The following is a 144,179-nucleotide window of genomic DNA, read 5'->3' as shown; positions in this document are numbered from 1 at the left end:
CTGAATCCAACGATACCGAAGATTCTCAAGATTCGAATCGATTTCGCTTCTCAAATTCAAATCTCATCAGAAATTCAAAAAAATATGTGATCAATCGTTAAGTCATAATGAAAGGCATACGTCTATAATCTCTGTCTACAATCCTTGACCCCTGAATCCAACGATACCGAAGATTCTCAAGATTCGAGTCGATTTCGCTTCTCAAATTCAAACGCTTGACGTTTATTTCGCCGAGTCGAGATCCTTTGTCCGCGTATTACGCATGACGAAACTCCGTGTCGCCGGGAACGAATACCGCCCCTTTCAAAGCGAATTTGCAGGAAACAAAGGGGATCGTGTTCCCGTGGCACGGGTCCGGGGACCGCGCGCACGGTGTTTTTGCAATTTTTCATTCGAATATGCGGAACGTAGTTTTACTGAATGAGGAACGAGCCGGCTGATCGTGAGCCGCGCCTCCCTCCATGCACCTTTCTCGGCTGTGCATCTACGCCGTACTCAAATGACACTGAAAGCGCGCGCGGATGCAGAGAGCTCCGACCGACCGAAATCAATACCCACGTTGGCCTACTACGTCGTGGCCTTCTTTTCACCTAATCTACTTGACGCGGCGCGGAGACAATAAACCGTGCGCTAATGCACGTGTGCTGATCATCACGAGGATCAATTAAATCTCCCTCGTTAACGCGTTGGCTATCAGACCGGTGGCTAGATCGCGTTATACTTCCGAATTGTTCGAAAACGATTACGATGCGCGAGGTGATTGTAAGCGTTGTATCTGGATAGTATAACGATGCTAATTGCGATATCTAATTACTGTTTTCATTTATCTTTGTTACGAAAAAATACGACATAGATTTCTTCTTAGTATTACATTTTTTACGATACTATTTAGTTAGTTATGAATATTATTAATATTTCTGTTGCTAGTATTCTACATTATCCAGTTATTTATATTACTAAAGGTGCTTCCTCCATGTTGATCACTTTATCATCATTATTATTAATTGGAAAGAGGCAATCATCGATGACCAAAATGCTGGCCGACGTGTTAAAGATCCTTATATGGTATTATTCGCATCCCTCTGCCGCGTCGCTCCAATAAGTAATTAATCGATGCGAAACACGGAGCGACTCGGAATAAGTATTTTGATTACGAACGTAGTCGTCGTTCGTTTAGTCCCTCTTACGTAAACAGTATTAGATCTTTATATAGAAGATACAAAAGTCTATGGATTAACCGTAACTGTGTGTTGTAACAGTCGCGACAGACGTTTTATTCGTTGGAGTGGTTACGAATCAAAGGAACGATTGTCCGAAGACTTCGAAGTTGCTAAATTTGAAGATGAAATCTCCGGTTTCCGTGAATTACCGAACTGTTTTCGGCGATCTATGTCCGTATTCAACGGCCCGACTCGTTCTTCGTTATCTACGAATAAATATCAATTAACCGTCTCAATACTCGTACACTGTTTACGTCGCGCGTACACGGATTTTGCAATTAACGGTTTAATTCCTGTAGACGAGCAGACAAATAGGCAAACAGACGTTAAGCCAACTAAACGCATCGAACCGTTAACTAAGGCTTCCTTAGGGGAACAGTTTTAATACCTCGCAGGAGGTCCAACTAGAATGCAGAAACGTAAAACTTTCCATTCGGTGATTTCGCTGCGTAGCGCGAAATGTCTGCCGCCCGTTAAAAATAAGTTCCAATTCGTAATCCGTGTAATCGTCGAAACATTGAAAGTACCGTTGGCGAAATTGAATTCTAAAAATCTCGAACGTCTCGATTCGTTTGAAACATTTTCATCGAATTCGATTGGAACCAGAAGAAAAGTATCGAATTTAAATGTTATTTAATTCTAAGTCAGTCCACGGACCCATGAATTCATTCTGTAATTCTGTAATTCATTAAGTACTACAACTATGATAGCGTTGCGTATTTTTCGTGATATCACATGCTCCATTGTTCCCTGTATTCATTGACGCGCGTTAATAGCGGAATTACACAACACGCAACATTATCCAGCGCATAGTTTCCCGATTAAAGCGACGCGGCAGGTGTAAATTACGGGTAAAATGTTAATCGCGGAACACCCGACGCGGAATGTTCACGAAGATCGAGGAAGTGTCCGTGGAAAAGTGGCGTATGTACATTCGCGAGCGGTTATTATCCTTTCTCGCGCTATCGATCTTGGTCGAAAAGTTGGACGGGCAGGAACGACGCAATAGCAGAAACGTCGTCGTCGCGACGTACTGGCGCCCTCCGCGATGTCGTCGAACCGTTTCATTCGACGAAATTAATGGCACCTCCCGAGTTTCCCTTTTTATTAGAAATCTGATACGATTCTGAAAGCGTTGCACTCCTGCAACAGTATCTCAGTTACAATACGACGCTTCGTAGAAAGTAATTACAATGTTGATAAAGCAGTGTATGAAATACAATACTCGTCCCCCTCGATCGGATCTATTTAGTCTTACACTCTCTTCTTATCAGACGCGCTTAATTAATTGCTACAGCTATCTGAGCACATTAGCCTTAATCGCTTACTCGCTCCAAATTGATTCGAATCGATGACTGATTCCAGCGAATTAATTTCTTCGATAATTCGTAGTTCGTACGAATGGAAAATTACTTTGCTTCGATCGTCGATTTCTCACTTTTGTTTCGCTATTTAAAAGATAATGGATACTCTTTTTTTTGAGCAGGTATAGGTAATCGTATAATCGTCTCCGGTTCGATGCAATCGAGACGATAATAGAATCGCCAGTCGGAAATCTAACGCAACTTCCGGCTTCAATTCCTAGACTGGTTTTATTAACATTTGATGCACGTTTTCGCTCGAATTGCGCGTCGAATGTGCACCAGCATCCCCGGTTCTGCGACACAACCCATTAAGGAAGGAGGGGATAAGATTATTTGCCGGTTAGATCGCAGCACGCCCCCTTCGTTCAGTTTTATTCCATGCCACCGGGACATTTATTATTAGAATAACCTGACTAATTACGCGCACCGTAAATTTGCACGTTCATTATCATTTAATTGTCGGAATCCATTCAGGTTATACGCGGTTACGTGCAGCGATGCTATTCTCGTAATTAAAAGACGCGTTCGCTTCGCAATATTAATAAGGCTAATTCGTTAGCCGAGCGTCGCATCGCAGATCGATCGTCTGACACGTTGAAATTTTCCTTGACGTTAAACACGACGGAATTAGAATGTGCTTATTGGTTACTTAGTAGATCGTAATCAATTGAACGTTTTAGCTTAAAAGCTACCGCTAAAACACTTGGAGTATACATGTGAAAATACACTCGAGGCTTTGATCTTTCCGCTGAAAAACTTGCTAAAACACATTCCCCTTTTTTTCCTCGTTGTCCTCGTCTTACATAATCGTCTGAATTTATTTTTCGGATCTTCGAGGGTTACATCACCGGTGCATGTGCCGGGCAACGCCATAGTCAATATGTGAACAGCGAATTGCAAGCCGCGACACGCGCCGATGAATATTGATTGACCACATGTCATTATTTTGTGTATCTTATCTAATTTCCAAGATTAATCAGCCTCTTCGATGCTTTGACTAAAAATAGTCTAGTGTCGATGAATCGAACAAATACTCCATCGTAAATGTTATTCTTAACTCAAAGTGCAGTATGCGGAAAAAATGAAAATATTTTCAATAATCCAGAATAATTCCTTGTGTTCGCCGAAAAATTACAGACCATAACAAATTTAATTAAACTCCTAAAAATTCATAACTATTCATAACTAAATAAATTAATTCGAAGACATCGTTGGAAGTAGCTTCATACTTTCACTCGAAGCCAATTCAATTGATGACATCTGTGAATGATTTCGAGTTCTTCGAGAGATCCAGCGTGCCTCTACCGCGAGTCGCAACGAGCGCGTGCAATTAAACCAATGTACAATATTTAAAACTATCGAAACATCTTTCGGTGGCCGAAAGATTCGCCGAGAAGTAATTCTCATCTTTCGAATTCGACTCGTAGTCAATTAGATTGATGACATCTGTGAATGACTCGGAGCTCTTCGAGAAATTTGAAGTGGGATACCCGATTACCGACCGAGTCGAGGCGGCAGGGTGTCGCTCGAACGATAAAACTCGGCTGGCTGGAAAGAAGCCCTTATGCACGTTTTATCGTGCAGACTCGCACTCTCGAGTTCTTCCCGCGCTCGTTCACGACAGCCGTGCTTCGTTCCGATCACGTGGACCTTTGACAGGTTTGTATACAAAACGCACGTGACGCGACAATCGCGGATCGCGAGACCGGACGAGCGCGTGCCGCGCCGTGGCCGGTTCGAAAGGATTACGAGTCGCGGAAAACATGCATTTGCTAAAAATACGTCGAACACACGTCTAGCCCGTAAACAAACTATTTGTCGCGGTAAGTTGACGATTGTACAAAAAGCGGCGATAAATGGACGATCACGCAGCAACGCAAAACTTTATGGAAATACGAACAGCTCAACGTCCTCGTAGTTATCTTTAATGACGGTGCCGCTTTGCTTTGAAACTGCGACTTCTTTCGACGTTTAAGACTTTACATAATTACAATTTTCATTAGCTGCTGGCGCGTACATTGTCATAACTTCACTTTTCTTCCGCTGTTGCGCTATCTTCATACTATGTCCTTTTTTGTTTCTGATTTTTACTGTCATTTTCATTGAATCATAGAGACAGTATTGAAAGACAATTTCATCCACGATTAAATCTTATACGTTATTCTCAATTTTCAGTGGCATCCGTTTTTATTCCTCGTCCAGGAAATATTCATAGCAACCGTGAGATGCAGCTGCGCCCGCATAATCATGAAATAAAAGTTGCTTTCCACTAACATTTTTGTATTCATAATTCTTTATGCTGGCGTCGTGTCCACGTAAACATCTAACTGGCACAGTCTGGCTAATAAACGCGTCGGAATGTGTGAGCGAATGTCTGGCGGTACGGAATGCGGCAAAAACAGAAGTATTAGGCGCTGAAAAATAGCGAGGTATGCGGCGGGACCTGGAAATTTCCGAAAAGAAACAATATTTCTCTGTATCGGAGCCTCGTCGACGCCGAGTCGCTTCCAGGCCGGCTTCTATCGTGAGCCTGTACACGGAAACAAACGATAAGCGCCGGGGTCGCGCGGGTGTTCGTGCCCTCGAACAGTGTAATGTATACGAACGCGGCCGTATCGATACATCGTCTGTGCGCGAGACAATGGCGTAATTTGCGTGCATTTTCAGGAAGCGTTCGCGTTCCTTGTAATTGCACGTTTTATGCAATGGCGAGAGGATCACGGTTAACACATTTAACCCTTTGAACTCTGTAGGCTCCGATATTGCAACAGTTCTAAATATTTTAATGAATTTTAAAACTACCTTAAGATTATTAGATCTTCCAGATATCAAAGTTTGTACTGAGAAGGGAATGAAAGGTCTGAGAAATGTAACATTGTTAATTTTCAGTAGGACTACTATCAAAATTGGTAGGTGCTGACATATCGCAAAACTATGTGGAGTGCTAAGGGTTAATATCACCAATCATTTCGGAGACTTCTGTGTTGCGATACTCTATTGAAACCAGCGAATTCTCTATGTTTCTATTAATATATTTTCGATTATAATTTTATATATTTTTACAGTAAAATATATTTTTATAGAAAATAAAATATTGAGCAAATGAAACTGAAAAGTTATTGGGCTACTAAATATGATTTCGTGTGTCAACTTTGAATGACAATATCTACATTAATTTCATCTTCCTTATTAAGGTGTAGCATTCTGACCGTCACGAATATGTGACGTCAATAACGAATGTGTTAATTACGACGGAACGATAATTACTTCGTGACGAAGATGGTACGCGATTCGACGACCGTCATCGTCGACCAGGAGATTTCGGGAAACGCACGCGCTGCAATGCGCTCGAATTGCCTGAGTCGGATCAATTAACGCATCTTCGAGCGTGCATACGCGCGATACCACGAACCCTCGTCGATTATCGACTCGCGCTCGCATCATGCACTAACGATACCAGACGAAAATGTCGTCATTCGTGCATGCATCGGAGACAAAACCCACTTCGTTTACGCAATTGAACGCTGAACCGTCGTGCACGCGTTTACATCGCGTCGGATGTAGTTTTCAATGTCCCATGATGTTCGTAACAGGTCACCGATTATCGAGGGAACCCTTTTCGGGATGATAAAAATAATATCTTTTTTATGGAGCTCGATTTACTGGACGCTCAACGTACATGCTCTTTCGCTGTTGTTTTCACGTGTCCTTTCATGGCGAGATTTTTCAAGCACCTTTACTTATACATAAAGTAGGACGAAAGTATGGTCTGCAAAAAAGATTTCATTTTACTTTTATCACTCTTTAATCTCCAGATAGGAAGACTCGAGTCAGAATATTTTGAATGAAAATGTATATCAGGATACTCGAAGCATCCTGTATTCGACGTACGGTATATTAAGGATTCAAAGCATCTAGTACAGTTATTGACATTCAATTTTAAGTTATTTGAATCCAGTTCCTTGTAATTCTGTCGTCAAAGTCGGCGAGGAATCAAGAAATAGTCATGACATTTTAGCGGAACACGTCAGGAGACAATATTGTTAACAATCCTCGTGGACGGGAATTCCGTGGGTTGATGTGCATCGAGCGAATAGAACGACCGAAATACACGAATCGCTCACGAAATATCTTACTGCGAACGTAGGCGGCGTACGCTGGCGGTACGAGGTATCGGCCTCTGTATCTAAGAGCGCACGGTAACAGTGGAAAGGATGGTATATCCTCCCTGTCGGATTCCGCCGGGACGTGGAGACAGGCTGGAAGAGGCGAGCATTTGCGCGCAGACAGTTATTTAAAGATTCTCGCTGCATTCAAATTGTGTCACGTGACCGTTGGCTAGCTGCCGTTTCTTCAGCCGCGGTTACCTCTCTACATACGTCTACACTCGGCGCGGCCGGCTATAGAAAAAGAGAAATCCCGGCTTCTACAGGCCATTTCACGGGAGTAGAACCCGGTTCGTTCGTCCGATCCGAGCTCCTTGCCAATTTCTAGTCGCAAAAGTTCGCTCAAGTCTTCAGGCGAGACGGTGACATAAGCTCCGCCATTTTTGTTCCGCTTTTCTGTCACCGGCCATTCTATATATACATGCACAATGGCGGGCTAACTTTTCGGGCCGCTTTCGGACACGATAATCAGAGGTTACCTGATTTCCCTATTTTTTTTTTTCATCGAGGATTCTGTATGTTCGTTAACCATCGCGTTCGATAGCGCGTGTGTTCGATCGTAGGATGAATGATCACGTTGATTAGTAGATCGACAGTAGCTGGCGCCTGCCTGTCCGTTTGTTAACCCGCGACCTTTACGTCGCAATTAACAACGCGGCACTTTCCGCTCTGTGAAGTTGCACGCGCATTTTCGGTCGTTACGAATCAAGATAACAAGCCGCGCTTTGTTAACGCGAAGAAACGGAGCAACAAGCGTGAGAATCTTCGACTGAAATGGCGTCGTCGCTCGGAGTGGAAGATAAAGAGAGTATTCGGCGCATCGATCGACGGTTTGCAGTATCAGCTGCCAAAAATCCTGTCCCAGGATAACGGCGCGGCGCAAAAAAAAGTGCGGCGCGGGTCGATCACGTTCGGTCGTAATTATCGAATAGCTCCTTCGCGAGAAACCCACCGATGACTCGTCAAATTTACCGATCTCTGCTCGCCGCCGACTCGAGCGGTCTCGTCGAGATGGTGCTACTGTCCACTGGAAATTCGTGTCTAGAGTTCTCTATTGACGATATAAAGTAATCGTAGCTGGGCACCGAGGGCAATAGAACGACTGGTGTTGATATCACACACTGGAACACGTATTCGAATCCCCGGATAAATTCAAAATCTCCGTTCAATCTACAATTCTCTACTATTACCTTCTTAAAACCTCCGTACCTACACTCAACCACAAACGAGAGACATCTCAGCTCTGAAAAATCAAAGACATTCCAAAGGACTGAATTCCTTATCTGCAAATTCCAATTATCAACAAAATCACCGAAGAAGCTAAACTTTCCTTTCTCCTGTTCCTTCGTCTATCCTCCTTTCTCAAATATGCAAATACAGCTTGCAAACCAGATACGCTAAGAATCTATCGAACAAAAGCTAGTTCCGAGACCGCTGAGCAACGATCCCGCATTCTTTGTCCGTCCGACGAGTTCGTTACGCGCAAGTGCAGTCAATATCTTCGGGTAGAACCCCGGTCTCTTATATTATTGCGGTAGACGTGTAATCCGGAGCAAGGACAGCCTCATTCACGTGCGGCGATCCCCGTTGTCCGTCAAGTTCAGCCTGTGCTCGAAATCCCGGCTGGCCAGTAATTATCTGTACGTGGCGACGATTAAATGGCGGACATCAGTTCCTGGAGGATGTCCTGTTCGTCGTCCGACGGTTTTCCGTCGGGCACGCAGACGCACGCGTGCGTCGCCCCACGCGATTTTCGTCCCTCTCGATTGGAACTCCCTGTAACCCGGGTGGTCCTCGTGTGGCACACGTTACGGCACGGAGAGAGAGTATTGACCGTCTCAGCGGGCACAGTGGAAATTTCCACTGCCCTACCCCAAGACTCTTGGTGACTACCACATACACTTTCCGACCGCGGGGCTCTGTGTGCCGGTGTGCATGTAACCGAGCCCTAAAGTCTGCCGTCTCCAATGTTAAAGACCGTCTTTCAGGCCGTGTGACGCTTTTACGTATCTTTGCTAGATGGCAATTCGATACGCGGCATCGTAAAAATCAATAGCGACGCTCGTTGCGCACTTTTAAAGCCTCCGCACGCAGCATTCCGATGCGATTCGTCACTGCGAGCGATTTTCGATTGGCCTGGAAACGATTCCAGCGCAGAATCTTCGTTCGAATTAGACAGTTGGACAGTTGTGACTTCGACAATCGTTGGATAGGTTTGTTCAACCCTTACGAAGGGATGAAGGGAATTATATTATATTTTGAGTCTTCAGGAAGAACCTGTTTTATACGATTCTATGAAGATTGTAAAGATACTCGATGTGCACTTTTATTTAGGGTATAGTTTGGGGATGGTATATATTTTCGTGTAGAATGCGTCCGTGATGAGGCGCATTAATGGCGGCCGCGTATCGATTTATTGGCATGCGGCGAGGCTGAGAACCACTGGCAGGTATGCAGGACTTCCCCAGTTTGAAAAGGTATCGAAGATAGCTCTCGGTTGGAATTGTTGATGGGTCGCTGTGACCTTGAATGGAAAACTGCAGAAATCGTAGACGACCGGGGCCCCGGTTCGTCTTTCCGACGCAATTTTTCTTTCGTCCCAGGCGAAGAAAAGGGAAACCGAAGACTGGCGCTGATTCAGCGTGCTTGGCTAAAGTAACACGAGATAGCGGTTCGTGCTCGACTATTTTTAGCTAGACGCCGTCCTTCGGTTTTACGCAACTACATAAAAAGAATGTATTTGTTGCACTCCGGCTGCATTGTCACGGATACGGTTACGAAACCTTTTATAAAATAGTCGTCGTGCCGCGGAGGATCGAATCGTCGATCGTTCGGTTATGATCGATCTTTGCTCTCGCAGGAATTCCATGTCTGAAAGGGATTCCGATTGAATGTGTGCTGTCTGAACGAGAATCGAGAATGAAATTGACCTAGGCTTCGTTCTTACCGATTTGTGACGTACGCGCCATCTATAGTATATGATAGGTTATAAAAAATCATTTCAATTATTCTGACTTGGCTATAGTTGGTAACAGTATTAGCTATTGGTAGTGTAGTGGTCTAATTTATTTATTGCCGGTAACTTCATTACCGATTGTCAATAAAGAAAACCTACCTGAACAACTGATGATAAGGAAGACAACTGATGTAACATCCTTAATTCGTCCACATGATATATCTCAAAAGAAGACAAAATGTACTGAATAATTTATTATAAAATAAGTATATAAATACTGTTTACAAATTAAGTTAATTCTTCTTATTCATAACAAATACTTCACTAATTTCTCATATTTAATTCAACGGTCTGGTTTGATGTTATTTAAATATTCTCACGGTTATGGCTGCAATCTACTTATTTATAATTATCTGTCGCAGCGAGCAGAGTTCCTACGATAAACTACGCGAATGTTCAGAAGTAATTTACGGAATATTTCTTTGGAGCACTTTAGAAGAAGATTAAGCTTCTTATTGTTCTGGAAACACGAAGACATTCTAAGGTAAAATTGTTACAGTGGTACACCGGCGGCTTTGCTTTTTGTATATTTTTAATCTACCTGTTAAAGGTCTTCCTTCGCTACCACGATGACAGTCTTTTTTAACACTGTTTTTTCCTTGGTTCGCGGACTTCCTCCGTAATTAAGGAAACCGCCGTACGAAGCCGTTGAAACGTCGCAAAACGAGGAAATTGTCGTCAAAGCTGCGTTGAAAATAAAACACTGTTGACGGTCCTCTGAGAGCAACATTTAATTACGAATACGTTTTGGTGAAGCAAATTTCTCTGTGTTAGTTATGCCAAGGTGCAATTACATTTTGCAGTCTTTTATGCGAGCTTTTATTGATGAATGACAGCTTTCCCGTCGCGTGACTTCGCTTTCCTGTTTCACGCTATTAAGCTCCGCGCGAGAGACAAGCCCGATTCATCCGTTGAACGAAGAATATCTGAATAAGAGAGAAAACTTAAATGAGTAAGTGCTCTATTTGGAGGAACACTAATGACTTTGATAAATCGGTTGAAACTGATATCTTTTTTTAATGTCGCGTCATGTGTCACTGCTACGCTTCTCATTTGTTACCTTTATCTTCTTCATCTCTCGTTTTATCTCTGCGGTGCTTCACGTCGACCGGCAACGCCAGAGATCATTCTTTGAGATCTGTGAATTGATTTGACACACGTTCCGCCTTCTCAAAACTTTCCTCGGATTCACGTGTGCTCTTAAAAGGTACCGCCCTAAAGGATATATTTTCATCCCGTACATAACAGATTCAACGGAAATGGAAAGTGAAGTGTTTCGCGATCGTTTAAAATTCAAGAGTAATTTGCATCTGTAATATATCTTAAATTAGATACTTTTATATTACAGCTACTTTCAATATAGCGTTTATTCAAGGCCATACTTGAATAATTTCGATTGAATTTTATATAACTCGAAAACATGATCCGCAATATTTTATCGATAATAAAATTGTATTAATAATCAATGCATGCTTCAACTCGCATATTAATTTTACAGGATATTAATCAATAACACGACTAATAAACCATTACACGATGTGTACGGCTAATAATAAATTTTACACGAGCAGTCTATTATTATCTCGCGCAAGTTCAAAATTCACGACGCGAACAAAGGGATGGAAGAATGGAAGTTTTGAACTCAATGTTTAATAGAGTTGCCTTTACCGGCGCAAAATTGCCATTTGCATTTTCATTTCTCTCGAAAATTGAACCTTTGTACCGTTCGTCGTCTTTGTTGCTTTAATATTAACATCATGGCTTACGTCTAGCCGCGCGCGTACAGGAATTAATTCACTTTATCCCCGCATCTTCGCGCGACCACTCATTTCGCGCTCACGAATGAATAATATAATTAGCGGGGGTTAAATAAAAAGTGACCGTGGTAAAGTTGCATTAACCGTCTTCTGGGAAGTGCGCGCTTAGTAACATAATTAATTACATGATAAATATAGCACCCTTCATTTCCATACTCTCGCCGCCGTAGTAAAAGGTCCCGCTACGCGTGCGATTGCCGCTTCTCGCGGCCGCGATATTCAACTCAACGGAATCTGCGTAGCAACAAATACCTCGAAACGAACAACAACGCGTCGGCGAAAGTTTCGAGCGAACGGAATCGCGGGATCCGTGTGAATTACACCCGAAACACACCGAACGCCGGGAACAAAACGCATTCCCCCGACTGTATAGCCATTTTGTCGCGCCTTCTGCATTTTCATGAATCGGAATGAATCGTGGATTTAAGTTAGCCAGCGTAAACAAGCGCCGCCGTTGGCCGCGGATGTACGCTAAAATTGTGGCTAATGACATAAAATATTCCAATATGATTAGCCGGTGTACGCGGAATACACAGAGCCCGCTATCAATCAGTGGCGGTAATCAAATGCAGATTTCATTCCGCGAGCGTTTAATCACCGCCTCTTGTCTGCCTTATTTATTCTTCGAGTTTCTTCTCGCAAATTTGCCTTCGAGCCCGACGGCCGCGGAATTTTATACCCTTAATAACGCAAATATTGACGTACTGTCGAGGGAGACGTCCCGAGGGCCGTTTCATTTCGGCGCTGGTCGCGCGAAACGGACACTGCCCGAGATTTCTCCGTGTCACGCGGGGATTACTCGATAAAACAGTGATTAATGTTTTCCCTTAACAGAAACGTTTCGGTCGGTGGAATTATTATTTCACTCTGTCGCCCGTGCCCCTGAATCCGTGTTCCTACAGCGGACTTACGAACGATTGAAACTACTTAACCATTTAATTCTCGCGATTCGTTAACGGATACAATTCCAAACTACTGTTAATATCTAAATTAGAAAATTAGACGCTACAAACAGGATAAAGAATTTGTTCTGATCCATTTAAATTAATCCTACCACGCTCCACAATATATCTATATATTTTATATGTTATTCAAAGAAAACTAGACCATGTAAAATAGTGACAAGTTCTCTATAATACTCTCAAATTCAAATTCTCCTAAACAAAATGAGTTCTTAATTAACCCATTAGATGCCAAGCCTATATTATATGAAGCCATTCCCATTGCCATTTGTATTTTGAGTGGTATTGTTTACCAAAGTTCTGTTATTTCTTGGTAAAAGCACATATATTATCATACATAATCATTTGCATGCATAAAATCAAAGACGAGTATACTCGTTGGCAGTGGGAAGGCAACAGGACTCGACTCGAGATTTGCTTATTCAAAAGCCTGTATGTTACAACATATCGAAAGTAGGACGAGTGGATTAACTCGAGAAAGACTAAGCCGAAACGATGCGAACGAAAGGTGACAAAGTGATCAGGTCGAAAGAATCTGAAACTAAATCTACGTACAGTACGTGTTGGAGTTTCATACAAAGTATAGGAGAACAAAAGATTGTGGCAGTCGACGCGGACAGCCACGAGCGTAGCGCAGCAGCGCGGACCGTGGAGAGAGTCGGTCGTCTGTTCGATCGTCGGTTGTCTCCAGCGTGGATCCCAAAAAGTGTATAAAAGGACGGGTCCACGCTGGACGACACTGAGTTGTGTAAACCTATAAGCACAGCATTACAGCCCCATTCCGTAAAATCGGGTGGTCCTTCGACAGTAAATTTAGACGGCACGGAGTGCAGTAATTAGGGTCTCGTACCCTGACAGTACGTCGAATCGCTATTTTTTATTCGATTATTAACATAACGCGCGCAATCCAAAAATAACCTGTGTCGCTGGTGAATCGATTGACAGAGCCAACGTTTCAAAATAAACTGACCGGTGAACGGCCTTTGGAAACGCTAGCCAAACAGAAGAGGTGGGTGGACGGGCGGTGGTAAAGACACAAAAGAGGAGATACGGTTACGTGAACATTGGCACTCGAAGAGTGTCGCACCGGAATATCGATTTCCGATAGGAACGGGCCGGGGTATATATTCACCGGCGCTAATTCCAAATATCGCCGATAGCCGGTTGTAAGATTGGAAATTCCGTTCTGTACATATACTTCAAGGGCAGCACGCCCGATACACGCCGGTGTTACGCTACCGCTCGACTACCACCACCGCCGCCACAAATCCCCACGATCCGTATAATCCTGCGGAATCGGCCGATACGGTACCCCGCGCCACTGTGTAAACCACCGATTGGATTCTGGATTATCATCGTTTCGCAATATCTATCTTCCCGTCTTTCGCCGTAACGTCTTTTCGGGCTCGGCCGCCCGTTACGCGCGCTCCGCCCGCGGTTAATTGGAAACGTTTGCACTTTTCTCCGTTGGCTGGCCCACGCGCGGCTCGCAATGTTTGTCTCCTTTACAATGCGAAGAATGGGAGGAATCAGTTCAAATTTCGGACACGCTACGTGGGTAAGAAGGAAACGATCCCTTTGTCGGCGATAACGGGAATTAAGATTGAGTGGAAAGGAGTATCAGAGAAAATGTTGCCCGGGAAACCACGATTTTTAGAGGTGGCCATTTTCTTTTGTGCATGGGATAGTTTTGAGTTTAGCAGAATTTGAATTGCGAATAAATCGTATTTGGTGGAAATTGTTGGTGAGGATTTATTTAGTTTAATAGAATGTTTTCTTATTGTATTTTTGCTTTCTTTAGTTCTATTGTGATTCGCATGCAGTATATTTATAATTGGTAAAGTGTACCAGTATTTATTTTGTTCTTCGAAGAGAATTATTATCTTTTGCCTTCTATCAATATTTGGGGAATGTCCTGTTTTATCTGGCTGTTTTCACTAATACACCTATAGTAATTTCACGGTGACTATCGATTTATCGAACGTACACCGGAACGATAGCGGCCGTTATTTGGCACTCGTTGGTCGCATTTGCGGCGGCGTCCGGTGATATTTGCTGTGCTCCTATCAGTTTTTGTTTGACTTTTATTCGAGTCCGAATAAGAGTCGGTACAACCGCGGTTCTGCTCGCGAGTAATGATAAACGGGGTATTTGTTTGCGATGATTTGGCAAATTTCGTACCGCGAAGACCGGCAGCGTTCGCAGAGCAAACTCTCCACCGTCGGACACGCGTTCAACTTTTTCACTCTATTGTTTCAACATTCGTCGGTTTATCCTCTCCGAATTGGTTATTGATTGAACGCGGAAAGAAAGAAATTAATTTAACCGATTCGAAGCGGCACCGTCGAATTCGTCCGATTCTATACTGTAAACTTCGATACTCTGTGATTTTATTTCCACCAGAAATTTCAACGGGAGAGGTACAAAGAAAAAGTGAAAATTGCAGAGTATGCAGCACCGAAACAACGAGAAGGGGATGCCGGGGATTATTTTGCAGACACCTCCGCCTACAGAGAAGCCGCGTGCTCAGCGGCGCCACTTTCATTTGCAACAAACAAAACGCAAGTGCCCGAAAAGTTCCATCAAAAGGTTGAAAATTTACGGCGTTGAATCCTCCTCGTCCCTGCTTCAAAACGAGTGGCCACTGCCGAGTCCTCTCCAACCGGCTTCAAGCGTTCCACGGACAAAGAGCAGTTTCACCTTTTGATTCGCCGCCGGTGACGAGCGTCGTCTGAATTCCTTCCTCCCCCCCCGCTGCTCGTCGCGGCACTTTAATTAACATTTTATTCATCCGCATCCAATGGAATCGCGTAAACCGGAAGCAACCGCGCTAAGCAGCCGCCTCGAAACTTAGCCGTCATTATGGCCGAGGAGCTGCAGCGTCGTTTCACTTTTTCGATCGCTTGTTTTCAATTCCTCCGCCAAATAACTACGTCGGAACGTCCCCTCCCCCTCCGTTTCGAAGTTCTAATTGTCATTATAAAATTTCGGGAGCATGGATTGCTTGCTTTGTCCCAGCGAGCGTTGCGCGCGTGTCGATTTGCGCGAGGAAACAATGGCGGTCCGCGTTGTCCGCTTTTCTAACCGAGCTTTTAGCGCGAAAGCACCGACCGCCCGGGCAACCCTCGGGAAATAAACTACTTTGCTGGATGCTCGTTGATGGAGACAATGGAATGGCCGGCGACCTCGATGGACGGGGCCGAAAACCGAAAGAGCAGGTCGATAAATGTCTACATTGGAGAAAGTTTGCTTCCAAAGAGTTTGCCTGGAATACAATACCGAGGAGACGTTTTTTGCCCCTCTACTTTGAAAACGGGGAACAGCCTCGACTGATCTTTCTACGAAATTCTTTCATTCTTGCGATTTATTACCCTTTTCCGCAATACGTTCTGAAGAATCTTGCAGCGATTTATAAGTGTCGAAAGCGCGCTGCGTTTAACCGTTTGCTGGCAAGGACGTTTTAAAATATTTGAAACTTTTATTGGAGGAAGATAAATACATCGAGATCATACAATATAGAAAAAGGGAGCTACGTTGTTATTCGAATAATTAACCCTTTGCACTCGGAAGTTCTTCTAGAAATATCTTAACATTTTCTGATGAGGTAAAGACATTTTGTGAAACTAACTCGAAGAGAAATCACATATGCATTGAGGAACAAAGCGTTTTTATTTCAGTATTTCTCAAATTGATACATTGTATAGAATATAATATTAAATATCAAATTTTATAGTTTTACTGCACGAAATCAAGTGGCGAGTGAGTCACCGTTCGAGTGCAAAGGGTTAACTTATATGTTGCGGACTCTATCTCGGATATGAAAGTTCCATTTCGCCAAAATGTTCACACTTCGACGTCACATTAGACGACGTGTATCATCAAACAAGTAATTCGTTAAATTCATTTACTAAATAGAAAATATTGCCATATATAAATTGAAAATTAACATTAAAACTACCGGACAGCTCGAATTGACCCAGTTCATGTTCATTTTGCAACTATTTAAATTACGAAGGTATGTTTGCGAAAGATTTTTAAATTCAAGAAACATAGTTCCGATTTTGATAAAAAGTTGGAAATGAGTCGTTCCGATTACTCGGTAATTTCAGTGTTAAATAACTCGCCGATAATTTCAATAATTCCAGTCCATCGAAATTCGGATAGAATACTTTCAACGTGAAATTTGACAAGCTCGAAATTACTTTTGTAAATGCAGTAAGAGTCAAAGTTTATCAGTTTGAACCGTGAGGCGGTTCGTGGAGAGGGGCCGTTTCAATCAGAGACTCTCGATCGACTCCGGCACCGGCGACGACATTACCGGTATCCTGACCCGTTAATTACTTAGGAGTATTAGGAAACGAACAAAGGGGTGGGGGCGGGTATTCTTTTCGCGTAACTTTATTCCCCGGCAATCAGGGGAATGGATTCCAATCCGGCCCGAAGACGAGCAGACTGTTGTTCGTCAGCGACCGAAGTCGTTTTCATCGGCTCAATTTCCTTCTCGTTCTCCTCTCCTTTCTCCTTCCTTCCCGCTCCTCCCCGTCATCCCGTGTAATCGTAGAAGTCGAACCAGCACCCCCCTCCGCCCGCAGCCAATTGTCCCGCGCCCGTTTGATTATTGGTTTTATATTAACGGCGGTTTGTATCCCAGTTTCGTCCCGTTTTCACGCGACCTCGCCGCCCCGTCTCTTTCATTTGAGCTCCTCTATTTTGATTTCTCGAAATACTCCGGCTATTACGGTTGACGTATGAGTAATTAAACAAACTAATCTAAGTGTAACTGAAATTAATAATTACAACAAAAATAATATATATATTGTCCGATAGAAATGACTTCAGGTAGATTAAAATTCCAAATTTCTCAGCTTTAGATGGTTATCAAGATGACTTCCAAGTGAACAAATTGGCAGCCTTCACAATAAAATCCCATTTCCCAGAGTTTTCTGTTCTTCGGATGTCGGTAAAAAATGAAGTTCTACTTATATAGCAGTTCTAGCTCTCCGCCAAACGTGCGACGACTAAACTCCCTCCCAAACTTCTCTTAGTCTATCCTCTACAGTAAATCCTAGGCCGCTTCACTTGCTTTTAACGGACGGTAGGAGTTTCGTGGTTATTTGCGGAAACAACTACAAAAATGACTTAACTGAAAGCAGACTGTTATTACACTCTCAACGCGATATTTTTCATGTTACCAATTATATGTCATTATTATACTAAGCAACGCGATACTCATCCATTCTTCCTAATCGAAGATCATGGTTCATATACAGGTGAACGTGATCGTGTTAAAAGATCGTTCGACCATATCGCTTATCGAACGCCTAGGCGGTGACGAATGGCCGGTAGATTATGATACCGCGGTAATGGCCAACAGGTGCAGCCCTCCATTCACCAAGGACAATGCGTTTCTTTTCTCTCGACCGCGTTGTTCGCCGGCGATCTTCGCCGCGCGATGCAAACAGAGGTCGACGGAAGGGGATGCATTAGACCGATGGAGGCGGGAGTGGATTAAACGCCTCGGTGACAGGTTGTTTTATGAGCGCATTTGATCCAGTTTCCGCCATAAGTGCACTACCGCCAAGTGCAGGACTCGACCCGCTAACCCCCTATCCGCCGCTCACGCCCCGTTTATTACCGACCGAACTATTTTACGCCGCGCGGCCTTTTCAATTAAGTCGGCCGTTTGTCGTCCCGTTCTGATATATTCGCGCAGTTGTTTCAATTGAAACTGCGCTGCGAGATAACCACCGTCTAATGTAGCCGTGACAGCGACTCCTGCTGCGGGATGGCGGTACGGGGATGCTGCGCCAATGTTATGCTCCCTCCCTTGCGAAACGATGTGGTAAATCCTTACTCTGTGATTTATGTCGCAATCGCGCTTGATGAAAGTACTATGTCGATGATAGTTTCAGTTCTTCGTTAGAAAAACAGGAGAATTCGACGGTTTCTCTGTGTACGTTTAGTCTAAAAATGAATACTATTCTTTTTGTAAAATCTAAATGTCTCGGTAAAATCTAAATGTCGGAGATGGCCTTTACAGTTATTTTTCAATATCCTAGATTTACTCGGCATAAATGCATGGATTTTATGTGAAGAATCCACGGGAGAAGAAATTTCGAGGCAGGAATTTTTATTTCAATTGGCAGAACTTGCCATTGAATATCAACAAGAACTAGAGTTAGGCAAAGAAAATCAAGCAACACCCGTCACAAATACAAGTAAAGGTTCATCCGAACGGAGACCATGCCAAATAAGATATCGCACAAACAATAAGACCAACAAAATCTGTCTAAAATGTAAAAAGTACGTGTGTGGGAAATGTACAATCGACAAACCTATTTGTAAAAAATGCGGTGGAAACGAATAAAATGTAAATTATATACTTCTAAATAAAAGAAGCTATAATTGCATAAAGACCAGTCATTGTTGTGCTAAAGACCAGTCATTTGACCGGTTGTAGTAGGAATAGTGTTAACAATTGGTAATAGAAAAACGTTTTGACACGATGTTACAGAGCAACGGGTTAACAATATGTCCTGATATTCTTTCCATGCGTTTCTGCATTTATTATGTTTCGTGAATAATGTGTCAATTTGTCGCTTATCGGTTGTACAGTGTCTTCAATGTTCTCGATATTTGATCAATTAGGTTATTCGGAAATATTTCTGCGAATTTATGGAACGCATGCGTATTCAGTGAAACATTACTCTTTGTTCCCGAACATCCACAAGTACGGTCGCTCCGGAGAGGAGTAATAATAATAATTTTCGGCAGTTTTGGGTTACAGTGACAATGGAGCGCACCGAAAGCGGAGTCCTATGAAAGAGGTGGAACGGGAGCGAATAAAAACTACAAGCTTTATAGTTAAATCGATATGTAGACGCGGACCATTAATAAAATTTTAATTGGACACGCAGCCACAGCTGGTGTACAGCTTTATTATCGGAGACCGGAGTTTCATAATTCATAATTCGCTGAGAAAAAATTTCGAGTCGAACAGGGGGGGGGGGAGTAGAAATCACATTCCACGCCGGAAGTGAAACGTTCCCCCAGGAAATTGCTGAGCACACAGAAACGTTGATTATGCATTAAAAATTAGCATTTCCGACGTCGGGACGACTATTACTCTCGCATGCGCCTAATGTTTGCCCGCCGTGGTAAACGCCGAGTTTCGCGTTGCCGTTCCGTTTAAAGGAGAGAATTAGAGAGTAGGGAGAATCCTTTGTTTCGTCGGAATTACGGTGTAATCTTGAAGGGCGATACATGATCCGGCCATTAACTTAATTTCCCGAAAATCCCGCGGCCATTATCGCCGGGCCGCTGCTCGCCGCCCTCCACCTCCTTAGTTTTTCATTAATTCACCGTCCGTTCGGGAAGAGGTTGAAATATTCAATACCGGTTGCTCGGCCGAATAATATTTCACGTTAAACTGTCAGAAATTCGAGGGAACAGGACCGCAGAACCGGGGATTTCCTCGAGGCCAGGTAAGCGCATTTCCCTGTCTCTTCCCATTCGTATCGCGCCGCGAGTAATTTCTCTTATCCGTGGCGAGCAAATCTCTCGCGGAAACGAAAGGTCCATTCGCACCGACTGACAACGGGGGAAGCGCGATTGACCCCGCTCCTTTAAACATTCCCGTATTTCCCGTGTCGTCACATTCGTATCGACATCTGTCAGGATACGCAAACGCTACTCGGTTTTTTCGACAGAATCATATAAAATATTGTATTCCTCCGCCCCCTTACCGTCGACGATCTTACGGAGTATCTATAAAAGATACGCGGTCTTTTATAGAATTCCATAAAATGTATTCTTTCACCTCTTCCGTTTGCTCTCATTTATAGTCTCAATAAAGGAAATGCTCTCTTTTACGGTATCAAACGTACCGCTGCTATTTTCACTGCTTTCCGTATACAATTTTTATAAAAGACACGCGAGCGTTCGGTGAAAGATGCGGAGCCGTGTTTATTCATTTTTGTTTCGATCATGTGAATTGGGAAATCATGAAATTGTGTGTTTGCTTTTGCGATTAGACAGTTTTCCGTGTTTTATACGACTTCTGCCTATGACTTGCGTGAGAGATACGTGAGAGTATGATTCTGACTTGGGTAACAGTTATTTTTTAAGTAAGAAACGATGATGCACGACACTTTTTATGGTGGCAGTATTGTAGAAAAGTGGACGGAAAACAACGGTGCATTAGGCGTCTGTACGGATCTTAAATCTGCAGGACGAGTAGAAAGGAAAGGAAAAAGTAAGAGAAACAATATCAAGATATATGATATTTCAAACGTTCCACGATTAGTGTGCTAATAAAATCACAAACCGATGATCCAAGTTAATCAATTTTCTACATTGCGACGAAAATAAGCTGCAAGCTGCATAACTCGAAAAACGAGATGAACTCTGCAATATTTATCACCGGAGGTTCTGCTGATTGACGCGAGTAATTTCTCAGTAGAAATGTTTTTACAAATACAATCAGCGTGGAATGAATAATAAACGAAGAATGAACTTACGAAGTTCGAAATAACTTTGCTTGTCAAAATCTGCTCTGAAGTCTATACAATGAAACCGCATAACTGTTTCCGTGTCTTTTTTTTTTTACATGCACGGGATATTTTTACGTTTCCATTCTTTCGCCAGTGAATTCCACATTTCCTTCCTTCATTTCATTTATTTATGGCCATTCCCTGCATTGTCAACGTATGAAATTCATAACGCTCGCACGGGCGGGCATTATAAATCGAAACACTTGACATATTAAAAAGAAGCAAGGGGGAGAACAATGTTACAATATCGGATTTCGGCGTGGGCTTGTGTGTCGCGGGCCAATTCGTTCGATTCGGGTCATGGAGTCCAGATCGATGACTTTGTCTTGCGACGGTGGCCGTGCCGCGCAACCGATGGAGATGAAATATTCGATCGCCGCGTGAACTCTAGCCGACGATTTTTCATTAGGGGACATTTCACTGAAATTCTCCCTTTGAACGCTGGTTTAGAAATACTTGGCGCATATTAATGAAATTGGCGTTACGTTGAAGAGAGTATCCGTGTCACCCATTACTTCGGTGCAATTTTCGAAATATTCAAGTTACTGAATACAATATACTCGACCTGGATAAGTTCAAAGTCTTCAAATTCTTCCAGTCTATTTCGTGATTATCATTTACTAAGCAAAGTTACTGAAACAACTCGAACAATCTGTCTCAAACCGATTTATTGATTTTTCATGAAATTCAATTTCCTTTCGAACCACTTCCTTTCAATTAATTTATTCTTCTGTAAATATGCAAGTTTTCAATGGAAACATTCATCATTATTTGATAAGAAATGGACAACTTTCTCGGAAACTTATCGTGAAATCATACATGAATCAAGGAACAAAGTTATTTTATTTCACTATTTCACATATTGGTGCATTTTTACAAGCTGAATATTAAGTATCAAACTCTACAATTTGACTGTATCAAATCATGTAATGATTGTTGTCTCGCAAAGTGTTAATCTCTTGCTCTAGATAGGTGAACCATGCACATCAAGATGTTTTTCTTTCAAAAATTGCCAATGGCGCCTTACACGTCGATAGTCTTGTCACATTACACATACTAGATTGTTTCGAAATGTCTCACTCTATACAAAGTAATTAATAAACAAAACTAGTCTACATATCTACGTAAAAGACATAAAAACACAATTCTTCTCTTAAGACGTTACCAAATCTCAGAATTAATTTCAGGAGGTTAACTGCTTGTACTTTATAGGTTCCGCTACACCATTTACGATATTAAATATTTTAGTGATCAAAATTGGAAAAACTACCGCGAGATTGTGTTCTAAAAAGGAAAAAATTTAAGAAATTCTATAATACGACATATTTCAATTTTCAGCAGTATAGAAATGACTTGGAATTGGTGTTTCCCAAGAATCTTTACAGTTTATCCAACATTCAGTAAATTGCCTTAGCATGGTGAAGAAATATACTGTGGAGGAAGTGGTGAAGGCGAATAAAATGAATTATAGAAATATTTTCTTCAACATTATTTATTAACGTCGGTGTCGCAGAGATTCGTGAAGACGTCGGTAACACGCGCAGAAGAATGAGAGTCGCTAAACTCTCGTCGGAAAATATATACTAGCGCGAAGAAAGAAAGAAAGATGGAGAAGTAGGAGAAGGTCGAGACGAAGAGAAAAGAATCAAAAGATAAAGAAGAAGAAGGATAACGGTGAAACAGCAAGTAAAGAGATGTGTAATAAAGAATGGAAAGTTTCCAGGCCTGCAAGGCTGCCCGTCGAACTGGGCAGTTCCGAGCGAGGCCTGGAAAACCTTTGAAAAATTCCGCAGGCCCGCGCCGGTCTAGTCGCGAAATATGTGATTATGCGGAGGAACAGTTATAACGGTAAACGTGAAAAAGAAAAAACCAGTGGCGTAAGGCAGCTTTTCGGCCGCCACAATACATACCTATCACGGTGACGCCTGTCCCGTTGGATGGCATCTTGGCAGATCATCAATCGGTGAATACATAAATTGTATTACACAGTCGAATCCGGGTTATTCGAAACGATCTTCGAAGGGTGAAAAACGGCGCAGGTAATATTTTCACGGGAACGAATCAATGCTGTCCGCTCGTGAGCCGCATACGAAATCGCCGCTCGCAAATTCAGCCTCATTACAGCCCGGAAACGCGTATCCACTCTCGACCTACTATTTACCAGATACTGGATATTACCCATTATCCGCCGGGTTTTGATTAATCGTCGGGAATAAGCTGCGCTTATTGTCGACCTTCCCGCAAAGGTCGTGAATCGATCGTCGAATGCGGCCGAACGGCACGCGGGTTGTATGCCACGGGACTAATGGATCGTCGCCGATCGCGTAATTGCGTGCGTGTCCGGAACTACATTACGCGGTTGTTCTTCGTCAGTGCTTTCGATCGTGTGATGGCGGCGGTGATCACGGGTTTATGTAACGAAACCAACGACGGTAATCCCGAAGCTCTCTAATGAATTTCCGTCGAAGCGGCCGCCTCTATTCTGATTAGATTCTCAGTCGCTGTAATTTTCCTGTTAAACATCTCGCCGGTGGAGTTAGTAACACACGATTAAGGAAGATACATCTTCACTACAGGACACCCCAGGGGTTACCAGTGTTATTACGTTCCCCGGATCGGGGCCGAGATTCCTCGGGTCAGAGAATCACGGTGAATCTTGCCCCGCGTTAGTCTCTTAATAAATTTCGACGAGTTAGAGTTGTCCGTTTCTATAGCGGAATGTTGGATAATCAACGGTTATTGGAGTTGAATCGGTAACGACGAGACTAATCGCTAATAATTCGCGTGAAATAGTTCATTCGCGGCAACGCCAACTTTTGATTATTCGAGCCTCGACTAATGAATCATTTAGCTGTTAATCATATGAAAATTGGCACGTTAAAAGGTTAAATATTCTTTCCCGAGGATGCATGACTAATTTCGTGCTTTGCGTCACTTCGTTGGAACCGACCGCGTTGGAAAATTATATAGGTATATTCGTTATAATAAATTATAATCGAATCAATTTCCGTCGCGCCATTTGTTCCAGCGTCCGACGGTGATGATAAAATCGATTGATTGAATGGCGTGCACACGATTGTTTCCGGTAAAGTAGACGCTCGGTCACATCTGCTTTCTTCGTGATTAGACCGCGAAAATTATCCCAATTTGCATATTTATAGGTTCATCGATTTTTCGTTCGTTTATCAAGATTGGGAATTAAATAGAAGCTTGTTCGTACAAGTTAGTACTCCGTTATATTTTAGTCGGTTGCATCTGCTAGAAATGCATGAAATCCGCGGACTAGTCGTAGCATATTTCAATGGAAATTGAGTTGCGAGATAGCAGCATATATTCTTATGAATATGAGACAGGTTCCGGATACTTTCGCCGCTGTTATCTTTCGTGCAAACTTTGAATCAGAATGAATTATTATTTCAAGATGAGTTACGGTTTCTTATTCACATTTTAGGAAAGTTCTTTGGTTCTACTCTCACGAGATTTTCCAACAATATACTTGATCAAACGTTATAACGCTATAACGCATAGGGTATGGTTATACTTACCTTGTCGGAGAACAGCGGCAGTTGTGTATCGACAGTGAACCAACCAGACGAGTTTAAAATGTTCAATTTATTTTGCAAGATCGTAGTATCGTGAAGATGAAAACGTGACTTATTAATCTAGGTTTCAAACTGTACTCTTAAAATTCACATATTCTTCGAAAGCTGACGCCAAAGAAATCGTAAATCGTTCGACGCCGTTCAGACGGTCAATGGAAAACAATACAATGCTACGAACGTCAATTGATACGATTCTCGAAATGTTGAACTGCGGCTAGGAAGTTTCTACGACTCTATAGATAGTGAGCACATCGATTCGGTAAATGTTCAATGGTACCCGTCGCTTCTTCCACGAAGTTCTCGTTAAGAAAAAATTACGTGATCGGCCCAAGCGGTTGAAACGCGTGCGCTCGCCGGCTAAAGTGTGCAGCATTTCGTTCTGTGTAAAAGGATATGATAAAATCTTTGTGCCTCGTGGAAGTAACGTTCTCGGTACAGTATGCAGTTTCGTCTGGTTATTTTTGATCGGGAGTCTGACTTCAGTTTTCCTCCGTTAGAAAATATCCGAGGCTGTCGGTCGTTTTATTCACGTGCCACTAATCGAAAACTACAGCTGCAGATATTTTCACTAGATGATTTAATCATAATTTCATTGAAATTTTCTTATAGCGAAAGCAGACAGATTTAATAGCACGCTTAGTTATTTTCTGACTGAAAACATCTGAAACTGCGCTCTCGAACAAGAACCACCAGACACTGCATTTACTTATTTGTAATTAACATACATGTATATACACTGATCACATTAATACATCGAGTGAGCATTTTAATGTTACCTGGAAACATTGATTGTGTTCTCAAATCGATAAAACGCTTCTTAGGTTTCCCGGAACAATGTGCATGATGGGACGATCGACGATTACAGTTGATAATCAATCCAACGTAATTGACTATCGTTTACAAACGTTTCAATAAAAAAATCGCAAGAATTTGAGTTAATTCTAAAGCAACACGGGTCGCTCTTTTATACTATTCCTCGTAACTTTTTACAATTTCAAAATCCGATCACTCAATTTTCCGTTAGAAGCAACAAATCAATCCTCTCATACCAGATTCACGAATATTGACGTTAATCAATATCGACGTACCGAAAAATATAACTCGCGACGAGAACGTACCGAACTTCTGTCGCACAAAAACGAGTTGACCGAAATGATCAGATTCGTTGTGATTAGAGAAGGATCGCAATTAAACATTGATCGAGTAAAACGTTCACAATCGGGAGTACATAATAAAATACTCAAATTCTATTAGCCATACGTCAGCCATACACGCGGCTTCACCGAAAACATGGCTGTCACGAGTTACAGCGACAGTTATCGCGGGGAGACGCGCCCGACAAGATGGCGGACAAACTGCAGCGGCCCGACACCGAGTTTCCGATTGCGACTGTCCGTACGGGCCACGAGAATGTTAATTAAAGCGAACACAGGCGTTCCGTTGGTAGTACAATCGTCCGTTCGCGACAAAAGGTGAAATCGTCGGTGGCAGCGCGTGGGCGGTGGCTGATGCGGCGCGTTTGAAAGAAATTTAAGACAATGGTGGTCGACGGTATTTATATGAGGAAGTGCACGTACGTGAATAGGCCGTGTGCGCGGCAATTGTAGCCCAGCATGACTACCCATTCATTCGAACGCAAGGTCCCGCGAGCCTGAATGGGGACGCGTTTTCCGCGCGTTCAAGTTTATAGAGCTTGTTTCGCGGCTGCTTAAACCAGCGGCAGAAGAGGGAATCCATTTTCAACGCAATAAATTCATCCGGATTCGAAAACGGAGCCGGCCTTTTGATTCTTCGATGACGCGTGTCGCCCCATACTACGTCCCTTATGCATACGCGCAGACCTTTCTATTCAACGAAGAAACGCGCCGGAAATCGTGAGCACTCGTTTGAATGCGCGGTGATACTTGTCGCGCATCCTCGCATTCACGTCGACTAAACGCGTTTTCCTTTTAATTAACGAAGACGTTCTACGACACCGTGGTTCAATGAAACGTTCCTTGCGCTAAAAGCGCCGAAAGCAGCCGCCTTTGATTGGGCACAATCGTCCGGCGCGTCGCATTCGCGCCGGAAGGCTGCTTGTTATTGAAAACGCATCGCGAATTCAATTTCGCGTCACACCTCGCGTGTCATTAGAGGAAACGTAATTATTCTTTGAGGCGTTGACGGTCTTTTGGGTCGGACGTCGTTGCTCAAGGAAATAATTAAGCGCCCTTCTTCCCGGAATAAAGGATGTACCATATGAAATTAATTCATAATTATAACGAATAAGATTTCTGTCGACACGTATAGCATATATAATGTTATAATACAACATCGTGGAACAGTGGTACCGAACACAGCGAATTGAATTGTATAACGGAGAGAAGTTTAGGTAGATGAGATTCAAATTACATAGAGAATGCGTTTCACGAACGGCGTATTGAATTTTCGCGTAACAAGTCCGAGCGCATAATGGCGGTACCGCGAATTCCGGATTAAACACGTCGCGGAAGATGCATTATATATCGCGACGTTAACCTGTACATACACGGTATCAACGAACTGGAATGTCATCCTTCCCGGAGTCTTCGCTTAATGATAGTGTCGAGCATGGCACCGTGGCCAGACTTTCGTTAGCGAAATTTGAAGTAGCTCCGCGATACGGGGCGCAATTTCAAGCTTCTTCGAAACTTCGGGTCGCGACGGATCCCCCGTATCGCGTTCCGCCTTCGTTCGAAGCCGCACACCGTTCCTCGGCTATTTCAAGCTGATACATCACCAGTGTCTGATTAACTAACTTCTTCCAAGGAATTGTTCGCGTCGGACTCGCCGAGTCGGATCGAGCGATTTGCGAACGAGACGCGCGAATTGAACGCTGCTTGAAACGAACTTTTAATACTCGAGGAGCTCGCCGTTTCCGGTGTTCGACGTTAGCCGTTCAAGGGCGCCCACGGGAGTGATGAACGGGCAAGCGTCCGTTCGGCGGAACGAGTACGTCGTCGGAAAATGTTCGAGTTCCCGGTGGATGCTAATTCGGCGACATTGGTGACACGTTGGGCTGGTCACGTGACGCGGGAATGCTGCAGGCAGAGGCAGCTTGTGCACTGTACACCGAGGAAAGTCAGAAAAATCAACATGACGTTGATGGACGCCCGGCGCGTCGCGTTCCGCCGATCGCCGCCGTGCATCGCCGCTGGTTTTTCCTCCTCTGGAAAACGAAAAACAACAACGAGGAATTAACTTCCGCCGGGACGGAACAACACCCGATGTTTATGATGAAAACTAAACGACGGGGCGGCGTATGTTGTCCCCACGGCGGGTAAACGCGACGGTCGGGAACACGGGAGAGCGAATCCTCTCGGGAATATCTTAGTGAAATTGGATGGTAATGTTGGCCGGGGATCTTCTCATTTTAATATTGAACGGGACCCTGTATTTGGACTGGAGGATGAATTTACTTTCGATCGTGTTCATACCAACTTTAAAAAGACGGTTTGCTACTGATGCTACTTTGTAATATTGAAATCGAAATATCTACTTTAAATTGACGGTTTTTCCCTAGCAAGGGATATTCGATTGTCCATTAACGCAATGAAAAACATGGTTACATTTGGAGCAGAACTGGCATCAATCAATCGTCTGACGTTTATAAGCAGACTCGAGAACATGTCTTATCGGGCATTGAAGTCTCTGATATTTTCCTTGCCACGTATAACAGTATGACATACGGGAAAACTGGTAAGAATTATTTGGGTGTTCGAGCACTTGAACTGCTACTGACTGTGCTTTATCTTTAAAAATATTTGCAACCCTTATGGGAAAGTTAAATGTGTCGCTGTCAGATGGCGCCATTATTCGCTTTCTAAACCGTAGCAAGGTTAATATTATAGACCATCGATATTCAATATAGAACAATTTTCGCAGGAAATAATCGTTTGTCTGAGTAATTGTCGTTCCTCTCAGTAAATTCACTGACCTTCGATCACGTGGATCATAATGGAGGCAGGCCTGGCGTTACTCGGCAAGCATGTGTAATTGGCACCGTGGGAGAGTTTTACTTTGTCAACAGCCAGAATGGAGCCGTTTTTTGTTGGCTCAACCGTGACTCCCGGCTCATTGTCGTAATTGATCATGCGACCCTGTCGGAACCAAAAAATGTAACTGGGCGCTTCCGCGGAAGCCATTAGCTGGCATTCCAGCCGAAGGCTCGATCCTTGTTTCACGTGCAGATTTGGCCCGCCTGGGATCGTCGAGTACGCCTCGGTGATTCTTAACTGAACGAATCGTTGCTGAACTGGCTCAGTTTGGATCTAAACAAATACAAACTTCTGTCCCATCATTCTTATTATTTTCGAAAATTTTTCGACTTATATTTGCCATTAACATAAATAATGAAATAAAAAACAGTTTATGAATAGAGCTGATCGTCTTCCTGGGTCAACAAGTTAATGAACGATCTGTCACAAGAAAATATAAGGGTATTCTTGTCTGATCTTGATACTTTCTTCATTACTTCAAGTACCATCGTAAATCACCCAAGCAAAGTGATAAGGGAATGCTACGTTGTTTTCCGGCAATTCATTCATCTTACACAACAATGGCGTAGAATAGTGTCCTCTTGCATGATTACCCGGTAACTTCATAAGATTCTCGTGTTTATCATTACTTTTTGTGTTCCGCAAACTTGCGTAATCGTATTCAGACACGATTCTACGCGTTACCTGACACTCGTACAGCCCAGCATCCTCTTGCTTCACGTTCTTTATCATTAAAGTCCAGTCCGGACTGTTGGGCACGACGATGAACCGCGTGTCGATGGAATGGGTGGTTCTGCCGATTGTCAGCAGCTGCCTGTCCTTCCTTCTGATCCAGGTCACCTGCAACAGGAGCGCTATCCCGTTTAACAGTATTCCCGTATAATCTATTCTTATTTATTCAAACGCTACGCCATCCAAACCGATCAATCTTGATACTTCATTCGTTCCACATTCTTCAAACAGAATGCCCGATCAACCTAAACTCGAAGAACAAGCATCGAGGAGTTTACCGTGTTTACCGCTAAAGGAATACTCGATGCCGGGAGACTCCAGGCAGCGCAACGGGGAACGTATCCGCGGAGCGATTATTCGCGAAGTGTTTTCTTTCCTGCGGAGTTACGACTGAGCCGCGCAGTTACGGCGAGCGTGTTCTGAGCGGATCGGCACGGTTCCTTCCCGGCGCTCTCGCGAGCCACATAAATGTTGCACAGGGTCGCTTCACGAGAGCATCGCTCGCGCGAATTGCGAGTTTAAATGGCGAACGGCGGATGGGGCGAGGCAGAGGAAAGTGCACGAAGGACGAAGGTTCGGCCGGAAGCGCAATTTGACGAGGCCGCGCGGACAAATGGATCGCAAGAGCCCGGCTCCGTGATTCTAGAGCGTTACACTTGAAAACGCCTCTTGCATTTCCGCCGGCGCCGCGTCGCCCTTCATTTATTTTCCTTTTTTCTCCCTGGTTTTTTTTTCTTCTTTTTTTTTTATTCACCGCTGACACTCGCCGGGAAAAAGTTGCTGCACACGCGCGTCATTATCGCTCGAGGACGGCACACGCGGCGCACGCTTAATAATTTTAACAAAGAGCGCAGAAGGGCCGGGGCAGCGTCGTTAAATTTTCAGCCCAGAAACGCCGTCGCTGATACGCTGGACGTCTTTTAAGAATGGCTCCGATAGCGGCGGGAGCTTTATTTGCGGAGCTTGCAGCGTAAGGGACGTTGGATATAAATAAATATTAGCTGAACGTGGTGCTTCGTTCCGCCCGGTGTAAGAGGAACAGATGAAAGCGAGCGAATTATGCGAAACATGACAGCCCGCGCTAATTCCGTCTGTCACGCAGGGAATGAGCGATGGGATATATATGATCATTTACGAGTTTCATCCGTCATTTTTGAAGTAAGGCAATGAAAGGGAAAGTTATGGTGTAACTCGACATCGATTTTACTGCAGGTTTTCATCTATTGATTTTCTCGTCTGTTTTATGTAATTTCATCATTTTATTGGAATGCGACGTTGAAGAGGTATGGAAATAATTATAGAACGTCGGGCATTGAGATTTCCATTTCACGTTTCTCTACATGGGTAATAAGCGAACACAACTGCGTAAAACCTGCAGTCGACGTGCACGTGATTTTTACTTAATAATCCTGAGATATTAGCATCTAATATCTCAACGCTCGCGCTCAATTTTCATTCGAATCGCGCCCGTTCCGGCCCGCAGAGACGGAGCCCGTCGCATCGAGTTCCAATGCAATTTCTCTACTCATTGCAGCGGGGGAAAGTATTCCGCGTGTATCGCGGATTGAGCCAGAAGTTAATCTTCCGTCGCGCGGTCCTTAATTTTTTACGAGCCCCTCCTTCCGGAAGTTTTGCATTTTTAATAACGGCACCGTCCCCGCATCCGTTGTATCCGCCAGACAGTAAATATTATACTCGTTTCGAGAGATTGCTCCCCCTGCATTATTTATGGCTCATCCAAACTGAAGGAAAGTAGCTCTAATAATAAATCCTTTCCTCTTCCGTAAGTACGAAACATCGTCATCCGGCTTAGCCATCCGTAATACTGTTTTCATCTCTCGGCTGGCGTTATTCTTACAGCCGCGGCAAAGGCGATTTGCGCGAGAATCGCGCAGGCCTAGGCCCCCTTCACGCATAAATAGTAGATTAAAGTCTCCGCCTTGCGCGCAGTTCGCCGACCGCGTGAGTCTTCTTCGAAATCCTAAACAAAATGGAAAATATTTGTAGGGATTTTATTATTTGCATCCGTTAGGATAAGAGTCCCACGTATTGCTGGCATTGATGATTTCATTTCACAAGACACACTACAAGGCCAACTCTCGATATGTATATAAATACTTTTCTCTGTTTTGTCTTAGCTCTCTGATCTCTCTATATTCTGATAGTCGCCACATATTTCGCATACATAAGTGAAGCTGCCTAGGATTTACTATAAAAGATGGAACTGGAAAAGTTTGTGAACCCGTCATCAGTGAGACAACCTGATAGATCCGTGCCTTAGAAGTGAAACTTCATTTTTCACCGACATCCGAAGAACAGAAAACTCTGTGAAATGGAGTTTTATCGCGAAGGCTGCCAACGTGTTCACTTGGAAGTCATTTTGACGATGAAAACCATCTAAAACTGAGCCGTGCATTAGACGCTGGGACGAGTGGAAGAGGTAAAACGGACACTTATATACAAATTCACGTGAAACTGACTAGGAGTGGGAAAGGTCAGGGCGTGTTGAACCTCTGTTACAGTTAGAACTGCCACGTAAGCTATTGTCAAACACACACACACATTCATATATATATATCTACAAACTCTGCAGTCATTGCACCTTATCATGATTCCTACTTTATTCGTTTCTGAGGTCAGTCACCTATCGCCTGTTTACAAGCAGGTGGCATTCGCACTCGCGATCTTACTCGCTCACCTATCAGCTGATAATAATTCAAGAAGTCACATATCAAACACATACAGGTAACTTGCCAATGAAAGACAAGTTAACATTAATCGCGATTTCATCGATTATCGGCACTTCTGAATTCGAAAACTACTGCAATAAACTGATGAAGAAAGATGTTTAGTGACATACCTATTTAGATACTAGTATCATTTAAGAATTGTAATAGTAAATTATAAATATTCTTTATCGTCTAATTACTTCCAGATTTCATCGTTCGTTATAGCGTCTACATTAGCACTTAACTCCGCATACTTTATTTCCTCCAGTTTCGATTTTCTGAAATGAATTGCTCTAGTAAACGAAAGGATCGAAAGCGCAAACAACCGCGCCGTGTTTGTTAGCGAAAGTACCGAAAGTGAGGCCCATCGATTCTAGAATTGGCCGTATAATTTCACGGGACAACGGAAGTTGTCATCGACAGCGTAGCCAGCGTAGAAGGATCGTCTCTGTTCCCGACGATTACGCTAGGAAAAGGAGACCGGACCACTTGCGTGCCTTAATTGTCTTTGCCGAGTGCACTCGACGTTCGCGGCAAGTAGGTTTCGCGATTTTCTGATGCGGGCCTGAAGATCGACGAGTACCGTCACGACGAGTGCACTCGAGCATAAACCGGCTGAATAATGAACTGCCGCGACGTATTACGAGTCACCGTCTACCTTTCCCGTTGTCCGTTAACGCAATCACAGCACGCCACTCGGTCCTTTTTCGCTCCCTCGAACTGCGCGACTTCACAGCGAGCCCTTCAAACGGCTTCGTCCACTAAGTTCCTTTCAATTTTTTTTCCCCGCCGTCGCGTGTAACCGCGCGGATTTTTCTTTTCAATCTTTTATAGCGTGGATTTTTCTTTTGAACCCTTTATCACGTGATTTTTCATCGCCACTATGCTTGTCGAATTTATTTCTCCATTAGTCATTCGCGCAGACCCGAGGGAACTTTGCGTTTGCTATGAATATACGTTTACTTTGAGAATAAAATATCAATAACAGAATTACTTTTTTTTATCTTTGACGAGTAACATCCATTTTTGTTGAATCGAGGTAATTAGAAATCTTTACTATGTATTTCGCTCGTCATTTTTTCGAAGTTTCGAAGATGAAGTTTGCATCTTTCTAGAATATAAGTAATATAATTTATTATTAAGAGATATTGAAAAATGTTTCAGTGAATTGAGAAGATATAGAAGTGATGTCTTGATTAAAGAAGTATTCATCAATGGATCACTTTCGGCTATAATGAAAGAGCGAACGTTATTCTAGGGCAGGACGTCAATTGTCTTCGGTCAATCGCGATCCAGATCACAGGTCATACCGGTCAACATCGGAAACCAAGCACGAAGAACAGAATTTCTTGCGCCATTTTACAGAACCTTCGCCCCCCGAGCAAAGAAACGAAAATAATCCTTCTTCCGTCCGGTCCGGGTTCCATTAATCAGACTTTTCTTTGCGCGCGTGACCTCGGTCGCCATTTAATTAAAGTCCTCCGCCGAAAAAATGCTTCGGAGATCCATTTACTCGGCTCCGACCGATTCCGAATGAAGCGAGAGCCCGCAAGAAGTAATAGACGCGCGAAAGTTGCATATAGAATGGATATACCTTCATGGACGGCAACCTAATGAAAGCTGGAGCTCGCAAAGGCGGAGATTTAATTAAAAAACACTGACAGCGTCGACCGCGATGGACGCTGTATATTTTCGAAAATTGAATGTACGGAATCGAAGTTGAATTTATTGAAAATGCATCGATTGCCCGAGAGAGCGCGGGAGCACGGCTTTTGCATCGCTTTGCTCGCTATTTTACCTCCCACTCGTATAATCATAACTTTTAATCATCACCCGGCTTTTTCGCTGAAAAGTATCGGCAGCGGAAATTATTAAATTTCGGCTTGATAAATAAATTAACGAATCTCTGTGACCCGAAATTGATTCGCAACGACCGATAAAAATTTGAAACGCGACAGCTCTTGGTTTCGAGGAAACTCGGTAGGTGTACAGGCGAAACAAGATCAATGGGTAACGGATTATTAAGACGATATCGCAACGAGAACAGATTAAATTTCAATTATACGCCCGTGACGTCGAGGAATGATGGATTAAGCGAGGCCGGGAAGATCGATGCCTAACGCGAGGGTAGATTTTTCGCTTCATTTTTGCGGTGATTCGTCGTCTGGTAATTCCCTAATGGAAACGGGATTAATAAATACCCCTTTGACGACATAATTGAATAAATCGCCGATAGCCTGCGTCGGTACGTATCACAAAGAAATGCATTAGCGCGATGGAGTTTCTAACGCCTCCTGCTTCGCCAGCTAAGCGGCTCGACTGTTATGGAAAAACTAATTTTATCTTCGTCTAGACTTACGCGCCAACGCTGTTTCGCGTGAAATCGTCGGATAATCAATTTTCGATGATTCCATACGATTCCCTTCCAGGCAATTTCCTTTCGGCGAAAGGCAGAAATTAAGGAAACGCTGTATTCAATTAAAAACTTCGTTAGCCGGCAGCGCGGAAATGAATAGAAATTTTTCAATTTACACGGGCAGCTTTCACTGAAAATACCCATTGCAAAAATTCCCGGGAAGATAAAATAATACACCAAAACGTTCTCCGATGTCGCCCTTTGTTTACTCTCTGAACCACTGCCCCTCATTAATTAATCGCCCGGAGCAGCTAAAAACTCTTCGCTTGCCCGTCGTCTCTGATCAATAATCAGTCGCGTGTTCAGCGTGTGAACAGGCGAGGCTGAAAAGAACCTGAGAGAGCCGATAAAAAAAGAAGCCTGCTGTCCGCGGGGGCAAAATAGGCGAATGATTATTTTGAACCTGCCTTGATCCGGTTAAGCCACCGGACAACTTTATAATTTCACGTACATCCCGTCGAACGACCGTCGTTACGCTTCCTCTTACGGCGTGTACGTGCGACAGGTTATAACCAGGCCGGGGGAATTTATCGCTACTAAAATGGCCGGCGCGGGTCGCGAAGCGCGGCCATCGCGCGAGCGGTTCCCTTTAATTGCGGCCGCTACTGCGTAACGCGTCACGGACAAACGAACTATCGGTCGGCCGCCGGTGTCCCTCATTAATATTATTAACCATCCTGCTTAATCCATACTAATGTACCGACACGGCGGATCGTACTCCTTCTGGGCTGTAAAACGGCCGCGGAGTGTGGGTGCGTGAACCGTAAAACTCGACAAGTCTCGTAAAGTTAAACGATTATTATGGACCTCGGCGGTGGCTTAAGGGATTTTAAGAGGTACTAGCTGCTAGTCCATTGAAATGTAAACAACCGCGGATACGGAAGACCGTGCGAGGCGTTGCAGTCGAAGAAAAACCTGTGGCTGCTCGCAGGATTTCGAGGATCTCGCGGATTTTGGAAGGGTGAAAAGTGTGAAACGTAACCGAAAGAAGCGGTTTGATGTGATTTAATGTACTTTTATGATTGATTAAAATTCTTAGTAACATAGTGGTATTTAGTATAGATCATTGTTCAAATTGTGTAATTTCGAGTGATGATTTATATTCACAGGTTCAAAGTCTATAGATACTGTCTAAGTTATTTGCGATTTTTATGAATGAATTATAAAACATTCTTAGTAATTACAATATTTATGTTAATAAATCATTCAACCCTTTACGCTCGACAGGTGACTCTCAGTCATCACTAGATTTGATATAGGAAAATTATAATCTTATATAGAATATTATGCTTTGTACAATGCATCGATGTGTGCACATTCAAATAAAATAGCTTTATTTATGTATTTATGTACGTTTTCTCATTAGTTAATGTCAACAAATGTCGTTTATACCTCGTTCAAAAATGTTGAACGTTTCCAGTGCAAAAAGTTTCGACTGCAAGAGGTTAAATCTATTTTGGTAACCGTGTGACAAAATATTGACATCGTTGCAAATTTTATGATCAAAGCAACAAGCGCTGATTGCCTGCGAACGCGGTGCATCAATTAGCATGGTTTTAGGGGAACTAGAGAACGAAGGGGATGAATCATAGCAGGCTCGGATGATATATTTGTGATTCCGGTGCACGGTGCATGGTAAAGAGATTACTCACTGTCAATTAAAAGCAGAGTTTTACGAAGAAGAATATAAGATAGCAAGTACCTAAGCCGTCTAATGAGCTCAGCAATATAAAACCACCGCATAAAATTGGTAATTCCAAGCCACTCTCGATTATTCCGCTTAACAGTATTCCCCGCTCACGCGCAAATTTATTTTTCTTTAATAAACGATGCAAATAAACAAGTAACAAATTAGTGCAGCGTATCAAATTAATGGTTTTAATAAAGCTCGAAGTCCTGCGTATTTTATAATAAATTCAATCTGGTAAGAATGTTCGTCGGTTATGAATTTATTTTCCAAACCATTTTTAACGAGACCGATGAGTTACTCGTTTACTTATACTCGATTAACGAACATAAGCCATAGAGTCATAGATAATCTACACGAGAAATACATTTCCGCTGTTAGCGCGGAACGATCTAAAATAAATTCTCGATTCACGACAATTTCAACTGAAGCTTCGCATTGTCTCTCGACGGCGACACGTTCCGATACAATTCACCCTCGCCGACTCATTGTTGCAGTGACAGAAACGGGGGTTGGAAAGCGGCAAATTCCTACACCCTCGCTCGTGGCGAGAGCGTAGCGTGCGTAGGGTTGCGAGAAACATGTGATTCCTCATTCAATATACTGCAGCTTGGTATAGAGTGGATCTATGAGGGCCCTCGACACGCAGGGGGAAGAGAAGACGCCAAGTTATTCGCGTCGCGTGCACGCGGGGGTCGCGAGTACTGGTCCAGAGCATATAATTGGGAAGAAAAAGGTCTAAGATTGAAGGTAAAAACGTGCAAGTATCAGTGAATGTTTCTTCTATAAAGGTTACTTAAATCGCGACTTTTTGTGATATTAACCCCTTGCCGTACAATGACGAGTGATGAAGATTTCTAAACTAATTTAACAAGAATCAAAGTTGTTCATTATCCACGGATTAAATCAAACAACTATTTTGCTATTATCAATGTATTATCTTCTTACAAATTGTCGATAGTAAAATATTACACGAGCTTAGTAACGAAAGTAAATACGCCAAGGGGTTAAATTGTATACACCTACGAGTATATTAGCAAGTCACGAATTTCGTAAATATAATGATTCTATTATATTATAGCTAATAATCTACTGTAACTTATTGCATAGTAACTAATAACCTACTGTAATCTACTATGTGGTAACTAATAATGTACTGCGCTCCACTATACAATAGCCTTATTACCTACATAATTAATACCACCATAAGCCAATATATTCTTAACAACTTATGATTTTTCACACATCCAAATTTTGCACTAAGAAGGAAAATAAAAGATCTAATAAATGTTATAGCATTTTTCATTTTCACTACGGATACTATAAAAATTATTTGCAGTTTCTGATAGATTACAAAACCATCTGGAGTGCTAAGGGTTAATTCGACAATCTACGCACCACTATGCACCGCAACAACGTCAGGCGACCGCATCCCGCGCGTCTTAGCCTCTCGACTCGGTTTCCCGATCTTCCCCGGTACGCAGGAAGAAGGGTGCCAAGGGAGAAAGCTAGGTGGCGGAAATGCGCCATGAATAAAAGATCACGGGGTAGGATCGCGCGTGAGTTTCCGCGTGGCTCGCAGTCCGTCCCAAACCCGGCCGCTCGCCGCGCCGTTCGCCGTATCGATTGCCTCCTTCACGCTTTTTGATCTGCCACGATATACGGAGCCGAACGGAGCCACGGGTTATCTTCGGCCCGTGAACTTACTTTATGGGCTTTTTTTCGCTATTCCACGAGACCCCCGCTCTATCGCGGCTCGGCGAGATTTACGGCCCGCCTATGACCGTGCCACGGTTAATGCAGGACCCGCAAGTTTTAGAGCCAAAAAGATCGCGAGCACGACCCTTCTCTCGATTCTAACGCTGATCCGCCTTTTGTTTCAGACGAAGTCACTGATAGGTGAAAATATCGATGCAGTACGAAGAATACAGGGTGTATCAAAGTTTACTGCTGAAACTTTGCTGGTACTTTCTATGGGTAAACGAGGGAATAAGGTGCCTTGTAGTAAAATCTTTATGAATGCTTTATTGGAAGGTTATGGTGAAGTTCAGAGAAGTTTGAATATTAATCTTTGGGATAGTCTGTAAGGTACTTGTGCAGTGTTATCTTGTATTACAAGTGAGGAATTTCCATGGTAGATGGTTTGTGATAGTTTCTATCTAGGGCTGTTTTTTAATACAATTAATTGAGAAGTGAAGAAGGATATTGCGAAATTCGGCAATCATTCAGTCACGAATGACAAGAAAAAGGGAAGTTTCAAGTACACGTTGAAAGGAAATGTAATCATGAGCTTCTGAATTATGCAGGGACCTCATTTAACCGTTTACCAGGCCGAAATTCGAACAAACTTGCGCTGCGTAAATATTAATTAACACTAACGCGTAAGTAAATCGAATTACCCGGAAGTTTTCCCAGGCCGCCGGCGCACAATTGAATTCGGTTTGTTCAATTCATGTACGCAATCGATAACACAAATTGTCCTGATAGTCTGCAAACGGCGAGCCGGCCACCTCCACGCGTCTGCGACCTAACCCGATTGCCAGTTAATTTAAACCTGTTACAGATGTCTATCATCCTGTTATTTTGCACCGACGCACCCCCTTAGCCGCGCTTCCGTTTCCCGACGTTGTAATTTATAACCATATTTCCCGTCGCGTTGCCGATCGTCGCAAACATTTGTCCCACGTTCGACCGATCCGCGCCAACTATCGCGTGTATCGCGCCCGTATCGGACACACGCCACGAATTAATCGTATGTTTATTCACCTGTCGCCGTTCCACCGAACGGCCAGAATATTTTTCCAGTTGTCCATACACGCGACTGTCGTTACGTTGTTCTTCGGTTTATCCAGATGATTTACGGCCGAACGAAGGAATATCTCACCGATCGTCCGCAAATTGATTCAAGGATTTTCGTGTCGTGTTGTACTAATAAATATACAATGTGTGCTTTCGTGTACATCGTTCGCACGCGACGAAGTTGTCCGAGGTTTAAACAACGAAACGAATCTCGGAAATTCTTCCGAGACTACGAAGACCGATACAGCGTCGAGAGGAAGTTTCCTTTCGGCCGAGCGTCCATTAAACTTACGAAGGATCCCGCCGAGTCGAAAAAGAAGCGATAACGTTTTCGATACGTCGCGTGAACTTTATAAAGTCGATCGAGAAACAATACCGATCCGTGTATCTCTCGCTCCAGTATACCTTTCGAATCGGCTAGTGCCATATGGCCGCGGTATGGCGGCGATTTCATTGTAAACCGGTGAACTTTCGTGCGAGTTTCCCGCGGGAGAGCAGGTGCCGCTTCCTCGGGAGCCGCCGGAGGAAACTTGCCGGGTTAAAAACCCATTAAAAAATGTAATCGGAGGAGTGAAACATTGTTCCGGGGATGTACACGATGTTGGTTGCGTCGAAGGAAGAATTCTAATAGCGGCGGGTAATGAAAAGAAGATGCGCCGTTGAGATTGAACAATAATAACGCCGTTTACGGGAGACTTTCGTTTGTAATTTATTGTTAGGAAACAGTATGAGCTTCTTGTTTTCGCAACAGATTGTTACATTAAATTGAAAACAATAGTAGGCAAGTATTCTCGAAGCATTAATGTAACAATTGAACTAGGAATTTTTATGCGTTTACGGGAAGTTTGAAGTTGTAAACTTGTGAACGCACACGACGCGAAGTACACAAAATATTCAGAGTGTATGCTTTTTGTAATATTCGTTAACCAGTTAACTGTGTTATTGTTAACTGTGAATTCAGCGATGAATTCTTTATTTTTTCACATAAACACGTAATTCTTTGTTTCGCTTTGATCTTTCATTAAAATATACTCTACGTGCATTCGCTCTGCGTTCGATGAGTGCACGCTCCATTTTTTTATTTTATTGCGAACGAGAGGTTTTTCCAAGTAAATTCCACAGTTGACAGGTTAAGAAGCAATATTCTTAAAAATTTAAATTTGGTTGGAATCTTCAGCCTAGTAATAATACATAATTTGATCGAACGCATACGTAGTTGTGACGTTAAATTAATATATTTCTACAGCACAGAATGTAATTGCAAATACAGATATTCTATTGGTCCAGATTAGCGTAAATTACGGACGAGCGTCGAAGATAACGTAAAGGGCCTAGACGATATGTTTGTCAACGTGACGTGCGGGCGTTGCAATCGCTCGATTTCGACACACAGATAACAAGCAGTCGGTCAGGAAATAATTATGCATATTAGGCAGATATTCGAATCATCCGTTAATTCGCGTATCGGACCGCGCTGTACATCGTACACGGGATAACAAGACAAACGGGGGTATAGCTGCCGCTTTCCATCAACAAGCCAACGTCATTTCCGCGAGCGAATCACGGGCGCCGGGCTGCCGTTCCACGGTAAATAGGTCGATCCAGTTTTCGGTTCGTTTGTGTTTTACCATCGCCGCTTAAACTGCCCGTTGCAATCCGGTAAACCCTTCGGGCGAAAGTTAAACGTCGAAAACGGTCTCCTAATTCCCGTCAAATACCGCGATTCTTCCATGAAACTCGCCGCTCCGGTATTTCCATTCGCCGAAAGTTCAGCGCGGCCTATCGAGCTCGCTGAATTTGATGAAACGTTCTGTATCAGTTTCGCAAGTTCCGGAACGATTTGCGGAGCGAGTCAGCTTAAAATTATTCATCTTCGATACACACCTCGAAAATCCCTGTCCGTCTCGGTTGGAATTGACACTGTACAAATCGGAATTAAAACGATGCGTATTTCTCGGCACTATCTCGATGAAGCTCGATTGAACAAATATTGCTCAATCATCAATGAAATAATTGAATTATCTTATTTTAGAATATTAAACTCTCCGGTTTACGATTATCGAGTTACATATAGAAAGTACACATGGAAATTTATACAAATCTAACAGGTGGCAATGAAAATTCCCAATCGAAGATAAACCATTCGACCGATTAAAAATTATCTGCGATAGGAATGAGCCTTTTCACGCGTGTCGCCAGGTGGAAATTATAAATTCTTGCTTCACGACTCGATTAGCTTGCTCAGAAAGGATAAATTCATGGGAACGGGCCTGAGCGTGGCCGACGGCGAACTTTCCGCGTCGTTTGGGAGACAATTCGTTACCCGGACCAGAAAATTGGAGAAGTTGCCCATTGGCCCGCCGGGATTTCCCTTCGGATTCCGAACGCACGTGTACCGATTTCCGAAATATTCATATTGCTCCCGACCACCGTGAAATTTATACCCGGCACAGCGGCCGAATATAATGCTGAAACGGTCCTCGCCGGTTCCGCGCGCGGGCATCGACACGCCACACACGATCGCGCACCGTCTACACGGTTGCCTCAATACCCGACCAATTGAGGCCGATAAAAATATTTCACAGCGGTCTACTACTAAAATAATTCTCCGGCTGAAACGGGACCGTTCATTGTCGTCAGATTTTCGTGGTTCAATATGTGAAGGGATATTTTTTTTTTAGATCCTGCAGATATCGAGTGTTATGTCTCCGTTGTATGGATGATATACCTTTCAGTTGGATATTTATAAGTTGAATGAGATTTAACGTATGGTTATTTTCACTTCGAATATTTTAGATAGTAACTTCAATAGAAATTCGATAGAAATTAATAGTAATTTCAATAGTAATTCGATAGTAATTAATAGCAATTGCAATAGTAATTCGATATGTCTTCGTTGTATGGATGATATACCTTTCAGTTGGATATTTATAAGTTGAATGAGATTTAAGGTATGGTTATTTTCACTTTGAATATTTTAGATAGTAACTTCAATAGTAATTCGTTAGTAATTAATAACAATTGCAATAGTAATTCGATATGTCTCCGTTGTATGGATGATATACCTTTCAGTCGGATATTTATAAGTTATCGAATGAGATTTAGTGTGTGCTTATTTTAATTTTGAATATTTTAGATAGTAATTTCATTATTAATTCGATAGTAATTAATAGTAATTTCAATAATAATTCGATAGTAATTAATAGCTATTTCAATAGTAATTCAATAATAATTAATAGTAATTTCAATAAGAATACCATAATAATAATAAATTTCATAATAATTCCATAGTAACTCAGTACCAATTTCAATAGTGATACAAACAATAATTCCGCAGTAATTCAACAGGAACTCCACTAGTAACTCCATTCCCTTTCTTTTTCAGACAGAATCAACACCTGCCATCGATAAAGCTTTTCCCGTTCACTTGGCCTCGTCCATCACCATCTCGAATAAGATCAGTGAATAAAGGGACAGGCAATATAACGGTAGACCGGTGAGACTATATCGATAGAGGGGCGAGATCAAAAAAACGTGTAATCTTAGGAAGCCCATTTTTCGGGACTCCCTAGAATATTCGTGGAACGAGTCCAGTGGTTGTCTCGGATCGACAGCGTAGGCAATATACAGTTTGTGACGGATAAAATATTCGACGGGAGGAATTGGGAGCTTTCCCGTGAAACCTACGCGTATATTAAACGCGGGGTGGTGACTGGCCTATTCTTACGGTCGAAGGGGATCGTTCCATTATATGAAAAAGTTATGCAAAAGAATATATATATATATTTCCCTGTGTTATCCGTTTCCATCGGTCACGCTTGTAGAACCGGTACCGTTATTATCGCCACGCGGACGCTTTAATCTTCCGCAATAAGAGAACAGACGCTCCTCGTGTCCTCGATGTTCTCCAGGCCAAAAGGGCGCGGATGTTTCTTCGCCTAACGGCCGTCGGAAAGCAGTAAAAAGGTCCCCCTAAACAGGGGTTACGGACGCGCCGGAGAAAATTCGTCCCGTCCGATACGACGGCTCGTATACTCTTTATAGAAGTTGGTCCGTAAAAAAATTGTTTAATATAGAACAACCGTATCGTAAAACCTTCGGGAATAGATTCCGCATCATGAGGATGCCGCGTACGTTTCCTCGATACCACGGGGGAGCAGCTTTTATGACGGCTCGTGATTCGCGATAGCGCCTCCAGTCTGTTTTCGTTCATCGATTAATCGCTTCTTGTGTTATTTCTTCGATATTATTCCTTACAAGAACGAGAACATCGCGTGAACAGGATCAGCTGTTAGTTGTTTCTCGAATCCGGTGATTTGAGATTTTTACATCGTTTCGTAAATTTCCGATTTTTCAACTCGAGAATTGCGTAAATTTCGAACGACGAACAGAAGAAGAATGGAGCTGCAATCGAATTTATTTTTTAGAAATGCGAAAATTGATTGCGAGAAGGTACGTTCTTCCCGAAAGCATCGCCGGTGTTTTCCGGCAGAAATTTCTGAAAACGGCGACGAGAGCGTCGATCTTTTATCGGGGCAACACCTATACCGGTAGAATGTTTCTATTATCGGTTCCACGGCGTTCCCGTTCGAACGGCGTCGGATAGGAACGAACGGAAGAAACAAAGGCGGTAAGAAGGGAGTTTGTTTTACGATCCAGCGCCTCTGATGAAATTTTCTATTATTTTATCTGCGCAAGGTGCAGCGTGCCAAGCGAGTCCCGGATTACAATCATTGAGCTCTGCGAGCTGCATCGCGCGCGCGGCACGTCCAATCGAATTTTTTCGGTTTCTCTGTCGTATCAGCAGTTGCAATCGGAGTCTCGTACCTCCGCGGGGCAGAATTGAAATTCTAGGCGGGCGCGAATCGATCTTTGGCCGGCGCTAGGTGTCCTTTTGTAGACGAACGCGCGTCGTGCATTTCCAGTTATACGTCGGCCGGCGGGGCTCGAGCGCGCGCCTTGGCTGCCGCAGTCACGGAGACGTGCCTCGTTACTTTCACGTGTCACCGATATCCCGCGATACGATACCGAACTTCGTACTCCGCCCCGTGCTTCTGGGAGATCAATTTATTGCGGAGATTCTTCCGTTTAACGAGCCACCGCCGCTGAACTTCGTTTTAAGGCCGCCGAGAGCTTTCGAAACTCGCGCTCGAGGACTCGAGGGTTTCGAAAGTTTTCGGTTCGGTAATTCAGACTTAACGCATCGTCACATAATACTTTTTAATAGAGTCTGTTGGGGATGAACGTAATTTGCACTCGATGAGTCGTCGAGGTACGAGGTATCTCGATGGTCGCTGAAGAATCTTGATCAAAACGTTCCAATTATTTCCGGATATAGCTCGACGAGAAGTATTCACTGAATCTTCAGTGGGGTATTGAAAAGTATATTAAGAAAGGAAAGCAGTTTAATGCTCTTCAGAGTGCGCGCATAAAGAATCAAGATTTTACAGATAATTCGAACCGAGCGCTGCGATGCTTAATTTGCTTGAATCGGTTTCTACCAGGTGGGAGAATTATCCGTGACTGTTTAACGAGTCGGTGTGATAGGTAGATTAAAAGAATTCAATAGCATATGAAGAATCGAGACAGGTGTCAGATTATCTGCTTCAGAGCAACGAATGAATTTCAAGGAGCAAGCGAACGGGGACGCACGTCGAGCGTTTAACAAGTGTCTTTCAGGCGCTGTGCGCGCAACGGATCGCGTGAAACCGACGCGCACGCGGCGGAGTCCATTGCAATCACTCGCGTTAATGGACCATCGTGTTTTCCATTCGCCGCGATCATAATCGAGCGATGAATTTACATTAAACCGGAATTGCTTTCGCAGCGGGACCGGTGTCGTCGGCTACATCTGTTGCAACGCTCATTTCTGTTCCCTCCTCGCGCGGAGATCTGCAATTGTGCGTTACACGCGGTAGTATACGATGCCTAATAACGCGTCTACGGAACATTCCTCTCGCGAATTGCACCTGGCGCGAATTGCTTCCTTCGGAATTGCTGCCCGCACTCCGACGCTCGCATCTCCTTGCCACCGGCGATCGTATTTTTCCGCTTCTAGCCGCTTAAAAAGAAATATGGATAGGAAACTCTGCTATTTCACATTCTAATTAAAAACAGAATGTTATAAATTATGCTGAAAATATAGATTACTGGTTATACTGGACAGTCTTTCCCAAAGTTAATTGATAACTAACAAAGTAGAAGTTAATTTTTGTACTATAGATTACTAAAAATGCTGTATAAATTTTATTACTAGATGCTTACTTTGTTACTACACACTTAATCAGTAAAACCGAATAGATCATTAGAAACACTGGACACTTATCGTTTCCAAAAATTAATAACTCTATAACAAGCCAGAACCCATATCCCTGCTCTAATATATTCCACTCGTTATCCGAAACGAAGAAAAATTCATTGAAACTCGTCGCACAGAATAAACAACACCACACGTATCCCCCAGTGGCGCAAACTAATGAATAATATCGCGACAAAGACGTCTGTCCGCATCTGTTTCGGAACGAGGATCAAATTTCGTCGGGAAGAAGTGCAAAACTAGCACCTAATATTTAACCGGGCAGTCTGGCCCGGGAAAACAGCAGCGACGGTCGAGGGAAATCTGGCACGCGCGTTCCGAGCGAAGTATCGCAGCCCCGGTGGGCTGTCCGTTATAAAAACACACGTCGTCTTATATTTCCTCGTCGTGTTTCTCGGCCGGGGGCGTTGTTCGACCAGTTTTTCGGGGCGAGCCGGCAAAAACGTCGTCCGCGCGGACGTTGCGCGGCGAATCGAGCCCCTCGGAAACAATGGGCGAAGGAATCGGCGCTCGGAAATGGCCCACTTAACCGGCCGTCACCGCCGATGCATCGATAGCGCGACGCAGCTTTTGTCGTGACTGAATGCCGCGGATACCTTTCGTAATTGAACTGCGATCGCCGCTCTCCTTCCGTTTCCTCTCCGCGTTGTCTATCCATCTTTCTCGCCGCCTCGGTTTCCCGTCGCTCGACGGATCGGGAAGCAATCGACGAGAAGGACGCGAGAGTCGGCCGTGTCTTCGGTCATAAGGGAACGCACACAACGTCGGGCAATATTAGCACACCGGGGGGAAACCAATATGTTAACGTCGGCGTGTTTGGAAGGCACTTTTAGCTCGATTCGGGCGTCGGCCGTGTGTTTATGGAGGAACGCTCGCCACGGAGGCGGTCCCCGCCGAGTCGCTTGAAGGGTGCACTTCTCTCCGCGATTGGAGAAATTGATGGGGTATACTTAATTGAGTCCGCTCGGGACCGTGGATCAGGTGACGGGCTTGGATCTACAAGCTGTCGGGTTATAATAGATCTACATTGTGCGAACAATGCGGTATTCGGGAGAATCAAGATGACATTCCTGAGTCTGTCTCTGGAATTTGAATGAATCCCTTTTCAACGTTGATCTTTATTTGTAATCATTAATGAAACTATTTTTGTTAATATTGTGGGAATGGATATATTTGAGTGAGGAATGTGTGTGCAATAGATGAATGACGCGACTGTGTGTGAGCGCGTTTTGAATGAATGTTCAAAGCGTTGGAGTATTCTAGATTATATTGATTTTCTCCGTATGTTAATAATGTTCTTTTTTTAAGAATCTAGAATATTCCAAATATATGTGAAGTCAATGCATGGTGATGAAAGAATGTTCTAGAAAGTGTGTGAGTGAGACAAGAGCATCTGAGTATATAAATAGTGTGTGCGTTGTTTAATTTAATTATACTGTTTCAAATAAAATTCTCTTTCTCCTACAATATCATTGAAAATTCAGCGGACAAGGAATATTCACAGTATTAAATTCTTTTCTCTATTGTTACAATTATCAATGAATAGTATTTTAAATTCGGAAGTTACGTAAACATCAGCGACCAATTATAATTAGAGCAATACAATAGATCGCTTCAGAAAAGTTTCGCTCGACATCAGTTTCTAGAGCGGCAATAATATTCAAGTGGTGTTAATTGCTTCAATGCGAACACCCCCATGAATCCGAAGTAGTTCCGTCCCCCTCGCGAAAGGGTGGCGTGACACGGCGAAAGGGGTCGCTCGAGTGCTTCGGGAATTAAAAGTTCGAGAAGCCGGGAGTTCGTAGAGGAGCCGGGGTCTCAATATTGTACGCAACATTTAACGCGGCGTAGTTAGGGATTCGCGGTTTTCTAGCGATTTCGGCTCGCTCCGGGGTTCCGTCGCGGAGGTCTCCTAGACGTCGGAGGGTTTCCGCGCAATTACCGCCGCAGAATCGCGAGAATTGGGTCGTGCAAACGTTTAATCTTCGCTCGGTGCTTGGAGGTGTTGGCCGGTCATCCGAACCGGCGCGCATACATTACTTACTCCGATAGTGTTCGAGTTGTTCCGGTGAACAGCACGCCAACATCGATAAGTTCGCCTCACATTCTCCTCCGTTTCGAATGGACACGGGACGTATTATGCGCGTCTTCGTGAAGACACGGAATATATTCCGCTCGTTTTTAGGGAGACATAAAGGGTGCACGGGTATAACAAAGGTAACATTACAAATAGAATATCACTCTTTCATGGAGCCATATAAAGGCATATCACGAGAGTAGTAGCAGTTTTCCTTGAATGCAAATTAAAACAAGTCGAGTGTCTCTTGTTCTCGTGTCGCGGTTTAAGAGTCGGAGTGCACGATCAACCTCATATAGCATATCTTTCTAGGTCGTAACTAAATTTACGTCATTTAACGTTTTCTTATATTCGAATTTAGGAAGAAGCTGATGTGCTTAAATTGATAGAAATTTAAACATCTAATGCTACGTTATATTTATATAACGAATACAAATTTGCAAGAATATGGATATAAGTTTAATATTGATTCTCAATGGGTATCTCGATATTAGTTTTTTTCTACCAGTCACTCGGATTTCACAAATTATCACAGTTTCACTACCTCGCGAGGCACATTCCTGTTTCTTTTCTTCGCTGGCCTCCCAGCTCAGTTTGATTTGCCGCCGGTGCAATTAACTGCTGTCAACGGCAGACGCGCGCCAGCGCTCCGACACACTGGAGGATGGCGCAACACAAAAGTGAGGGGATGGAGAAAGAAAGGGTAAGGGAGAGGAGCTCCTCGCCTCATTGCCCCCGAAGCATGGATTTCTCACCCTGCCATGATCACATTCTCGCTTAGAGAACCGCCTTGTCAACGTTCCGTTCAACTTCCGCTCTTATCAGCCTATTTACTACGAACTTGTTCCTCAAAGTCGTGAAATCAATCTTACATTCTTTTGTTCACGTGACCATTGAATTTTGTAAACTGTGTTCTTCGATTTCGAAGTTTAGTGAAACTTTTTGTACACTGTTTCCTTAGAGCGGAGTGGCTGGATATGATTCTAGTTGCTCACGTGATATTCCATAAAAAGATGTAGGATTTTAATGTCTTTAATACTCACTCACCCTCTCACTCACACAGTCTTTAGCCAGTTAACTGTGTTTGACGAGTATACGCGTCATTGTAAAGCTTGACATGATACTAATTCTTTCAGCGATGAATTCTTTATTTTTTCACATAAACATGTAATTCTTTGTTTCGTTTTGATCTTTCATTAAAATTACTCAACGTGCAATCGTCCTGCGTTCAATAAGTACACGGTCCATTTTTCGATTTTATTGCGCGCAGAACGAGAGGTTTTTCCAACTAAATTCACATCTTAATCTCTCGCGTACCCTGCAAAGATGACAACAGATGTTAAGAAGAATTAAGATTAAAATCCTATTAATATACCAGTTAAATTTTTCAACTGGTTTTTATCTGAATTTATGTACGAACGTTTTCTCACTAAGAGAATCACTTTTATTATTGTGTACCTTTTAATTCCTCCCAAGTCTGTTGTGTTTTTATTCCATTAGCGTTCCATGAATATAATTACAATGAAATTCCTTTATATTCCGTTCTTCCTAATGCATTTAATGTGTAACAGTAATAATAGTAATATTAAACCGTATCAAGGGTGTAAAAGCTCGGAAAATGTTATTCGGAGGAAACGTACACGGCTCTTTCCCCCTTATGAGTTACTCGTCAGCCACGGATAGCCGACATATTGGTTCGATGAGGGTTCAGTGTTCGTGAACGTTTATCGCCGCTGGGTACACGCAGCTCTTCTGTCGTCAGTCGAACGGAAAATCAATCCTGCGTGTCCTTCCTGAGTGGTAATGGTCCACGACACGGTCAAAGCTTAGTTGCGACGTTCTCGAGCTTAAAGGAAGGGGAAATCCGATTCTCACGTGCAATTTCTCTCACAAATGAACTACTGGCTTTTCCACGTCCCAGTTCTCTCGCCTACGATTATTTGCACCTCTATGCGCATCAACCGACGTAGAACTAAACCGCTATCGATCACCGTGCGCGAGATCCCATTACTTAATTTCATTCGTTCCTTCGGCTTCAATCGTTCCATCGATTCTTCATTTCTGGACACCCTGCCGCTTATTCAAAAGTACTCGATTCGGTTCGGTGATCAATAAACTTTACTTTCTCGAAACTCGGAACTTTAAATTCTACATAGCCTCGATTCCATGTACGACTAGACTTCGAAAATGAATTCAAATGTGCAGTTTTGCAGAAGAAAATTCGAGTAACCATCTTGCGTCCATTAATGTTTCCTATAAATTCAGTACAAAATGGAACCATATTGAATTCTATCGATTCTTATATTCCACAATCTTTGAATTCACATGTCTATAACCAAAAACAAAATGCAAAGATACTATAAGAGAGTGTAACAGATATTATCCTATTCTCTTAATCCTACAAAAGTTGTGAGCAATCGAACACTATCGAATACTATCGTAATTATACTAGACACCGCGGTTTACATTCAGGTCCAGCAAACTCCCCAAGCAAAACAGCCGATTCGATCGCGTCTCATGAATGCCAGCCTCCGTCCCCACATCCTGGTTTCCACGGGCAATCTCGTGGCATCTTCAGTTCCATCCGCCACGGTAGCCCGCGAACAAGCGTCAATTAGTCGGGGGCCATTCATTTTTTAGAGCGGAATGGCGTGGTCGCTGGAATAGTCTCGCTCCCGTATGCGGCCGACATTGCCCCGTGAAATATAAAAAGGCCGGCGCGCCGGGGAACGAAACCATCGAGCGGGTTCTTCCTCGAACGATATTCCGCCGGTTAATTGGTAACTGCAAGCAACGAACTCGAGCGAAGTTCCCCTGGAAGACGATAATATCCTCGATCGAACCGACGTGCGAGGCGGAACAATGCCGCGGTCAAAATGGCGTCACGGTATCCCGCTTACCTGCGTCCTGAATAATGCAGCATGAGTCTTAATCACGTTCTCATTGTACATACTCGCAGGAAATACAAATTTTCCACGGCAATCTCTCGTGGGCCGCGTCTGCGGGCTAGCGAGCGTGCGGCGCGGATCGGGGCTCGCCTGCGGTTCTCGGCGCGTTGACGCTTGCAACATTAATAACGAGAAATTACGTTCTCGACGGAAGGGGCGCAAGGCTCGGCCGCAGAGCCCGGCGACCCCGGCTTCTTCTCTCTTTCATTCGCCCGATCCGCAGGCCTCCTCGCCGCGCGACCGGTAACCGACGCGGAAACGACCCCGTCTCGGTTACGTTTCCCGATTTCCGACCCTTTGCCAACGGTGACCCCGGCCCCCGGGCCTGCACACGCTCGCGGCTCGATCATTTATTAACGGCCGAGATCGCGGGGGAAAGACGGAGAAACGCGAGATGCGCGAGCCCAAAGAACCGGACGGACTTTGCTCCGGTAACCCGGAATCGCCGCGGGATATGATATCCAAGAATCGAGTTTGCGAGTTATTTAGTACGCATTATTGTTCCGCTGCGCGTTCTGCGTGCTTCGAGGTAGGATATCTAAGATGTAATATAGAAAAGTTTCGAAAGTCGCGGAGACTTGTTGTTGCGTGAAGTTAGCGTCTTGCGGCGCCGTAAAGACATTCCCGCTGTCGCGTAAAAGTCCACGTTATTATTATCATAATGTAAATTGTTTTCAAAGTGGTCGCAACTTGTTGGAGAATCTTTCCAGACGCGAAGTTTCACTAGATTTTTGATGCGTTTTAAACGTGGATTTTCTTCGAAACCTCTGAGGCGATATCGAAACACTCCTAGATAATAGACACCCGGATCATCCGCACGAACGAACAACGAACCGTATCGAAACTAATAGACTACGTTGCTAACGTACTCGACGGATCAACGCAGTCCGCCGTATCGCTGTTTCGAATCGTACGTTTCAAAATAATCCGGTTGATCGAGTATCCGGATTAATTATTGATCAGACGGGAAACTAGGAGCTCGGGGTCAGCCCGTCCAGCCACGTGACCGCTCTCTTTGAATCCTTTCAAGCCCGTCGCGCGAGCGGCCGCGCGGCTTAACGCTCGAAAAGCGTCCGCTGGCCCGGCTCGCCGTCCTATGACACGTGAAATCTTAAAGACGGCGAGCGGTCTTTGAAAGGTCGCTGAAAAGACGGGGCACCGTGCGCCGCGGGGGGAATTCAAGGCATCCGTCGCGTCCGGCGAAATTAGAAACCCGCGTGACTAGGAGAAACCGGTCCGTACGTCTGTCGCGGAACGGCGGTGTATGAGCGTCGTCGGGGGAGGCTGGATGTCCCCGGGGCGGCTTTGAGCCCGGCCACGTTTCACGCGCGTGGTTTCGGAATGCGCAATGCCTCCCCGGCCCCTCTGCACACTCGCAATCTGCTGTTCCTCCCCAGCTCCCCGCTTTGCACAATGCCACGCAAACTTGTGTACAGTGTTGCATATTTCCTTAGTGCGCGGTGGCCCGTGAATAACGCAGGTACACAAGCTGCCCGGTAGCTTCGGCTTATACAGGGTGAACGATGGAGACTGCGACACGATCGATCGAGGACATTTTCTATATATCGTGCAATGGAGATTTTTAGAATCATTCACGGGTCGTGTTGGTATGGACAGTTCGCTTTTCGCGCGGATGGTGTAGTTTTGAACATTGAGTTGAGGGGTGTCTGGTTCGGGGGTGTTGGGATATAGAAATATGAAGGTAATCATGGGTGTAATTGCTTGATTTTACAGAATAATGAGATTAAACTCATTTTTGAATTCCTGTTTTATAACTGTTGAAAAGAGCGAGTTTTCTCAATTATTAGCTAAAGTACAGTATCACGGAAACTAGAGAGTAAGTCGATCGAAATATCAACAAGAACACTTTCGTAGTTTCCATTGATGAAACGACTAATCAGCTCGTTTACTCGATAATTCTAGCGTTGAATAATACTTGACAGGAGAATAATATAGGTAACATCGGAAGAATTTCAAATAATCGTGTCGCGCCAGTTCACCCTGTATACGGGTTACTTGTCCTCCAGTCGGCCTCCCTTGTGTACATCATCTGGAACGCGTGTATATTTGCCCGTATACAGGTAGATATGTACTCACTATTCCGGGGCCAGTGAATCTGCAAGGTAGCATAGCGCTGCCGCCGGTTTGAGCCAGGACATCCTTGGCAGATGCAGCCACCGAAGAAAGGACATTATTCTGGCTCCGAGCCTCTTCGGCGGCCGGCTTCTCATCGCGAACAGCGCCATCTGGAAATATTGAAAAGGGCCGTGTGTAGTTGTGCGACGTTGTGCGCCACGTCGCCGTCAATGGATCTGGGTTATACGGAAAATAGATGGAGGAAATTAGCGCGGCGGTATCGCAACCCGCGTAAAAAGGGCCGCGGCGCGGGAGGAAACTGTCGTTCTGTGATGACTGTGTGACGGACCATTATCCGCGCTTCGTGAAAATTATGTTAACACCATTATGGAACGAATATTCCTTGCTCCAGTCGTTTCTCATTGTGCAGTAACGATAATAGACAGCACAATGGGATTTTACTGACATAACGTTACGCCACTGTTTCAAACGATTAGAATGGAATTAATTAATATTATATTTCATCATACGCATTAACATCACTCTGATATATGATACGTTCGTGGTAATCGTGGGAAATAAAATTCATTTCGCGATAGAGCTTTAAATAACAGATATTACTCGACACGCGTGAAATACAGCTGGAAGACGCTTCGAAGAACTGTAAGAGGATCTCCATCTTTCCTAGAGGCGCTATAAAAGTGATGTAACGTCGCTACGTTCGAAGAGCACAGTGGAAGCACGCATGTCTTCAGGCACTTCTTATTTTCAAAAGTCTGATCCTATGATTCATGGAATACGATCATCACAATATAGAAGCCAGTTCATTTAATATTCTAATCCTGCGGATCACTTAATTATTTTTCCCTCTTGGGTTTCATTAAATGTTTCTATACTTCCGCCGTGAAAACATGAACGGACAGTAATTAAAGAAGAGAAATATGTTTTTATACGGCCAATAAAATGCTCGTATACCACGTTTTACCATCTTCCTTCGAATAAAAATCAGTCGTCACTTTTTATTCCCGGGAGTAAAGGGCTCGGCGGGCATTAACGAGAGCATTTAACGAACCGAAGTTCGATCCGACGATAGCTTCTAGCGGTATATTGGGAAAGTTGTGCGTTGCCGGACCAGAAACTTTCAGGCCTCGGTATATTTGTCCTGCTCCCCGTGCCGGTCGTTACGCTTTTATCTTCCTCTTGTTTTTTCCCCGTGGTTTTTACAGTTCCCTCCGCGATTTACACGGAGGCCGGTTGCTCCTACAACCGAGTTTAAGGGCAACGATGTCGTTCCCGGTGTGTAACTCGAGCCGAGTTCCGCCGGTCGCACGACCAGCGCCAGCGGCGTTTCCCGTGCCCCGAAAAGTCTCCTCCGTCGAGTAACGTACGTGTAACGACTTGGAGCCAAGCCGAAAACTCAAGAAATTACATTACCCGAGAATATCGTCGGACGATCGCACGGGACCGCAGGAGTCGTTGCTCCCGATGCTGATTGGACCGGGACCCAGCCGGGCGATGCCAACCCGGCCAGCCGACGCTAAGCCTTTTCCTCTCTTTATTAAATGCATTTATCGTCGAAAAATTCCGCTACGAGCTGAACAAACCGGTTTTTCTCTTCCGTTTCCACTGGAATAAGTCGTATCGATTTCCACAGGAAATACCGTACTTCAAAAACAGTCGTTCCCCTTTTGGGATTGGATACTTGTTAACTATAGAATTCGTTATTAACGTGACAAATAGTAGTAGTAGTATTACTGATTATTATTAGTAATATTATTTATCGACATCCTACATAATTCTGTATTTAGAGGGTGATACCATCATGGTTAACAATAAAGATCTCAATTGCTAAATGATCTAGACAGATTAGTTGCAACAGAGAAGAATAAAACCTACTCAGTACATCTTTATTACCATTTCGGTCCTTCACTTAACGAGAACTATTTACTCTTGAAATTCTCAACCCTCTTCTCTCGTCACCCTCTATAATCCAGAACTGTTCGACTTCTTTTCAACGCCATTCTCTGGTACGTGCCCCGAAAGTTAGGTCACTTGTCAAACCAACAGCGCCGTATCAGTAGCGATCGTCTCTCGGTCAGATTCGAAACATAAACCACCTACCCCTTTCGCCACAGTCGCAACTGGGTCGCCGGTAATTACCGAAGTTATTCACTCAGCCATGGAGACGGAAGCGAGCCGGTTGCGGCTGCCACAGAATTTAAGATTCACACTACGTACACCACTCTACTGCTTCTGGGGTATCTCGGCTGCGAGCCGACCCCCCCTGTCCCGGACCCCGGCGACAGCCATCTGCCTATGGTACCCGCTGCCATCCTGGTTGACGAGCTTCTTAAATTGCATTACCTATTAGAGCGAGTGCCTTAAAATTGTACCCTCCTCTGCTCGCTCCGGGCCGTGTCTGCCTGCTAATTTGTGCCGGCAAAGAGAGGGCTCTGGTAATTCGGGGTTAGCCCGGCTTATCTGGCCAGCTGCAATATTCGCAAAGGGTCTGCGAATCTCTCTCCGGAACCCTTTCCTTCGTCTTTCTCCCGGCCCCGACGTCACCTCTTAATTAAAGGCAACGATTTTTTGACTCAAGACGGAATTATGGCGGCCGCCGCTCTTCTTGCACGGCCGTCGACAATCTGAGACCGTCGCTTCTCGGTTGGGATCAGACGCTGAATTACAAGATCCATTCGTAATCGTGTTCACATTGAAAATTGTTGGTTAGATTTGATTACCATGATTATATTTATTTTTAGATTACGGGCTGATTCTTGATTTATAGAGTAGGTTCTTGTAAGGGATCATAGTGTTGATAGAGTTTAATGAAACTTTGATAGAAAGTAGTTTTTTAGAAATATGCTTTAGTGTTAGTTTTTTTTTGTAGAATATATCCTTGGAGAATGACGTCCACTTCCGGTAATCATTAATGTTTCATTCGAATAATTACTTTGCATTTGCGCAGCAAGGTTTCCTACTTATTCCCACCTTGGTAATACCTTTAATTGTTCTATGAATTTTCTCTTTACTTCCGGTTATCGGAAAATGGTCAATGAAAGTTGAAATTCGTACTGCTATCCGCAGTTCCATTATAAGGTTTCATTCTATACTTTTGGTCGGCGGAGTTCGTAGAATGTAAATTGAAACGTAATGAAATATCGATTGAATTGCAGCGAAATTGCGACCAGTAATTAATCTGCAGGCTTCCCGGTATGTTTGCTATGTTAGTAAAATGTCGGTTCGAATACCAGCTGCGCATGGTTTTGCGAAACCGGCTATTGTTGCGATCGAGCCTCGAAATTCACGCGACCGACCTTTGAATCACATCACGGAACGGTTATTTGCGAAAAATGATATCTTTAAATGACGGTAGATAATGGGACTCGTTCCATTGATTTTACAGATAGAAAAACAATCCAATAAATAAAATTGATTGAAATGGCGGTCGCTTTACAGTTTACCGCTAAATTGAACGGACGCGACCGAACGATCGCAATAATCCTTTAATAGTTTCGCTCGAAGATCTATGTCGCGCTTTTACCCCCTTATATCAATTATCAGGATTTGTCCTTTAATCCTCGAAGCATTCCGGCATTAATTGGCCTCGTTGCCGGAGGTAGTTTCAAAAGTTCCATTCCCAGTTCTCGTTACCGAGTCAAAGAATTATTGAATCCCGTCGATCCACTCGAGAATTTCTTCTTGCGTTTTTTATCTAGATCGGTCCAGAATTGATCGTTAGAATTCATTCTTTTATCGAAATCGTACCCTCGACTCGTTCTATGATTCCTCGTAATCGTTTAGATAATTAAACGCGCAATATGCTTCATAGATTTTTATCCCCTCGAAAAGAAAATGTAGAAAACACTTACTTTCTTAGATTTTACCTAAATTCAAGTATTTACTAAATGAAGTAGTGTCCAAAAAATACTAAAGATTCTTGCTCGTTTCACATTTCTTTGAGAAATGGAGACAGAATTTCATGATCTTCGTTCATGTCTAATGAGAGAGACAGAAGTGAGAGGAGATATATGATTTATGATCGCAAAACGACACATTCCTAGCCCCTATGGGTTTCCATTGTAAATAATCAGACGGTTGCACGATGTCACTTCTGCCCGCACGTAGCGTGCCCCTCAGGCCAGAGATATTACGACGTGTTACGTAGGATGACGCAGAAGACAGAGCAGCTTACACCGACACCGGTCTTGCCTCCACAAAGGCATCGCAGCTCCTGCTATGGGCTGGTAAACCTGTGCCGGTATAGTATGGTTTACTTTGTGGATCAAGACTATGCAACCTGTGCGTGAACGTTTCGTCATCATCGTCCTTAGTATTGAAGATTACCAACAGGTTTACGCATTCCTCCCTTACATCATCGACCTACAGACACCGAAGATAAGGGATGATTGCCTTTCTTCGAAATATTACGTCCCTGTCGAATGACGCTTAAAATATCGATGGATACAGGAAACTTTAATAGTAAAAGTATCAACACTAGGTTTACGGGCATTTATTGTGGAGTTTATTCTATTGTTCCTGGGGAAGTTGATATTCATTTAGATTTTGGAAATTGTAGATGTAGAAATAGAAAATCAGGATTCATATTCGTGTAATTGAAACATTTACCAAATAATGTTTATAAAATTCAATCTGCGTCAAATTGACGCGTTCCGTAAACCTAGTGTTAAACCTCTGCACATTTCATACATTGAACTATCGTATAAAGATTATTATATATGACTTTATAATCTCGCTATATCAAATCAAGTGGTGACTAAGATATTATCTCATAATTAATAGAAAAGTATTGTACACTTGAAAAGAAGCATGATCCTTTCATGATCTTTGTATTTTAACCCCTTGGCCTACGATTTCTTTCTCAACTCTGATCGATACATCTACTTAGTCATTAATAATTTCTTAAAAAAAAGAGAAAAATTCTAAGCATACGTTACGCCTACATTTCCTTTTAAGTATAATAATTCATTACAGAGGAATAATGTTCACTTTGAATTCTCATGCACCGAGTAATATATATATTTGTTGAATCATGTTGAAAATCTTCACCGCGACTCTCTCGTTGTAGGACAAGGGGTTGCAATGTCTGTAGAACGTCGACATTTGCATGAATATTGTTAGTTTCATCAGCCTCATTGTTCCATGACCGAGGCAGCCAATTTTCTATGATACCGGCGAATTGCTAAGCAGAAAATCGACCAGCACCCAAGGGGTGAGCCGACCAGTTCACGCCGAATCAAGCAACACGGATCAATTTTCGCGTTGCTTGCCCCCTTTACAGCTGGTAACATTGTACAGTTAGAACAGCGGGCCATTCGATACTGGTAGATCAACGGCGCCCGACAAAAGCAGGGGCGTAGATGCAGGACGTAAATATACCTTGAACGGTGTATCAATGTGACCATACGTGACATATGGGCGCGTGTACTTGGCCGCGTACAGGCACCGGCACCGCTGGCACGGTATCGTCGGCCTCGTTGCCGCAAGTTTCAGCTATCCACGTTACAGCGAGCACAATCGATGCCCGTAAAGGGCTTTGACCAATGGATAAAGGTCTGGATGAACTTTCCGTGCATCGCGTTCGAGTCTATCCGAGATGCATCGCGTTCCTGGTAGCTTCACAACTGTTGATAGGTCTGGTATAACCGTAAGAGAAACAAAACGAGCAACTTAACTGAAAATACCTTTCTCTGGGGAATTTAATGAAAGGGAATTTATTGGATCGACGAATAGACTCTGTCTTTAGCAATTTAGTGTAGTCGATATATAAGAATCGCAAGACGGTTACGATTATGGAATAAAATCTGCGATGGATACTTGAACCAAAGGGAATTCGTTAACTTTTGCTAAAAAAAAATGCAACGGCTCCCGCGGGCAGAAAGTTTTGCGGACCGATATAAAATCAGCGAGTCATAAAATCACTGAATGTAATTACTGTTTCAAATATGCTCCAATTTAGTTGGCAATTTCGTTACGTCGGGAGGAATACGAATATACGGGTTTCCAGTGAATTCTCCCCACTGGCAGAATGATATCTGACCAGATCGCCGCATCGAAGTTTGTTAGCTGCTTTGACTGCCGCCACGTATCGCGTAACAGACTTGCTCGCGTTTCATTTCTCCGCGTTCGAATTGTTAGTTTGGGAAATTGCTGGAATTCTACCGGTCGTGCTGGTAGCGGCTCGGCAGGTCTAATCAGTATTTTAAGGACCGCTTAAACCGTTACGGTTTCGTTCCATCGATTTACTGGCCGAACGATGCTACTGACGAGGGTGATTATCGTTTCATAACCGCGGCCATTGTGAATTATGGCTGGTGAATGATGTAGTATCGCGTTGGGAACGAAACCTATGTAAGCCATGCGTATGAATATCGAAATGGTCCCTGTGGAAGGTATTTAACTTATATATATAACATCTGAATGTCGGCTTCGACAATATGAAATAGAAAATGTGGGGTTCTATTTACAAGGTCATCTCACGGTCAAATACTTCCCACCGTGATCTGCAGTATTTCAAACCCTGTAACTTTTGTTTGACACATTTGTTCGTATCACTGAAACTTTTTGAGATTATTCGGTGTTCTTTATTCGGTCCCCATTTTTTGTTAAAACCTATTTTTATCTCGGAAACTATTTGAGTTTTGGACCCATGTTCGCTGGGGTTTTTTACTCAGTTTAGTGAGTTGTACACACCTTATTATTTGCGCCGAACAATTTAGTTACACCTTGATTTTAAACAAATATTTCAAACAAATGTCTCCATATACGACTATTCGAATGATACCATCTGCTTTTGTAAAATGAAAAGTAATTGCTTTATGGTAGTACGATTTCCACCACGGTTTCAGCGAATCCATTATTCCGTCACTGTTGAACTTCCTCTTCCATTAAAATATTTTTAGACAGTCCCATGATCCACTTGAAATCCAATATTTTTCTGTTCCTTGATGGCACTGAAATTCTATTCTATCCTGGTTCCCGATTCTCTTGAAATCCACTTTTCTCCCATTTCCTGACGGGATTGGAATCCTCTTCTTTATTCATTTATTTCTATATACGTACACATACATCCGACCCGAACGTCGAGAGATGAAGCATGAAGCACGTAAAGCAATAATGTAATGGTTTCATAGTTTGATACGTTAATACTGGTAACTGGATAACTTCTAATTAACCGGTAGGAGGCTTAAATATTACGACATTCTCAAATCGATAATCACAATTTCAAACCAATAATCAGGAACATAATTACAGCAACGTTAGAATCAATAAAAATATCAAATTCAATAATCAATAATCGTTGATTTTCAAACGATTTTTAGCCGAGTTCCTCTCATCGAATTACAATATATTTAAAATGCACAGTGCCTCTGTTTTGAGATTAAAACGGAATACCGAAGCAAAATAAACTTCGTTGTAAGATGCGAATTGGACTCAACGTTACGTGACTTATCACCAGTTCCAGCATCACCGGCGAAGTCAGTGGAAGTTCGAAGAAGGAAGCGTCCGCCGTCGTCACGTAATTGGACAATTTGCAAAGATGAATTTAGAGGTGACGGGAGGTTTGAACTTTGCCGAACAGTCGAGTACGCTCGTCCAGTTTTTCCGTTCGGCTGTCGAACGGCGGGAAGAGGCGGGTGTCTTCGGAAAACAGCGGAAATTGAGTCATTCTTAGGGACGCGGGCGGGGGAGAGCACGGGCATTGGCCTGGGTGTTCGAAAGTAGCCAATAACGATGCAAACAAGTTTGCTTGGACCTCGGCGCAGGAAATAAGAAACTATTTCTTTCCGATAAGGGATAACGGGTAGTTCGCAGTGTCGACTTTTTCCGAGAAATTTCTTCCGACATCGAACTCTCTTTCCGCCGGCTCCCCGCCTGCCGATTCTGGCAGACGTTAACGTCGATTCCACGATAGAACTTTTCGGTTAGAAGAAACTTAACGCCGCACTCCATCGTATCAATCTCTTTTCAATGCATAATTTGAATGCGCAATATCCTCTCGACTTTCCCGTTGTATCCGATTACCGGGCATTCGCCGTGGAAATAAAATTCCATTTTCCTCTTCTGAATTATTGGCAAAGTACATTTGCCGAGAGCTATCGAGGAAGAAGACAATCGAAAGACAAAGGATTAAGAGCGAATCCTCGAGGACAAATAGGATAATATTTAATCGGCTTTCCTCTGAAACATTCGAACTTGACCCTTTACAAGAATCCTCGGTAATAGAGAACATCAAGGGCAATTTGTAAATAATATACGTCCACTTTAAATCCTGCTTCCGTCTTAATAGTACTGAACTGTATTCCTATTGTTAATTTCAAGATAAAGAGAACGGAGTATCAGCAGTTGAATAGAAAATAAAATCGGAGCGGATGGTCAAAGGGACCGTCGCCGAATCTTCCTCTCTGAAGTCTGTCGCAAGTACGAAAGAACGAAGCGCATTGTCCGAGAACTTCAAGGAACTTCTAGATTCAAAAATGATTTTATAATGAAACTGGAGAATCTCGAAGCCCTAAGTGGAATGTCTTGATAGCGCCGCGTAACCGTCTCGCGACGAAGTTGATCGTCGCGAGCGGGAAAACAAGGTCCGTGAAATATTCAACCGGGTGTACACTCGGCTCTCTGTGAGCACACTCTAAATTAGAGACACCTTCACCGTCGGAGATCTTCCCTTTATTCCGCGGTGCTCATAGCTTCTCATAAAAGGAAACCGTCGGCGGTCCAAAGAACAAAACGCCGGGAACAGGCGGAACTTGGAGCGGAGGATGCTCGGCCACCTCATTCCACCGCCGGCGCGGCGTCTTTCCCCGTTTCCTCTGCGCAAGAAAATTTCCCTTTAATGGAAACGACCGCGCTTCGGAGCATCTTCTTTGTTACATCGTCCGCGAACGAGACCGAGGGAAGGTGATGCAGGAGTAATGGTCGGGGATCGCAGCGAGGAGAATATATATTTGGTCTTGTACACTCGCAAACTAAGTTTGCTCATCATTACCGCGCCGGCGGAATTTTCGTTAAGGAACCCGCGAGCGCGCACTCTCCACGCTTACCTTTCTCTCTCCCCGTGCATTAAGCGCTCCTGGAACCGCCCGCCATTTCTTCTGCCAATTCCACTTCGACTGCACAGTTTTGTGGGAGATGCATGTCCATTTTCAGTTGCTATAACGATCGTTCGCGTCACTTTAGACAGCGCTTCGTAGGTGTTTCGTAGAGACGAATGTGGAGAGTACAGATTCCGTTATAAAAGATTCATTTCGATTTTACTGGGTTTGTAGAATGTTAATATTTTCGTTATTTGATTTGTTAAATATTTTAATCGAAGTGTCGGATTTAAAGATAACTAGATCAGTGGAGAGATTCGTGGTAAATCTTGAAAAAATCGGCGAAGTGTCAGAGAGGACGTACTGCCACGCAGAATAATGCTCATTGTGTTCCAAATTCTACGCAACTGGAACAAGCCGTAATTCTTTTCTGGTTGCAATTAAAAAAAGTATTGCAGGAAAATGTTGAATGGTTCAAGGTGGGCTAGCTTTCTAGGACAAAATCGTTTCCGCGAGTGAAACGGTGCGTTATGCAGCTGCGTGATTTCTCAAAATGGGAACAAATACGTTATTTACCTCGGGAAATCGTTACCGCCGTTTCACGTAACAATAGTATTACACTGAAAATATCCCGAAATCATGAACCTACAGATAACGTTTAAATAAACGATTACGTTCTGTTATTCACGTCAGAATTTCGTTCATATTAGTTTCAAAAATCACCGGGTTTCATTAAAAACTGATACATATTTATACCGGGAAAATTCGCTGAGCGCGAAGGGTTAGAATAAAGGAAAAATCCCTATAGAACATTCGTTCGCAAAATCGAATAAAAAACTTCATTCCCTTCGGCAAACATCTTGCAAGCGTTGTACACACAATTTCATTAGTCCATTCTCGTGAAGTTCACCCGACCACCCCTATTAATTCTGATTTCTCCATTAATTCCTAAGTTTCCGCATAATGGGGGAAAATTAATCCAGAGGCGGCGCGACGGGGAGGAAATTTTCGAGTGGCGAGATGAATCAAAGAGGAAGAAAGTTCCTCCGCCCTCCACGGTTATCGCGTGTCTCGGAAGGCCCCGTTGCGTTACTTGCCGACACCCCATCGGGAACGGCGCTCCTCTTATTTTCGTCCGTTCTTGAAAACTCGACAAAAACCGGTTGCTCCCCGTTAACGCGCTGCTCTCGGGAAATAATTTCCCGAGATTTATCTGGGTCGTTACGGAGAAGAATAAGCCCCCGGCCCTCCGCTTCCTAGTCGTAGCAACTTGTTCCGGGACAGGCGATACCTTTATCTTCGTTAAATGTATTTCGCGCTGTTTCAGACCGACATATTTTACAGCTTATATCTACTCCCCGGACGTCGACTTGGTCTCGCCGCTAGTACATCAGGCATCTGTTGTTGGCCGGATGGCGAAGGTTTATAAGCATTAACGGCGACAGTTACAGCGTAATAAAAGGAGGCCGTGAATCGTTTCTCAAGCCACTCCGGGCCACTGTTTACGCTCCTCTCGCTGGCGTTAATTGTTCACTAAACAAGCTGTAAATGAATTATCCTCGCCGGAGTTAAAGTACTCTGCATCTAGTTTGAAGTCGATCGAACGCTCGATCGACTTGATAAACAAAAGTAACCGTAACCTCGGGGCATGTATCTGCAGTTTTAGATTACTGAATGTTTGAGCCATTAGTCGTAATTCTAGCAAATAAAGCTAGAGAAAAGTATTGCAATAGTATACATTGGTTTTGAACATTTCTTTCTACATGGTGGATGAAGTAAATGCTGTAGAATCTATTTTACTTTATTACAGGTGCAGATGTATAAAATAGTGTGTCTTCGGAGTAACCTTTATTGGAATCTTTGCATAGCCGAAAGTCTTCTTAATTCATGGTACCAAATTCAATAAAGAAATTTAACTAACAGACTTGACTAACAAGCAGCTGATTTCTAAAGAAATAATTTCTCCAGAAAACATGCGTGTGAAGTAAGACACAGTTGAATGAATCGATTCAAGTTCAAAGTTGTCTGTACTAGCTAACAAAACCAGCAGTCAATCTTCTTATTTTCGTGATCGAGTGGTAGACAATAAAGGAGCGAAAAGAGGAATCTCCAATTCTACAGGATTCGAGATTAAAAAAACTTCATCCCGATCTTTCCCTCGCAGTCGCGCGGAACTACCGTCAGCAACAACTCGCCGAGGATATCGGCGATCGAACTCCTCACTGATTCAACCGAACGACAGTAATTAAAAGCCGCGATTCTAATCGGACCCCTGATCCGCCTCTTCGGTGCTTTTAGACGGGGCGGCGAGGACAAAGGGGGGTAATCGTCGCGCGACGAAACTCCGCCGGAAGAAAATCAAGCGAAAGAGAGTAGAGCCGAGCCGAGCGAAAAAGAGGAGGGCGACGGCGAGCGAAAGTGTTCGGGGAGTACGCGAGAGAGAACGATTGTCGGGGAGCGAGAAGAGATAGAGTGGAACGGAAGACACAGCCGGGCTATCGGTCTATTCCATCTACGGTCCCAGGTTCATCGTGAATACGAATGAGCTCCTGGTCGATCGGGCTCCAGCACTAATTGAGAAAGTTCCGCGGCAGCGCCGCTGGTGTTTCCCCGGGATGAAGATAGCCGACCACCTCCAACGGGCTAAGTCTCGCTCGTCCATTCCTCTTCTTCGTGATTAAGGCCTGTTCCTTTAGGCGGCTTCCCGCCAGCGGGTAACCACTGGGGAAACCGGCGATTCCTGGCGGTTCGAGCTGCTCGCAGGCGACGTATCTCGGAATCGGGCCGCGGATGTTTAGCGCGAAACGGATAACCATTCGCCGTTCCGTTGGATCCCAGTTTTATTCGCGTGCCCGATGGAATCCCCTTTGCGGCGACTTTACGGAGATTGAAGGTTAACCCTTTGCACTAGGGAATTTCTAGCTAAAAGTATTTAACATTTTTTGGTGAGGCAAAGACGATATTCCTTGATATTCACTTGATTGGAAGTCACAAATACATCGAGGAACAAAGCTGTTTTATTTCAATATTTCATGTTATACGGAGTTGGACATTAAATATCGGATTTTATAATTTTACTGCATCAAATCAAGTGCAGAGAGTCACCTGAGTGCAAAGAGTTAATTTAGGTATTGAAGTGAAACGATTCTATGGGTTCACTGAGTTTTAAATGGTGTTGGAATGTAAGGTTAACTTTGGGAGTATTTTGATAAAGCGAAAGAGTTTTCTTTTAGTAGAAATCGCGAGAGTGCATTTATGAGATTTCGATGAATTTCTATTGTACCGTGATTCGGTTATGGTGATTCGGTTCAAAGATGGTTAATCCTCTAAGATATATCAGTTACGGAACATCTGTAGGAGGTCTCCAGTATCACGAATAAGACTATCAGGCTTATCAAAGGATATAACGCCGCGTGTCACGTGATTGTGATCAAAGGGTCGATACGCCGCGCTGTTCTTCCCAGTTTCCTCCAAGTTCTCGATATTGACTGTTATCAAGATGATGCTTATCGGGAAGAAGAGCAGCTTTGCCAGCACGGGACTACTGGAAGTCATGGTTCTCGTCCCACGTGGTTGCTTTCGGTTCGAGTCTCTATCAGTGGTATGATTTGATATCGACGAAGTCTTCGTGGCAGTTGAAACGTGCGACCGGAGTGATTAAATTAATTATTTACGTGGATTCCAAGGCTCTGTTTCCAACTCGAACAATCTGAGACTCTTCTCAGTGATTCATATCCTATATAAATTGCTTACGATGCTTAATGACCGCGATAGATGGAAGTTACACGTGGAAAATGAAAAGACACGGTCGATAGCTTTAGCGAAAATTTCGAAAATGCCTGTCGCTTTGAGTACGCGACCTTTTCCTGTGAAAGGTTATTTTGGAAAAAAAAAACTGTGAGAGGACAGTGAAAGTTTCTTTGAGTACGCACATTCGTTAAATGAAAGCTCGACTCACCGATCGGATGCACGAGGTAGCGCGATGATGCCAGCAGCAGGAGGATCAATTCGAGTCCGGCCATGATAGTTTCGATTCATGTATCCATCGTGCGTTCATCCATGAATCTTCCTGTAATAGAAAAATTGGTATGGGTATGCAATCTATTGGCGAAATTCATTGGCTGTCCGTAATGATGTCCTCGCCGCAAGCGAGAATTTGCGGCGGGCGAAATGAATTATTCGTGATTCACGCGTTCCATTTGTTTCTAACCTTTATACGCTGTTTCGAAAATTGTGACGTTAATCATTTGTCAATTAAATTGAATTAAAATTGTGGTTAGTTTAATGTCGTTATAATTACAACAAGAAATATGATTAACACTAGGTTTACGAGCATTTATCGTACACTTCATTCTATTATTCCTAAAAGAATTGATGCTCGTTTATTTAGATTGTGGAAACTGGAGATTTGATCAATCAAAATCAGCGTAAATATTTACAAAATAATATTTCTAAAATCCAATATGCGTCAATTTGGCGCGTTCCGTAAACCTAGTGTTAAAGATCTATTTTCGAAAGACGATTAAGATATGATTAAAGATCGATTTGTTTTCCAAGAAAATGACCCTGAAATGAATGGGGGTTAAACTTGTATCATTATCAAACAGTTTAATTATGTGCATTGTTGAAGCAGCACTATGTTCTATAAGACCCTCGCGCTAACGCACCCGCGAAAATAAATATTCATTGGCCCGGTAGTCCACACAAATTAAACGTATCTCGCGGAACGACCAACGCGACGCGCAGTTTTATTTCCCGCCTGGCCTGTTATCAATTCGCATTCTGCGTGATTATGAATTCGTTAATTGCCAATTATCTGTGAGCAACGAGTGCAGTGAAATATAAATTACGATCGTCGCGACGCTACGGTCGCGTTCGAAAATTTAATGCTACGAAGTTTGTAGACGTCTAGACGTTTGAATAGCCGCAAATAAAATCCACTGATTCGCAGCGGAAAAAAGAGGACGTAAAAAGAGACTCAATTCGACATTAAAAATCAACAGACTACCACGTTGATCATCGATGACCGACGCATCCGAATCGCTCTAAAACAATCGAAATATGTAAGTCAATTAACACCTTGCTCAATGATTTATTTGTTAACTGTGATCAGTTCGACTACCTTGTCATTAATAATTTATTAAAAAGACACAAATTCTAGGCTTATTTTATATCCATATCTCCTCTAAAGCATAACAATTTATAACAGAATAATAATATATAATTCGAATTCAAAACGATCAAGTACTATTTATACTTAATAAATTCCGTTTAGAATATTCATCATAAATCTGACTCGTTACTATAAAACAATGGGTTAACCCTTTGCACTCGGAAGGTGACTCTCAGTCATCATTTGGTTTGACACAGTAAAACTATAAAATCTGATATTTAATATTATACCTTGCGCAACACATCAATTTGAGAAATATTGAAATAAAATAGCTTTGTTCATCCATATCACAAAACATCATCTTTACTTCATCGGGAAATGTTACAATATTTCTAGCGAAAAGCTTCCGAGTGCAAAGGGTTAACGTCGAATAAAAGTACTTAATACAAGCATCTATATAACGTCGTAACCTAATAGTATTTACCAAATAATTAATAACTATCTCCAAAACCTTCCATCTTCATCACGAAACTGCAGATAATATTACACAGAATCCTGAAAACTGTAACGGCAGTGAAAGCGTCAAGCGAAGCACACCGCGGGGACGAAGTGTGAAGCAGACGCCCCGGTAATCAGCGAAAATCGGTTCTCGATAATTCACAAATCGGATAATCTATATGCTGATACGATGACAAAGGAATATGAGTGGTGGGCGACAAAAGGGGAACCGGTGCTCCGGACAGGTGTTTCGATTAATAACGTAACCGAGCGGCGAAAGAGCCGCGGGGTGTCTAGCAGGCGATCGGTCGGGCAGCCTCGCAACACACGGTTGATCCGTGGTCCGCGCCGGTGCGATGGCCGGGTGAAACCGGGCAACATGAAGAGGTGTAGCCGGCGCGCTCCGGCGTCTACCTGGCTTATTCGAGATACTCGACACATCGCCGCGAAATCCCGAACACATTTTCCGAACCAGCGAGCTCTTGTCCCGCTATAGGCTCGAACGGATGAATGGCCGCACGCCGGCGGATCTATGTGAATCGTAGCCATCGATCGGCATTAACAATGTACCGGGCCGGCTTTTGTACGCGATAAGGCTTTGCGATCACGGGGAAGGGATACGCGTATCGCGGATTAATTAGGAATTTCAAGTGAAGAGGCGTATCGTTCCCGTGTTATACGGCACCGCTCGCTACAGAGTCATGCACGCTCCATTCCGTAGATCGCCGGATAGCTCCTAATTAATTCACTGACCCGCTCCTGTGCAAGAACTCTCCGGGATCAACGGAGAATCACGGTTACACCGTTCGTTCACGATCACCGGGGATATCCCGAATAAATTTTCTCAATTATCGTACGGCTTGGAAACGATTGTCGTGAGAAGATTGACAATGGGTATGAATATCTCGTTGATCAAATAACCGAATAATGATGTCACTTAAGAATCGTGGTAGTGAATCGTTAATAATTTCTAACATCATTTATCTGCACTATGAAAGAGTGAATAATATTATAAAGCATACATACACAATATCCGTGCACTATGCTAGGATATGTTGATTCAGAAGGAAATTGTTTTCTCTCTGTATCTACAATTTATATATTTTCCTATCTATAGATCGTTATAAACGTATAAATTCTCCGATCCAATTATAAGTTACTAATGGACTGCAAGAGGTATTCGCCAAGGTGAAAGTCATCTACGGTAATCTCTTTATTGCGCTTGATTTTCCCGTTGTTTGAAGAGTGAAAGAAAGTTTAACCGGTTAGAGGTGATCGCCTTGTACCGGCCGCTCGTTTTGAGTTTCATGAGTTTATAGCCCGGACGAGGACGCGACACGTGGTCCGGTTAACTTCGCGAGTTCGCGTACGTGCCCGTAATTTCCGTACTTAATTAGACAGTGCTTTAACTTGCGGCTACGCTTGCTACAGTTGCGCGTACGCGATGAAAGCAACCGGTAGGTGGTTGCCGGGTATAAATAGAGACGGCCGAGGGAAGAAGGGACTAGGTTTGCCTTATCAGCGAACTGCGCTGTCCCGGGACGATGCTCGTCGCTCAACTGTTCATTGAAATAAACTCCTCCTAAGTTGAAAATGAATTTCGATGGCCGGTGTATATCAGTGTCTTCTTTATCGATACGTGGATGCTACAGTTTCTTTTGCTCGATAAACCACGATCTTTCCGCTGGAGTAATTAAAATAGTAGTCTGATAAATCATCGAACTAATCTATAGAAAAAAATTTATTTTTATTTTAATCGTGTTAGAATTCACTTACAATTATGTATAATTATGTGTAACGATCATATGGTAGTCTAATCCTACGTGTACATTAAACATTATACAAATGCATTTTGATTAGATAATGAAGTTATTAGTAGATACCGAGAATAATTTAAGACTCAGTATTATGCAAATTATATGTTGCTGGTACTTGGAATTATTGAATAATCGGTAGCTACCCGAGATGTTTATCGCACGCTCCAGATACCAGGCAATTAGAAAATCACATTTGCATGTTAGTTGTTTTATTGAACGAGAGTGCGTCGTTCGAGTTGAAATTGGAGGAGTTTAGGACATTATAGTCTAAGAAGATCAATTTGCTTATGCGAACATGTTATCGTATTATTCTCCGCGCGGAATTTTCAACCCCTTATAAAATAACGCCAGCTCCGCGGAGTTCGGGACCGGTTGTTGCTTCCGAGGACGGTTCACTGCCTCGTATCGGTGTAATCGGATTAACACAAGTTACCCAGCACTTTCCTTCCAGTCTCGGTTAAGTTTTCGCGAAAGTGTTCGCGCGCTTTGGCGATCTACGACACCGCGCCGCCATCGCTCAAGAAGAGAACGGCGCTCCCCGTATAAGCCGCGGTCGTTAACGGGACGTTTATTGCATCGCGGAGAGACGGGGACGGATTAAACGTTCGAAGTTTTAAAATTAGTTTGTTTCACAAACGACGCACCGGATCGTCTTACCCCGAAAGTCGAGTAGCACCGCAACCGTTTTATGTAACGAACAAAATGAACTGTTATCATTTAAAGTTATGACATCGGGACAACGTGCTTTCCTTTAACGATCATCTCGAAGGAAATCTGCTTGAGTTTAAGACCGTTCTCATTTAAAGTTGTAACACGTAGCGCGCCATTCGGGAAGTTACCGAGAGGTTTTTATTATATTTTTTAACGCCTCACAAAGGAGATACAGCGACCGCGGATTTCTGTTATCACTGCTGATTTTTTCCAAGTTCCTTCTGGACGATGTAGCTTGTTATAAATTTTGTATTTAATTTCACTCGAAAGGAATGGGAACTTGTGCACGGTAGAGTTTGTTGTACATTTTGTATTCCCTTTTTAATATTTATTCGCCCATTTTCGAGACATATCTTAGGGAACAGAATGCTTTTAATATTATACAAATACTTGTGGTACATAAATTATTGTGTCCCCGATACTCTGGGGACAGACCCTCGGAGGATCGAGAACAGATCTAGATAGTTACGAAAGTAAAACGGTTTCCGAGATAAGTAAAACGATTGGAGAACCTTTGAAACTCGATTCAATATACTGTCGTTTAAAAACCCTTCGTTTTGTCGTTTGCTTCCCAATCTAATAATCTTCGAGCCAAAAGAGCTTTTAGACCCTCTGTTCGTGATACTGCCGGATCTTTGTGATTCTTCCTCAAATGAAACGTATCGATCCGTAATCAAAATTGTAAATTACACCCGTCTACACTGGAATCAGTCATGATCTATCGCTTCTCTGCACATTTTCACGTGGAACGAAAAACGGGCCTTGATTACGCGCATCATTTTCATGCTGTCTTCATTGTCTTTGAAACAAAAGACGCGAAATGGCAAATGAAAAACGCAACGGAAAAAATTCAATGACCGTCGAAATATCCGCTGATTGCGAGAGTAATTTAATTCCGATTTAATTCTACCAATTCGCTTGAAATTTATTTCGTGACCGACTTCTGTTCCGTGAGCATCGATTTTTTGTTTTGTATTCCAACCGTTTTACGGCTCGGCATTATATTCGTTCTTCCGCAAACGAGATCGCTAAAGTGGTTTTTGTAATAATTATATTTATCGCATCGCTGTATATGAAAGTTTATTTTGGTCTTTCGTTTAATATTTACGGAAAGTAGTTTCTAAGTCGATGGTGTTTTTAAGGGACGTCGAATATTTGCATCATGTTGAAACGAAAGTAAATAAATTAACGTAATCTCGATGCGATACCAGGTAAATTTCTAATTAATTGCGTGGATCGGGTGAATCTATACGTTTGACGGTTTTAATTTTAGTACGAAATATATATCCCGTATATCCGGTTACATATGGAAAGCGATCATTGATTCAATTGTAAAACCTCGATACGACTCTGCGTCAAACATATGATGATACTGTAAACTAATAGCAATATTCATATTCGACGGATAGTAATACTTATAAATAATTTCTATCTCCGCTACCGCTGGAATACATCATGCTTACGCGAAGCACGCAAATTTCACGTACCAGTAAAAGCACTCAAATGTTAAAACCATTTGTAAACAAGCAAACATATTTTTTTAACCAGTTAACTATGTTTGAGCGCCCGTTATCTTAAAATCCAAGATAGCACTAACCATCAGCAATCAATTAATTGATTAATACTTTCACTTTACTTCAAACTTTCATCATAACACATCGCATACTGGCAACGGGAAATCTCGTTTTTATATGAAGACACTTAGCTATAACTTTGCTAACTACCACAGCATTTGAAAATTTAAAATATATTATACAACAATATGATATTCGAGTTTTTCTATATATATCGACAAAAGTTAATTTCGTTGAAAATCGGCATCCGCAGAATTCAGTTTTCTGAAAGCTCACCGGTACGCACTGTATTAATATATATCAAGCAAGTCATTACTTCATTTCATTACAGACTTCACCGGGGAATTTTCAAAACTAAACTCCATAGTTAACTGGTCATTTGTTACAGCGGCCGCGGACAAAACGAAGAATCGTCAAACGAAAAACAAGCCGCAAGAATCGGGGGAGCGTACATAACGACGCCGCGAGCGTTTAAGCGAGATTACGTAAAAACGAGATAGCGGTCGGAATTAAGTGTCGAAGCGGTCGGCGAGATAAAAAGACGGAAAAACAATCCGTACAGGGATGCGCGTTTCCCGCATTACCTTAACGGGCGCGCTGCGGAAAGACGAATGGCAAGGGTTTCTCGCGTCGGTCCCCCAGCTTCTTGCCGGAGATATTTAAATTTCATTAGACATTTATTCGGCGGTGGGTTCCAGCGGCGGGATGTAAAACACGTAGTTCCTTTGAGCAGCGGCGGGGCGGAGCGGGGCGCGGATTTTACGACGGGCTCGAAAGAACCGGGAGACACGAGAAGCGGGGCAAATTAGTGTCAGCGCGGAAAGCAGGAACCCGAAAACCTCGAGAGGAAGAAATATAAATGTGGACACTCCCATCGCGGGTCACGTACTTTTCTTTCTTGCATTTGTCGCGCTTTTCGTCGCTGCCGGGGTTGCGAGGGACGGGGACGAAGGAGGCAGCAGCAGGGACCGGAGGAAAAGAAAGGGAGAGGAGGGAAAAAAGAGAAGTCGAAGAGGTACGTGGCCTTTTCGGTGAAACGTGCCCGCGCGTCTTCAAGAAGAACCCTCGTCGGTGAAGGGGAAGGAAATTGAGGAGGTTCCAGGAGTTGCTAACATCTTGACGACGGCAATTAGATGCGTTTGCCGGATTACAGCACGAAGGATCTCGAGATCGTGCTGTTTTTATTATTATTCATGTCGGAACGGCGGGGGAATTGTTCTGGAATGTTGTTGAGTCGTTCAGCGAATCGTGAGTTTGTTAAATATGTTCGAAATAATTCTATTCCGCGCGCACTTTGGGTTTAACGAAGATAAATAATGCGCCATTGGCACTATCTGGATCAGCTTACGGAAGGATAACTTTGAGAATGAGAGAATAATATGGTTCATTTGATAGTAATGCGGATTCTTATCGGCACCGGGGGCTTTATAAATTCGTGGAAGTTACAAACGAACAATTTTAAGAAGCTTTCTTCCAGTCTTTTATTTTATCTTGAACTTCTTTCGGGTCTCAAATGGAAGGAAGACGATTTTCAATCAATTCTTGGTTCGATGAAGACAATTAAACGTTCAATTTGTAATAGCATGTTTAATCTTCTTATCAATTAAAGAACCAATGTTATTGAATATGGATTGATGCAATTGTTTAACGGTTTCCGAGAGACTTGATTTCAGATTTAAATTATAGTAGAGACTCGGGGAAAACGAGAAATATGTTCTGGCGTATTAATCGTATATTATCGGCGATGTATTCGTAAATTTGGTTCGTATTAACATAGCGAGATTTATAATGTGCTTTTGCAGGAACGTTCCGATCGGTTATATTTACCGGGTTATTTTGGCGTGCCGTTCGTTCTCATCGATTCCCTTCTCAACAGAAATGAATTCATTTTCGTAATTCAATCTACCTCGATTTATGCAGCTGTAACAATGGCTACCGTCGAATTGCTTCGCGTTGTGCAGATTCGTTGAAAGCATGGTCGACTGTTTTTAGCCTATCGTCGATAAGGATCCGATAGAATTCATTTATTAATACCTGATATTGTTATACGCGCACTTTATACTGCTGGACTCAGTCGTAAATAAAAGTTGTTGCTTGAATGAAATTTGCAAAGAAGCCTGCCGTTATTTACAGTCCCAGCGATTGCCAGTGAAACATAAAATATATATAAAATATGGACGACAAGATGGAAATTGTACACTTGAACAATAAATTGATTTCTTGTCGAACGATAAATCAAAAACTGGAACGAACGTACGTCTAGATGAAGTCCCATTTTTCACGAAATTAAATCTATAGATTAGCGACGCTGCTCTGCGTCGTTACGGCAGATAAATAATTCCGGTGAACTCCGAGTAAATTATATTTTTTAATTATCAGGTCTCTGGAAACAGGAAGAGCTGGAAATGATCAGAAGACACGAAAACAGTTAACCTAGTTCATTAAATTCAATTTTTCTGTGTTTAACTTTTAGAACATATCTACGATCATTTCAAGACTATCGATAATTTTTCTCAAGTACATATCAATTTTGATTGCGGCATTAAAACAATTTTCATTCCTCCGAATAAAAATAAAATTAACGAAACATCGCATTCACTGTATCTTAAAATATCTCCAAAACTAATCACTAATCATTATCAAATCAAACTATCAACTCGTGTGGTAATATATTACAACAGAAACTCATCGATACTAAAAGGTTCATTATTAATCCTCATAGAACTTTGGATATTAATAAAAACCGCAATTTCTCCAACAGTTAACGGACTGTCCATGTCGCGGCCGTTTCAATCATCCATACAGCAGTGGAGTATCGAAGGCAAAATGGCCGCGAATAATGTCACGGGGATCGAGGTTTACAGCTGCACTTCCGTGGCTTTGCGCAAAGCTAGGATAGACAGTGCGGCATGGTCCGTTGCACACGAGGGTAACGCCGTCGATATAATATTTAATCCCTTTCGCAGTTTTTCTCGCGGAAGAAGCGAGGCAGCCTTACGCGGAATCGTGATTTACCGTCGGCTTGGTCGAATTATCGATTGCAACACCCGCCGATATATTAACTGCGATACGTTCTCGCGACGTGGCTGATACCATTGTTACCGGGGTCCTATAATATCCTACATGCACACGGGTATCGTTTCGTTTTCCTTGCCACGGCCGTAACGTATGGAGGGATTTTTCTTCTTTTAACTTTCGTTCGTTCGTACACGGGCCCGTACCAGGGATGGAAACTGGCACGGTAACAAATGGCCTCCGTGCATCCAACACTCGTTTAATTTTAAATAACGCGGACGAACTGAATGGGAACGACGGAGATTTTCGCGCGCGTTAAACGAGCTTACTCGTGAATTATTACGGACCCTCGAATTTCAACATCGCGAATCGTTTAATTGTTGATTAGTTAAATGTCCGTTCCTTATCCCCTACAATATTCATTCGCGCTGTATTGTTTCATTTCCTCGGCGGATACTTTAAATAATGCGTAACGACATGTTCGTGAAATAATGCAGGTACTGTTTATAATGATCCAGGCAATAATTTCAAGCGAAACTGTTCGTTCGAGAGAAATGTTTGTAGAGTCCTGTAGAATATAATGCAGGTTTTAACGTAGTTTCCAGAAACACTAAGCAAGCCCACTTAAAGAAAAGAGTACACAGGAAACTGTTACAGGGTGTAAGAGGAATCATTGGCGTGGGTGAAGAGGTCAGTCGTTCTGTTGTTATAACAGTCGAAGTCGAAGAGTTGCTGTCAGTCGAGTCGAGTGTTGTTATTTACAATCATTCTCTTGTAATACTAGTAGCTTTTATTCTAATTTTTAGTTAGAATTGCGAATAATTTTTAATTCCTAGTGAATGATCAGCCATAACATTACATTTTATCACATTCATCTCTACATTAATAGTAAAGGACATTATGTTTCTACAAAAATATCACCGAATTCAATATTTAGAGGTTACCGTTACTATAACAGTTAATTCCTTTTAAAATGAAAATCCGTAGACATTTAACCAGTTAACTGTGTTTGACGAGTACACCGTTATCGTAAAGCTTGACATGATACTAATTCTTTCAGCGATGAATTCTTTATTTTTTCACATAGACATGTAATTCTTCTTTGTTTCGCTTTGCCCTTTCATTAAAATATACTCTACGCGCATTCGTCCTGCGTTCGACGAGTACACGCTCCATTTTTTGATTTTATTGCGCACAGAACGAGAGGTTTGCCAACTAAATTCCACAGTTAACTGGTTAACCTATGATTTCTTTCTCAACTCTGATCGATACGGCTACTTTGTCATTAATAATTTCTTAGAAGAGAAAAATTCTAATCATATGTTACGCCTATATTTCCTTTTAAGTATAATAGATGATTACAATATAATAATGTTTACTTTGAATTCGAATTGTCTGAATCACGTTGAAAATCTTCACCGCGAGTCTCACTCGTAGGCCAAGGGGTTAACAAAGGAACATACGCTAAAATTCGCAAAGGTAAAGACGAATATGTGGCTGGAGCAGGTGAAAGTCCATCAGGATGCGACGAATGAAACCTCGGACTACTGATTTAATAGCTAGCAGGATCGCGCGGCGAGAATAGCGAAGCAGGATTCGGACGGGGTGTTAACGGGTTACTCGAGGAGAAAATTAGGTTTCCTTAGAAGGGTTGGGGACTGGAGAAGCCCTTCCGGCTGAAAACGTCTGCACGTGGCGGTGAAGCCGCACATGGGGACACTTGAATTATGTATACAACGCCGTCAGCCGAGCGTCTTGACGGTGTAACGAGCTGTCGATGTCAAGGTAACGAATGGGTGGAGGGGGGCCGGCAACCTTCGCCGGGGAGGAATTTATCGGCACGTCATAACGAAAGAGGATGCTTGTTCGCGCCGTTAGCCCCCTCGACACCGGCCGACCCGTGATTTGGATCTCTTCATTTAGACCACGCCGGACACCCCCGTGTGTCAGCGAGTTATTACTTTACAGCGGAGGGTGGACGGGGTTATGCGATTCGCGATTCTTGTACAGCTTCGCGGACGCTGGGGCTTGTGTACCGGATAGCGGACTTTTCGGGTCAGTGTATTAACCCCTGATGCGTGGACTGGTAAATCGACTACATAGGAAATCGATGTAAACTTCAATGTATATTTATCGTTAACCCCTTAACTTACACACTCGAGTTAACAGGCCAAAATGTGAAAATAACAATGTGAAGGCAAAGAAAAAAAATCGTTTTATTGATATTTATCATTTACATGGGATTGTAAGCTATAACATTTATTCAAGAATAGAATATAGCCTTTTTCCATGGAACAAAAGCGCAGTATATCAAAATTGATTCTTTTTGGCCGGTTTTTTTAAAAAAAAATGTGCGTTAAGGGGTTAATGTGTAAAACATTCAGATGAAAATATTTATAGGAAATAGGTACGTAGTTTTCTAACATTGAAGAGCAGTTCCTGTGGTGAATACGTTCTGGTAGTGGAAACCTGATTTTAGAGTCATGAAATTGTTTAACTTGTGGTCTCCTGCAGCTAGCTGATTTTACCACTTCTACTTTAATGATTTGGATTGACGAGCTCGATGACGTGCACCCATATCTCTGTGACACTGTGTTACACCACCACTGACAGAAAGATCTCTATATTTTCTGTGCATATTGTGAGTTCCAGATCTTGAATCTTAATCAGATTACAAAATTCTTGATTTTCATAGGCGTCTTCTCTGAAATCTTTTTAAGAGACAATTTCTCCAGTGGACTTCTCGAACTTTTTGAGTTGACGAAGGAAATACCAAAATCTAGGCTTTGCTACAATAGCGTCAGGAGCAAATATTCTCATTTTGTACAAAGGTGTGGTTTCCTCTTTTACACGCACTGGCTGTTAGTGTATTATCTACTTTTATCAGGTAAACAACTCGGTACAAAATTTAGGTAAACAAATTAAACACTCAATGTGGGAAGACTTCTTAGTGAGAAAAGGAACGAAAGGAAAGAGATTTCGGAGTTTATGAAAAATGTAGGAACTAATTAAAATTGAGTGAACGAAAAAAGAACGTATTTTAAATCAAAGTTTAAAGTTACTTGGTCGGTCAATTTGTGTTATTTAATATTACGTACGTATGAATGTTTGGAAGTTCGATAATGAAATAATAACGAATTAATTTGATGGGATTTCATAAATTGTATTTCGTCAAATGGAAATCTCGCTGCGCATCGTAAACGATGCAGAATTTTCATTTCAACCACATATTTATAATTACGCAAGCGTGTACGTTTTCCATATTTTGCTTCCGGAAACAGTTTTCCACTTTTAATTCTTTTCTCTTCGTAAGTACTGTTCTCGAATTTCGGTTCGAATTTTATTCCAGAGTTTTTCCTTCCTTCGCCATGTAGAATCTCGGAATTAGCGTGTAACGGTATCTTGCTTGATTTTGCGAATTCCGTGCTGATACACCTCGTTCGGCGATTTTGATGCGGCGATCCGTGCAGTCGCTTCAGGTTTATCTCGGACACCATCAGGCCTGCGCAGTACGTGTACAGGCCAGTCGATACAATTACTTCCCCGAAGCTAACCTGTACGATCGCCGGGCTCGTTTTCATTAGGAAGCCGATCGACGTTACGAGGTTCCTTCATTTTTCCCAGATTTTCGGGGAACGAGTCGGCCTCGTTACGAGTGAATCGGATTTGCAAATAATATGTAATTAAAACGCGTGGATATCAGAGAAATTTCGGGAGCGGGCGGAGTGCTACCGCTTCTGTCGCCCGTATTTTCATATTAATGAACCGGTCTGCGTCACGCGGATAATTATCCGCTGCTCGTTTATTTGACCCCGATCGCCAGCGGTTCGATGTTAATTCTATTTCGTGTCGTACATCCACGCTACACGCCGAAATAAAACAGTGAACCCGTTTCTCGCGTAATCAATATTCAAATTTCATTTTCTTAACGTCCACCTGACAGTCACGCGACTCCAAAAACTTGAAACATTTAACGACTAAATTTTCCATGTAACCTTTGTCCTAGCAACCGAACTGTTCGCGTTCGATTGAACTTAACCCTTTGCGCTCGGAAGTTTCTTACTAGAAATATTTAACATTTTTCGACGCGGCAAAGACGATATTCTTTGAGATTAAGTCGAAGAGGAATCGCCAGTATATTGAGGAACAAAGCTATTTTATTCTATTTCACGTATCAAGGCATTATACAAAGTTCAACATTAAATATCAGATTCTATAGTTTTACTGAATCAAATCAGGTGCTGACTGAGTGCAAAGGGTTAAATTTCAAACAAATTCTCCTCAAATATACTTGTACACCTTTTTATGAGATGTTCAAATGTCAACCTTCAAATCTTCTCTTCCAAACACAATCTCAAAGACGAAAATGAAAATGAAACCCATGCTCTCCCTTAGTACAGGATACAACGACGCCGTCGTTATCTTTCCGTTTCCCTTCGTGCCACTTCTCCGCATCAAAACGTCCCCTGCCCCCGCCCTTGACCCGAATATTAGCGTTACAGAATAAAGCCGTTTCGCGGACAATGTGTCGCAATGTGCCGGGGAACGGCAGAAATCAAAGCAGCTCTCAAGTAGCAATTTCAGTGAATTGTGCAATCGCGAGGTAAGTGCTGTATCGATCGTACGGTCCTGGGTCGCTGTAATTGTGCTATTACCTCCTGCCTACGATGGACGTCGCAATCTTTTATATTAAGTTACCGATGCCCCTCGTATGTATCATCCGTCTATACTTTCGTCGTTAATCGAGCTATCGACGTTCCCGGTTGTTCTCGATCGATGAGGAAACGGCGATTCGTTCTATTCCGTTCCGTTCGGCCGAAGAAATGCGATTCCTCGATCTTCTGCCCTCGCAGGTCGTCGTTAAACTCGGTTGTTATCCGTGAACTTCTGTAGTAATTGTGAAGTCCGTGAAATTTGATTACTCCGTCCGTTGCGAGTACAACCCAAACGATGCGACAGGCGAGCGGAGAGCAAATCGCGCAATTACAATCGCTCACGTGCACGCTTCGCTCGCTCGTTCCACCGTGGAACTTATACATCGTATCGAGGGAAACTTTCGGCGACCGAGTTTTATCACTTCCCCTCCCTTCCCTGTTCCCCGTGTTTTTGGCAACCGAAGAAACGGTTCGATGGCTGCCGAAACAGCCGGGGAACGGGATTATTGGGGAGATCGGGGATAACCGAGGGGAAAAGTGCTGTATTACTTCGATGGTTGGATATAACTTGCGAAACTTGGCGTAAGAGATGATTGGGATAGATTTTTCGAGAGGATAATGAATGATAGATTCGATAAGGGTAACGCGAGAGAAGAGAATACTGTATTGCTTCGATAGTTGGTCACGATGGAAAATTTGACATAAGAAACTACTGTGGCAGGATGTTTAAAGAAAATACTGAACGACAGACAAAAGTAACGTAAAAAAGGAAAACACTACTGAAGTGTTCTGATAAATGATCGCGTTTCGATAACTGCGATAATAAAATTCGTATTGCTTCGATAGTTGGTCACGATGGAAAATTTGACATAAGAAACTACTGTAGCAGGATGTTCAAAGAAAATACTGAATGACAGACGAAAGTAACGTAAAAAAGGAAAACACTACTGAAGTATTCTGATAAATGATCGCGTTTCGATAACTGCGATAATAAAATTCGTATTGAGGTAACGAGATACAACGATGGCGATATAATAAAGTTAAACACGCGATCAACTAACGAGCTACCATTCTGCATCAGTTTCCGACGATTTTCATTGCCGGAAACGTACACGCGTATCGGTCTTCTTTTGAGTTCAAAGGAACTTACTCCGAAGCGGCCAAATATCGATGCGCTATATTTTCCTCTTCCTCCTAGTTGGAGCCCATTCGACAGCGGAAAAGAAATTAATGGACCGTATCAGCGATACGCCAATACACGCCGTAAGCAGTGCGCCGGTCGAAATTTCGTTCGGTACTCTTCTGTACGCGTTTAATCGAATCGGCTCTTGCGCTAACGTTTTCGCGTTAAACTCGCCCGGGCAGCGGCGTTGCTTTTTAATCGAGGACGGGGCGGATTAGTTTTACGATCGAATCGAGAACGCCGGCCAACTGAAACCGGGCTTGTACGTTATTAAATTGATTGTTCGAATAACGAATTCCTTTTCTGCCGGCGAATCGACTGGAATGCCGAATCACTCTTCCCTTGACGAAACCGTCAAATATTCATCCGTCACCGTCTATGTGTATACCTGTGTTATTTCTAAGCTACCAGCCATGAAACATTCATCCATTTTTCATGCGCCGGTTGATCATTCAAAAATAGATCGACGAGCTACTTTTGAATCTGCAGTTTACAATATAAATGATACTCAGCTAAATTCGTGAAGATACTAAACTGAATCAACTACAAATGAAAGGTACTCTAAATACCTAGACCTCCAATGAAAAATTGTTTTTCAATGACAACCCTTAAAATACACGTTACCGCCGTTCTCAGTATGATTTAGTCCTCAGTATACTTAGAAATAAATCCTGCTAGATGACGGCTATAAATACTTATTACTCCCCTAATCGATCACCGTCGAAGCGTCCATAAATTCCCAGCTCCTAAAATCGGAACGTGACTCATTAAGCACGGTTTACACCCGCGATCGATGATATCGCAGATCGAACCCGTCGCGAATAGTCAGCGCCTCGGTTCCGGACTTATCACCGTGCCCGGGTATTCCAATATTTATTCTTCCCATTCCAGGCGTCGTCGCATTTATTTTCATAGCTCGGCTCGCTTTCACGACACGTATATTCCGGCGCGGGGTCGCGTCCCGCGGCTCGGATCCTCCCGGGGAGCCCGGCATTTTATTTGACAAGCGACGTCTCGTTAAGGACGCTGCAACTCCGTTCGTTCCCGTGCCTTTTCTCCACTCGAGCCGAGCCCGGGGATCTCCACGCTTTCTTAAATTCCTCGAGTCGAGAGCTCGAAGGGATGCACCGCGCCCTATCAATGTCAAACACGGCGCGAAGCATCCTCGAGATTGCAGCTCAGTCGATTCGACGAGGAAACGCGCAAAGGACGAACCCTGTCGTCCTGATGTGTCGATCCGGGACAGAAATGAGAAAATCAACTTCTGGTATTGTTGATGATATGATTTACAGACATCCGATAGACACAGGAATGACTAGATTTCCTGTGTGCTGAAAGTTGTTTAACCCTTTGCTGTCGAATGTCGACATTTCGATCAGGTGAAAGTTTCATATTTGCAATACTAAGTTGCAAACGAATGATTTAATAACTTGAATAGCAAGCGATCAGTGTATAGTTCCCTTTTTACTACTGTTTAAGCATTCGACGCATAATTTAGCTTCATAGCAAGCTGTGTGTACTAAGTCTTCGTCCGCAAAGGGTTAACACAAATTTTACTTTTCTTGCATATTCCTTAATGTATATCATTCCTCAATTTCCTTCGTTCCCTTAATGTTCATTGATAGCTTCAAGTGGATCGTTTTTCAAACTCTGATGAAGTTTTCCTAAAATATTCCTCAAAACTCCGGCGCGTTTTAACGTTATTTTGAGTTAGAAGATTCTTCTAAGGATATTCGAACGAATTTAAAGCAACTGCGGATAAGAATGTTGTTATCAGATGTACGAATATTGAAATGGGTGGATCACACAGTACGAAAGTTTGATTTTTATTCCAAATTTGGTGAACTGAAGGAGGTCGGCGCAGGTATGTACGTTTTCCCCGAGCATTCTTCACCGAGGAAAACGAACCCTGTTGGGAATAAGAACAGAAGGGAGCAAGGAGAACGCGAAACGCACCTTCTCTTCATCATTCCTGACGGGGTCATGAATCATGGCTCGCAGTTCGACGTAAAACTTCCCGTTCGTTATCAGCCGGCTAATAAAACTCTCGCCCCCTTCTAATGGACACCAAGCAACCTTTCTCTCCCCGTTCGCCCCGCTACGAGGACTCAAATTCTCATCCAAGCGAGTACCACGGAGAAAGTCTGACTTAAATCTCGCCGGCTCCCTCCGTTTATTCCTGACGGAAGTTTCGAGATAATATTACAGCGAACTTAGTCGTGTACTGCAAGCGAATTGGCTGCTCGAAGAAGAAAACAGAGAAGCGTTATACTTTTATTTCGCAAGGGAGAAGATGTTTAGGAAATTTTGGCATCGTCTCGGATGGTTTTAAACGAGATCTTTTTAATTTGTTAACAGACTGATGTTTTTATCGTCGCGCAGTATTTTTTACTGGTGGATTTTATTACTAACGAAGTTTCCTTTGTTTCATCATTAAAGTTTCATGGAGTCTTTACGGTACAGATGTGTGTACCTTGATGATTCTTTTTTTTTGTGACCGTACGTGTAAATATGTTCCTGTTATGGCTGCCTTTTGTTTAAATTCGATGTCCGTATGATTTCAATGACTATTTCGTGAAATTCTGGTTGTAAAACCTTCGAGTCCTCGAAGCTCCAAAGTTCACTTCAAAGGCTGAAGTATTCGAAGTTTCAGGGCTCAACGTTGAACATACCTTATAGGGTCAACATAGCAACAGAAAGCACAAAGTCTTCGACCATAAAAATTCAAGAGTTGAAGACTTCAGATTTTACAGCTCAAGGCTTCAGCCGTGCGTGCTCAAACTCTTAAGGCCAGAGCCGCGGCTACAGCTTTCAAGGATCGAAGTTTAGGATTCATTTTTATAACACTATCACTGGCCACTACTGACCATTATTAATAAGTTTATTGAATAGAAGATATTACGATCAATATCTATGATAACTCCGAAAGAAGACTTTAACCCTTTACGGACGAATGTCGACATTTCGGCGAGATGAAACTTTATATTCGTAACACCAAGCCTCGAGCAAACGATTTAATCAGTCGAACAACAAGAGATCAGCACGTAGTGTCCTTTTTTGCCGTACTATTTACTTTCGCCACTAAGCTCATGTACCATTTTACTATCGACAATTTGGAAGAAATGCAACAAAATTGTCCATTCTACTTCAAGTGGAGATTTTATTTGAAGACAATACAATGATAATAGCAAAATAGTTGCTTTGATCCATGGGTAATGAATAACATCGATTGTCGAATTAGTTTAGAAACCTCCATCACGAGTCTCACTCGTCATTGTACGGCAAGGAGTTAATTAAGCAATCCATGTATAATTTAGCTCGATCTGCCGAAGGTTTTGCATGTTTCAAAGAATCTTCGTCCGCGAAGGGTTAAATGTTCCCAAAATGAAGATTGACAATTTGAACGCTATATTTAAACTAAGTATACTCTGCAACCTCAAGTAATCCTCTAACAGTAATACTCGAAATTGTTGTATTCAGTTGTTGTCCCACGTGTAGCCAATATGTACGGTGTCAATGGGGATTCTTAGGGTGTCGAAGGAGCAAAGGGCGCAGTGCGAAGCGGAGCCAAAGCCCGATAGGTTTGACGGGATTTACTGCTTGTAATGGCAAACTCGACGTCTGGTGTTGCGGTCGGCTTTGGCCGGCGTATTAGGGGAGGGTCGGCGGGATTATGGAGGCGGGGTAAACACGGCCCCGTTCTAAACTGCGCGACATTTTGAAAGTTACGGCGCACGAATCCCCCCTAAACGCATTAAAACCTCTTATACGTGTACATAGCTCGGAGGAAGCGTCCACAGTGTCGTCGAGTAACACAGGGATTAACCGGGACGCGTATAAACGGGTGGCGCGTCGCGACGCGACGCGATTAATCGAGTCGTCGTTAGTCATCAAACGTAACGATGACAGTCGACCGTCGGTTTACTCGTGGATTTATTCGCGACATCATTTGAAAAGCAAATAAACAAAAAAATATCCCAGATCCCACGTAGTCGCGACAACTGCGATGCTAACGAACGAAATAAAATGAAAAATAACCCTTTGTTTAGACATCGCGTTTGTTACAGTATTTTTAGGGAAACTGAACGTTTCTTTTAACGCACTGATGCTTGTTTACGGTGAAATAGATTTGGTTGCTGTTTTTTCTTTTTTTTTAGTTTTTAAGCGGAACACACGCGAATAAAGGTTTTATACTTTTTGCAATGATAGCTCGATTTGATGCGTGCGACAGAAGCGAGTTGATAAAATATTTCGGTGTAAAACATTCGACGTTTGTGTTTTACGTTTCCAGGTGAACCTGGATAATATTAGAGGCCAAATATTTCCGACCGACAGTGTATACGGTATCGGGTGGCAGTTCATAAAAGTTTTATCTCCATCGATTTAGTGGAATAATCCTTTGTGTACGTGTTTCTTTATGAGCGGAAATATTGTTTTCGAGTGCACCGTGCCGTGCAGGGGTGGTAAAAAATGGAACGTATAGTTAGGGGAACATATACCGCGCCGGAAATGCGTTTAGATTCTATTTGTTAGTTCAGTCTATGCAAAAAAGTGTTGTTCAAACTCCCAATACGGGAAATATACAGGTTGCTGAACAGCATAATAAAGTATCGGACATAGAAATCGTAACTGTTTGAAAACCTTTTAAACTGGCAATTGTATCGCAGGAATTACTAAATTGAATATGTTATATTTTAAATATGTTATTTTTAAATGAAATTATCCAATTACTATTATCATAATTATCCTATCGTTAAACTTCGTAATTATTCTATCGCTATTATCCTAGTTATCAAATTACGAAATTTAATAGCTATCCTATTATTGAATATTACCCTATTGCCGTTGTTCTGTTTGTCTTATTACTAAATTTAGCATTACTTCTATTTCTCATTACATTACTCGTCCCATTTCTAATAGCAGTTATCCTAGTTAGAAGTGGAAGTAGGTCAAGAATGGAACTCAACGTTCGAAGTGACGTAATTGAACGCGTAAACATCTGAGGTGCGCGAACTTCGACGTGTTCGCGGTTCAATCACGCCGCCGTACAGAATTTTGCGAATGCTTTGCAAGATCAATGAATTTGTGAGTTAGTCGAGCGTTCGGCTAGGTGAATGGACCATCGAAACCTTTAAACCGGGCCGAAACTATGCGGCCGCGTTGAGGGCAACGGCGAAGTTTCGGCTACAAGCGTTATTCACGGATTCCTCGGTATAAAGCGACGCTTTCGGTTGCGTGTTGGTTAACGCAGATTCACTGAAAACGCCGGTGGGCGGGGAACCGCTCAAAGGGAAAAGGGGGTAACAACCAGTCTCCCGTGCGGCGGAGTGGAAACACTTCGAATCGAATTGAAATCGAGGGAGGAGAAATTTTTTGCCGGTATTGTGGTGACGGGCCGTGTCGGTGTTTAACACGATTCTATACGAGGGAAAAAAGAGCCGACGGAAAAAGTATCGCTTGGCAGCGAGATCGGCCGCCATTACGACGGCGACGACCGATTGCGCGTGAAAAATATCAGGTTCCGAGCGTTCACCCGTTTCCGCGATATCAATGGCGGCTTTTTTACCCACCAATCGTATCTAAATTTGAAACGAGCCGATTGTGACCCAGTTAGACGGCTGAATTGAACCTATTCACGAGGCTGGCTCGCGGTGATAATACTACCGGGTATTCGGTGGTTTCTTTTGAATTAGTTCGTTTCATTTGAAATATTGCTTTTTCTGATTGACGTACTTCCCTGTACTCTTACGGATAAAAAAATATTAATACTGGTCAGCGTTTGCAGATTAGTGCGAATAAACTGGAACAGAAAGTATTAATCCTTTGTCCTGTAATAACGAGTGAGACTCGCGACAAAGACTTCTAGAGGAATTTAATAAAAATCAATGCTGTTAACTACGCATGGGTCGAAGTAAAGAACTATCCTGCTGTTATCAATTTATCTTCAAAATTTTACATTCACAGTGAAATAGAAAATGTCTTGATTCTTGCAAATTACTGATAGAAACATGCTAGTAGTTTAGAGTAGCGCAAGAAAAATGATATGACAAAGGGTTAATAAATATTCGCAACGTAGCGAACTACCTTTCCGTGCCCGTATAAAATACAGCAGACATTTACACGAATCACCCTGTGTATTGTAACTGATTCAGCGTTTAAAGAACTCGGTCGCGTCGACGGCATGCAACTGACGTGGCAATTAAAGTTGCTAAAAATCCGGCGACTCGGGAGTGTCTTCTAATTTCAAGTTGCGGAGACTCCGGCAACTTCGGAATCGCGTTCAATCCCAAGTAACTGAAAACCCAGCAACTACGGAGTTCCGCGCGATTCGAAGTTACTGAAAATTTAGCAGCTTCGGTGGCTGCTGACATCGCGAGCACAGGCGGAATTAGAGTACAGGCGTGACCGAAACGTCTGTCGCCTTCCATTCTGTCCGCCCGGCGCGCGGCGCTTATTCGATTGCAATTTTTCGCGCCTGTGCTCATTTCAGCCTCTTTCGTATTCTATCCCGTTCGAAAGGTCTGCATTATAGATCGTGTGAAATCCAAGTGTCTGACCCCAATCGAACGGTCGACTTGCGCGGAGAACAGAGGGCCGCTGCGAGAGAAGAAGCGGAGACAGAGGGCTTGGAATCCCATGTGAATCAGTTGGGCAGGGACTAGAGTGTATCGATCAATAGATCTCGATACAGATAACACTTAGGTGTGCAAACGCTCTGGAGCTAACGTTTCGTCGGATTGTCCGTCGATGTATTGTGACGTTTGGGGATTCTGCATCCATGTTTGGCGTTGCATCATTGGATACTACCAATCATTCAATAAAGTAATTTATAAATTACGTCGTCCAGACTGGAAATCGCGAAACTTTGAAAATTCATTGGTATGGAGGTACGGTTGTTAGTTTTAGAATTATTCAGAACTTCATAGTACTTGGCTCTTGTAAATGAATTGAATTTAGCAACTAAGTTTCTTAAACTAAGATTAAACTGACATTTGTACGGGACACTGGCAGCCGATTTTATTTCGCGAATTCATTTCTTCCACTTTCAGCCTAATAAGCACGAGTTCAACCGTCCTATTTGTAGTTCCGATCAAGAAGCTTTGTAGAGATTGCATATCATACTATCATTATCAAAGATTGTTTATTTCATAAAAATTGCAACCACCAGGCCGCCCAAACAACGTTTGAACCGAGTTTGGAGAGAGTTTGTTGGGTAATGTAGTTTACAGAGAATTTGTAAGTGATTCGAAACTGCATGAATGTTTAAAAATTCGCAGCGTAATTATTATTACTGTCTAACGGTGTTCTTCAGTTTGCGAGGATATACGTTAAGCATTACAAACGGGTAGCGAAGATTATGCACGAATAGTCAAGGACTAAATACTCTGCAGGTTTAACTGAGATCAAATATTCTACGTGCCTGACGGAGAACAGGCTATTCTACTTGGATCTTAATCCTTTGTAGCCTGAAGTTACTGCGAACTACCATTTTCATTAAAATGTAACTATGTACCAAACATGTTTTGGTTCTTAATTTAATATGAAGTAATTTCGTCTATACGCTGCTTAAACAGTTTCAAAGTATCTCGGATAAGCACCTTATTATAACCGGAGAACGACATTCCGAGGAACTAAAATCTAATACTGTGATACCGAATTCCAGTTATCATTATATTAACGTGAATATTAACACATTGGCTGCCACGTCGTTCGTATATAAATTACTTGACTGCATCAATGTTTTCGTCAGACTTCGTCATTCGAATACGAATGACAATAGAAAATTCGCAACAATTATTCCAAGCATATAATTTGTGGATATATTCAAACGTGTATCTCTATATAAAAACGAGAAGTATATCTCACTATAAATTGAATGTCAACAATGGCATGTTCACAACTCATATTCATTACGAAGAAAATTCGACAGGGAAGGGAATAAAAGTGTCTTTCAACCCTTAGCAGTCCTATGTCGAGTCAGTTCAAGTCAAATTGTTTTAACAATTTTTTCTATATTCATTTGTAGTATCACAATTGCACCATTTAAAGGCAACATATCACTGACTCCCAAATATTCTTGAATAAACAGAGCGTCATATTAAGCTGCAATTGAATGAACTAACGGCGAGGTGAACCTCAAGCTGAAAAACCAAGAGCACTTCGGACCGCAAAGGCTTAAACAAGTTAAGCGAAGTTTCCAAATACCTCAGTGGTGATCGGACAAATCACAAGAACACGATTCCGGGTAATTGCAGTTGGTAATCCTTCGTTAGTAGGAATATTTCAACGCACGTTCGCAGCGAGACGTTGATACCGGAAACTTCTTTCCCGATTGCACGGCTCGGAAGTCGCGTTGGTTCTCGTTGTCGGACAAACGCAATATCCGGAAGAGGACATAAGTAATGGTTATTGCAGCCACGTGGTAGGGCCAGACGGCGGAGAGAAAAAGTTTTAATCGTTCCGGGAGGGCGGCAAGGGCAAAGGCATGGAAATCAGGGACAGAGGAGAAGGAATTTCAAGACTGTCGTTTATTGTACTTTACGGCGACGCGGCCCGTGAAATCGCGAGAGGAACGACGCCGGGTTACTTTTAGATTTCACCGTGGCCCCGCCGAGCAGAAAATTACCGCGTAATATTGAATTTACGCTCGCGTCATGGAAAGAAATTCATTGAACGTCTCACTTCGCAACGCAGCCACACCTTCGCCAGATTTTTACGAATTCCCTTGGCGGCGTAACTGCGGCAGGGCTCTGCGAACATTCTTCTCTTAACTTCGCTAAATCCGTTTTAACCGATCCCGACATTTTTATCTCAGCCACGTTCCGCTGTGATTGCATTTTACACTGTTAAATTAATTTAACTGGCCGCCACGCGGTTTGCCTAATTCGATTCAATTTTAGCACTTCTGTTTTAAATGCCTTCTCTTGTCCATTGATTCAATCTGTTACCGTCATTTCGAACGACTCGTTTAATTCTTAATATATCATATTTGCTGTTAATTTACCGTTACTTCCGTCCCATTTGTTTCATTCATTAGTGCCCTCCCGATCGTCCGTTCCCCCCGCTCCACGAATTTCATCCGCTTTGATTGTTTCATTCAATTCGTCTATTCCAGAAAATTTGTCTCATTTGTCTATCCCCAACCTGACCGTTTAATCCGGCTATCCGTTCTCCTAGTTAATTTGTTTCAATTGGTACTCAATTTCCTATGCAATATTAAAATTAGGACAATCATCGCTCGCGCATTATTTCAGCAGTTATACATTTCATCGATTTTCAATTCGTTTCCAATTATAATGTGCATTCGAAATAATACATTTAATAACTTGTACAAAACAACTTCTTTAAATATATTTCCACGAAAATTACGTTCCAAAGTTTGCAGAAACAATGGGTATACAAAAATATCGCATTAAAAATCATAAACTTTAAAATTCAGTGTTGAATGTTGTACAAGGTATCAGCGTATGAAACAGAAATAAAATTTTTATGTTCGTTGCAAATGATACTATCGATATTTCCTCTGAAAATAATGAATATTCACAACAATAAACAGTGTCGAAATTCCATTTTAATTTAGTTAAATCAAACTAGCTGCCTGAGATGAGCTTATCTTTCGAGTGGGTGGCAATCAACGCGTTAAACAGACAAAGTATTGTAATTAGGCGAAGGACTTCCAATATCCTCCATTGCTTCGCTTCCGACACGATTCGCAACGGGGAAGCGCTGTACATCGGATGTCGGTGTAAATATTCGTCCCTGACGTCGCTGTTGACGTCGCTTTCCGACAACTGAAGCGTTCGAGCGTGCCTACCGAGAAACTCGCAAGAGAGACAGAAACTTGGGAGCGCGTTTACGGCCCGGTTTAAGGAAATCCATTTCGGTCGTTTTGCCGAAGTTGCCCGATAGTCGAGTTTCCCCGCATCGGTCGCTAATAAACCGTATAGCGGCTTGTATCGAGCGGAATCCGGAAACGTGGCCGCGGAAACCAGATAATTCCAGCGTTACGTCATTCGTGCCGCGTTCTCGGCGAAGCCTCATCTAAAACCGCAAGATCGTTCGTTGGCATTCAATGATTCAATGAATAACGAGCGACTGATTATACCATCGGCGTTACGGCTGAAGTTGCTAAAAGTCGGGCAGGCTTAGAATGTCCTCTAATCTCGGGAGTTCCGGCGACTTGAAAGTTTCATCTAGTTACGAGCACCTGACAGTCTGGCGATGTCGGAATTCCATCGAATTCCAAGTAGCTCAGCCTGACAACTTCGAAGTTTCACTTCGATTCACTAATTTCACGTGCCCGATTGATTATTAATAAACTACACACCGAATCGGGATAATCGTGGTAACTCGATCATTTTTGGCGTTGTTTTCGTCCGATCGTTACGACTCGTCGATATATAGCTGCCCGGTGAACGAAGGAGCACGCTGATTTATTTCTTTGTACAAAGAGGGATTACCTAGGTGAAAAATAGTCCCCTTCTTAACCTGTTCGACGGCGGGATGAATCGGTTCCGTAGGTTTGACGATGTCAGGATTCTTATTGGCAGTTCATTTTCATGGCGCGCCCTTCTTGCCGATCGTATGCAAATCGGATCCCCTTCAAATTTATCGCCTCGTTATTGCCGGCCCGGGGATGAAGCGGGACGAGGGTAAATGAGCCATAAAAAAAGGAGAACTTCTGGTTTACGTATCCGAAGATAAAAAGAGGATCGATTATTCGGAATCGCGAAGTGTCTCGAGATACGTGGATCGCGGAAGATCTACTATTGAAATGTTTCACTGCCATTGAAATTGAAACTCCGACGATTTTACGCGAACGAAATGTTCCGCGTAAAGTGTAAGTGCCCCAGTGATACAACGGCGATCGTGATAAATCGAATCGCAGCGAAACTATTATAAAAACTGTTATTATAGCGCTACGTAGACACGCTTTTCACACGAATGAATTCGCAAACGGAAAGTAATAGCGAAATACTCATTAGTTCGCTACTGGCCTCGGTCGACTCACTCGCCATTAAGTATTACGACCCAACTTCTCAATTAGTTTCCACTCCGCAATCAGAAACTTGAAATTTTAACCGAGACGAGACAAGTTAACGTTCGACCTGCTATAGAATGCATGCTGTGCTATTGGACCGAAATGATTAAGTGTTCCCCCAAGCTCGGATCGCGGACGATTGCATCGCGCTGGCACCGTTAACGTGCTTAACCTCGTAAAAACAACGAGCTCCGACCTAATTGGATGTCTAATTATTTATCTTGCTGCCTGGAATTACCCTTCAGACGGTGGGGTACTGTTCCCACCTAGTATCGACAGGGTGGAAGGCGAAACGGATCGCGTACAGTTCTTTGGGAGGTTGGATCAAAAGAATCGGTCGCGTTAACTGGGTTTAACCATTATATCGACAAATAACGGAGTACTAATAGCATAATAACATATTTCGGATGCTGTGTTTGGTTCCCGGCGAGATGCAAGCCATGTTGGGAAGCATCATTGTTCGAGGAGACCGTTAGACAGAAATTATACACTGTACCAAAATGTTAAGTTTAATATTAAATTTTATTTTTAAAATTAAGTGACTGATTTGCACCAACCCCAAATATTCGAGTGCCATTAGTTTGCCGCTCGAAGCGTACATATAATTAACTTTGAAATTTAAAGTTTAAGAATCAATCGCGCTGAACACTTAGTTTACCAAATTCAAAGAGACGTATTACGAAATAGAGAAAGAATAAATTCATGCCAGATGTACTTCAGTGTTAGATAAATTTCTCTTGCGACGTGGATAGTCCGGTATCATGATATGTTAAACGATATTGGGGTTGTTCGGCGCTGTAAGGGTTAAGGGAAGGAAATTTTAATGTCTATAGGGGCAAAACAGCGAAATACACCATTGTATAGTTTGTTTTCGATGTAGCCAGCGACAGTTGAATAACCGCCGACCGCGAATTGCAATTTCCACAAAGAAAGTTCAGCGGAGATCCGTATCGCGCGAAAAACGAAGGGAGCGAGGCAAAGAGAAAAGGCAACAAATACAAATTATCCGGGGGAGGCATGGCCGTAAATTAGAGCAGGAATCCTGCGGCTGACAGCGCTGTGCATTGCGCTTATTATAATTAAGTAAAATTGCGTTCTGAAATAATTGCGCTGGGGAGGACCTCGGCCGTCCGGAAAAAACGCGTGAAATTTTTTCGCGCGGCGAATTAGAGATCCCCGATGGGGAACCGTGGCGGTATTTTCCTTGAGAAATGGGATCCATCCTTTCGTACAATGTATTTCTTCTACCAAAAATCTATAAAATTCCAAGGGAGTTCCCGTCGAACGTTCCCGGTGGCTTGAAACAGAAAATTATTATTGCAGACACTTTTCAGGCACCGTGAAAATCTCTCGTCGTTTCAGCTCGGAACACGTTTCCGTGGCATAAAACAGCTACCGCCTTATGAAAGCCTGAAGACGGAGGTTAGCTCCTGCTTACCAGCATGCGCTGAATAATAAATCGCACGCTTGAGCGCGTGCATAGATGAAACGCCAGCGAAAATACTAAGTGCGCGCCACCGTTTGCGATTATTATGCCGAAATTGAACGTGACGTTCGAAAATCAAGAGTGCTTCGCGTTGCGAGCTTCGACATTAGGGGTTATTATTAGCTGTAACGTAATGGTGCTTAAACTTAGTTACTATCTTTCGCCCGAATTTTTCTCTTACTCGTTCATGAAAGTAAATATCAATACTTATAATGTAGTACGATATAATTATATATGCAATAATAATATAGTACAATATAATATTTGTAACACTTTGTACAGAGAAATAATATTATAGGATTTTAGGATTTTTAGATCTCTTTTTCCTCAGCTAAATAGAAAGTAAATACTTATAATGTAGCACGATATAATTATATATGCAATAATAATATAGTACAATATAATATTTATAACACTTTGTACAAAGAAATAATATTATAGGATTTTAGGATTTTTTGATCCCTTTTTCCTCAGCTAAATAGAAATTATATATGCAATAATAATATAGTGCAATATAATATTCATAACACTTTGTACAGATAAATAAATATTATTACAGGATTTTAGGATTTTTAGATCCCTTTTTCCTCAGCTAAATAGAAAGTAAACACATATTACCCATAGGATACTGTTCGTCACGGAAACCAGGCATAGGCAGACGGGGACAATAAAAATGGCCCCGGTCACTAAATTGGATTCACGGTAATTTTCTTGATTGAACTTAACGTCGGATCGCTGGGAGGCGGAAAGCCCGTCTGTAAATTTTTCTCGGCAGCACGTGCCTGGAACGATCGACCTGCCCTTTTCGGCGTCTCCACCCGACCTGTCGAACTGATTCGCGGATCGATTGCTTTCTTTGCTGGCGTTTTTTCATTCAGCTTTTCCTTTTACGTTCGCTCTGTCCCCTACCGTTGCGGTTCTTCTCCCCACGCGAAACCCACCGCCCTCGACGCCGATAATCCCGCCACGGAACGTGACCGTTTCCCGCACGGCCATCTTTCCCCTGCTCTTTTTAAGCGCCTCTTCTTATTTACGAATTTCCGACCAATGTTTGCCGACCGTGGTGCACACCACGTTCGATTGCATTCGATAGCCGTTTTCGAGTTTTCTTCCGACTGGAACGTGGATATTGTATCGAGCCAATGAGAAAGTTATGTCGACTTTTGATAGTGAGAAGATTGTTTTCTATTAACGCGTAATTCGAAGATTAGAATATTACATAATCGACTAAGTACAATAATAATACCTTGGTTATTTTTCAATGATCAGATTGTAACTGAAAAGAATATTGTAAATTGCATACGTATCACAGATTGATTAGCGTTAACACTAGAACTACCGATTTAATACGATTAATGTGCAATTCCTATAAAAACTGTAACAATAGATTATTGTCACTTTCTTCATTTATTTTCAAAATCATTTCGAAGATTCAGTGCTTCGAAGATATCAGTAATTGCTAAACAAAAGAATTGAAACCAGTGATTTTTACTGGTACGGTAGTTCTAGTGTCAACAGCTTAAAGTCAGGACCTCGTTTACGTTGTATTATTGTCATTTTACATTTCCTTTATTTCGAACACGAAGAAGCCTCTAGGTAACCGAAGGATTAAAATCCTGCATCGCAATTCTACACCATTATTCGAGTAACTGCTCGCCTATGGTTGGAACGGAAGTTAAAGGATCACGGGTAGTTTAGGGCGCTCAGACGATTGGCCATCCCCCTTTTAGCCGGTATTCGGGGAACGGATGTTCGTTGCGCTCGCGACTTGATATCCATTATCAAGATTCCAAATGCCTGGTTTACGAGTGTTTACCGACCGGATTTCCTGACCGGCTCGTCCGTTAATGGGAAGCTAACGATTTTCTGCAGCGCCATTATTCATAGTCGTTAGTACCATAAAGTTCGGCCACGCTCGGTCGGGCTAATGGCGGGGTTGCGCCCAAGTAACGGGCCCTCCCTAAATCGAGTATTAAATCGTTCTGCTAACGTACGACGATAATTTGTCGTCAAGAGTGGGAGAGGCCGAGGGCAAGTGTTAAGTCCCGCTGGACTTACGGTCGGCTACGCCTGTTTGTCTTTGGCAAGTGAAAACTTTATATCGACTCTGCCCTCCGACTCGACACCGACGATTCGCGATCAGGTCGAATCAAGGGAGACCTATGTGTCAGGCTGTCCTGTAAGTTTCTGTCGTGCCTTGTCCATGACGTTGAATTCTGAGGATGCCGATTTTCTGCGAGATCAACTTATATTGCAGTATATAGAAAAACTGAAGTATCGTATTGATATGTAATATATTTTAACCCTCTGTAGGCCCATGTAACACTGAAGTCACGTATCAGTATGTTGGCATCTTCTTGGTTTATTTCATTTTGCACTGGAAGTGGTGAAGAAAATTAAGTAATCAGTTAACTTAAACTTTCATACACTCAGGCGTGGAAGTTTAACGTCATTATGACTGGAAAGTTACAGAATATATTCGTTTGATGAAATTATTGGAAGTATTGAATACATTGGTAATTCATATTCATATGTGGATATTTATTAATTTTGTACTGCATAGATTTTGTTATAATTATGAACGATAATTCGGCCCATAGAGGGTTAAATAATCTCGAATCAAATTTAATTTCAAATGCTGCAGTAATTAGCAAAATTGCATATCTAAGTGTCTTCATATAATAATGAGATTTCTCGTTGTCAGTATACAACGTGTTAATGTCCAGTTACGTTGAAACTTCGGAAAAATGTGCATGAATTATGCATAAAACGAAAGAAACTTATGGGATAGCGTAATATTCGCGCAACAGGAACATTAAAAAGAATCTTTACACTTGGAAGTACCCTCTAACGAAATATTTTAAAGCAACATTAAAATCCAAGTTATATCATTATCTTAGAAACAAGTAAGCTGAATATTCCTTCATAAATTGATCTTCATCAGTATCCACGAATACAAATACAAAAACTATCACCTTTCCGCAGTAAACCGAAAATTATCAACGAAGGAACCTTCAATCTTCAAGATCTTGTCCACGAATAAGCCACACGAAACAACCGACGAATCAGCAGAAAAAATCGATTAAGCCGCTCCTCTTTGGCGCAATCATCGATTTTCAGCTAACAGATCCCCCGATGCCCGAAATCCGCAATCGCGTTCTACAAACCGGATCGAGTTCGTGCCAATGAGAATTTGATTCCCAAATGATCCCGCTAACAACGGGCCAGCAGGCAGAGTAAAGTAGACGAACAGGGGGAATGTTCTCAGCGGCGGGTGTGCCTTGGGGAATAAACCATCGGTAATATCGCGGTAACTCGGCTCGTCGGGCCGATCGGTGTGCGCGGCGCTCCACGCGGGAGGCGGAAGTCCGCGGTTAACAATCGCGGTTATGCCGGATGGTAAAATCGAACGCAAATATGGGGCGCAGTACCTCGTCAAAATTTGCTCACCGCATATTTGTCTTGACGTGGCTGGTTATTATAGGATGATCGAACCATTGGGCAAGTCGAGCTACCTCCGCGCTCAAATAAGTGCCGAATATGGAGCCGCGATCCGAAACGGCGGAGCGCGCACCGCGTGCCGCGGATGCGTGACATACCGCGCATCCAGCGATCCCCCGGCAACTTCGCCGATTGCAATTTACGGCCGATTCAATTAACCCATTCGCCGCGCCGATTATAATTGCACGGATTCGCAGCCGCCCGCTACTCGGCCCCCGTACCCGTCGCCGTTGTTTTCAGCCTCGTTCTGACCGGCCTCGAATATTCCCGCTGAAAAGAGCACAATTAGCGGCGCTGCATTCACCTAACTGCACCGTAGATTCCATTGGCGAAGAGCGATTCGAGATGATGACCGTGTTCATCCGCGAGTCTATTTAATTCCACCTTTTTTTACACCTGGTTACGAGATCGCCGCTCGGTTGTGTTCGACGGACAATGAAGCGGTGATTCGAAGGATGATGCGCAGAATTTCGATTCGAGAGTTTGACGTGCAGTGTTGAGGCTGTACGTGCGAAATAAAGTTATCCTCTTGTTGACGAGGACCTTTTAAATTATTAAAAATGTTTTCCACCGAATTGTGCGTCGAATTTTTAAACGATGGACGAATTGAGAGCTGTGTATTGGTCTGTTGTCTTTTAACCCATTTGCGACCGATTGCGCACCGTGTTTGCAATGACCGGTTGCACACGGTGTGTAATAATAATAACGAGCATTTATCAGTTATTCTGAGTAAAGTAGTCGTCGAGATAACACTTTTTTTGAATTAATAGTATCTGTAAAGTATAGAAGATTAAAATAAACATACTTACCAACAATAAGAAAATTCAGTTTTTATGACTATCATCTAGAGATTCTAAAAAACTTAATTGGAAAACCCCAAGACAGAATTTCGCTCCTGGGGACCGTGTTCGGAAAAAATCGCCGTCCCGAATGGGTCAAGCAATGAAATTGTTTACGCGAGCTTTTGATTTTATATAGCAAAGATTAATATCTGCATTACGATATTCGTCCTCATAGGACGATGCAACGTGTGATTTCACGAAAAATATTTTCGAATTCTTCCAATTTCACGAGTTGCTTGGGGGACATTTAATATCCCTGAAAGGAACGAACGCACAGGTCAGCGTGTCAGTATTAATATTCTCCATTTCACAGTCCCGTAACATTACGCAACGCTGGCCAGCTCGCCCCAAACAAAAACAACGCGGCCACCATTTTTGTCCACGGTAACGAAGTTTTATATTACGAGGCGGGGGAGGCTGTTAGCATCGCGGCGTTATGGTATTTATGTCCCGCGCGACGTCGCTGATCGAATAAAATAACGAAAATTCAATCTCGATGCTCCAATAAATACACGATCATTCGAAGCTACGATACCACTCAATTATCGATAAGAAAACCGGATTTCCCGATTCAATAAATACTTCCCGATGCAATAAACACAAACAGAAACGAAGCAGTGAAATGATAAACCTGAAATAACGTTACAAAAGAGGAACGTCGAGTTACGTTGTTCTTCGTTTCACCTTTATCGCGGATTAAGAATATCGGGACCGATATCGAACTTCGACTGCGCGAGCGAAGTTGAAAACGGCCGCTAATGAAACGAAAATGAATTTTTAATCGCGAGAACAGTCCGTCGGAATGATCGCCCCTTTTTTCCATCTTCACATCAATGCCGTTAGCGTGGCAGTAATGGAAGGTTTCTCTCGGAGCAATTAAAGCTCGAGTAGCCTCGTTACACGAATGGGAACAGCAGATCGACGTCGGGATCGCGGCAACGGAAAAATGAATTGGGGGAGGAGCTCGCGGGGAATAAAGGACGCGATACGACTGGCCGGTGCGCGGCATCGGTGCCATTGCATTGAATGGTTTTATTTAAGCCGCGCCACTTCCGACCAGATCCGACGCGGCTCCCGGGCTACGACGATAAGCGCGGAGTTCCTGATAACTTCGAATAACAACGACCGCCGCGATGTACTAACGCGCTGCCATGGCCGGCGAACTGTCGCTACGCTGGACGCTCTCGCGGAACCAGAGATAGCCGACACCCGGAGAGAAAACTCGGGGGTCGTTCCATTCACGGGGCTAATTGTGTCGCGGCTCCGCCAAAGAGCAAGAAAAAATTGGTGGGAATTAGCTGCGTCAAGTTTTAATGGCGCCGGGATTCGAGCACCGGATCTCTGATAAGACTTTCATAAATAGAATTGAAAAACTTTCGGGCGTGTCGTTGGAAGACGCAACGAAGTGGAAAAGAGAATTATATATCGTTAGCAGGTACAATGGACGAAGTGAATTATTGTATGTGTTACAACGAAGAAAATGAATTTTACTGAATGGAGGTAATAAAGTAGGATTTACTGAAAAGTAGAGAATGTATAAAAAGTTAGAAATATCGAATGCACGAAGAAAATCGAAATTCTCGTTTTCGTGGGTCGCTGTAAAGGTGTTTTCACGGAGGGTACGAAGTGTTATGCGCATGCATAAGGTTTAGTATTCTATATGCAAATGTGGACGGTGTTAATAGAATTCTACTGAAGTAAAGTAGAATCGCGGTCCCTTACAACTTGCTTACAAATGAACTCCCTCCATTTGCACTCCGCTGCTTACCGTTGTTAACTGTCCAGAATTCGCGTGCTTTCGTTCGTGATATTTATTTAACAGGTGCTCCGGAATGCCGTGTTGTAGTGAAATCTACCCTCCAACATGTGCAACGATTTACGAAGCGCGAAAAAATGCAGTTACACATGGTCCTGGAGAGAGCGAAACGTAAATTTAAATGTTTTAAATGTAAATCCGGTTAATTTCTGTCAAAACCACCCACATATTTCTTTGACAATGATAAAGAAGATAGAAAAGTATTCATAACTCCTGTTCCGAAATATCAGTTAAAGCTTCAAGAAACACCCTTAAAATTTCCACATTTCCAATTCGCGAATTAGTCAAATTGAACTGTTCGGTGTTCTCAGGGTCAAATGTAAATTCCGAGAGTACCGAGAGCCGATGGAAACGCAAAGGAACAGAGCCGACCGAAGGTGTTGCGGATTATTTCGATTTCCCATTCAACGGATCCGAACACCGTGTAGCTCGTTCGGTATAGTGGATCGATCGGGCGCACAGTTCCGGCCACTTGGTCGTGTTTTTGTGTCGGAATCCTTGTCCGCAGAGATTGCTCCGTGCCGTGTGCCGGCGAGCGAAGTTTACCCTCGCGGTCAAGGCTTCACGCGGTTTATTAAACGTTCAATTCGTCCGTTGTATCCGGCTCTTGATTGCGCTCCCACCCACGAGATCGCTCTGTTTTGTTTCATTCCTTTTTTCCCCGTCGGTGTCGTGTCCGGCGTTGATTGAGCCGGCCGCGGAACAGATCCGGCCGTCTGTCGATGTAAATGAACCCGGACACAGCAACACGGAAGATTTAATTGTCGACTTTGAGCAGCGCGCCGCGTTAATGGATTCCCTCTCGTCGGCGCGGCGAGGCCTGCGCGCCTTACACGCGATTAGCCACGATGAACCGGTGACCAATTTAATCACCGCATTATCCGATAAAGACCCTATTATCAAATCTTTGCCTACAATCGATAATCCCATTAAAATTTCCCGGCGTGTTTATAATCATTATATTCATGACTTCGACGAGCGCTCTATTTACCGACGGATTTTCATCGAGTGCCGCCTCTTTGACCCGGTGATTTAAATTCACGTTTTGTTTCGATGGTCGACATTAAACGGCGCGCCGAACGCTCGAAACGTACGCGCGTCAATTTCAATTGCTCCGCGCCGGAAACAATGGGATGAACGAGATACAGGGTCCAATAACGTTAAACAGCGGCCGGATACCGCAGTCATCATTCACCCGAATCGAAACTCGGTAAGACGATTTCCCTGGACGTCGACCTAATAAAATATTCCCGCGTTATCGGCGCGCGAGAGGACACACGCTAACGGAACGTGCCAGAGCCGGCCGCGTTTCCTCTTAAAGGAAAAGCCCGACTTTTCCAGTTCCTGGTCGTCATTGAAATCCCATGGGCAAGTGGCCCGTGACCCATTTAGCCGCGCACACTCCGCCGGCTTTATGTAACCGGCCGGCTTTGAGCCCCGTTCCGTTTCAGTTTTAAGGATCCGTGGGATCGATGCCGGACGGTATCGCGATCGAATCGGCGCCGCTGCGAAAACTTTCGTACCCCTCCCACGGCCCGATGGGAATTCCTTGTTACAGGAGCTCGTCGCCCGTGGAAATCTTCGGGAAACTAGCGGGGCTCGTTCGTTCCTGCGACTTCGCGCGGATTACGAGGAGCCGGCCGTTATCTTGAAATGAAATCTCTCACGGCAAGACCGATGTACCTGTTATCAATGCCCCGCAGCGTTATCGCGCCTCGGCCTATGACCCGGCCTGTCAATTCGAACGCCGATTCGCACGGGGCCGAGATGCTATTTATGATAATCGCGTCTCGGATACGATCTCCTCGGCTCGTTGCTTTGATTCGCGAGGGTCGCAAGTTCGCGTACGCACGCCGCGTGACCCTTCGCCGGAACCCCGTTGCGGTGCTTCGAGATGAAGAGGGTTGATACCGTGTCCCCCTCCCCCTCGCCGATGCTCCGCTTTAATATCGTTTGCACAGGCTCGACGTTATTAACGAGCTCCGGCCCGATAAGCGGACGAAAATCACGCCGAGTCGATGAGCACCGGTGTTTGACTTCGAAATGGTTTCTGTGAACGTTTAAATTTTCCCCGGTGGATCGGTGATTGGGTCTTTAGCCGTTCGTTGCTTACTTTGTTTTAATTAATATGCGAGGAATAACAAACAGCGGTGATATTTACTGATTCGTTTCGATGTGATTGATGTTCGGTTACGTGAACATATATTAATTGGAAATATATTAATTCGTTTTGTAAACACTTTTTCGATTGCATAGGCTCTAGAGATATTTGATTCGTTTAGCACATTATCGAAATTATTGCTTCTTCGTTCCGGACGATGAATTGTTATATTGACGAGGTTGTGGGGGCGATAAACGATAAAATTTGATTTCCATTTAATTCGTTGATCAACAGGATCTTTAATGAAACTTATAAATTTCGTTTGAACTGTAATTTCCTGGAATTAGCAAAGGAGTCTATATTGTCTATAACCTCGTATACACGACAGCGTCAACAAGAGCGTGCTGATCCTGTCGGAAACAATTTTAAAAGGAAATTCGATGAAATATCAGTGTTATTATAAATCGTTATTAAAAACTCGGTCGTTCGGCGCGCAACCATATAATAGCTGGCTCGGGTCCCCCCGAATTCTGTCCGATTGCATTTAATCGCACGCTTTATACGCCGTCCGGGTAATAAATGGCCAGTTGATAAATGGGAATAACTCGATCGTATGATAACGATGATCGTTCTTTCGCCCCCTGACATCGCTGAAATCCTATTTCGTGTTAATTAATCGATCGCGCGGCGTCGTTGCGTCGCGTTCGCGCGTACAAATGCTGCCCCATTTTCGCGGCCCGCGTCCGTCCCTGCTTCCAAAGTCTTCGAGACTTCCACAGTCACGCGTCGTACACCTCTCATTGTCGACATTTTTGGGTTGCACGTAGTGTCCTTGTGGAAAAATTAACCTGCACAATGCTGATAGCCTCTTTGTTAGAGTTTGCCGCGGCTGCAGGTTCAGCACGCAACGGTATCAGTGTGTCACGTGAACCCTTGACGCAGCTACCTGCAAAGCTAGTGGAATGTCAGTGCTGAAACTAGATGCTTCGATGCTGGAAACGAAGATCAACATTGAATTGAGCATTTTCAATATTTAAGTCACAGCAAAAGGGATTACTCAACCAGCGATTTCCAATAGCTAATATGACGAATGCTAAGACGTCTATAGACATGAATTCGACTCGAAGGTAGGTACAGTACAAAGACGGTTACACCAGAGAGTCAACGTTAAGCGAGACAAACTTTCATGTGAACTTTTATTACTAACGTCCACGTATTACGATGCACTATCTATATTAAACGTCATGTTCAGCTAGTACTAGTACAAAGTTTTATATACTCCCATCGAATTTCAAGATTATGGATTCAAGCTTCATTCGCTACCCGGTTTTTCCTAAGATTTTACATGCAGCGTCTCGAAGTTTCTTGTAAAATGGTCTCTGCGATGGACACGGGGTTTCATGGAAGGAGGGACACGATCCTGCGAACACGCTCGGACGAGAGGGAGAGAGCGAGAGAGAAGAGGGTGGCATGGCGGAATGAAACTCGTAGTCTATTACATTCGAACGATCGTTCGAGCTCTGCTCCGTATACCCAGGGTCCGGTAACCGTGGCGTAGGAGCGGTGCAATTTTTTTGCAAGTTCCTTGCCTCGAATGGCGACTGCAGCGGACAGCTTGGAAGATGATTCGGACCGCGTGCAGGATACGATCTCCGTATACGTGGCCATTGAGTGGCTGACTTAAACGATGACCGGGTTGAATCGAGAACGAAGGCGCAAAACCCGGGAAAATGGAATATTCCGGCTTGGATATTGGACGGACAAGGAATCCCCGGGAGGAAACGATTGCAGGACGCCTGTTGGCAACTGTCACGCTTACGGTTTTCTAGCTGATCCCAGATACGACAAATTTCCATGCACTTTTCATGGTTATTCGACAGGGAATGGTTCAGTTTGCTGAATTGTCGTCGCGATAATAGTTACATTATAAATATCAAGATAGCTTCTTGTATTTAAGACTTATTTTATAGGCTGGATTGCGGATCGGTTTAACACTAGAACTACCAGACGGATCATAATGACCCATGCTTGATGTCTTCTTTTTGCAATTATTAAGATAACAGATGTTTCTCTAGAAAATGATTAAAGAAATTGATTTAGCAATAGGAAAACTGATTTATAAATCAATTAAAGTCTTGATAGATATACTCTTGGAGTTTCTATAGAGAAGTTTCGAGAAGTCAATTTAACTGCTCGGTAGTTTTAGTGTTAAAGCCACTGATACGCATGTGACTCGATAAAATATGAATGCGATCGAAACAAGATTCCGTCTACATTTGGTACGTTACAAATAAAACTTGTCATTCCTTATTTACGAGAGTAAAATTTGAAAATTTCGTTTTACATTTTAACATTAAAATTTAAGCATTTTTATTTCTTTACTGTCAATGCGAAAGCTTCCCAATGCGATTCGATTGCACTGTTCAACACTAGAACTACCAAGCATTTAATACGATTGATATGCAATTCCTATAAAAATTGTAACAATGGATTATTTTCAGTTTCTTCAGACATTCATTAGAGTACTCAAATGAAGCTATTTATTTTCAAAATCATTTCGAATACTCAATGCTTCGAAGATATCAATAATTGCTAAACAGGAAAATCGACACCAGTCATTTTGACTGGTACGGCAGTTCTAGTGTTAAAGATACGAAACACCTTTCTCAAAACACTCAATCTCTTGATTTCAACAAATCCACATCATTAGTAGCGCCAAAGTTATACTCAACTATATCACTGAAACCCGACGGTCAGCAGTGACACGGTCGAAGTGTCGAACGTTCCTCTACTGTTCAAATTAACAGGAAGATAGACAGATGGACCCCTCAATTCCAGCGTAACATCGAATAATAATACTCGACTCCACGCGTATAGACCCCTATCTACAGCAGGGACTATTTCCGAGCGGCCAGGATGAATTGCTCATTCGACTCCATTTGCTTCATGGCGGAGGTTCCCGTTACACGACCCTAAAGATTTCAGAAACCTTTCCGCGGGAAGTTCATGAAAGACATCGGCGGGGAACAGAATATTCCTCTTGGCCGTGTATCGGATAAACGAGGCTGGGCCATTTCGAGGAAACGATAACCGGGGCCGCGGTGAACCGACGCGCGGCCTTTTCCTTACGACTACGACCCTCCGCGCGCAAATAGAAAATACAAGGGAAACTCTTTCCCCGCTGTGCCCGTGCGGAATCTTACGAACCTAATAGCTGCAATCCTATTTTCAAGTCCGCGTATGCAACCGCCGCGGCCCCGGCTCCCGCGGCTCGGGGCTCGTAATCGCGTGCTTGACCCGCGAAACGGAGCGTTAAATCAACTGTAACGACGTCGTCGAAATTCTCGAAATTACTTTATTCACCCGGTCCCCGCGAGCGAAGGGTTTATTCAAATGGAAGCCTTTGCTTTTACATAACGGAGTTAACATATTCGGAATACATTACTTCCCGTTGGACCCGGCGATTGAAAAAGATTTCAACGCGAGACGGTTGCTTTCGACCGCCCCCCCCCCCCAACTCCTGAATCTTTATCTCCCATTGTTAATATTTATACACCGCGCCGAGCGAAACAACAATAAACGAGAGCGGTAATTGAATCCAGCGCGATCGCGAGTCCTGGAAAATGTATAAACCATTCTCTCGATCGGCGTTCGCATAAATCGAAGAAACACGGCGCGATATTGCCAACAGAAAATTTCGTAATAACGAACCGTTGTCGCGTCGATTGGCATGCGGAAACTGCGAGACGACGCCAACTGTCCCGTCAGTTTTTCGAGAGGAATCGGCGCTGGGTCCAAGGAAAACCTCGTTCTGCGAGCCCGGAACACATTGTGCGTCGGTCGGGCGGCGCGGGTGGACAAGGGAAAGGCGGAAGTCTGTTGGCCGGAATAGTTGAATTCCAAGTGGATGGAGAGGGCGAGAAGAGGCGGCCAGCCCTATTCGGACCGCAGATGTCGGGATGTCGCGGAGATAGCCGGTGGCTTCAGCTAGCCACGGCTTTTTACGAGTTTCCAGCGCGGAACTTGCATTACTTCTCGTGCTGCGGGGACCGGAGAGACTCGAGGGCGAGAAGGGACAGGAAAAGCGAGGGGAGGGGGTTCGGCTCGACGCGATAGAGCGAGATAGGGAAATTCTACACCCTCTCTCCCGGTTTTATTCAAATTTTCCCCGGGCTGAATCCGCTTCCTTCGAGCTTTTCCTGGACGCTCTTCCTTCGCGCGGCTCGTTCTTTCGCGTTCCAACGGACCGATTTGAGCGAGAACACGGCGCCGACGCCTGGGACGGACGCCGCTTCTTATTTCGTCCTTTTTCAACCGTAAATGTTTCTCCTTTTGTTCGTGGCTTTCGGGTTTCTGGCCTTTTCCGCGAGTCGCGCGGTGTCGTCGCCGTTTCACCGTGGCGCGTTTCGGGGAAAGTAATTGAATGTCCCTTGCGGGTCAACTTTCTTTATTAAATCGAGGATATTCATATACCCGCTTGCTTCCTTTTTTCCTTCATTATTTTGTCGGTCGCATTAAGTGTTTTGTAGCTATCGGATAATGCCTTTGGAAAAGCCTTTACCAGTGTTTTCCTACGTTTTTACGTGCTCGTTAGAATTGTCAGGTTTATGACGATTTTATTAAAATTACGCGAACCCCGTGATTATTTCGCAGATTATCGAGAGTATTTTACACGATGGGCAATCAGAGAGAAAATTACACGTAATTTAGTTTTAATAAACGAAAAAAAAAGAATAAATTAGTAGGTTGCAAGCAAAAGTGGCCCCGTTGCAACTTATCAACGGGCAATTTCAGCGGGAATAAACACGCGACTGCGATTCGACTTCGGCGTACATTGAAGGAACGTACAAGCGATTTTTCCGAGTGAAAAATCGTTGCGCCCTGTCAACTGCATTCCGCCGGCGGAGCCGCCGCCGTGAAAGGATCACGAAATACATAATTTCGCGCGGTGCAATTTAATAATGCCCGTCTGATGCCCTTTACGTGACCGGATTTCTATTCTATAAGTTCCTGGAGGGATGGGACCGCAGAAGGCGGTAAACTTTCGCCGCTCAGACAAGTTCCACGGGGAACAGTTCTCCCGGCCGTTTCATTAATCCACGGATGGCTCGAGTAATACCTAACTGCGGGGAGTCCTGACGATGCATTCAAGATTCTTCCGAGTGACAAGTTCTTAATAGAACCCGCCCCGATGAGATAACGTGAAAAATCGCGTCAGCCCGCGCGACCCTCGACCCCCCATTCTTGATCGTAATTTGTCTCCGCACGTTAATTCCGCTCGAGGATAACTCTATACCCACCGCCCCCCAAGAATATCGGATTCGTCTCAATTTGCGATTTCACTACAAACAGCTACGCGTTCTCACAGTTTTCAGAGGAAATTCGATTCAAAATAAAAAGAAAATTCATACATAACGCGACACTCTGAAGACACTCGAGAAAACTGCAGATGAGGATTCGAAAATGTTTTACTCCCTGGATGAATATTATATATCTGGCAAATCGGAAATAAAATGAAACAGTATAAAATTTTATTCGTTCGTTTCGTATCCTGGATTATGCTATTCTCGATTTGTACTGCTATCTCTATTCTCGATATCTGCGGACTGTTCGAGTAACACATGCTTATTTACGTTTGAGTGATTTATATTTCAACTCTTTGCACTCGATAGATTTAATCTTGCAAAATTATAGTCTTATGTACGATATCAAGCTTCCTATATTGCATCGTCATGAGAAATATTCAAATAAAATAACTTTTCTCGTTACTTTCAAAGAATGCTGTCTATACTTCGTCAGAAAATGCCGAATATTTGTAGTATCGTAGTTTTAAGACAGTGGGACAGCGAGTGTTTCGAGGGCCACAAAAGAGAAAGGGACTCATGGAGACTAGGCCCAAGGGTTGGTGGGGTTTTTCCGAAAGATGCGTAAGCGAGGATGTTGAGTGCATGGTGGTGAGAGTGGGGTGTGTTTGAGAATTTGTTGGAAGTGTGAGTAAGAAGAATGCTTGTGGGAGAAAATGGTTTTTAAGTGATGGCGAGAGATTTCAGGAGAGTTGACTTGAGAAGAGAAAAGACCTGTACACTGCGAGCTATATTGTTTCTATTTATTTGTATTTTATTCAATCATCTATTCCTGTGTTTTTCAAAAATAAAACGTATTTAAAGTACCATTGATACCACATATGTCTAACGATAAGCTTCCGAATTCAAGTGTTTCATGAAAATGGCACTTCGAAGCGTCTTCAGATGCCAAAGGGATAAGTAATCGACATACTTATTCAGCAACTTCAAAACAGCAGTAACGAGTCCGAGGAGACTATTGTGAAAAAGTTTGCCAATACCTAACAATCGGCTCACCAAACAAAATTAATTTCGTTTCCGTAAATGCCTGGAAGATCCCGGTTGTTTGTACAATTATTCTGGCCAAGCGAACGGCGGTCCCCGGCTGCAAAACCACGTCTACGTTCAGCGAGCGGGTTTTGTTTGTTCCGCCCCGGAAAAAGGGGACGATCTTCCCCTCTAATCGCTCCGCGAAACGTCCATTATTTTCGTTCCCGAGTGACGGAAGAACACGGGAGCCCGGCCTGATCCCCGGGAGAGGAAGCTAAATCATGTCCGGGCAAATGGTACCGGGCTTTTTAACTCGCGCGCAAAATCGCGGAGGTCGAATGCGCGGCAAATAACTGGATACGACCGCATGCAAAGCTCGGTCGAAGCAAGAAAGATATTCAACGACCGCACTGTGTGTGTATGTGTGTGTGTATGGATGTCAACAATATAGAGAACAGAAAGAAAACCGTGACGCCGTGTAGAACGGCCGAAGCATGTACCGAACATTGCATAACGCATTTTATTCCCCGGGCAGCGGGACCTCCGGTTCCGGAAGCCGCACAATACTCGCGACACGGAACTCGCGCGGCAAAAAATGGCGGATAGCAGTAAATACGTAATTCGGAATGAAATATGTGCCGCTCTTCCTCTGACGCTCGTGTCGTCATTCACTGGAGGCGAGCATCAAAGTTGTACGCTTTTATGCGTCTTTCGAATTCCAGGTCGGTTTGAAAATTTAACGATACATTTCGCCGATTCGACGGACATTTCGGGGCCCGGGTTGCTAATGGAGCTTACACGTTACACACGGGCAAGTTCGAAAATATTTAATCAGCGCGGAAAGGATTGAAGAGCGGAGTCTCTGTTCGGCGTACGGCACCGAGCGTCGACGGGATCCGACGGAATCGAATTTCGCTGACTTCGTAAATACGGAATTGACAGTAATAACGGCGCCACGGCGACGGCGCTGAATACTTCAGGAACAGTTCCGTTTCATCGAATCCCGGCCGTGTTCCGTGGACTCGGCGCGGCGAGGATACTACACCGGTGATCGTTAATATTTTATCCGTTGATTTACCGAGGCCGCGGTTAACGCGCGATAATGACAGATGGCATCGATTACGGTCGGATCGGTTGCTACAGCCGAGACGCGGCGCGAGATAAATGGCTCTCCATTACGAGAAAGAGCGGGCGGAAATAAATCGGGAATTCGGATATCGGCCAACAATGATCAACCCTGGCGGAATAAGATATCGGCTCTGATACCATCGGCTCGGAATCCGCAATAAGTTGGCTCTCTCCGCTTTATTTGCGGCCACTCGATACGCTTTTAACTCATCTATCGACAAGCCGATGACGCGCACTTATCGTTGCGAATAAATTCGCTTCCCGCTGAACGACCTGAAACCATCGCGATGAAACCCGTTTCTAGAATATCGAACGTGTTAACGCTTGAAAATAACGTCCGTTCGTTTTGAATTCACAAATTTTGCGGCGAGCAATTTCAGAGGAGTATACAAAGATTTCTGGGCATTAATTTTAAACGCCTGTGAGCTTTTACTGATTGAAATGTGTAGATAATCTTTTTAGATAGTCGCGAAACAATGGACACTAATAGAGTGAATATCAACGGCTCGATAAAAACACTGTCACAAATGATCACAGAAGCTTAACGCACTTAAATTCCACATGAATCCTTTGCACTCGGAAGTTTCTTACTAGAAATATTTAACACTTCTTCACGAGGCGAAGACGATGTACATTAAGACCAGTATTAAGGAACAATGCTATTTTATTCCAATATTTCACGCATCGAGGCATTATACAAAGTTCAACGTTAAACATCAGATACTACAGTTTTACTGTGTCAAATCAAGTAGTGACAGAGACTCACCTCCCGAGCGCAAAGCGTTAATCCTATTAACACCTCTAATTAACAGATCCTAGCTGAAGCGAGTAGCACGTACATAATCGAACGCATCCGGGAGTTAGTCGACGCGATCGTTTTAAGTCATTATCTTCAGAAAGCGCTACGATATCCGAGTTGTCTCATGTGTTCCAGCGGTGTCGTAATTTGCGGCGCAAAGTTTGCTCTCCATGTAATTGCAGTGTCATAATGCTCGAACGAGGTAACTAGCGGAGTAAGCGGCGCGATAAAGTAGCCGGGAACGCGCCTAGGGAGGGTGCTCCGTGGCTAATTACGGTTCGAGGATTAATTTCTTTTCCGAGAAAAAAAGAGCGAACCCTCGAATTTTTTTCCGGCCGTTCGAGGGCGTGCTCGAACGCGCGGCGCCTTTTTCCCGGTTCAAGGTGAAAAAAATTCACGGATCCGCTTCGTGAACGGACACTCTGATGGACGATGCAAAACACGTTCCGCGGCGGGCTACCCGATGACTGGCAGAATAATTCCTTACCCTTTATCGCTCGACGAAATCGTGGCCCGCGCGCCGAGCTAGTATTACTCTTCCTTTCGTTAGTCCATTCCGTGCACCGCAGCTTGCTTCACAGGGCGAACTGTATTTGCACACTGTCCAATGTCTTCGCGGAACGTAAACCAGTATTTCCAGTTCGAAGAAGTTTCAATCGGATCCGATTTATTAGCGTTCATAAAACAAAGCGCCCGGCAGCTGTGAATTTCGTTCGACGATGGATATTAATTGGGGGCCGTATTCGTAAGCAACGTCTTGCAATAATGGGAACATAACGACGCGAATGTACAGAGTGCTTAGAAACGAGTGATGTAATGAAGGGGCAAGTGATTTTGCATGTAGAAGTAAATTAAGGATATACGATAATATACAAATGGGAAAAGTTCGTGTGTCTGATTATTGCTCGTTGTTTCTACTTGGAATTAAAGCTACTGACACTGTTCTCTATTTAACAATGTGCTACTAATTCAGAACTGCAATGGGTACTACGAAATGTTGAAATTTGTAATCCAAGTGGAAATCTAAATTCAGTTTGTAATGCAGAAGATAATTAGACACTAGAGTCACCGAAGTTCCGAAATCCTTTTATTTCAATCGTTTTACTTTTACAGGCCGGATTGTGGCTCGACGATGCGTTAACAGTGTTTCAAAGCAATCCGTACAAATTGTTAGACCCGCGATAACCCAGCCCGATCGAAAATTGTGGCGGCACCCCCGCGCGAGATGCTAACGAGGATCCAGCGAGACGCGCTCGTTAGAAAGTTTGCGGCGCGCGACGCAAGTTCGACGGCAATTCTAAGATAATTATGGTCAGATGGATTTCAGTTTAACGGTGTATGGGAGGGCACGCCCGGAGAGATGAGACAATTAGCCCGTAATTACGGGAATAAATTCATCCGCGGCGGGCGGGCGGGCGAGGCGGGGCTCCGATGATCGGGCGAGACGCGCGCGCTGCAATGTAATTTGCGTTCGTCGGAATATCAAAGAAATGGTAAGATTGGTTCCGATGGCGGTCGGGATCGTCGCGACGCGACGAGTGCTCCTATTTCCGGGGGAACGCGTCGAATATATTTTGTAACGCGACGACTGGTCGATGGATCGGAAAGGCAAATGGATCGCGAGAGCTATAAAATTCCATTGGAAATGAAATTCGCGGGGTATACGCGCGGCCGTTGTTCCGGGTTCAGGACGGACGTGGAAATTTACTGGGTTTGACAATCGACCCCGGGACTCTATAAACTGTAAGAAAGACAGATTTTCGAGGCAAGCTTCCAGATACGCACAACGACTTCGACAGTGTCGACGATTTTTACGTTACTCGGAACACTGCCGGCTGCGACAGGCTCGCGCACGTTTCTGCAAGTGGCGGCTACATCATTTCCACGAATCGGAATATTTTCTTCGGATTTCCTTTCAGGATTTCCCCTTTCTTTCTGATAGCATTTTGGCGTGCCGACAGGAAGATTGACGAACGATTCGATCCGAAATATGAATTTGAGTTCTAAACGTCTGTGACGGGAATGTTCGAATATATTTTACACAATCTCTATATACTATTATATAATGGTAAACCATCAGATTTCTTAAGTACGAAGTTTCGCACGTTAATTACATCGATAATCCACATTACGACATAAAGATTCCTTCGAAACATCCGTCACATCCTCCGATCTTCAAAAGGAATCCAATGACAGTGATCAATCTTCACACACCAAGAACAAGGAAATCATTTCGAAATTTCCAATTTCCTCGAACGGTCCGGCGTCATCTTCAAAGGATCATCCCGCGAGCCGTCGTTGAACCGAGCGCAGCCAATTTCCACGAGGTCCACCGGAATCATCGGTATCCCGAGAATGATACGGAAAATGATACAGCGGTAAGAGCACGGTTCCGAAAGAGCTCGTTGCTGTCACGCGAGATGTCAATTACCGCGGATAGATGGGTTGTCGTCCGGTGGTGCACACGAGCGATACGCATCCGGCCGAGAAATAATTTCCGCGCGGATGAAATGCTGCACCGGAGGGAAACACCGGAATTGGTCCGCAGCTGCGAGCACAACACCGGCGAGAGGGCGAGAGCGAGCGTGAGAGAGAGAAAGAGCGAGCGAGAGGAAGAGAGGGTTGAACGATTACGCGAGCAGTCACTTTCGAATCGGCGGGCGCACCGCGGCGAGTCCAGGTACGCAGGTGTGTCAGCGTTTTGGCGCGGAGACGGACGTGGGTGACGCGCCGCGTGGCGAGGAGGCCGCGAAGCCGCGCGTTTCAAGTTCGGCCGACGACTGACGAACGTTCCTGGGCTCGACGCCTGCGTCCCGAGGTTCGCGGTTACCTCGACGCTCTACGGGTCTGCTGCGCGCATCACGATCCGCATGCATCCCGATTAGACTATTTCTACTGGCCACGTCTGAATCGTGTCTTGTTGATTTTCTGCGAATATATTCGATTTCCGTTACTTCTGAACGCACACGCTGGAAAATTAACCCTTTGCTGTTGAAAGTTGCGCGCTGTACTCGATAGGATTTTCTGGCAGGACCTGGACGAGATTTTTTGATAGCAACTTACGTGGAAATATACGCAAATTGGGAAACGAAGTTGTTTTATATGTCGATGCGTTGCGCGAAGTTTAACCCTTAGCACTACAGGTTGGTTTGTAATGCAACTAATTTTTATAGTATTCCTAAAATTAGAAATGCTATAACATTTCTTCGATCTCTTATTTTCCTTCTTAGTAGAAAATTTGGATGTGCGGGAAATTGAATAATTTTAGATCCTTTAAGATTCATTAGAATACTTAATATTATAACTGGTGCAATATTGGAGCCTACAGAGTTCAAAGGGTTAACATATGTATATAATAGTATTAACATAGATTAACTCTAGCGAAAATTAGAAATGCAATAACATTTCTTCGATCTTTTATTTTCCTTGTTGGTACAAAATTTGGATGTGTGAAAATTCGAAAAACTTTAGAGTAGTTTCTTTAAGATTCATTAGAATATTTAATATTATAACTAGTGAAATATTGGAGCCTAGAGTTCAAAGGGTTAATAAATATGAGACCTTATGATTTCGATGTATCGAATGAAGTGGTAACTGAGAGTCACCTGTCCAGTGTAAAGAAAAAAAAAATAAATAAAAAACAAATAAAAAATTTGACGATTAGGAATACATATGAGTTGTGAAAATATTGTTTCTAGAGGAATAAATATTTCACGGTGGTACCGTAATTGTTCTTTTCTTTCCTTAATTTTAGCGAATCCACTGTTTCGTCTTGATCATTATACACAAAGACAAATTTCATATAGAAATAAGAAGGTACATGGTATTCAGCGGCGAAAGTAACAAAGGCAAATGCCGTGAACCCTTGCACGGGTAACAATACAGGGCGCATGCAAACGCAAATGTCACAGAGGAACGGTTTAACGCCACGGACACTTGACACGGTCGTCAGCTTTTGTGCGGTCCACCGTTTATTATTTTGCCGAACGAAGCCGCGAGCTCCGCGCAGTCTTTAAATATTTAATAAGAGGGACGAAAGACCGGCGAATGTTTTGTTCCGCGCGGTTGAACTCTCGCCCCGTGTTCGCCGGTACTCTTTTTCTTTTACGTGCAGGTTACCCGTTCGATTGCCACAGGCGGAGGGCCGAGGGGTTGTTTAAATCACGACGAAACGACCCCTCTAGGAAACCCAGAAATGAAATCGGACGGAAGGCAGAACTGTAGACGGTCGGAACGGATGACGTCCGACTATTGTTTGAGATTAAAATTAAGCCGCGGTTCGTTTCGTCCTAACGAGACCGTGGCTCTTAATTGGCACGAAACTGTCCAGGGGAAATTCTTATTCGACCGACCGATTTTCGTCCCTGTTCTTCTACCCCCGGGTCGTTGACAGTGACGAACGATGAGTGAACTTTGCGTCTAGTCGCCGCTAACTATAAGGTAATTTACTCCGGGAACGTTGCGCGGTGTTTACCGTGTACCAGCAGAGTAATCTTTGATCTCTGATCTCGTAATTAAATACGCAAGTATAACGTGTATACTAATTACAAATTTTACAATATTCCTAGTTCATTCTCATTACGATTATTTCTATCTTAATATATAGTAATGCTTTTTAAAACATTCCTCCTGCTTTATCATTATTATTTCTATCTTCATCCCACTCAGAAATTGCATATATGAATCAGCAACTTCAAACACAACTTCTCAGTCTCCAAACGTTAGCACTCATCTTCGCAACCGCAAACGTATCCAGGTCCCTTGAATGTCCGGCAAAGAGAAGAAAACCGAGCAGGGGGAAGGCAGAGATAAAATCTAAGAGTCGTTGTCCAGGAGTGAATGCCCGGAACGAGGAAAAGGCCTGCAGTTTTCACGGAGTGGAGGGAAATGAAAAAGAGACACACGCGGGGTTGCTCAGCCCTTGCACGCCCTTGCACGCCCCAGTGTTTCCCTCTGTTGGATCCTCGCGTCCGTAACAGATTGGCAGTGGAAATGGCAGGTCAGCGTTTTCTGGGAGGTGTGGAGTCAGGGACGACTCCCGCGGCGAGCAGAGGAAGAGAGAGAGAAAGGGGGTTGAAAGGTAGGAGTCGCTGGATTAAAAGGCTCCGTCCAAAGGCCGACTGTAATAAGAGTCAGCATCTTTTTCCGGACAATATTTCACGTCATTACACACCATTTCCCCGCAATTAAGATTTGAAAATTTTCGGTGGGACGCGGTTTATCGAGAGCGAGCGGAGCCATTCCTTTCTCGTCGCGCCCTGCGCCCCTTCCGTCGCCGTCCCCGTTTTCTGCCTCACTTATTATTCCCTACCGATAATGTTCTCGACACGCAGACGAATCGGCCGCGAGAGCTTGCGCCTGCCTTTCTTCCTCTGCGAGTCAGCTTCAGGAGATTCCGGATAATCGACGGCGAGGTCGTTAGTCTATCAGAGGATTAAATATCGAGTATTCGGTAGCCAAACGTGGAATGTCTCTTATACAGGTTTTAATAACAGACGGAATACCAGAAGAATACAGTAGGTGTCGTAATTCTTTGTTATTTTAAAACGAAGCGTGGAAAGGAGAGTCGAGAGGAGAATGAAATAGCAAGATTTAATAGTTGTAGAAATTGATATGGGAGTTCATGGAATTCACTTGCGTTTAGAGAGATAGTAGAAATGATAGAATGGATAGACGAATCTGAAGCTACTTCCAGGAAATGAAAGGAGCTACGAGAATAATTTATCTCGCATCTGTGATTTACCTTACTTTTCGACTTCTCTGGCAAACATGCTTCGAAGATCCGCCTTGATATCTCACGGAAATCCGGGTACAATTAAATAAAAGTCGGAAGAGGGAAAGAACCGTCGGTGATACGTAATTCTGTTAAGAAATCCGGACAAGTATCCGGAGCACTCGAGAAATCGAAAACTCGAAATCCCTTTAAAGAGGCAGTCGCAACTTTCCGCCGGCGAATTCAGCGAGCGAGACTTCGGGAACTTGACGCATACATTCACAGCCCTCGCGCGTATTATCGGGAGTGCATCCCGGTGATCGTCTCGGGGAATGTACGACCGCGTTTTTCGACCCTGCGTCGATCTCGGAACAGCCGTGGACTCGGATGAAAATTGTACGTCATCCGACTGCGACTTCTGCGCTCGTCCACAGGATTGACTATATAAGTGAGTCGTGCTCCTTGAAAGACTATCGATTCGGCGACACTCTGAGATCGTCAACATCTGTGCACTCACTTTACCTTCTAGTCTTCAACTTTCGCAATCTTCTCCTTGCTGTTATATGTTACGACGGGAACGAGAAGAAACTTTATTAACACGTATGCCATGGGGGCACCGGTGACACCCAACCAAATCGAATTACTGTAATTCGCTCAATTAAACAATGATTATCTAGAAATATTTCTATATTATAAATAATGATACCTAATGTGGTGAGGTTCAGCTGGATGAATGTGCGATAATAATACACTTCAATCAAATGATTATTTAGAAATATTTCTATATTGTAAATAATGATACCTAATGTGGTGATGTTCAGCTAGATGAATGTGCGGTAATAAAGCACTTCAATCAAATGATTTAATATTAGATTTTTCCATTTTGTGTATTTTGCTCTATGAAATCGTGCAGCATTCAACGCGTTAATCAGTGAGTATATAATGATTTCATTGGAGAAATATGTATCATCGACTTTCATAATCTTAGTTTTGCTGGTACACGTTATGACTTCATTGGAAAATTTTGTATCATTAACTTTCGCAATCTTGTCTTGGCTATTATGCATTGCTATCATAGATTACATCGAATAAATGACTATATTAAAAAATGCGCCCCTATTCGAAAGCTTATGGTTTTTTAATTATTATTGATTTTGAAAACTCAGAATTCCATATGGCAGAAGAGTTTGCGAAAGTCGTAAACGACGGTTCAATGAAATAGGTGTCGCCAATCAATTGACAATGGACGTCGTCAATCAAATTCCAATTGCTTTCTGCTATTAGTTCGATGCCATCGATCAATTTGCAATTGCCTTCTATTAATAGCATATAGTCATCAATCAAACTGATTGTTTTCCACTATTAAGTTCAGGTCACTGTCCAATTTAAATCTTTCTAAATTGCCTACACGCAATCACAATACAAACCGACAAGTTAGTCGACGCTTATAAATTCCACGCAAACACAAGACTCCTGGTTCATAACTTACAGCACGAAAGAATATTTCCACCTTTCGTTTCGACGAAGTGTTAATGTCAATTGCTCCTCGGTAATAGATATTATTCGAGATGGTATCTAATTTTCAAACTTACACTCACGATTCCAAATGAAACACATTCACACGATATTCTCCGTTCGAAGCCATATTGTGCTCCGTCCATATTGCAATTCATTATTGCGCGAGGGATTTCTGGCGTTCCCAGCGGGGATTGAAAATTCGGGCAACGTCGCGGGTTCCGGGTATTGCGAAATTATCTTGAGCCACCAATTATAGTAACGCGATTTTCCATCCACGACGTCCGCCACTCCCCCCCCGCCCTCGTTAACCGGCTCGGCAAACGTTTCCATGATTTAATCGAATTACAAGGAATAGTCGTCACTGGCGCTGTAAACCAACGTTCGGGCAATCCCCGCGTCGATCAATGCGATTAGCGCCGCCTCTGTAACCGGAAGGAGTATTCCAATGGATCCGATTAGAACGGCGTAAGCTCGATCGGACGGCGCGCGTAGAGGTTCGGGGCTATAAGCGGGATGGGGACGTCGCGATGATTTATAAATGACGGGGGAACTGCCGACTGGCACGGGTATCGCTTTCTAATTGCCAGTAAAAGGAAGCGCGCTGATTCGACGGCGTACAAGCCGAATTGGCAGCCAGAAACGGGCCCGTAAAACATGAGGTGAACGCATGAAACCGGCCGTTTAATGGTCACGATCACGAACGATTTAGAGTTATCGAGGATTCCCAATAGACAGAATGGTTCTTGTAGCGCTACGATATTCCGATGAACCATAGTAACCCGATATGAAGGATATCAACGGCGGAACTTCGTCGGCTGTAAGCTGCGAACGAAACGAAAGTTTTAGAAGTAGATTTCTTTTTAGTGGAGCGCCGTTTCTTGGGAAATTCGGAGAACTTTGTTCTTCTCTATTTGTAGCGGTAATTTAGTAGTTTACGGAAGAGTGCGAGTGTGAATCGTAAATTCAAATGTAATATAAATTGTGTTTGTTATTTGAACAATTTACTGGGTTGATAGTTTCAGTATGATCGTACGACAGTAGTAATGTGATAGAATGGTATTAAGAATTGATCGAAATTTTTGGTTGAAGAATATATTAGGGTATAGGTAGAATCTATCAAATGGCAAATTATGTAAAGTTTATAATTTTAATTTATTTTTCTCTTAGCTAAAATCCAGTTTATCAAATGGGAACATGTAAGCCTACGCCCTAGACGATTCGTTTAACGCGCACTCTTTGGCCCGGATCGTCGTCCTTTTTACGCTACATTTCTTGGGACACCAGCCGGCTGAAGAATGCGGGTGAATAATGAAGTTGTTCCACGGATGAAATGTGCCGAAGGGTCCCGTATTGGAAACCCTGATAGCGGAGGAAGGGGCCGTAAGAATTTCAGTGTCACGTTCGGCGATTCCTCTCGGTGCTATTCGTCTTTCATTATACCGAAGATTACTACGATAGAACAAGGTGACGTTGATCATCATTTGGAACACAGTTCACGTTGACATTCAAACAAGTGAGAATTGAATACTTTCAGGATAAACGCTTCTTAACCCTTTGCACTCGAGAGGTGTCTCACTCACCACTTGATTTCACACAGTAAAACTGTCAAATTGATATTTAACATTATATTTCCTATAATGCATCATTTTGAGAAATATTCAAATGAAATAGCTTAGTTCCTCACTGTACGCATGATTTCTCGTCGACTTTGTTTCGCAAAATATCGATTTTGTCTCATCAGAAAATGCTAAAATATTTCTAGTGAAAAACTTCCGAATGCAAAGGGTTAATAATTTTATACTTGAAAATAGAATACTCCGAAATTTCTGTAATATATTCCTCGCATGACAATAAAATCCCCAGAAATTCCGATTTAACAAATGAGGTATTTAGAATCTTTATTTCTTCACAATTTACGTCTTTCGACGCAGAAATCTGAATTAGTACAATTTTTAGAGACTAAAATAACAACTAAATAACAACAGCACCTCTCGCCGCAATAAAACGAACAAGATTTATCTGCATGTATCAGGGTTTCACTGCGGTAAGAAGTTTTTCGGTCGCTTGCCCAGAACCAGAAGCTGGATCGGGATCGTCGGGAAACATCCCTCGCCGCGTAGTACCGTACCGCGAGGAGAAAACTAACCTTGGAAGCGAAAAGTTAGCCGACCGGGAAACCCTGAATAAAACGCGGGCGAGCGAAGTCGGCTAACGAATGGAACGATCCAAGGATACGTGTGGACCGACCATGAAACTTCCTGCGGGTTCGTACGATGTGGAATTCCTGTGGGGTCGCGGGCTCTCCCCAAGTTTCCAGGACCTGCACGCATCGCAAACTTATCGAGGCATTTGCGGCGAAACTATGTGGACGTTGATGAAGTGACTGGAAGCTTCTTTCCGCGAAGGGCCGCGTATGAACCGAACTCTAACGAAATCTCGAGCGCGCGGATGCCGGCGACTTTATTCAATCATGAATTTCAAGTACTCGTTTCGCAGATGTCACGTTTCCTGCAGATTGAAATATTTTGCCTCGAGACAATCCGCGAGATGCAACATATTCATAGAATATAAAATGAACTTCACGCGTGAATATTTATACACGACGGTCGGCGACGCGAACGGCTTCATTGAAATCAGAATTACTAAACTGTGCGTTATGAATAAGATATTTCATCGATAATTGTTGGGATGAAATACAGAGCGACATGAAATTTGCATGACACTAATATTCGAATCAATCGCAACGCAGCAGGAACGTAACGTCCTCGGAATCTTGAAACATTCATTGCGATTGTTCCGGCATGGTTTATTTGGGTGAGACAGCCGTCGGTGCGTAAAGATTTATAGTATGACCAATTATGCTCGCTCATGTCTAAACAAAATATAAGTAAATTTTGGAAGCGTTTTATTGCTAGCAGCATTTTAACATCCGGTGTCATAATTAACAAGCAGCTGACATATAAAAAACGGCAGCTCAACCACTTAAACCCCGAGCGCACAGTGGGCGTAGGCTAAAAAACTAATCAGCAAACCCCGATAGTTCAGCCTTCTGATTTGACACTAAGGACACCGCCATACATCACTATTTTTACATATATAGCGTTAGACTCACGATAAGGCAAACAGACATAGAGACAGACATATAGACAACACAAGTTCATTACTAATCACGCTGTGCTCACTGGACAACACGCACACTTCAACTTTGTACACACATACACACTCCTTTCGCTCGTTATCAATCAACAAATACAGTCCACTTTCGACCGAGAAAAGGAGGAGGCCTTTTTTCATCGTCCCAACTATTTCGCACAAGGTTAATTCGGCGTGTGAAAGTGTTACGCCACGTCGCTAACATTTCCTGGACAGCGCGCGCGAACAGGGATATTTCAGATAGCCGGAGGACCGCGAAGAAAGAGATTCCTTTCTTCGCTGCACTCGTTATCCAAGGCAGTGATACGCGATTCAGGGGGAGCACGATCCTGAGAGGCTTCCGGGAAACGTAAACGACGGTATAATCTCTCGAACGATATACGTTGTTTGCACGAATATCGCGTAGGATACGTTACCCAATAGGATGCACCTCTCGCGGGAATGCAATGTATCTTCGTGGAGCGCATAACAGGACACGTTGGCTGGAATTCGAGAATGCAGTTCATGCCGCGAGATGGGTGACCGGTTTAAACCGAGAAATCTAAGCGTACGGGCACATGAGGAGAGAACAAGGCGCAGAGGAGTTTAACTGATTTTTCATAGATTTCGGTTGCTCGTTCCTCGTAGATTACACTTCACGCTTCAACAGTGGGACAAACAGAATTCTAGAAACACGAGACTTCTTTAGTTGTATCTAGTAACTATTGTCCGTTATTTTCGATGATGAAGGTAGAAATAAATATTACTTGGAGACCTAGAAACTATTTTAATTCTCTGAGCACTATGAATACAATTTTAAAATCATTGAGTGCAATGAGTTAAGGAATACATTTTTCATATAATACTACAGTCTTATCCATAGTATTATATTGACATTTTGACTGAATGATTAACCAGTTAGCTTATTACCCTCCTTTAAAAGTGTACCTAAATTATGTATACAATTTGCTAGCAGAGACTTGACATACTCTTTTCTTATGTTACTTCGCCTGTATCTCTGAACGAGTTCCTAAAATTCACGAGTATATCTGAATTTTCGTTAGAATTATAATTTTAATAGCAAACGGTAACCACGCTCGATTCAATTGAATATTTGTCAAATGTATTATTCCTCGCGCGACATCGTTAGATCCAGTTACAGACCTTGAAAAACTCGCCCCGGGAGGTGAAGAATAGATCCCTGGGACCCCTCGGGGGGACGAATGCAATTCAAAGATTAAACGGGACCGGACGGACGTGGACCGATGACGTCTCTGGGTGACGGAAACACGGGGAATATCTCGCGGTGAGCACGTTTAACGAGGAAAGTGGCTGCGCGCTCTCGCGCCGCACCGCAATTCATCCCTTGCGAGCAAAAGGTGACGGATCTGGGGGTAGTCGCGGAATGAAATAAATAATAGTTGGTTCTGTAGCCGGATGGAGAATCGTGGCTATGGTATAAGATGAGATGGAATTTCTGTTAGCTGGCTTAGGACACACAGGCGCAATTTTCCTTCACCGGGGGCCGCTTCCCCTTCCGGCGTCTTTCCGTCTCTGTCCCGGCGCAACACAAATTTCCAACGTTTATTTATCGCCAACGATTTTAACCTTTCAGCTTCCGTGACGTATCGCGAGCTTCCCTCCCATTTCTTCTACAGGTTTCCCTTGGATCTTCCGCATGACCATTTTCACCGTTGCATCTCGAGACGTTCCCTCATTTTTCTGAACGTTCGATGCTATCGTGACTAATAACATTGCACGAATATGTCAAACGTAATTCAATGCGATATATAATATCTACTGTGTTGATCAATCTTTAACCTCGTTAGTGACCACAGAAAATTTGTAGCTACCGATTCATTTGAATTGAAAAAGCCAGGAAAATTTCAATTGCAAGTGTCTATTGATTGAAGAATTTCGATTTCTGTGTTGTGTATTCGTAGGTTCTATAAATCTATCGAATCTGAAGTCTAGATTGTATATTTTACCAGAATTAGAAATATTATTAAGATGTTACAAAATATCAATAATTATAATGGTGGACTACACGAAATATAATCTTTGTACACCACAATGATCTTCGGTTCAGTACTTGTTAAACCCATCCAATGATCAATCGCAGAATGAATCTTCATACTCTTTTTAATTCCAGTGAACCTTCACTTCTGAAGCACCCCCGCTTCACCGTCGATTGCAAAACGCACCTCAGTCGTCCCTCAATCCTCCTCGCCCCTTGGAACTTTTTCTGCTTCAAGATTTCCACGGTGTTTCCTGCCTTTGGAATCCCTTCGCGATTTATACCCGACGAAAAACCGCTTTGCGGCGGCCTCGCTCCGACTCGCCCTACCCTGCGGCGGAATACCGACGCGAGCAATTTCAGAAATGCTTCTTCGCACGTTCAGCCCGGGCCCGGGCGGTGCGCAGCAGTTACAAGCGTGTCACGTAGCGAGATGTACGCGGGCCCGGAAGATTAGGCGTTTGTTGCCGGCGAAACTGAAAACCAGTTGGAATTTCAGCGGATATCGTTGCGAACGCGGTTTCGCAATTACGCCGGACCACGGGAGAATGTTTTCCGTAAATTCGTGTTATAGAAATTATCATCGCTCTCGCGAAACAGTAATCGCGTTAAAGGGGAAATCAGAATTTTCGTTTTCCCACTTAATTTCGGAGATCTTGCGGCGACTCGTCGTGTAATTGTATTTTCATTTTGACATATTTTGTTCGAACTTATATAGAACATAGTTATTGTAGCATTTATTTTAAAGAATTAGGAAATTTCATATCGATTCAAATGAACGATCGTTCGTCTATTAAACTGGTTGACGTTCATTTAGAACGTTCGCCGTAATAATTGCGACCGTATTCGCTTTATTATTACCATTAGGATATTTACGAGACAGCATCGAATTTCTATATCATTTCACAGCAAACAGTCGCGAGGGCAATGCAGATTTTATACGACATTGCGCGCGAAGTGTTCGTCCACATTTGTACCCGGGAACCGTGGAATAACATTTTATTTCATGAGACTCTAATATCAAAAGATCAGGCTTGAATACGCGAGAAGGGTCGTCCACGTTCCACTAAAATTTAATTTACTAGAATCTGGTTGAATACGTCCATCAGATTTACACACAAAGTCGGCAAATAATTTTTTTAAAGGCAACCGGCGTATTCTATAAGTCACTTGGCCTGTTTCGTGTGCGACACGCTACAAATGTGATGTGACGACTGAAAAATTCAAAATGTTGGCCAAACACACGTCACGCTCGCGTTTTATAGAGCCACGAGAGAAATTTGAAAAGATTCCCGAGCGCGACACCAACTTCAAATTCCTTTCATTAAATTCTCCGCTCTCCATGAAGACAAAGCGAAAAAAGTATCTTTCACGAAATACGTATCAGGTTCCTCTGTTAGCTCCGAAGACACTCGGTAACAAACTTCGGAAAGACTGCGCGTTTCAAACTTAAGAAAGGATTAATTTCATCCGAGACTCCCACTGTTTACAAATAAAATTATTCACACACGAGCTTCGAAATTTTCTCAACCAAAATTCGACTCAATTTTCCAACGAAATGCATTCTCGAAGTGGTTGAGAAACTGACAATGTTAGTTCCTCGTAGATTCGATCACTCATCTTTTATCTCGTGAAAAGCATCGATAAGAACTCGGAACGTTTACGATTGAAAAAAATGTAAATCACGCGGAAAACCAGAATAGTCGTCATAGATTTCTCCAGGAACTGGGAAAGATGATCGACTTCCGTCGCCGTGCGTGAAGCGTGCTGCGAATTCTCCGTAAGTTCCCCCCAGCGGGCGGTAACTTCGCCTCGACTTTAAATGGCCGCTCCAACAATGGCCGAGCAGAGGCCGGGGACTAACACGTGCGGCGTAAGTAAGCCGCGTAAAAGTCAGCTAACCGTCTCGAAAGTCGTGGAAACCGAGTTATCGATGCGGCCGCCGCGGGCGATAATTTCGGCCATTTTCTGCCCGAGCACGTTGCCTGCGAAATTGCATAGTCGAGTTACAAGTCGTTCCCGGGCAAACTTCGACCCGCTCGAATTTTCCCTGCCGTTAAACGAACCGTCGAGCAACTTCGGATAAAAATTCCATCCGTCGAATCAGCTACGGCCCGCGTAGCCAACAGAAATACGGCCCGGCAACGTTACTCCGCGGCCATATTTTTTCGCCTGTCCGTCGAATGGAAAACGCTCTCGTTAAGTTGCCATTCCGGCCGTCGTTCTCGCAGCCGACTCGGAAAACTTCGGATCTTTCCGCGTTCGGCGCGCCGAACAATTTTGTCTGTTTCTCCTCTTATTTTTCGTTGCACTAGAACATGATATTTCCGCGATGCTGGAACAAGGACGATCGATGGCATAGATGCTGTCACGGCGCGCGAGCTGCTCGATATATCGGAAACCCAGTTCTGGGGCGATTCTTTCCCCTTTTTTATCGCACTTTGTTAGAATTGTTCGTGTCTTTTCATCTACGGGGGCGCGCGAGACATGTGCCGTTGTTCTATAGATATATCGCGGTAATGTGTTCACAAGCTGCTTCCATTGTTTCTCTCCTTGCGGCGTCGAACCGCGTCTAACGCTTTATTCAATTCGTTTTGCGTATTGTATTGTATCCTAACAATAATAGCAACGATTACAATAATAACAATGTCCCCCTCGTCGCGGGCAACCGGCGAAGGAGTCTTTAGAACGGAAACGAGAGAAAAACTTCATTATGTAAGAGAGTTATTTTACATTCAAAATTTACCTTCATTCGCGCCGTGCGACGAGGTATAAATACCCGTTCACAATAAAAGCTATTCTCGCACGTATTTCGAGTTGTATGTGAGCGACGCTTTCGCCAATAAGCGTCTTCGAGCACTTATTCCCATACGTAACGTTGCGGCACCGGCGCCCGAGTGTTTCATAATGCAGAGCGTACAATTTCGATATCAGTATCAATTTCCTCTGTCCCCGAGACGTAACTAAAACCGGAGGAGCTTCGGTATAAAATGTAGAATATTAAACATGATTGAATTTCCACCGTCCGAAAATAAAAACAGAACTCGAGTGTTCCCGTCGAGGTAAACTATGCTCCGCGTTCTGCGCTGAAACGCAATTTGATTCGATGCACGTACCGAGCAGACGCTCGCCGGCGCGCGAGATGTTACGCCTTTCGGAAAATTGCTCTACACTGCGGCGTCGTTCGTCCCGGTACATTAGTCGATCGAATGGTATCGATACCGAATTGCAACCGGGAACAGCCGAGCGGAACAATGAACGGTATCCACGGCTGAGCTGTGCGTTTTAACATTCGCTTTGAGCCGCGCGCATTTTTGACGCTGTCGGCTCTCCGGCCGCAGAGGAATTCCATCATTTTTCCGCGTCCACGGACGGCATCAATGTTCATTGTTACATCTACTCTTTTTAATCATCGCGGAGGAACGGCTAATTTTTCCGTGTTACACGGGCGACGCGCGTACACGCTGTAACGCGGGGGCACGGTAGTATTTCAGTTGTAACAACTGGATTTTATCTACGTGGTAAACAACGATCCCGCCGCGACAAGAAGCTTTTCCATGGATTCTAATAAACGGCGTTGCTGCACCCGACACGCTATTTTGCGCGGGTAAACTCGCGTCGCGAGCCGATGCGTCATACGTGTCGCACGTGTTTACAGTCGCCTGCAAACTCGCGTTGCTGAATTATCATTGTTATTGCTTGCATATTTGCGCAAGTACCGCGCGGGCGACGACGTTGCGGGGCTTTTCGTGATTCTATTAGCGCGATACGCGAATCTAATCAGAACCTCTTTTGATCGAGTTAATCTAGCGACAAACAGTTGTTCGTGATTTCGTAAACGTTAGCTGGTTAAACTATGAAATAGATAAAAGATTCTTGTATTATGAGATAACGAAGTGTAGAGTTTGTTGAGTTCTCTACTGTAATTTTGTATTATTTTTTATTATTGTCATTGGGAGCAATTCATATAGATGGGAGTAGAATTACACATTTCGTTTTAAATAACTGCGTCCCGCCCCTTCGCGAAAGCTTTTCGCTGGAAATATTCAGGATTCCTTCACGAGATATGGACGATATTCTCCGAAACTGGCACAGAGAGAAATCGCACGTAAATTAAGGGACAAAACCGTTTTATTTCAATATTTCATACATCGATACATTATACAATGTTTAATACTAAGCATCAAACTTTATAATTTCACTGCATCGAACCAAACGATGATCGAGAATCACCTCGCCGGTGCAAAAGGTTGAAAGCACTACTGTTAATAGAAGAAAAGAGTCGCTCCGACTATTATTGATTTACGAAGCGAAATGGAACAAAAATGCTTACCGGAGTCACGGCGGGAAAAAAGGAACAGCGGAAAATGTGGAAACCGTTCGAGGCTTATTGGACGCGACAAACACGGAAGTTTCGAATAGAACTAAATCCGTTGTCGGAATAAATGGCCCGTCGGGTCGTCGCTCCTAAAATCGACTAAACGAATCCTTAATAGCAGCAACGAGGTATCCAACCCAATTTTTAAACACAAGACTTCACTTTGTCGGCAGCGGGAAAATTGAAATCGAGAAATACATTTTACCTGGCCAGGTCGGGGCGTATCATTCGATACGAAATAATTAACCGGACAGGTTTCGTCGCTGTCTAATTATCCCCGGGGCAGATTTACGCGACAGATCCGGACGAAAACGATTCGATCAAAGGTCGAGAACCTTTGGGCTCGTCCTCGATTATTCGCCAGCTCGGCAATAGTCCGATAAACGTCCTCGCCTATAAATCAAGCCCTTCGCCACGGACGCATTAATACCGCCGGTTGTCGTTTGACCCGCTGCTGGCCATCATTATGCGAAAACCAATTAAAACCGTTCGCTCCTCCGTGTGCGTGCCTTTGTGTGTACACGCGCGGGATGATTACACCGAAGTGGTACGGACTATAGATCACTCTGCCGTACGAATATATAAAAATATCATAGAAAATCACTCGAACCGTTAATTGCTTACAAAAGTATATTACCCTCAGCATTTTCGAACGTTTACCCGAGAAATAATGTTTATTAAAGTAAAACTGATTCTAAATGTATGGGCAATTTACCCGAACGTGTCTACAAAATTGAAAACACGTTGTAGCATTCATACTTTGTACTGATTACACGAATCACCGGTCGCAAGGCCGATTTGAGCGAGAAACGAGTGTCGTACAGAAAGAAACATGCAATCACATTTCGCGAGCGCACTAATGCTCCCGCGGGGCTAATATCGACAGAGAATAACGATGTTGAAGCATGAACGAACTTCGCACCGCGGTTTTTCGTTTCATTCCGGTGGCAACAAAACTCTAGCTTAGTCCAATTACCAGAATCACCCGGCACACGCGTCCGACCGTATTCGGGCTATCGCGATGGAGATTGTATCGGCGTTCAAGCCTGTTCGGATTCGTGCGCCATTTTTCTGTCCAAGAACGCGAGTCGTCGTTTCTCGGTGCCAACAGAACTCGCGGATCGGAATGAACGATACTCGGTGGCTCATAAATCTGTCGGACTTCTCGTTTTTTTCTCTCCCCGCCGTGTTTCGTCCGCACAAAAACTTCTTATTAATTAGCTATCAAGCCGACGATTTTTTGCGTGTCGCTGTAAATTACAGTTTCTTCGACCCTAATCGCGCTTGCCCTTGTTTCCCGCGTCCTCCTTTTTGCCCGACCCGCGGGCCAGTCGGTTCACACGTCCCGCCCGTGAAAAATTTCCGCTGAAAACAAGCCGGAAAAGTGGCGAACGATGACGTGAAATATTTATCGCTCGGTATCGATCATCCTTCCGCTCGATCTCCTCACGTGCCTGCGCTACTTTCGTCCGAGGCCCCCGGGGAATTAATTTTGTTCGGAACGAGACACTTTTAACATGTTCACTGTCCTATGACAGCGCTTCTTAGTCGCCGATTGACTCGACACGGCAGAATTGTCAGGTTTGATATTTAGTATTAAATTTTGTATAATTTATTAATACGTGAAGTATCGTATATGCGATTTCTCGCTAACTCAATATCATAAGTTAGTCATCTCATTAGAAAATATTGAGTATTTCCAGTGGAAAGCTTCTGGAGTGTTAAAGGTTAAGGATAGAAAATACTATAAATGTAATTAATCTGGAATTGTATTTCCGAATGCAAGTTTTCCTTGATAGAAGCAATTTTATTGCGCCAGGTCGCTATTGCGTCGATTGGAACGGTTTTTATCCAAAAAATGAGTGCTCTGAATATTAAAAGAGCCACCTAGTCACGATCAACAAGCAATAGTTCTCTCGCTATTGTTAATTATATTAACACCTTGCCTTATAATATTGTGTCAGACTTATAGCGGAGATTTTAAATGGAATTTAACAAATTGAATTGAATATTATTTTTCTATTATTAACTGTCATGCTTTCGAGTAACCGCAGGCGTAGAATAAGTGTAAAATTTTTCTGTTTCTTTAATGAATTATGAACAATATAATATCTTTGTCGAGCGCAATATAAAAAGTTCTTATAAGGCGAAGTGTTAACTTCGAAGTGCCTCGTTGAGAGTAAAGTTTTATTGTTTCTATATTATTTCATGTACTGTGCAGATGGCGAAACGGAAGGGAAGTATTTTTTTTCTACGTCATCGCAGATCTTTCGCCGCAATCGCAACCCGAAGAACTTTCCAGCGAAACACGACGAGTTTCACCGACACTGCAAATGGAACGAAACATTTATTCCCCTTTGCTTCACGTTAATTGACTTAGGTGGCCAGTTTTCAGCATATTTCGCGGGCAGTTCGTTCCGGAGCACGGTTTCAACAACGGCTCGGACAACTTTGTTTTCTCGGCGGAGTTTATTTGAACGTTTTTCTGTAACGTAGCCGGTTCGTACATCACTGTAATATTTTTCACGCTTGCCACCTTGCATGGCGCGTTGTTCGCGAATGCGAAACTGTTCGACAAAAATGTTATTCGTTTGGAACGATTGTTACTAGATTAATCGATCACCCACACTATTTCTGACTTTGTATATTCGGACTCCTGTTTGGCAAACTAAAATCGAATATTTCACTGGATGTGCGTTTGTTGTTTCGTTTTTACTACACTCTTTTTTATTTTAAGGACTCTTCCCGTAACAATTTTCATTTTCACCGAATATTTTGCTACATCTATCGTAAAAATATGAATGTTTAGAATTTAAAATACTGTATTATATTACCATAATAACTTAATAAACCTCAGAAAGTTGAACATTGCATGTTTTATACATTAGGTTAAACGATGAACGCAATTTATTAACTCTTTAGACTCCGAAGTTTCTCACTGGAAATATTTCAACACTTTCCGATGAGACAAAGACGATATTTTGTGAAACTAGAGCAACAAAACTATTTTATATTAATATCTCTCAAATTGATGCATTATACGAAGTATAATATTAAATATCAAATTCTATAGTTTTACTGTATGAAATTAAATAGCGAGTGACAGTCGCCTCTCGACTGCAAAGGGTTAATAGCTTAATCGATCGAAACACCGAAACGAAAACAAAAACTCCGATTCCAGTTTCTTCGATTCGAACGAACTAAATTCCGAAATTTCCAATTTTCCGCACCGAACAGTATCGATTTCCGCTGGAGATTCCACTCGAAAGTTCACAAATTAAACGGACAGAGCAATAGAGGTGCTCGCGAATCGAGCGTTTCCGATTGGAAGCTCTAAAAAATGTCGTCGCGATAAATCCGTGGGTGTAATCGCGACGGCGACGCGTTGAACACCTCGGGATAAGTGTATCGCGGAGCGACGAGGGTTCGGAGGCGCGCAGGCGGCCGCTTCCGGTGGTAGATGTTACGAGGGAGCCGATTCTCATCGCCGCAACAAAATGGAGTTGCGTTCCCAATATTTCTCCGGCGTTGTTCCCGCCTATGTTTTTTTTTCCCCCGCCTCGACCTGCGAAATTTATGTCCGCGGCTTCCGGCCCGTGGTTTTCGCGTCGGACGGCGGAGGGGGGATGGAACGGACAGGCCTCCGGCCCGGGCTGGAGAAAAATCGGAACAATGGGCGGACGGACAGAGCTCCGGCGCGGAACACGCTAAGTGGAGGAAAGCGGTGGGGACGTATAAAAAATGCGGCGTTCGTGTTAATGATACTTTTTACAGGGGACAAACGAGCCCGGACGATAAACGGCGGGAGAAGCAGCAAGGAGCTGCAAGGAATGACGGCTGCCCCCGGCTCTCTCGAGAAGGAAGCGCGCCATGAGTAATGATGCTTCGCGGCGGAAACCGTTGCGGGAATTTTTAATTTCAGACCGAGTGTTCACGGCGTGCGTGAATAAAGGATCAAGTGGTAAGACTATAATCGGTTCATTTGCTTGGAGAACATTATTGTCTACTATCCACATGTGTGGAATAGATCTTTAGATTGCACTGATGTCTTCTGTACGCTTTTGTGTTTGAGTACTGAGTCGTTGCATAGGGATTGTGATATTGAGATTAAGTGATTTTGAGTTATTTTGAGGTAATTTATAGTGTTTCACGGTGAATAGAATGCTTGCTTGACAAGGTTTATTCCTTTTTTTACGTATATATTTGTTTTGTGATATTTTGATATATTTTGGAGGAGTTGTTTTATGATATAAACTAATATAGACATTGTCGTCATGCAAACTGAGGAAGTACACTGTAAAAAGTCAGTCTTCGTTAAATGTTGAAACGACGTTAATTGTTCTAGATTGAATTTCGAACTATTTCGTTCACAGGATGACACTTCGTTTGATTGCAGTTGGTTGTTCTACGATATGGAATTATTTATTTATAACTAGACACGACCTAAATTTCAACTCACAAATTGTCATTTTCACTAATGGTTCAATTATTCTTAAATGTCAATTTCAACGTCACACGACATCCTTCGTAAAGTATCTTCACTTAATTTGCTTCAAGCTCGATCTTCTCGAAAACAGAAGTAATATCTAAATAACGAAATACGAAACATCTATCTGGCGAAATTAATCTTCCGAAAACTTCTTTATCCGCCGTTCGGATTGTATTCTTGGAAAAATGAATAAATCGTTAACCTTTTTCATTTCATGCTCCCCAAGTTGAATCTAAAGCCCAGAGTAACACTAAATTTTTTCATTTTCAAATAAACATGTAACTCTTTTTCACTTTGCTTCAGTTTTTTGTTTGGATGCATACTAGGTGCGTTTGCCCTACATTCGCAGGTTGATTTTGGTACACACCGCACGAGGGAATTTTAAAACTAAATTCCACAGTTACCTGGTTAAGGACTCACTCTCGTGACGCGTTCATCCTCTATTCCGCCGTCCGTCCTTCCATCCGGAACACTAATTAGCGAGCATACCAAGTTGACTAAAACACCATTCCCGGCGTTCCCGGTTGGAAGACGTCGGCGCGCGAGGAAGGCTTCCGATCCACGGCCGCGTTTAACACGGGCCGGATTTAATAGGGCGAATTGGACGGAACAAAATTGCAGCGATGAATTCTTCAAGCCAGGCTTTGCCGTAACAGGAAAGAAACCAGACGGCTGAAGACGGGCCGACGGACTGTTAACTAAGAGCTACGAAGGTGAAATATTCCGTGGACAGTGGTTTCACCGGTGCCGCGAGTCGTCTTCCGGTTATACGGACCTATTCCCTCGTTTTACGCAGGGGTTGAAAACGATTACGATGTCGGTTTCGTTTCTGAAGTATTCGTGAGAACGGAACAAATGTCATAGATCAATTTCGACTCTACATTGTAAGCCGAAAATAGTTCCATCATATTTTAAAATAAATTCAAATATTAGACATTTCTGTGTCCCATTAACCCTAATCGTACCGTGTTTTTATAACGAATCATGTGACTCTTAGTCACTTATGAGAATAAAAGGAACGATTAAAATGTTATTATCTTTGTTTATAGGGCCTACATTTTAAAAGCCCAAAAAACTGTTGGAAATGCAATATGAAGTAATCGGAAAATTTAAGTAAAAAGTTCAGATGTGACTCGAAGTCACATCGCGGTCCGATTAGAGTTACATAAAACAAATGAATTAGACTATTACATACTTCTTATTGACAATTCTAGCAAAACGGTAATTAACCCTTCAAACTCTGTAGGATCCAATATTGCACAAGGAATAATATTATATATTTTAAAATAAAAGGTCTAAGAAATGTTATAGCATTTCTCATTTTCACTAGGGATACTATAAAAATTAGTTGCAGTTGCTGATAGATTACAAAACTATCTGGAGCGCTAAGGGTAAATTATGAATCTAATTTTACTGCGCTTAGAACTGTATTCAAATCTGGTCCAACTCCTCCGATACTATATATATTTCCCATTACACCTTGATTCTACGTTCTAGAACAATTACTTTCAGTTTTGAATCGTTGCTACCGTATAGAATCGAACTACAATCGATCCTATCCCAACGACGAGCGACCTCCTTTTTTTCGCACCTCAGAAGGATCCTCGCTACCGATTTTACGCTTAGAACTGTATTCAAATCCGGTTCAATTGCCTCCGATACTATATATATTTCCGATTACACTTCGGTTCCACGTTCTAGAACAATTACTTTCAGTTTTGAATCGTTGCTACCGTATAGAATCGGACTACAATCGATCGTATCGCAACGACGAGCGACCGACCTCCTTTTTTTCGCACCTCAGGAGGATCTTTGCTACCGATTTTACGCTTAGAATTGTATTCAAATCCGGTTCAATTGCCTCCGATACTATATATATTTCCGATTACACTTCGGTTCCACGTTCTAGAACAATTACTTTCAGTTTTGAATCGTTGCTACCGTATAGAATCGGGCTACAATCGATCGTATCGCAACGACGAGCGACCGACCTCCCTTTTTTCGCACCTCAGGAGGATCCTCGCTACCGATTTCGAGATCACGAGCGTTTCCGGGAGCAGTCGGTCCCCGCGCGAAACAGATTCCTTCGTTGCGATCCATTCACCGTGGCACGTGCTCCGCATCGGCACGATGCAACGTCCCGTGAATTTAGCATGCAACCCGTACAAAGCTTTCAGCTCGCCTTGTCCCACCCGGCAGCCTTTATCGGGCAAATGTTCGCGCTTTATGCATTGTTAATGCCGCCGCGCGGCGGCTTCTCGCGGACGGCACTTATGTACTCCGTGGACAAGCTCTAATGAATTTCTTACGCCTCGTAAGAGAGACTGGGTCCGCAGCTCGGAAAAAGATTTCGGGGCGGGCGGTCGGGGGAGGGTGGCCGTTGCTCACGTCGGTTTTTATTCCTCCCGGCTTTCGAAACAAACGAGCTTAAGCTCGCTAGAGCGGATCCTTTACAATAATAGTTGTCCCTAGTTTTTATTTCTGCCGGTGTTTGCACGGCAGAGCTTGGTTTCCCTTGTCGTAACTCAGCGCTCAACAAAAAGGTGTCGTTGATTCTTTTGGGTAAGGTTGGCTTGACGAATCCGAGGTTTCTCGGATTTCTTCTTGTTTCATTGCGATAGTAGTTGCGAAATAGTGTGAAATTATTTGGGAGTTAAATTTAATGAAATTGCGAGCAAGAAGGATTTCGGAAATATTGCGTTATCGTGTAGGATGTGTAGTGAAAACGACAATGGGAATGAGCACGAGTTTCACTGCGTTTAAGTACTATCATTTGCCATGTAAGTACTGATGTCTAGTATTGGAATTAAGACAAGAGATTTTACTAGAAATTTTACTAGAAATTTTAAAGTATGGTTTTCCACACTTTCACTTTTTCATCCATCTGCTTCAAGTTTCTTCTACGAGTGACGTATATATTCTTTAGTTTACGAAAGTTTTCCTAAACTACTACCAAAGTTCTATCGCACAACAATAACACAACACGTTTTACCTAATTCATACAAAACACTACCATTGCAGTTGGAGGTATATTTGCTTGTTAGTCACGTAACGCGACTGCGCTAATCGGGTCAAAGTGCGTCTCATCTTCAAAACTTGTTTTTTTTAAAAATATTCAAATAGTTCCTTTTCCTTTTAATAACTCTATATTTCGTATACATGGGGTTTTACAAATGAATTAATTAAAAGTCCATAGACCGTATCTTGTTGGTTCTTAACTGAATTTCTGGTTGGTTCGAAGAATGTTTTAAATAATTATTGACTGCAGCATCGGGTCGAAGTCGTGTTCTTTTTAGAGTGTTTATTGCCTGGGGACTATGTCGGAAACGACGCGAAAAATGCACTGCCGCGACAGAAGACACGGAGCACGTGCGGAGAAAACCACGAAGCTTTGTTCCATTTCGTTTGCGGCGCCCCCCGAGCGACTTCGATCTCCGTAAACGTTACTATGTATCCCAGTCCCTGTCCGGATCTTTTGCGTGAAACAATATATTTGATAGCGTTGACACAGATCCAGCTGGACAGATCGCATACCGTCGGATTTGACCACTGAACTATATACGATCTCAATGGTTGTGTCGACGCCGAGGGGACTCGGTTTTCATCATCTGCTCGTCGCGTCGGATTTCATTTCATTGATCTGCAGACGTCCCCCGACTTATCATTTTCTTGTTTCTCGATTTCGGAATCAACGCGGATTCTCCGAATACCTTCAAGACGTCACTATTCGTAGAAAATCGTTCGCCTCACACGGAAAATTAAAGAGAATAGAAACAAATTTAATCATTGATTACACATAATAATTAATACTTCAGAAAAAAACTATTTCCAAACAGCATTAAAATTCTCTCGCTGCGTTGCAAAATTAATTACACAAATTTCATACATTCTGATACAGACACCCACAAAAAATTAATGCGTTATCCCCTAACTTTGTAAAACACACCACGCAATTGCCGAAGCTTTCCATCTGGCTGCAACTTCGTAACAAGGAGTCTTCCTTTTTCCTCCGCGGAGCTTCGGGCGTGTTTCATGTAAATTTCTTGTAAATCGCCTGTCCGGTATGCGCATCGCGCGGTCCGCATGCGCGATCGATCTCGTCCCGCGTCCAGCGACCCTGCAAATCGATATCGGCGCGAGGGATCGAAGGTTTTGGGACAAGTGGATCCGAGAGTGATCATAAAAACATGAAATAAAGATCCCGCATCAGAACCGAACGGTACGGATCGACGTCCGCGGTGCTGTGCGCGGGGATCGAAGGGGAAGCAGGGGGCAAGCATATTTCCGACGTCGACTTTCATTCGGTTCACGTATCGGCTTACTCTACCTACAACATCCAGACCGCCTTCTCTCTCTTCCCTCCGTGATTCCTGGATCGATACCCTCTCCTTCTTCGTCCGAACTTCAGCCCCGTTCCTCTCGCGATCTGACCACTTCTGAACGGATCCACGCCTCACTCGTTAATCCTCTCCTCTTCCTTTTATTTCAAAACTCCCCTCTCGACTCTTTTTTCAAACACGAATCCGCGTTGGAATTTTTATCGACTTCCTCGCTTCCCTTTGTCTCCTCCCCGGGATGCCGGATCGATTTCGTCGTCTTTGTTCCCTGAAATTTTAATCTCCCTCGCGCCCCGCGATCACGATCATCCGTCTCTCGTAACGCGGAGTTACGAAGTTCCTTGGTTTTCAAGGTTTCCCCTACTTTCACCTTCGATTCCGCTATCCGTTTCCGATTCTCGCGGCGCTCTTCGTTCGCCGTTCCCGTTGAATGCTATTACTATTGTCTTCGTCGCCATTGTCGCTTCCTTTGGGTTCTTCCTTTTGCCCGAGACCGGTCTCGCTCGACTGTTCCCCGCTTCTGGATCCGTTCGTCCGTTCTCCGCGTCGTGATTCATCGCCATTGTTATTTTCTCCGCGATTCTTCTTATTCCGACGATCGTTCCTGGTCCTCTGTTTTTCACTTCTTTATCCCGTCGTGTTTTCCTCGCATCGTGGCCCCGCGATCCGGCAGCTCGCTTCCGGCGAGCAAGCGCCGCGTTAAAGCCCGCCCGTGGATCGCAGCAATGGTCGATTTCATAAAATCCAACGACCACGCGGAAAGATGCCAGCGTCCAAAAGTTCCTCGTAAAACTGGCACGGCTGCTGGCCGTCGATCCTCGGGTCCCGTTCGGCGATTCTGCTGCGTCAGAGTTTTTTCGCGCGTCCCGACCGTGTCCGTGGATTCCCACCGATTAGACGAAAACCGGTTGTAAAACGCAGTCAAGATCGTGATTATATTGTAGAATAATTTATATTCTTTGGTTTATGGAGGGAATATTCCGTTTTTGAATATCCACTCGTTAATTAATGGCCACAGATTATTACGTGTTTTAAAACTAAACTGCACATTGCAGGATATTTTTAGAAAATGAAAAACATACCGGAAATAAGTGAAATCTACCGAAGGATGAAGGAGTATAAAAAAGAATTCAATTCCTTCTAACGGCCAATGATTTTTCCACGTTACGTATAAGCTTGTGCGTATTCGATCCATAGACGAAGCGTTAATTTCTTTTGATTGATTAAAATTTGTTATTTTTTACCACTTTGTCGTATAAATTTTTAATTATTGTTGATAGCAATAGAAAGGATACGGTTCTCTGTTAAAACGAGCTGTCGATTTTCGAAATTCGAACGTAAATCAAATTAACTGGTTTGGCTTTTTTATATACACTAGCCATTGAACGAACTACGTTTTCATCGTTTAGGAAATAGGTGAATAAACATTCGTGACGTTCGAACGACCGGCACAGTTCGTTATAACGTGCCGTTTCACTTGGACCATCAATTTTAATATCGTTCTGCCTTTTATAAATTGTAACTGCGCACTAAAACAAGTTTTTACGAATCCTAAAGCTTGGGAAAATAGTCAATTTTAACAACCGATAGTCACTGACAAGTACCTGTGGGATTCTTTTCAAATAATAATCGCGTAGAGTTTCAATAGTATTAAAAAGACAATTTCACGTTTTACGGAAGAGATCAATATGGCGGCGAGAGTAGTGCGGTAGCTACTTTGTTTTGTTTCGTTATGCGAGGAGACTGTGGCTGTTATGCAACAAAAGTTCCAACACTGTTTCAAAATATCATACAAGAGATCTGGAGCATTTGGATAATTGTTGAAATGTGAAAGTTTCGCAGAACATGATTTTGACGAACGAGTGCAATGTATAGTATTTTCACATGCAGAGAGGCAAGGAATTCTGGCAGGTTACAGTAACAAGATGAAGATTATAAAGTTAATAACAAATATTATTAGTAGCTCGACAAATATTAGTAACATGAAACCTAACTCCAACTATCCACGTAGTACTACATCTCTATAATACTACATTTAACGTTACTTCGTTTATATTTCATATTAATTCATTAATTTTCTCTATTAATTTCAGTCTAGAGCATATTGTTGATATAACCTCTGATATTACTCTTCATATCACTTGTATGCATCGCATACACAAGTCTTAAATACTTAAACACCTAAATTCCAGCACAATTATTGCACAAGACTCAGAGTACCTTTATTTAAGTCACAATCACTATCATAACACTAGAACTACCGAGCACATAAACTGACTTGAAAATTTCATTATAAAAACTACAAACGTGGATTTATTAAGATTTAACTCGACTTACGTTTCAGTGTAGGCATTACTAAATCAGGTTTTTAAACAATTCCTCAGAGAAGCATCTGTACTGTTCTGGCACGGTTTATTTGGGCGAGACACTGCCGTCGGTGCGTAAAGATTCATGGTATGACCAATTATGCTCGCTCATGTCTAAACACAATATAAGTAAATTTTCTAAGCATTTCATTGCTAGCTGCATTTTAACATCCGATGTCATAAATAATCAGTAGCTGACATATCATAAAAAACGGCAGCTCAACCACTTAAACCCCGAGCGCAGTGGGCGTAGGTTAAAAAACTAATCAGCAAACCCCGATAGTTCAGCCTTCTGATTTGACACTAAGGATCCCGTCATACATCACTATTTTTGTATATATAGCGTTAGACTCACGATAAGGCAAACAGACATAGAAACAGACGTATAGACAACACAAGTTCATTACTAATCACGCTGTACTCACTGGACGACACACACACTTCAACTTTGTACACACATACACACTCCTTTCGCTCGTTATCAATCAACAAATACAGTCCACTTTCGACCGAGAAAAGGAGGAGGCCTTTTTCATCATCCCAACTATTTCACACAAGGTTAATTCGTGTGAAAGTGTCCACGTCCACTAACATTGCCTGGACAGCGTGCACGAACACGTAATTGTAAAAGAAGGATTTAGGAATGGGTCATTTTCAGCCATCTGGTAATTCCAGTGATAATCTAGCATCACTTACCCGAAGAGCCATTAGTATCATTTTTAAGTCGCGGCGGAAGACACCAGCCCAGTTTTTCTCGGTCCCCGCACCCTCGAGTACCGTTCATTTGCATCGCGGTCGTTGTTTTGCTCGGCAAAATTTATGGTATCGACGTACCCGGTTAATATTAATAGATACCAGCCCCGGGTCCGATACGTGCATGTATGCATAGACGCGCCCTCGTGCCGCGCCGTTCCTCGTGTTTGACCACGATTTAGGGCCAGGTGCACTCCGTCCAACGGGAATACAAAACTAATGTTCAGGAGCATCCGAGAGACCGGGCGCCGCCGCCCGCATGGCGAAAGGATGGCGGACGCGGGGAGAAATAGCGTTTTGCAATTCCGCGTTGGCGCGAAGGCTCGCATTACAGCGGCACGTGATTCCTTCGCCCCGCTAGCGTTGAACGTCGCGCGCCCGACGATTTCCGGGAGCATTTTATTCCCCGGTAACAGCATTTCACGGTGCAATTATTGGCCGGGTGTAAAAATTCTGCAGCTCGCCGGCGCGCATTCGAATTTTCATTTGCCACGCCGGAACCGTGATAAAAATTTATTCGCCGTATTGGTTCTACGCGGCGAACCGGAGGCTTTCAGTTTTCAATGAAGCATCGCGCTATTCGCTATACGCGCGCATTGCTGTCGCGTCGAAGGATTGACGTAACCTGGCGGAAATGAGAATTCAAGACATAATTTTTGTAAAAGATAGAATTTCTATGCGCTGTTTTTCCAAGTGTCTGTAAGACGAGCGAAGCGGGAAGTCTCGAAAGCGCAACTCGATCGGTAGTTTCCTCGTCAAAGGATTTTCCCCGGATAATTGAGTAGTACTTCGCGTATTGTCGGAAAGGGAAACGAGAATCGGATGGAATTAATGATAGAGAACGGTACAGGGAGCGGCGAGAACGATGAAGAATCTAGGGGGATAATAACGAGGTCCTGGCGCGCTCGTAAATCGGTTCGGTTTCCGGTTCGCGGGGGCGGGACGTCGTGGGCGGCCGACGTTCCCCTTCTAATTGAAAACTTTCGTGGAAGTATTCCTGCCCGGCGGAAAGGAAACGATTCGTTCGGCCTGTCCCGAGCCGCTGCGGCGTTCGCCCGTCGTATTGTCAAAATCGTGGGATAAGTTCGCCGCGCAACCCGGAAATTTCAATTCCATTTGGAGAAGTTCGCACGGTGGCTCGAGTGTCCTCGTATCCGTGCAGATACCAGCTGGCGTCGTCGTCGGCCACCGGGAACGGACTTTCGCCCGAACATCGAGCGGCGTTCGACAGCGAAACGTGAATCTAAATTTCGGGATACTCCTGTTTCCACCGGGACGCGCATATTATCGTCCTCGCGCCGCCCCGGCGACCGCTCAAACATGGTCAACGAGCTTCGGGAAAGACGGATGGAAGTTGCTTGACAAAAGAGTTTCACTTATTCGGGGAGAATGTTGAGAATTTGCTCGCCTAGGTGTTGATTAAATTGAATCCGTGAGCCAATATTTGAATATTGCTTCCGCGGAAACGTACTCGGCTCTCAGCGGAACTTCCGTTGTTTCCTCAGATACGGCTTAATAATAAGTTCGAAAATATTATGCGTAAAGTTTTCAGAAATTCCCGTGTATACGGAGTCGAAGCAGTCTTTCGAAACAATTTGATTAAATTCTAACTGACAAATTTGTCCTCTGTCGATAAGGTAGCAGAACTCCGCATTCATCTAAATCGTTGAAAATTTTTCTTAGGACAGGTTTCATCGGGTCGAATAACATTTTTATGGAAAATTTTCTTATCACTCATCCCCTATTCTCTTATACAAGTTCCCCAGTTTAGAAACTCTTCTTGAGCACGATGCTTGTAGTTCATTCTTTAACCAATCGAATATACGTCTGTACTAAATGATTACAATCACGAATACCCTCGTGGTCAGCAAAGTGTTCAGAATTCTCAAGCGAAAAGCGAGACGAACATTTAATAAGAATTTATTTATTTATTTATTTAGAATACGGGCTTCAACCCTTTGGTACACAAAAAACAATAGACTACAAAGAGACAGATAGATTATACAGAGAAGTCTAAGTATTATTTCCAAAAGTAACAAGAGAGGAAGAAAAATTGAGAGAACAGTAAAATCTATTGACAATAAAAATTCTGTTTAGACAATCGAACTGGCCGTAAACCGTCCTATGAGCTTCAGTACATATTACGGTGTCTCATAGACGTCTGAGATGTATTTAAATAAAATTTGGATAAGATCTCAGTACAGCAAGAGAGAGCATTCAATATTTTAAAAGCAAAACTAAGATCAAATAATATTCTACGACGTTCAGGAATGATATTATATAATTCACGTTGGTTAATGATTCAATGTCCACTGGAAAGAAACTTAGTGGCTGCTAGTAGAAAACCTAGTGAAGGATGTACCACCGAATAGAACGGTGTTTCGGTAAAAACTTGGGTAAATTGCTTCGAGGAAGACGGAGCGAGGGACCTGGAGCTGAATCAATTAATCGGCGACCACGGGTAGGAGAGCAAGAGAACTGACGACAAGGGCGGGCGCTTAGGCGAGGCTCAAGGGAAGCCTCTAATATCCGTGCCAGCAGGAAAGTGTGTGCAGCTATCGCGGAGGGGCTGCAAACTGTCGGAAGACCGCAACACGATCCCGGGAATCTAAGCAAACGCGTTACATTCGATGCATATGCATCGGCCACTTTCGGCTGACCCGGCCTGCATAAATTCTAATTGGACCCCACCTCGATCCACGGAAACGGCTTGTAAACCGTCCAAGGGACCGTCTTCCTCGCCACTCCCACTCTGAGTCTGGACTAAATCACGGATTCCCTTCGACTTCTCTCCCTCGTCTCTTAACGTCACGGCGGCTCCCATGTCTTCCGAATGTTCCTTCCTGCAGCCAGCTGTCTGCCCTTCCATTTGCTCGTTCCGCTGCGTTTGGCTTGTTACCGTGTCCCGTTGAATTTACACCGAGGCTAATTCAATTTCGCTTACCGTTCATTGATCATCCATGACAACGGATGGCGAGTCGTTGACTGAAACTTCGGTTAATGGAACTCGAAAGGCTATTATACGAGAAACGTAATCACCATTTATGGAACACGAGGCTTCGCCCCGAAAACATTCCGGTTTTAAAATTCACCTGTAGTTAATTCGTGAGCCTAGGTCTCTGATGGTGAATACAGACGTGCGAAGTTTGGAACCGATCGATTCAGTGACATTTGGAATATCACGGTCACTCGCGTTGAAAATGTGGTTTACTGAAATGTATTTAAAGATCTCTTTGGTTCAAACTTTTATGACTTCGTCAATGTCGCTTGGATACGAGGATACAAAGGTATTTTATAAAATACAATCCAGAAAATTGATAAACCCTAATGAGCTTTCTATTCCTCCCGAGGGCTATTAGCGAGTTTGCTATTCTAGAAGATTGTTCTAAATTCAGTTCCGACATCAGTGCTCAAACATCGATATTTGCATGCGATGTGCGATCTGTTAACAATACGCGCGTTGCCCATCGAGTTACCATCATCCCTGCATTTGTCAATTAATTAATTCCAGCCTCGACTGTTGGTTGAACGTTACATCGTCGTAGCCCGACGCTGCGGATCGAGACCGAACGTTTACGAATCTGCAGAGGAATAATTTCACGGGTGTAGACGTAACGTCGACGTCGGACGGTCGATTGATATTCCATCGAACAACGCTCGGATCTTCCCGGGGAATTTTACTCATAGTCAGTCTCGGTTAAATGTTCCCGGGGCTTCGGAGGTGTACCTTATCCCTTTAAATTGGTAACCAGTCGCGGAAACCTCTCCGTTCTTCTTTCCTCCGTCGGGGAGAAGGTAAGAGCTCCTTTCTATGAAAAATTCCCCCCAACGATAGTGACGGATACGCGACGCGAATTACCTTCCGCGCGGATCGCGCGCATTTTTCCTGAAATATTCACCGTTTCTTCCCGCGGATTATTGAATCGAGAGTAACTTCCGCCTCGTATCATTTAAAATTCCATTACTACATATCGAGGGGAATATAATGGATGACATTACCGATGCGCATGTAATATTGCCGTTGAATAATCCAGTACGAGCGGGTCTTATTATCTCGGCGTATCATTTCGACACCGTCGCATTCCGACGAACGGCCATTTTACGCGTGCGACTTGTTCACTAACGATTCCGAGGAGCTCGGTTAGTGGAATTTAGAGAGTGACCAGTAAACCAGTGTCCCGGTTTTCTTCCTGTTGCTGCTCGCCGTTCGCCTCGAAATCGTGTCTAATCTCGCGGATGGTCTGTCCACAGCTGCGTCCGACAATTTCTGTCCCGCCACCTGGAAACGCATACCAACCGCATTTTTTCGGTCCCCTCGTTGCGCTACGGAATTTTTCGTAATTTTCGTACTTCGAATGGAACGCGCAGCGTTAACTGTAGGAATTTGGTAAACAGAGTATTCTACAAACTACTTAAAAAAAGCACGAAGCGTTTAAACGTTTGGACTGTCGTCTAACAGTGTGATTGGAAAATGAAAGGTATCTCTTTATGAGCAACTGTAGTAATCATTAGTGATGATTTTACTTCTCGTATCGTATCATTATAACTTCAAACACTTACGTAGAATTAACTCCTTGTACTCGACAGTATCTTTCACGACAAATATTCATTACTTTCCAATGGATTAATTATATCTTCTGCAACTGACACAAAGAAGTATCTTACAGAAATTAAAACTATTTTTTTTGTACAAAATTTTATTTTCTTAGCGTCGAGTCAAAAGGTGACTGAAAGGCGTCTTCCGAGCGCAAAGGGTTAAGATCGAGGATTACGTTGTTAAAACGTTGTTACACGGTTTGTTTCCTCATTGTTCATGAAAGAAGCGTTCCCTTTTCGATTGTGTTACCGGCATGTGGTCCGATGCGATGTAGACTTTCCTTGGGCGTGAACAAAATGGAAAACGAGAAGACAGGAGAAGAGCAGTAGTTGGTTTTCGACAGGTTTCTCAGGAAGAGTGGGGATCAAGGGAGCAGTGTCACTTCCGTCTCGTGAAACCCCTCAGGAAATTGTTCTTATCCCTTGATCCCTTAAGAGTTTATCCTATCGTCGCTTCCTGTAAAGTTAGAATGGTCGTTCGATCGTTCTTCCCTCGTCCATCTCGCGGAACTGATTCTTCTCGGCGAGGTACACCATATTCCCATCCGGAGAGTTTATGGAAATTTTTAATGCACGACTGCCACGGTGGCCTCGTAAAAGGGAGAAGTTGCTCTTCATCGACACTTGGGATTAAATTCTTCTTCCATATTTTAAAGGTGAAACGGTTGAAGATAAAGCGGCAAAGTCGTGAGTTCTTCGGAAATGAATTATGGATTTCTGTTGCTTTGGAAGTGCTTCCTGGACCTTTCAATCATTTTCCTCGCATTAATGTCCTTTCCGTTGTATTCGGAACGCCTGTGTAATCATCGGATCTATCATAATTCAATTAAATCGTGGAATAGTTTTAATTCGTCGTAATACTTTAATTGAATTCTCTAAGAAGCACTACCGTTAAAATAAGGAGACAAAATAATTAAAATTTAGGATCGTGATTAAATACAATATTATACAATATTACTCGGTTCATGGAAAAATATATTTTTTCTAGGAATGAATAGTAACAGGAATTTATAATCGCGATGAGACTCATCGTTCCTTCGGGTCGTTGTAGAGGTGGAATGGCCACGGCTTCCGGTCGATGGAATATTGTGTCGCGAAGCATTTATTTCGCACCAGCGGATCATAAATCATGGACCGCGCGTGCTGCTGCCCTTTTGTGCCGCTGTTCGCCCGAACAAACTGCGGGCAAGGGTCTTTGTCCCTTAGCAATGACCTTCGTTACCTCTGTGTTCCCGTTAAATTTCATTTTTATTACGTCGTACTGCCAGCGAGTTTCATTTTTCACTAAAACATTTGATGGGAATTCTTTGTTGACAAATATATTGATGGGTCCACTTTCGCAGCTAATTGTTAACCGGTCCATTGACATTCTGATTACGCTCTTCGCGTTGTTTTGTACCGGATGTTTCGCTGGATTTTTAAGTAAATTCTTCATTACACCATTAATCAATCGATTGAATGCATAATCAGATAAATCTGCTCTTGCACTAAATTATTCGTTGCATTCTTTGCATTCTTTGCATCCTTTTACTCGACTTTTCGTTACAACCATTAACAATGTTTTACCGCTCGTCAGACGACCTTTTTTCGCTGAATCTTGCACTGAACTTTTCACTGAATTTTCCGTCCGTTTTTTTCGCTGCATGAACCATGCAACTTTTCACTGTACATTCCAACAGATTGTCAACCGGGTGTGACACTAATTTTTCACCGA

At 43.3% G+C, this 144,179-nt stretch overlaps 1 protein-coding gene and 1 pseudogene across 7 annotated transcripts; both read right to left on the bottom strand.

Moving 5' to 3' along the window:
* Positions 1–24,694: 24,694 nt before the first annotated feature.
* LOC116429247 (opioid-binding protein/cell adhesion molecule) lies at positions 24,695–111,949 on the bottom strand. Of its 7 annotated transcripts, none has more exons than XM_031981992.2 (7): positions 111,813–111,949; positions 109,654–109,866; positions 65,513–65,623; positions 52,517–52,665; positions 29,400–29,555; positions 28,655–28,988; positions 24,695–27,886 (listed from the first exon to the last, which is right to left on the bottom strand). In XM_031981992.2, the coding sequence occupies exons 3-7, from the start codon at positions 65,574–65,576 to the stop codon at positions 27,741–27,743; spliced, it is 849 nt and encodes a 282-aa protein (XP_031837852.2). In that variant the 5' UTR covers positions 65,577–65,623; positions 109,654–109,866; positions 111,813–111,949; the 3' UTR covers positions 24,695–27,740. The 7 variants fall into 7 exon arrangements, with proteins under 7 accessions (XP_031837852.2, XP_031837855.2, XP_031837857.2 ...); XM_031981995.2 differs by having other exon boundaries at positions 111,801–111,940; XM_031981997.2 differs by having other exon boundaries at positions 109,654–109,777; positions 111,813–111,940.
* On the bottom strand, positions 76,677–80,550 carry LOC116429249 (large ribosomal subunit protein eL20 pseudogene; annotated as a pseudogene).
* Positions 111,950–144,179: the final 32,230 nt, after the last annotated feature.

Source organism: Nomia melanderi, chromosome 3 (genome assembly GCF_051020985.1).
Source record: "Nomia melanderi isolate GNS246 chromosome 3, iyNomMela1, whole genome shotgun sequence".
Lineage (NCBI taxonomy): Eukaryota > Metazoa > Arthropoda > Insecta > Hymenoptera > Halictidae > Nomia > Nomia melanderi.
This window is presented reverse-complemented; position numbering and strand designations above follow the sequence as displayed.

Coding starts and splice junctions, on each gene's coding strand:
- LOC116429247 (XM_031981992.2), bottom strand. CDS start 65,576: ATGGCCGGACTCGAATTGATCCTCCTGCTGCTGGCATCATCGCGCTAC. Junction 29,556..52,516: donor GATTCACTGGCCCCGGAATA/GTGAGTACATAT, acceptor CTCCTGTTGCAG/GTGACCTGGATCAGAAGGAA. Junction 28,989..29,399: donor CTGGGCTGTACGAGTGTCAG/GTAACGCGTAGA, acceptor GTATTTGTTTAG/ATCCAAACTGAGCCAGTTCA.